The sequence below is a fragment of the Rhinopithecus roxellana genome, chromosome 7 (genome assembly GCF_007565055.1).
Source record: "Rhinopithecus roxellana isolate Shanxi Qingling chromosome 7, ASM756505v1, whole genome shotgun sequence".
Classification (NCBI taxonomy): Eukaryota; Metazoa; Chordata; class Mammalia; order Primates; family Cercopithecidae; genus Rhinopithecus; species Rhinopithecus roxellana.
This window is the reverse complement of record NC_044555.1, coordinates 78232331-78376509: the sequence shown is the minus strand read 5'-3', so window position 1 is coordinate 78376509 and position 144179 is coordinate 78232331. Positions and strand designations below refer to the sequence as shown.

General features: G+C 40.7%; 3 protein-coding genes across 9 annotated transcripts; all 3 read right to left on the bottom strand.

Moving 5' to 3' along the window:
• Window positions 1–45839: 45839 nt before the first annotated feature.
• Window positions 45840–73243, bottom strand: ASB9 (ankyrin repeat and SOCS box containing 9). 4 transcript variants are annotated; one of them, XM_030934831.1, is made up of 8 exons: window positions 72893–73243; window positions 72555–72783; window positions 60519–60598; window positions 56833–56940; window positions 54366–54516; window positions 52235–52369; window positions 50521–50773; window positions 45840–46485 (listed from the first exon to the last, which is right to left on the bottom strand). In XM_030934831.1, the coding sequence occupies exons 2-7, from the start codon at window positions 72646–72648 to the stop codon at window positions 50553–50555; spliced, it is 789 nt and encodes a 262-aa protein (XP_030790691.1). In that variant the 5' UTR covers window positions 72649–72783; window positions 72893–73243; the 3' UTR covers window positions 45840–46485; window positions 50521–50552. The 4 variants fall into 4 exon arrangements, with proteins under 4 accessions (XP_030790691.1, XP_030790689.1, XP_030790690.1 ...); XM_030934829.1 differs by having other exon boundaries at window positions 50582–50773; window positions 72893–72967; XM_030934830.1 differs by having other exon boundaries at window positions 50517–50773; window positions 72555–72945.
• Window positions 73244–81994: 8751 nt separating this feature from the next.
• ASB11 (ankyrin repeat and SOCS box containing 11) lies at window positions 81995–115638 on the bottom strand. 3 transcript variants are annotated; one of them, XR_004058277.1, is made up of 8 exons: window positions 115458–115638; window positions 102632–102711; window positions 97485–97592; window positions 93351–93501; window positions 89709–89843; window positions 88076–88267; window positions 84596–86199; window positions 81995–82074 (listed from the first exon to the last, which is right to left on the bottom strand). XR_004058277.1 is itself a non-coding variant. In XM_010366070.2 (7 exons), exons 1-7 carry the CDS (start codon window positions 115636–115638, stop codon window positions 86075–86077), a joined length of 972 nt encoding a protein of 323 aa, XP_010364372.1. In that variant the 3' UTR covers window positions 84552–86074. The 3 variants fall into 3 exon arrangements, 1 of the variants encoding a protein (XP_010364372.1); XR_748288.2 differs by lacking the exon at window positions 81995–82074 and having other exon boundaries at window positions 84552–84846; window positions 85910–86199; XM_010366070.2 differs by lacking the exon at window positions 81995–82074 and having other exon boundaries at window positions 84552–86199.
• A 3822-nt stretch (window positions 115639–119460) lies between these two features.
• Window positions 119461–136450, bottom strand: PIGA (phosphatidylinositol glycan anchor biosynthesis class A). Of its 2 annotated transcripts, XM_010366069.2 has the most exons (6): window positions 136347–136450; window positions 132054–132830; window positions 126990–127122; window positions 126084–126216; window positions 125729–125935; window positions 119461–121759 (listed from the first exon to the last, which is right to left on the bottom strand). In XM_010366069.2, the coding sequence occupies exons 2-6, from the start codon at window positions 132766–132768 to the stop codon at window positions 121493–121495; spliced, it is 1455 nt and encodes a 484-aa protein (XP_010364371.1). In that variant the 5' UTR covers window positions 132769–132830; window positions 136347–136450; the 3' UTR covers window positions 119461–121492. The 2 variants fall into 2 exon arrangements, with proteins under 2 accessions (XP_010364371.1, XP_030790202.1); XM_030934342.1 differs by lacking the exons at window positions 132054–132830; window positions 136347–136450 and adding an exon at window positions 131308–131469.
• Between the last annotated feature and the right edge of the window lie 7729 nt (window positions 136451–144179).

The following is a 144179-nucleotide window of genomic DNA, read 5'->3' as shown; positions in this document are numbered from 1 at the left end:
GGTAATTTATAAAGAAAAAGAAGTTTAATGGACTCACAGTTTCATGTGGCTGGGGAGGCCTCACAATCATGGTGGAAGATGAAGGAGGAACAAAGGCACGTCTTACATGGTGGCAGGCAAGAGAGCATGTGCAGGTGAACTCCTTTTTATAAAACCATCAGATCTTGTGAGACTTATTCACTATCACAAGAACAGCATGGGAAAAACCTGCTCCCATGATTCAATTACCTCCCACTGGGTACCTCCCACAACATGTGGGAATTATGGGAGCTACAATTCAAGATGAGATTTAGGTGGGGACCCATCATTCCACACCTGGCCCCTCCCAAATCTCATGTCCTCACATTTCAAAACCAATCATGCCTTCCCAACAGTCCCCTAACGTCTTAACTCATTTCAGCATTAACTCAAAAGTCTACAGTCCAAAGTCTTATCTGAGACAAGGCAAGTCCCTTCCCCTATTGAGCCTGTAAAATCAAAAGCAAGTTAGTTACTTCCTAGATACAATGGGGGCACAGGCATTGGGTTAAAAAACAACCATTCCAAATGGGAGAAATTGCTCCAAACGAAGGAGCTAAAGGCCCCATGCAAGTCTGAAATCCAGCAGTGCAGTCAAATCTTAAACCTCCAAAGTGATCTCCTTTGACCCTATGTATCACATCCAGGTCATGCTGATTCAAGAGATGGGTTCCCATGGTCTTGTGCAGCTCCACCTTTGTGGCTTTTCAGGGTACAGCCCCCCTCCTGGCTGCTTTCATGGACTGGTATTGTCTGTGGTTTTTCCAGCTGCACAGTGCAAGGGGTCGATGGATCTACCATTCTGGGTTCTGGAGGATGGTGGCCCTCTTTTCACAGCTCCACTAGGCAGTGCCCCAGTGGGGAGTCTGTGTGGTGGCTCCAACCAAACCCACATTTTGCTTCTGCACTCCCCTAGCAGAGGTTCTCCATGAGGGCTCCACCCCCACAGCAAACTTTAGCCTGGACATCCAGGCATTTCAATACATTATCTAAAATCTAAGCAGAGGTTCCCAAACCTCAATTCTTGACTTCTGTGCACCTGCAGGCCCAACACCATGTGTAAGCTGCCAAGGCTTTGGGCTTGCACCCTCTGAAGCAACTGCTTGAGCTATATCTTGGACCCTTTTAGCCACAGTTGGGAAGCAGGGAGGTAGGGCATCAACTCTCAAGACTGCACAAAGAAGCAAGGCCCTGGGCCCAGCCCGCAAAATCGTTTTTTCCTCCTAGGTTTCCGGGCCTGTGATTCACTTATGGGGGCCTGCCAAAAGCTCCAAACAGCATCCCTATCTGCCACTGACACCTCAAGCCCCATTGGATCTCCTGGGTCATATGGCCCAAGTGGCAGAGCAGCTTGCATAGCAGCCTGGATCTGTTGCAGAGCCTTCTCCTGTTCTGGACCCCACTCAAAACTGGCAGCCTTTCAGGTCACTCAATAAATGGGCCAGAGTAACATACCCAAGTGAGGAATGTGTTGCCTCCAAAGTCCAAATAGGCCCACTAGGTGTTGTGCCTCTTTCCCTCTTTCTTGGTTGTAGGAGGAGCCAAAGCAGCAACTTATCCTTCACCTTAGAAGGAGTATCTTGACAGGCTCCACACCACCGAATCTCTAGAAATTTTACCGGTGTAAAAGGTCCCTGAATTTTAGTCAGATCTATTTCCCATCCCCTGGAACACAAGTGCCTCACCAATAAGTCCAGTGTATTTGCTACTTCTCGTTCACTGGATCCAATCAGCACAATGTCATCAATGCAATGGAGCAGTGTGATATCTTGTGGAAGGGAAAAGTGATCAAGATCTTATGAGACTTATTCACTATCACAAGAATAGCATGGAAAAACCCTGACCCCCATGCTTCAATTACCTCTCACTGGATCCCTGCCATGACACGTGGGGATTATGGGAGCTACAATTCAAGATGAAATTTAGGTGGGGACACAGTCAAATCATATCAGATGTTAAATGTATCCAGATAAGCCATGCACTGCTCACAAACTCTTGCCATTTCTATCAATCTCAAAAATATGAATCACCCCTGGGGAGTAAGGGAGGCAGGGCCCCAGTTAGAGTGACAGGGTAAGACATTGTGAGTTATCTTGAGCATTTCTAGAAGCAATTGAGAACTAGAAGAAGAGAGCTGGGAAGAGTCACCAGCCTTGGCTTATGGACGAAGCCTGAAGTTCCAGCTCCTTTAGTTTTCCACTCCTGAGAATGAGGGAAGAAAGCCCATGGAAAGGCATGGATCTCAGACTGTTCAGTTTAGCTGCATGCACAAGCCCATTGAGGGAAGGGAGCCCAGACTGCAAATAGAGCCAGATGTGCCTTCTCTGAGAATCAGAGAGGCTCTTATGTTGGGGAGGAGGTGACGGAGTGGTGGAAAAGCAGACATCTCTGCAGAGAGTTGTTTGGTTTTCCAATTTACAAAGTTTGGAGGAGACTTTAGAAAACGTTGGCTCCAGAGTTAGAATTTAAATGTATTGAACTGGCAGAAACTATAACTCTCACAAGGCCAATTTATAGCATCTACTCAGAGCAATAATGTTAATATCTGTTAAATATTAATAATGACTGATTTTGCCAAGGTCTTCTGCCCAAGTTTCATTGCCTGATGACACTATCCATTTTTCAAAGCCCACAGAGATAGTTAAGATACAAAGTGTTTAATGCTTCAAGAGAACTACATGTAAAGGGCAGGAAGAAAAGAGACCACCATGCATTAGAGAAGATTGAAATAATAGTTCACCATGGAGGGACCATAGGGGTAGTGGGAATAGGTGAGTCTTGATAAGGGAGTACAGGCCAGATTTGAAGGACTGTAATTGCCCTGGAGGAGGTTGCTTGGTCCAAAGGGGATGGAGAGTCCCTGAAGGGATGAGGGTGGAAATGTGGACAAGAGTGACACGATCAAATTTGGTCCTTAGAATCATCATTATGGCAGCAAGTGGATTGACCAGTCAGAAGGTGGGAAACCAGGTGAGACATAATGGCGGGTGGGGAAGAGGGTTGAGGTTAAATGAATGGATTCAAGAGCCCTCTGCAGAAGAAAGAAGAGAAAGGACTTAGACAGATGCTGTCCCTTCCTGACAGCACTTGCCTGCAGGACTTCAGGCCAATGTGCTTCCAGGAACCCTGGTTACCCTTCTACTGTCATGTCTCCTGCATTCAGCTTTAACCATGAGTAGAAGCACAGAATGGGAATCAGAATCTCCGGTTTTTAATTCAAACTTTTCTACTCATAGGCTCTGATATCTGGGGTAAATTGCTTAACTTTTCTACTGAAGCTCTGTTCCTGTGTCTACAAATGGGAATTTCTTTTTACCTTACACCATAAAATTGGTTTGAGACTCATATATGATAGTGCTATAAAACTGATACAAAAGAATACATAATTGCATTGTACTATTATGCCTCTATGTCTCGCTCTTATCTCCACCAATCTATACACACACACACACACACACAGAGAGAGAGAGAGAGAGAGAGAGACAGAAACAGGCATACACAGATACATTATATGGATGAGAACAGCTTCTTGACATAAGAGAAAATGATGTGAAGTGAAAGCCCGAGTCCTAACTTTGTATCTAACTATATCTATAACTATAAGCAAATCATATTCCCTTGAGCTTTCGATTAATAATAATAGCTAAAATTTCCTCTGTAGAATTAATTAAAACTAGTATTTTCTAAATAGAAAAAAAGTTTTAACTGATTTGCATTTTAACTTATTTAATCCACACAACAACCCTGTAAGGTAGATACTGTTATTATTCTTCCAATTTTATAAATGGGGACACTGAAGCAGAGAAATTAAATAGCGTGCTGAAGCTTACACAGCTAATAAGTGATGGATCTGGGATTCTACCATAAGCAGTCTGTTTCAAGAGCTCATGCCCTTAACCACTATGCATCCCTTCTAGATATAGGAAGATTATTTGCAGATAGATGTTTCATTCTTGTTTAAACAATGGATTATTTATATTCTCCATTTTCATCTTTAGCTCTCTTTGGTAATTTGTTAACATTTAGATTTATCTCATTAATTTCCTTGGAATAATCTTCCCATCAGTATTTCAGGCTAGGCAAACTCTACGAAGACATGCTATGAGTCATCCCTCACTATTTCAAATTACTTGACACTTGGTGACTTCAGCTATTTCTCCAGGAAGCCAAGTTTCTCATTTCATATCCCAGTAATTCTCTGAATGAAAGTAATTTCTAAATCCACCCTCTCAATTTCCTTTACCACTTGTTTGTGGTCATCAGTTTTATTTGGCCCTTTCTGCATGTTCTTAAACATAATCACACATGACCTCATCCAGCAGTCTTTCATCCTGGTAAGCTACAGCATTTCTCATTCCCTGCTCTGATATCTAAAGGTAAATAGAGAAGACAAACTCAACTTTAATGAGGATATTTTTTCAATGGATATTTAGTTTTTTATACTCTGTCACATGCATAAAATGTATATAATGCATCGAATTTAGAGTTTTTCTCACGCTTTTCTAAAAACAGATCTTGAGTCTCTCTCTCTCTCTCTTCTCTCTCTCTCTCACACACACACACACACACACAACACATACTCCTTTTAAATTCTTTCACCCTCATCAAGGACCAGTAAAATATTTTCTAAAATTCAACAAATACTTTTGACATTTCACCCAAATGTTCACTCATAGCTTCAGCAATGATGAAAACCATAGGATAACATATTCAGAAGTCTTCTTCTTGTGTGGAGCTCTGTACCTATGTATAAACAGCCTATCTTCTACTTGGGCATAGTCAAGAAAAGTGATAACTGATTAAAATCTGCCCAACAGTCGTTTCACAAATGGTTTCTATAGTATTTAGTCCAATAGTTCACAATGTGGGGTAATTTGGCACCCCAGGGGGCATTCACATTATCTGGAGACATTTTTGACTGTTACTGTTGTTTATATGTGGAGGGTGTTATAGGCATGTAGTGGGTATAGGCCCAAGTTGCTGCTAAACATCTAACAATGCACAAGACAAGCCCTCACAGAACAAAGAATTATCCAGCCCAAAATGTCAACAGGTCTCTACTTGAGGAGCTCTTAAAACCTCTGTCAACCTTTAACACAGTTTACACTTTTGCGCAGCTCAATGTCCTAAAATGTGCTCTCCTAACAATTATGTAACATTTTAGTCTGCAGACAACTTTAGTGCAACTAAAGTTCCCATCATAAGTTATTCATTCTGGAAATGAAGACATGGATACTATCAGGTTATAAAGGCAAATCAGGCCCCAAACCTAAAGTAACCAACAAAATCAGCAATCCACATCCCTTTTCTGACTGTTTCTAAAATTCTTTATTTTAAAAAACAAACAAGTCAACCTAAATAAACAAGCCAGTTTTCTTCTTGTAATTTAATTTCCTGTTCTCAGAATTTCAAGTTTCCAAGACTTAGTGTCATCTAATCTCACTTTCTGCTTGATTTTGTTTTCCTATGAAAGGACATGTCATATCAGCCCTCTTGAGTTTCTAAATGAGAGAATCTAATATTCTGACATATGACATAGCAAAAACTATGCCTCTAGATGAGATCTAAATCTGAATAATCAGAAAGAGGCTACACTGGAAAGGGTTATGTCTTTTCAGTTCTCATACAGAAAGATACTCTTTATTCTTATCCACCTCATTTCCAGAGTGAGTTGCACTTGGAAGAAAATGGCATCCTCTTAGTTACTGACAGCCATAGCTTTCTAAACCCAGTCTAATGGCCCTTCTTTGCTTGGCCTGGTGTCACCAAGGACTGTTGGCTCACTCCAAAATCAATCCTCTTGGCTACTCTCTTATTTTCATTTAGTAAATTTAGAATATTATGAAGAACCCTTCAATCCCTCTCTGGGATGATATCCAGGAGCCACTTTGCCTAAACAAAGTCATTGATTTTAATGGAACAAATGAGACAGCCAATTTGTATTGTATGGCACCCTGACAAAGATGGAAAAATGCTAGGACTCATTTGTCCCAAATTCTATCCCTAATTATAATAACAACTCTGCAACCAAAGAGATCTTTCAAAAAAGTAAATTAGATCATGCCACTCCCAAGCTAAACTCTCTTCTATAGCTTTCCATTACTATTAGGATACATTTTCAAATCTGCTATACAGTCTATAAGACTGTCTTCTAATCCCTGCCTTTCTCACCAATCTTAATGCACTCCCTCTCCGTTGAATCCTGTTCTATCCTCTCTCAGATCTCATTAAGTCCTCTTGCCTTTTCCTAGAAAGCTCATCCTCCTCACACATGACATCTTCCTTTGCTTAGCTAACTTCTTCTCATCTTTCAGATCTTGACTTTAATTCATTTCCTCTAAAGAGTCTTTTCTGCTTTGCATCACATCTGCTAAAATTTTACTGATACATGGCCAAGCCTAAAATCAAAAGGTGAGAATATGTACTATGATAAGGTCAGTGCAAGAATATGGATATAGGGAGGGAGGAGGAATTGGGACCACATTTCTCCTCCATGTGTGTACAGGTGATAGGCACCTAACAGTGCTCATCTCATCTGGACATTGTCAACTTATGTATAGAGTTGGATGGTTGTCACTTTCAGGTTCCCCCTGTAAGCATGTCTTTTTTTTTTTTTTTTTTTTTTTTTTTTTTTTTTTAAACGGAGTCTTGCTCTGTCGCCAGGCTGAAGTGCACTGGCGCCACCTTGGCTCACTGCAACCTCCACCTCACCTCCTGGGTTCAAGCAATTCTCCTGCCTCAGCCTCCCAAGTAGCTGGGACTATAGGCACACACCACCACACCCAGCAAATTTTTTTTTTTTTTTTTTTTTTTTTTTTTTTTTTTTTTTGCATTTTTAGTAGAGACGGGGTTTCACCACGTTGGCCAGGATGGTCTCAATCTCTTCATCTGGTGATCCACCCACCTCGGCCTCCCAAAGTGCTGGATTTACAGGTGTCAGCCACCGCGCCTGGCCTTGTAAGCATGTATTTTACTGGAAGCCCATCACACTCCCACAACACCTTAGAAATATCTGGTGAGATTTTTCTTTCCTCCGAAAACCTCAACAGCTTAGTCTTTCTCCGAAATTCCAATGAAAGTCAATCTAATAGAGTAATTAAATACAGGAGGCTGGAGACAGGTCCAAAAGCCCTTCTGAACAAGAAAGTAGCTGTGTGCCTGAGAAAGTTAAAAACAGTCCTATTGAAGTCAATCTTGATATTCTAAACTGACCATAAGCAAAGCTTACAAAAAAGAACTATGTTTACATAAGGCCACCTATGACCATGTCTTGGAGAAGACTAATTCCGTAACCACAAAAAGGATTAAAAACCCCTCTCTTCTCATCACCATAAGTGATTGCCACTTCTTTGCCAATGACCATTCAAGCCTTGCTTTAATCTTCCTGCCTTCTAGATTAACATTACCAAGATATTCAGTCACCAAATTGTCTTGTTCTATCTTCTTGTTAACAGAGAATCTAGAAGAAGCCTTGATTCCTTAAGTTGTTCTAAACCCTCTAAGGAGGGCCTTCCAGATCTGGGGTTCTTCTGGGGAATGGTATCCCTTAAGGCACCAAGCTCAATAAACCTAATTTTGCTTGAGTAAAGATGTCTTCTTGGGGGTGTTTGGTCAGCGGGCTTCAACTTATTCCTTTTAGTACTCATTCCTATTCAGAGTTAACTGCTCTGACATAGACCTGGTTTAAGACACACTGAATTTCAAGCACAGCTCAATAGCGTAAAGGAGCCTTAAATGATATCACCAAGTGAATGTAGGATTTAGCCAGACGAGGCAATGTGCTAGCTACTAGACAGGTGCAGGAAGCAGTCACTGATAAAGCACCATGTTTCTCTTCTATAAATTCTGAATTGAATAGTCAGTAATGTATTCAGAGTGACTGAATTTATTCTCCCATTAGTGCCTAGACTTCCAACAAGATAAAGTAAGGTTCTGTAGAATAAAATGTTTTCCCCCTGTATTAGCTTCTTATCAGACTCAAACTTGCACAGAGCAAGCAAAATCAGTTCTCACAGGGACTTAGAGACCCATTCTTCAGAGTTAGTGTGGCCTGAATTCCTGGTTCATTTACCTTCACATTTTTTTTTCAGTGAGCATTTTATTCTCTTTTTATGTAACATTGCTTTCATTTGCATTCATTGAAGAGTGGAAATGAATAGTGAATTCTCTCTTCCACCAATTTTTTCCAGATGCCATCAAAACCATACACTATCATATTACTAGAGGACAAATCAAATGCACACAGTTGCAGAAACATCATTAATCATAGTATTATCAGTAATTTCATATGTTTTCTTGAAATAAATTATTATTTGAAAACAATAGATGTGTATTCAGTATCAACCTGAATACAAGATTAAAAATGTTAAATCCTATTGAAATATTTCCCCAGGTATTCAACCATATTAGCTGTAGAAACAGTAATCTACTTTTTCAGCATGTTCTGAGTTCTCCAGTTCTATAAATGAAGATAATTTTTTATTCAAATGAGGAAGAAAATGGGTGAGTAATTTGTGAATATTGATTACACTTTTATGAATGTTACCATAGAGGTCTGAGCTCCTGTCTGCTCACTTGGTTTTTCTTTCTTCTTTACTTAAAAACAAAATTATGCAAAGGTAAACATTAGGGCTGTTTATAAATTTTCCTCCTTCTGGGCATTGAGTCTGTTTGTGTTTCTCCACCCTCTTGAACTCAAGGTGGCCATGTCTCTCGCAAATGCAAAAAGAGACGTGTATTAATTACTTCCAAAAGAAAGATTTAAATTGCCACTGAGACCTCCCATCATTTCATTCCTCTCACCACGATGACTAGTGAGACTCCTGATAGTATAGGCTTTGTCAACCTGGGTCCTAGGATGATGAGACATAGAGCAGAACCTCCCCCACGCCCTAACCAACTTGTGATGAATATGTGTAATGTGAGAAGGAAATAAACCTTCGTTAAGTCACAGATATTTTTCACGGAAGTTGGTTATCACAACATAACCTAAGCCATAACAAAGGTGGGCATTTTTATTATTAAAAATGTTTTACAAGCAGAAGCATATAGAACTGCACTGGCCAACAGAGTAGCCACTAGTTTTCTGTAGCTATTTAAAATTTTTTTAGAAAGCAAAATTAAAGATTCATCCTCTTAGTCACACTAGCCACGTTTCAGGTGCTCAACATCCACATGTCACTAGTGGCTACTGAACTGAACAGCACGGATATAGAACACTTCCTTCCTGGTTCATCATAGAAAGTTCTATTGGACAGCTCTGACGAGTTAAACATCAAAGTACCCAAATCACTATCCATTCCCCTCCACGAACCCCTCCCTGAAGGTCATCACTCCTTACAAATGGTTATGTACCATTCCAGTCCGTCATTTATCCTATATTACTTTTTCTGTGGTTTTGTGTTACAAATATAATTATAATCATGCATCACTTAGCAACAGGGATAATTCTGAGAAATGTGTCATTAGGTGATTTTGTCCTTTTGTGAACATCACAGAGTTTACTTACACAAATGTAGATGGTACAGCCTACTGTACAACTAGGGTATATGATAAAGCCTATTGCTTTTAGACTACAAGCCTGCACAGTATGTTCCTTTACTGAATCCTGTAGACAATTGTAACATAACATAAGTATTGATCTAATTATTTGACCATGTTTCACTTTTTCTCTACTTTGACATGATCCATAATATGTATTGTGTTGTGATTTCTCTTTTCTATTTAAATAACAATAAAGTTTGGAGATTATTTTATGTCATTTATGATCTCCTAAATTCTCTTTAGTGCTTACATAATTTTGATTTTACATATAGCTCTTAAACCCAATTGAAATGTATTGTTTAGTAAATAAATAAATACATTTTTGCTTATTTGTTTATTTGTTTGAGACAAGGTCTCACTTTGTCACCCAGGCTGGAGTGCAGTGCCATGATCTCAGCTCACTGCAGCCTCCTTCTTCTGGGTTCAAGCAATCTTCCCACCTCAGTCCCCCAAGTAGCTGGCACCACAGGCACACACCACCACGCCTGGCTGATTTTTGTATTTTTAGTAGAGACAGGGTTTCGCCATGTTGGCCAAGCTGGTCTCAAACTCTTGAGCTCAAGCAATCCGCTTGCCTCGGCCTCCCAAAGTGCTTGGATTACAGGCATGAGCCACTGTGCCTGGCCCATAAATAATTTAAATAAATATATAAAAATAACATTATGTGAGCTAGGAATTTAACATATTGATTTCTCCATGTAGATGGCAAATTTTGTTAATTTTGTTTTCTGACTAGTTCATCTTCACCGAGTAAATTTAGTTATCTACCAGTTATAAATAAACACGCCTCAGTTCCTGAATTCCCTTTTCTGTTCTATTAATCCATCTCTGTTTAAGTACTATCGATTTTGTTTGAAGTCTTGTAGCTTTACATAGTATAAAATATTTTGTTTTTAATATGGCAAGTTATCTTCAATATTTCTTTTAAAAACTCTCTTGGCTCTTTTTTTATACATTTTCTATTCTATATGAATTATGGGGTTCAATTGTCAACTTCCTTTTAAAAGTTCATGTTGGAATTTTGAGTTGGAAATTGCTGAACTTATAAATGAATTTGGCAAAGCTTACATCTTTACAACATTGAGTTTTATCGTCCAGAAACATGATATAACTTCATTCAGATATTATTTAATATCCTTCAAGAAAGATTTATCTTTAAATTTTCTTCATCTAAGACTTATAAATTGTATTAGGGTTAGTCCTGGTTTTATTTTTTTAAGTGTTTTTTTTGTTTGTTTGTTTTTTTCTGAGCCAGAGTCTTCCTCTGTACCCCAGGCTGGAGTGCAATGGCGCCTTCTCAACTCACTGCAACCTCTGCCTCCCAGGTTCAAGCGATTCTCCTGCCTCAGCCTCCTGAGTAGCTGGGACTACAGGCAGACGCCACCATGCTTGGCTAATTTTTGTATTTTTAGCAGAGACGGGGTTTCACCATGTTGGTCAGGCTGGTCTCGAACTCCTGATCTCGTGATCCGCCCACCTTGGCCTCCCAAAGTGCTGGGATTACAGGCGTGAGCCATCGCCCCTGGCCTTAAGTGTATTCTTTATTGTTGCTTGTATTATGAGCACAATCTTTTAAAAATTTCCTTTTCAAGTTGTTGATCGTACAAGAAGACTGTTAATGTTTGTGTTTTCATAGCTTCTTAATTATATGAGCATTCTTTATAATCTTAATCATTTCCAGAGAAATCTATTGGATTTTCAAAGCAGCTAATCAGTATTATCTTCAGGCAAAGATATTTTTCTCCCTTCTTTCTGTATTTACCCCTCTTGTGTCTTTTCCCTATCTTCCTGCTTTGGCAATTTTGACATTTTGTATCCTCCCTGGATTTGATAAAAATGTTTCTTACATTTCCCTAAAAAGTACAGGATAAATCAGTTTTACGTTTAATTATCAAGTGATTTTGTTTAGTATGCATGAGATGATTAAGTTTGACTCCTTTAATGTGTTGCTATCATAAGTAACATTTATCAGGCCGGGCGCGGTGGTTCACGCCTGTAATCCCAGCACTTTGGGAGGCCGAGGTGGGCGGATCACAAGGTCAGGAGATCGAGACCATCCTGACTAACACGGTGAAACCCCATCTCTACTAAAACTACAAAAAACTAGCCGGGTGAGGTGGCGGGTGCCTGTAGTCCCAGCTACTCGGGAGGCTGAGGCAGGAGAACGGCGTGAACCCGGGAGGCGGAGCTTGCAGTGAGCAGAGATCTTGCCACAGGACTCCAGCCTGGGCGAAAGAGTGAGACTCCGTCTAAAGCAAAGCAAAACAAGACAAAAGAAAACATTTATCCATGTCCGAATTCTAAACACCCTTGCATTACTTGGATAAGCCCTACTTAATAATTTTGCAGTGCTGATGTAATACACTTCTGGATTTCAAATGTCACATTTACTTAGGACTTCTGCATACAAGCTTATACGTTAGGTTGGCCAAGTGTGTGTGTGTGTGTGTGTGTGTGTGCGCGCGCACGCGAGGGGCGATAGTTTTCTGATTTTTCTATCAGTATAATATTAGCCTCAAAAAGTGAGTCTGGTAGCTTTTCATACTTTTATATGCTCTGCAATAGTTCACAAAGCATGGTAGCTAAGTGAACCTAAAGGTTTTGGAAAAAATGCTCAAACAATGGCACCTGAGTGTAGACTATTTCTGGGTATAGACCTTTGAATATCATTTTAATTTATTCTGTTGATTATTATTGCATTTATTTTATTTTATTTATTTACTTTTTTTTTTTTTTTTTGAGATGGAGTCTTGCTCTCTAACCAGGCTGGAGTGCAGTGGTGCGATCTCGGCTCATTGCAAGCTCCGCCTCCGAGGTTCAAGCGATTCTCCTGCCTCCACCTCCTGAGTCGCTGGGACTACAGGCACGTGCCACCATGCCCAGCTAATTTTAGTATTTTTTTTTTTAGTAGAGATGGGGTTTCACCATGTTGGCCAGAATGGTCTCGATCTCTTGACCTCGTGATCCGCCACCTCAGCCTCCCAAAGTGCTGGAATTACAGACATGAGCCACCGCGCCCAATCTATTTTGTTTCATTTTGACACATCTTCTTGAGTCAATTTTGGGAATTCATATATTCTAAAAACTCTTTAATTTCATCTAAATTTTAAAATGTGTGAATACAAAGTTGTATATTGAATCTTCTCTTGATGGAAATTTCCTTTGTGTCTCATACTATATCCTGTTTTTAAATCTTTAAGATTATCTATTTATGTCTTCTTAATTTTTCTTAACATCAGACTTGTCAAAGGATAGACAATTGGGGGGTATTTTAAAATACTGAGGATTATGCTCTATTGATCAACTCTATATTTTATAGAACAATACCATTAATATCTACTTTATCTTTGTAATTTATTATTTCTACTTCGTTTAGGTTTTTCCCATTGTTCTTTTATTGAGCTTTGGATTTCAATGCTAATTTCATCCTCGCTGCTTCTCTAAGAAGTGTATTTATAACTGTATATTTTTCTTCAAGCCTTTCTATGGCCACACCCTGCATGCTTTGTGTTTTTTGTAGGGCCTTCACTGACCTTGAGTGACCTTATAATTTGCTTTGTTTTCTTCTTCATCACAAGAATAATTTTGGTTACTTTAGCTTTTATTTTATCATTAATTTCTAATTTTGTTGCATTGTGATCAGAAAATATGGCCTGTTATTTCTGTTTTGGAGAATTTGTTGTCATGCATGTTTGGAAAGAATATTATCTTTGGTTTGTTGATTATGAAAATATATACAGTTAAGCTTCATAAATGTGTAATTAGAAACTCTACATACCAGGGCAGAGCAAGATGGCCGAATAGGAACAGCTCCAGTCTCCAACTCCCAGCGCGAGCGACACAGAAGACCGGTGATTTCTGCATCTTCAACTGAGGTACTGGGGTCATCTCACTAGGGAGTGCCGGACAATTGGTGCTGGTCAGTTGCTGCAGCCTGACCAGCAAGAGCTGAAGCAGGGCGAGGCATTGCCTCACCTGGGAAGCGCAAGGGGGAAGGGTATCCCTTTTCCTAGCCAGGGGATCTGAGACACACAACACCTGGAAAATCGGGTAATTCCCACCCCAATACCGCACTCTAAGCAAACGGGCACACCAGAAGAATATATCCCTCACCTGGCCGGGAGGGTCCCACGCCCACGGAGCCTCCCTCATTGTTAACAGAGCAGTCTGCGGCGATCTAACCGCGAAGCAGCAGCGAGGCTGGGGGAGGGGCGCCCGGCATTGCTGAGGCTTAAGTAGTTAAACAAAGCCACTGGGAAGCTCGAACTGGGTGGAGCTCACAGCAGCTCAAGGAAACCTGCCTGTCTCCATAGACTCTACCTCTGGGGGCAGGGCTCAGCCAAAAAAACAACAGGGGAAGCAACAGAGGCCTGAGCAGACTCGAACGAGTCTGTCTGACAGCTTTGAAGAGAGCAGTGGATCTCCCAACACGGAGGTTGAGATCTGAGAACGGACAGACTGCCTGCTCAAGTGGGTCACTGACCCCTGAGTAGCCTCACTGGGAGACATCCCCCACTAGGGGCAGTCTGACACCCCACACCTCACAGGGTGGAGTACACCCCTGAGAGGAAGCTTCCAAAGTAAGAATCAGACAGGTACACTCGCTGTTCAGCAATATTCTATCCTCTGCAACCTCTGCTGCTGATACCCAGGCAAACAGGGTCTGGAGTGGACCTCAAGCAATCTCCAACAGACCTATAGCTGAGGGTCCTGACAGTCAGAAGGAAAACTATCAAACAGGAAGGACACCTATACCAAAACCCCATCACTACGTCACCATCATCAAAGACCAGAGACAGATAAAACCACAAAGATGGGGAAAAAGCAGGGCAGAAAAGCGGGAAATTCAAAAAATAAGAGCGCATCTCCCCCTGCAAAGGAGCGCAGCCCATCGCCAGCAACGGATCGAAGCTGGTCAGAGAATGACTTTGATGAGATGAGAGAAGAAGGCTTCAGTCCATCAAACTTCTCAGAGCTAAAGGAGGAATTACGTACCCAGCGCAAAGAAACTAAAAATCTTGAAAAAAGAGTGGAAGAATTGATAGCTAGACTAATTAATGCAGAGAAGGTCATAAACGAAATGACAGAGATGAAAACCATGACACGAGAAATACGTGACAAATGCACAAGCTTCAGTAACCGACTCGATCAACTGGAAGAAAGAGTATCAGCGATTGAGGATCAAATGAATGAAAGGAAGCAAGAAGAGAAACCAAAAGAAAAAAGAAGAAAAAGAAATGAACAAAGCCTACAAGAAGTATGGGATTATGTAAAAAGACCAAATCTACGTCTGATTGGGGTGCCTGAAAGTGAGGGGGAAAATGGAACCAAGTTGGAAAACACTCTTCAGGATATCATCCAGGAGAACTTCCCCAACCTAGTAGGGCAGGCCAACATTCAAATTCAGGAAATACAGAGAATGCCACAAAGATACTCCTCCAGAAGAGCAACTCCAAGACACATAATTGCTAGATTCACCAAAGTTGAAATGAAGGAAAAAATCTTAAGGGCAGCCAGAGAGAAAGGTCGGGTTACCCACAAAGGGAAGCCCATCAGACTAACAGCAGATCTCTCGGCAGAAACTCTACAAGCCAGAAGAGAGTGGGGGCCAATATTCAACGTTCTTAAAGAAAAGAATTTTAAACCCAGAATTTCATGTCCAGCCAAACTAAGTTTCATAAGTGAAGGAGAAATAAAATCCTTTACAGATAAGCAAAAGCTTAGAGATTTTGTCACCACCACGCCTGCCTTACAGGAGACCCCGAAGGAAGCCCTAAACATGGAAAGGAACAACCGGTACCAGCCATTGCAAAAACATGCCAAAATGTAAAGACCATCGAGGCTAGGAAGAAACTGCATCAACTAATGAGCAAAATAACCAGTTAATATCATAATGGCTGGATCAAGGTCACACGTAACAATATTAACCTTAAATGTAAATGGACTAAATGCTCCAATTAAAAGACACAGACTGGCAAACTGGATAAAGAGTCAAGACCTATCAGTCTGCTGTATTCAGGAGACCCATCTCACATGCAGAGACATACATAGGCTCAAAATAAAGGGATGGAGGAAGATCTACCAAGCAAATGGAGAACAAAAAAAAGCAGGGGTTGCAATCCTAGTCTCTGATAAAACAGACTTTAAACCACCAAAGATCAAAAGAGACAAAGAAGGCCATTACATAATGATAAAGGGATCAATTCAACAGGAAGAGCTAACTATCCTAAATATATATGCACCCAATACAGGAGCACCCAGATTCATAAAGCAAGTCCTTAAAGACTTACAAAGAGACTTAGACTCCCATACAATAATAATGGGAGACTTCAACACTCCACGGTCAACATTAGAGAGATCAACGAGACAGAAAGTTAACAAGGATATCCAGGAATTGAACTCATCTCTGCACCAAGCGGACCTAATAGACATCTATAGAACTCTCCACCCCAAATCAACAGAATATACATTCTTCTCAGCACCACATCGGACTTATTCCAAAATTGACCACATAATTGGAAGTAAAGCACTCCTCAGCAAATGTACAAGAACAGAAATTATAACAAACTGTCTCTCAGACCACAGTGCAATCAAACTAGAACTCAGGACTAAGAAACTCAATCAAAACCGCTCAACTACATGGAAACTGAACAACCTGCTCCTGAATGACTACTGGGTACATAATGAAATGAAGGCAGAAATAAAGATGTTCTTTGAAACCAATGAGAACAAAGATAGAACATACCAGAATCTCTGGGACACATTTAAAGCAGTGTGTAGAGGGAAATTTATAGCACTAAATGCCCACAAGAGAAAGCAGGAAAGATCTAAAATTGACAGTCTAATGTCACAATTAAAAGAACTAGAGAGGCAAGAGCAAACACATTCAAAAGCTAGCAGAAGGCAAGAAATAACTAAGATCAGAGCAGAACTGAAGGAGATAGAGACACAAAAAACCCTCCAAAAAATCAATGAATCCAGGAGTTGGTTTTTTGAAAAGATCAACAAAATTGACAGACTGCTAGCAAGACTAATAAAGAAGAAAAGAGAGAGGAATCAAATAGATGCAATAAAAAATGATAAAGGGGATATCACCACGGACCCCACAGAAATACAAACTACCATCAGAGAATACTATAAACACCTCTACGCAAATCAACTAGAAAATCTAGAAGAAATGGATAATTTCCTGGACACTTACACTCTCCCAAGACTAAACCAAGAAGAAGTTGAATCCCTGAATAGACCAATAGCAGGCTCTGAAATTGAGGCAACAATTAATAGCCTACCCACCAAAAAAAGTCCAGGACCAGATGGATTCACAGCTGAATTCTACCAGAGGTACAAGGAGGAGCTGGTACCATTCCTTCTGAAACTATTCCAATCAATAGAAAAAGAGGGAATCCTCCCTAACTCATTTTATGAGGCCAACATCATCTTGATACCAAAGCCTGGCAGAGACACAACAAAAAAAGAGAAATTTAGACCAATATCCCTGATGAACATTGATGCAAAAATCCTCAATAAAATACTGGCAAACCGAATTCAGCAGCACATCCAAAAGCTTATCCACCATGATCAAGTGGGCTTCATCCCTGGGATGCAAGGCTGGTTCAACATTCGCAAATCAATAAACATAATCCAGCATATAAACAGAACCAAAGACAAGAACCACATGATTATCTCAATAGATGCAGAAAAGGCTTTTGACAAAATTCAACAGCCCTTCATGCTAAAAACGCTCAATAAATTCGGTATTGATGGAACGTACCTCAAAATAATAAGAGCTATTTATGACAAACCCACAGCTAATATCATACTGAATGGGCAAAAACTGGAAAAATTCCCTTTGAAAACTGGCACAAGACAGGGATGCCCTCTCTCACCACTCCTATTCAACATAGTGTTGGAAGTTCTGGCTAGGGCAATCAGGCAAGAGAAAGAAATCAAGGGTATTCAGTTAGGAAAAGAAGAAGTCAAATTGTCCCTGTTTGCAGATGACATGATTGTATATTTAGAAAACCCCATGGTCTCAGCCCAAAATCTCCTTAAGCTGATAAGCAACTTCAGCAAAGTCTCAGGATACAAAATTAATGTGCAAAAATCACAAGCATTCTTATACACCAGTAACAGACAAGCAGAGAGCCAAATCAGGAATGAACTTCCATTCACAATTGCTTCAAAGAGAATAAAATACCTAGGAATCCAACTTACAAGGGATGTAAAGGACTTCTTCAAGGAGAACTACAAACCACTGCTCAGTGAAATAAAAGAGGACACAAACAAATGGAAGAACATACCATGCTCATGGATAGGAAGAATCAATATCGTGAAAATGGCCATACTGCCCAAGGTTATTTATAGATTCAATGCCATCCCCATCAAGCTACCAATGACTTTCTTCACAGAATTGGAAAAAACTGCTTTAAAGTTCATATGGAACCAAAAAAGAGCCCGCATTGCCAAGACAATCCTAAGTCAAAAGGACAAAGCTGGAGGTGTCATGCTACCTGACTTCAAACTATACTACAAGGCTACAGTAACCAAAACAGCATGGTACTGGTACCAAAACAGAGCTATAGACCAATGGAACAGAACAGAGTCCTCAGAAATAATACCGCACATCTACAGCCATCTGATCTTTGACAAATCTGAGAGAAACAAGAAATGGGGAAAGGATTCCCTATTTAATAGATGGTGCTGGGAAAATTGGCTAGCCATAAGTAGAAAGCTGAAACTGGATCCTTTCCTTACTCCTTATACGAAGATTAATTCAAGATGGATTAGAGACTTAAATGTTAGACCTAATACCATAAAAACCCTAGAAGAAAATCTAGGTAGTACCATTCAGGACATAGGCATGGGCAAGGACTTCATGTCTAAAACACCAAAAGCAATGGCAGCAAAAGCCAAAATTGACAAATGGGATCTAATTAAACTAAAGAGCTTCTGCACAGCAAAAGAAACTACCATCAGAGTGAACAGGCAACCTACAGAATGGGAGAACATTTTTGCAATCTACTCATCTGACAAAGGGCTAATATCCAGAATCTACAAAGAACTCAAACAAATATACAAGAAAAAACAAACAACCCCATCAAAAAGTGGGGAAAGGATATGAACAGACATTTCTCAAAAGAAGACATTCACACAGCCAACAGACACATGAAAAAATCTTCATCATCACTCGCCATCAGAGAAATGCAAATCAAAACCACAATGAGATACCATCTCACACCAGCTAGAATGGTAATCATTAAAAAATCAGGAAACAACAGTTGTTGGAGAGGATGTGGAGAAATAGGAACACTTTTACACTGTTGGTGGGATTGTAAACTAGTTCAACCATTATGGAAAACAGTATGGCAATTCCTCAAGGATCTAGAACTAGATGTACCGTATGACCCAGCCATCCCACTACTGGGTATATACCCAAAGGATTATAAATTATTCTACTACAAAGACACATGCACACGTATGTTTATTGTGGCACTATTCACAATAGCAAAGACTTGGAATCAACCCAAATGTCCATGTGTGACAGACTGGATTAAGAAAATGTGACACATATACACCATGGAATATATGCAGCCATAAAAAAGGATGAGTTTGCGTCCTTTGTAGGGACATGGATGCAGCTGGAAACCATCATTCTTAGCAAACTATCACAAGAAGAGAAAACCAAACACCGCATGTTCTCACTCATAGGTGGGAACTGAACAATGAGATCACTTGGACTCGGGAAGGGGAACATCACACACCGGGGCCTATCATGGGGAGGGGGTAGGGGGGAGGGATTGCATTGGGGAGTTATACATGATATAAGTGATGACTTGATGGGTGCTGACGAGTTGATGGGTGCAGCACACCAACATGGCACAAATACACATATGTAACAAACCTGCACGTTATGCACATGTACCCTAGAACCTAAAGTACAATAAAAAAAAAAAAAAAAAAAAAAAGAAACTCTACATACCAATGCTTTTGTATTTTTGATATCAGTTTCTGGGAAATTATGTTAAATTTTCTCAATATGTTTTGGGATTTGTCTATTACTCTGTATTTCCATTAGTTTTGCCTTTGTACATTTCAAAGATCTGTTGTTCACAGCTGTCATATCATCTTAAAGAAGTGTATCTACTGTCGATATGAACTATTTTTCTCTTTCACAACTATTGACCTTCACTTTTATTTTAATAATATTAATATTCCTTCCCTTTCTTTCTTTTGTCCTTTTTCTTTCATTTTAGCATTTTATTATACATCTTTTCAATCCTTTCCTTTTTCACTATTCCATTATTTTATTTTATGGTTATTTCTTGTAAACAGCAAACAGTTGGAGTTTTAATTTTTTTTAACCATCTGAGTTTTTTCTTTTTTAAAGGTGTACTTAAAGCACTGACATTTAATATGATTATTAATATTCTTAAATTTATTCATACCTTCTTAGTTCATTCTTTCTATTTACAAGGACTTCTTTTGGTTTTCTCTTTTTACTTCCTTGACTACTGTTCTGTTGATTGACTATTTTTTGTTCAATTTAACTTTCCTATAGTAATCTAAAGCTAATCATCATTTTCTATTGTACTAGTTGATACTATTATATTTTTAACAAAATTATATTTTAAGTTATAATATTTTACTTGCATTCAAAGTTAATCAGTATCTAAATCCTCTTACTGAACAAGACAGAGCTCTCACTTCTCTCCTTTTCTCTTTTTTATCTTCCATGTAACATCTAGGATTTTAGAACCAAAACTGTACTGTTTTATTATTTCTCTTTTGCTTCTATAATCATGTACAACAATGAATAACTTAATAACTTTTTCTGGAGTTTTGTTTACTACTGCTATTCTTAATCCACCTCCCTCTCTCTCTCTCTCTCTTTACATTTTTATTCTCTTGGCACTCTTCTTTAGATAGTCATTTCAAAGAGACTCTAGGAGTCTCTGCATATCCAAGAATACCTTTATTTTTCTTCGCACTTCAGTGATAGTTTGCTAGATTTGCTAGTTTATAGAAACCAAAATTCAAAGTTACTTCCCTCCCGTTTTTGAAAATATGTGGCAAGAGAGCAAGTAAGAAAAATAATTAATGTTTATCCAGTGCAGGCTATGCTGCCAGCAGCTTTCCATATGCTCATTCCTTTACCATCATAACCCTGAAGTGTAGGTATTAGTTTGCCCATTTTACATAAATGGAAACAAGCTCAGAAAGTGTTTTTCTGCCAGAATTATACAGTAAGTGAATGGCATAGATACTCTCAAGCCAATATTTTTGTACCTCAAAGCTCATGCTCAGATTCTAGAGCAAGAGCACTGTCTTCCAACAGAAATAGAATGTGAGCCACATAAGTAATTTCAAATTTTCTAGTAGTCACATTTCAAAAAGCAAAAGTAAACAGGTAAAATTAATTTTCATGACACATTTTATTTAGCCATATATATTCAAAATATTATCATGTTGATATGTAATCAGTATTGAAAAATTACCAAAAAGATATTTGGCTTTTTCTTCCTAGTAAGTCTTTGAAATCAGTATGTCTTTTTATTATTACAGCACATCTCAATTTGAACTGGCCACATTTCAAGTGCCCCATAGCCATGTGGGGCTAGTAGCCACTGTACTGGGTGGCCCAGCTCTATGCCATACTACTTTTGAAAGCAAACACTTTCCAACAATGTTAGGAAAGGTCTGTGTGGCTGATTTTTTCAATACCTGTTTGACATGAGGAAGTCTGGCTCTTCCTGGAAATAATTTCATGGCTGTTTTGTACTAATTGCAGATACACAATTAATTCCCCCTTGGTCCTAATCCTCATTATGTAGCACAGCCTCTCCTCCTGGTCTATGCAGCCAAAAGTCAGAAGCACCTTCTTGAAGCCAACTGTTAATCTGTTCAAAAGGCAGATTAAACATTTCCCCCATTTGATGCCAATTGCATATGTATTTCTATACATGCCTGAGTTTCTTTTTCAGGAAAATACCTGGCCTCAGTTCAGATAGGGCTTTTTATCGGTCCTGGGACAGCACTGGGGCTGGGGCCAGCATCTGATAGTTTTTCTTTATTCAACCCCCAGGAGTGTTATGAGAAGGAAATACATACAAACAGCAATTTATTTTAGCTCTCTGAAGCATCCACCATTTCACTTTCTCTTTTGCCAGCATTTCCACCAAATGAATCTCCCAGGCCCTTCACAGAAGCTCCCTAGAGCCTTACAACTCCAGAAGTATCAACAACTTTCTGACTAGAATTTTAAATAATAAAGGATGCCCTCCCTCAAATGGCGCATCTAACAGGTTGACAGGTGGGGACAGTGAAGACTGAAGGAAGCTCCAATTTGCAGCTTGACTTACAAGACAAACAGCAGAGAATAGCCGTTAAAAGGCCAGCCAGAAACTCATGAGATCAACATATTACAGCTCTGTCTTACTTAAGAGTCGTATGATCTTGGGCAAGGCATCTAATCTCTCTGCCCCTATTTCCTCCATCAAAAAAAGGTGGGGGATAATAATACCTACTCCCTGGGTCTGTTGGAAAGATTAAAGGATGTTATCTGTATAAAGGTTCATTATAGCCCCTCCAAAAAAAGTTAGCTGAAAAAAAATATTTTTAAAAAATTGTTGCTACTGAAGCTCTTCAGGCTTAGGTTCAGACACCAGCTCTGCTGTTTACTAGGTTTGAGACCTTGGAAATGTTTCTTGCTTCTTTAAGATTCAGTTTCCTTGACTCTAACCTGGTTGAGTCAAGGTCTTGGTCTCACAAAGTTGTTGTTAGAATTGAATAAGGCAACATATGTAAAGTACTTTGTATGGCATGAACTACACATTGAGTGTTCCATAAATCATAGTCCTTGTTATAATGACTTGATATGATATCACAATGACAATATTTCTATTATAATGTTTTAAAAAATGAAGATTTATTGTAGCTGACATTCCTGGAGAACTACTCACCCAAAACACTGGCACAACGCAGACTCTTAAAGATACAATGTCGATGACTAACAGTCCAATAAACTTTATTGGACATTTGGACATATGGGCATTTTATTTTGAAGGGAACTTATTAGAACATTGACAGAGGACATGTAAAACCTTTAAGACAACCTGAGCAAGAAGGTGCAGATAGTGCAACACCTGCAGGCAGTCAAGTAGCAGCAGTCAAGTAGCCTGCTGGAGTTGTTAGTCCACCTGATATGTTATCTTCATGTTCTCCATCCTTATGCCCCGATATTTATCTCTTTATCACTTCTAGTCTCTAAGTGGCATCTACTCTTATTACTCAAGGTGCTTTTCATCCTGACCCCTTAGCTATCAATGTTAACCCCTTCTCTGCTCTTTGCCTGACCTTGGTTGGCCATTGGCACCATCAGGGCCCTGGGTGGATTACAAAATGATACTCATTGTAGCAAAGCAAAGGGGGTGGCCTTATTACCTGGGCATAAGGAAAGCAAGATAAAGAGGTTGTAGGACCAGACAAATCTCATCTCTTTGGCTTAAATTAAATTTTGTGCAGCAAATGAGAAAAAGCTGAAGTGTGGCAACTAATTTAAAATTTGTCTACATGGTGTTCTCTGTTTTCTGTTGCCCCGAGAATCTCAAATAAAGTCAATGCCATTAGCCACGAAAATGCCTCTAGCAGAGGAGCAGCTTGTAAGCGGACGGTGACAGCAGGATGTACATAAAATGCCTGATGAAAGGCAAGCTCCTCAAAACAGAGGACTTCCCATGGGAAATTAGGGCTGGCAAGCTCAGGAGCACACTCCATATGCCTCATCTACCATCATCAGCCCCAGCCACCTGTGACAAAATGTCCCCACCTTCTAATGTGCCTCAGAGCCAGGATTTGCTCTGCTATTTGCTTTTTCTCTGATGTCTCCCCATTTGTAATTTCATTTTTGCTTTCTCTTCCCCTGTTCCTTGCTTATTTATTTATTTATTTATTTATTTATTTATTTATTTATTTATTTTTTGAGAAGGAGTCTCGCTCTGTCACCCAGGCTGGAGTTCAGTGGCCGGATCTCAGCTCACTGCAAGCTCCGCCTCCCGGGTTTACGCCATTCTCCTGCCTCAGCCTCCCGAGTAGCTGGGATTACAGGCGCCCGCCACCTCGCCCGGCTAGTTTTTTGTATTTTTTAGTAGAGGCAGGGTTTCACCGGGTTAGCCAGGATGGTCTCAATCTCTTAACCTCGTGATCTGCCCGTCTCGGCCTCCCAAAGTGCTGGGATTACAGGCTTGAGCCACTGCGCCCGGCCCCTTGCTCATTTAATTATTCATTTGATAAACATATCCTAACCATTGTGCAAGATCATGTTCTCTCCATTTCTCAAAATACACTGCCTGGTCCAGTTGAATCAAATCATGTAGGCTAATGTTTAAAATGCATATTCCTGTGTTTCTTCCCAACTCTACTAATGGTACTATCTCATGGGCAGATCTCAGGGACTTGAATTTGTGACACATCCTCTGGTAGTATTGTGGTACACTGGTGGGTGTGTAAACCATTCACATGGAACTCCCTAGTCATGGAATTCCCTTTTGTTTTGTCTACCTTTCTCCTATAGCAGAATTCCCTCAAAGCATCAATTCCTACAAAACATCCAGTCCCTCATACCATCTGCTACTTTAACAGATACACCTCCAAATTTTGTGGCCTAACATAGTAATGGTTTATTTCTTACACAAAGTTTCAGTGCAGTGTAATCAGCATGCAACTTTTCTCAAAGTGGTAATTCAGGGCCCAGATTTCTTTAATCTTGTGGCTGCACTGTCTTCAGTGTGTAGTTCCCAAAGTGTCCTCCACAGGGTGTGCTCCTTTCTAAACTTCCAGATGAGAAAGAACATGGAGGAACACAGTGGCGGTTTTCATGAGCCAGGGCTAGATGTGGCCTTTCCTACTTCTGTGTGCATTCCACTGGTCACACACAGTCATGTGACCACAACGAACCTCAAGGAATGCTTGGAAGTAGTGTAGCCATGTTCCCAGAGAGCAGAGGTTTTCAAGGGAAGTTGTTCAGTCTATAACACATACAGCTCATTCAAAAAATGTCTTTTCATTACCAGCTGATCATGACCATAAGCCTGCAAACTGGAAGGAACTATCCAAAACTTAAAAACTTCACTAAAATGGGTTGCAACTGCTGATGTTGGCATGATCCTTGCCACAGAACAGAAATGAATCAATCTATTCTCTCTCTACCACAACCCCTTGCAGGCCACTGGTACCATGTTGAGCCTTAATGATGAGCTATAGGCTCAGGACTAGGAATCTCAGGTGTCCTCCAGGTGACTTAAAAGATTGTGCTAGTTGAAAATCCAACCATAGTTAATCCATATGTTAGGACACAATATTCTCAACAGACAGGAGCATTCAGGTGAGGTCTTGTCACCAACAGAGTGTACATAGAAGAGTCTGTTACAATGATATGGATCCTGTAGCAAATCTAAAGCCCAGAACTTTGAAGGCTGTGATAAAATGGCCAGGTAGAGTAACCCAGAAGAGTCAAAACTCATTATCTCAATCCCTTCACTCTGGGGCTGTAAAAAGACTAGCAGAGAAGTAAAATCTTGCAACTCAATGGTATAAAAAGGGAAGGAGACTTGCCCTAGGTGACTCTGTTGTGAGACGGGCAGTTGGTAACAAGGAGAAAGGCACCAGGGGGCTGTTGTTTGATGACGTGACAAACTGGAGCCTTCTGGGAGGAGTCTGTTTATATTTTCACTGGACTCAAAAAGATGCTACAGCTCCATTTTGGCAAGAAACAAGGAATAAATGGGTTTTATTTAAACTGCAGCTGCAGACCACATGTGTACAGATTAACAAACCAGGCTCACAGCTATTACTTTTACCAGAAATGCAGAAACAGCAAAATATAATCAAATACTCAGCCACACTCAAATCAGCCTTGCCAGCTACTTAATTTTTTAGTCAATCTCTGGTTCAAGACCTAATAGTACTTAGTCTTAGAGATGTATAAGACAAAGGAAGTGTCCCTGCACCCCCCTCTATAATAATACCTTACATTTGAAAAGACTCTACTGCTTATATAGCACTTTCATTTTATTTAACAGGGTCGTTGTAAGAACAAAATAAGAAAAAGTATGAAGTTTTATCTTATTAATCATCTTTATCATTACCAGCATCAGAGTAATCCACAACAATGTCTTCATTTCACACATATATTGATCCTTGATCATCTTTGCTGGAAATGTTCCCTTTTATTCTTCACTTGACCCTGGATTTTCAAAATCATACTATATTTCAAGTTTTACAACAGATTTCCTGATCCCTTCAACCAAAATATCTTTCATGGGGCTTTGGATATCATATGGTTACCTACTTATTTCTTCATGAACATCTTTAATTCTTCTTTTGGAATAAAATAGTGATGGTCAAATAGATGGATGGATGTCTGAATGGGTAAGTAGGTGTATGGATGAGTAGATTAATGGATAGTAGATGGATGGATGAATGAATGGATGGGACGTATGGGTAGAAGAGATAGAGCTATAGAAAGGTAGAAAGATCAGTAGTATAAAATTACAGTTAAATATTTGGGCTATGGAGCAACGCTGAGTTCAAATTTCAGTTCTGCCACTTATTTGCTATGTGACCTTGGTCAACTTACTCAACTAGTCCTTAGTTTCTACATCTGTGTAATGGGACAATATCCTCTTTTAGGGTTATGATTTAGATTGGATGAATTAATTCATGTAAAGTACTTAAAACAGTGTTTGGCATGGTAAGCACTCAATAGACATTAGCTTATTTTATTTTATTTTATTTTATTTTATTTTATTTTATTTTATTTTATTTTTGAGAAGGAGTCCCACTCTGTCACCCAGGCTGGAGTGCAGTGTCGTGATCTCAGCTCACTGCAACCTCCACCTCCCAGGTTCAAGCAATTCTCCTGCCTCAGCCACCCAAGTAGCTGGGATTACAGGCCTGTGCCACCATGCCCAGCTAATTTATTATTATTATCATTATTATTATTATTTTGAGATGGAATTTCACTCTTGTTGCCCAGGCTGGAGTGCAATGGCACCTTCTCAACTCACTGCAACCTCTGCCTCCCCAGTTCAAGTGATTCTCCTGCCTCAACTTCCTGAGTAGCTGAGATAACAGGCTCGCGCCACCATGCCCAGCTACTTTTCTATTTTTAGTAGAGACGGGGTTTCACCATGTTGGCCAGGATAGTCTCGAACTCCTGACCTCAGGTGATCCACCCACCCCAGCCTCCCAAAGTGCTGGGATTACAGACGTGAGCCACTGCGCCTGGCTGCTTCTTTTATTTTAATAAATAAATAGTGAGTTTAAAAGAAAACCCACATACTGTTTTTTCCTATCCACCACTTCGTAAGCATTGTGAGGATTCACTCATGCTTTGTGTGAACTTTCAAACACACCCACCAGGCTATGAGTCCCTTGAAACAGGGGCTATGTTCTGTTCATCTTTGTATAGCCAACATGTTGTCTTATAAAAAGAAGGAACTTAATCGATGTTTGTTGAAAATTTGAATGAATGAATGAATAAATGACTACTTGTTAGATTTAACTTATAGCTGACAAAGAGTGCTAAAAATAAATTAAAATTTCCACCATTATCACTTTCCTTCCTTAAGAATAATACTAAAAATTAAATACTCTAGGGAATATGAACTATTAGGATTGGTTAATATTAACCAGGAATTAATAATCTTATTCTACTTTGGGGAAGTAGACTTTCTCTGAAAGATTAGATGAAGCACCCTGGGTGGGGCATTTTAGGAGTAGGGACACTTGGAACTGGTGCTGTTTCCCATGAAGTGTCATTACAGGGTCAGGGTTTGCAGAATGAAGAATTCTGAAGCCAAGACCTAGTACCAACTACTCCTGTCTCTTGCCTTCTGGAAAAGCATGAGCTCCTTTACTGGTCAGTGGGCAGATGCTCAAATGTCCTCTGAAGTTACTCACTACACCCTTCCATTTGGACAATGAACCATGTTGCTAAAAGATGAAACCTGGACGTCTGGCCTAATTAGGATGAAGTTCAGGTGAAGCTATCAGGAGTCAGAATGAGATGTCTCAATTGGATTGCCCCAAAGTAAGAGCCTGAGACAGCTTGAGAGGTGATACCAGAAAACAATGAAAGAGTGAGTATAAAAAGTAGGAAAGTAGGAAAAGGAAGGAGGAAAAGCCCATCTCAGGATGCATTATTGAAGTCACTACTGTACTAAATGGGAGCTTCATTCCACCAGAGAAGCAGGAAAAAAAAAAATGACCACCCTCAAGATGGGAGGTTGAAATATTTCTACATTAGCTCCCTTCCCTCATTGGGGGGTAGTTTACTGGGGGTACCTCCTTCATATTTTTGGTCTGTGTTCATATGAAGGCCTAGCGAGCTTCTAGGGTGTCAGAAGAAACCTTGAAGCAGCATGCAGAAAGGTGTGTGCTTGAGTTGGGGCCTTGTAAGTGCAAGCTGGCTCTAAATTTGCAAGGAACAGTCCACCTCAGCAGCAGCTGAAATCTGAGGTAGGCCAAGCGGGTATTAGGGGTGTGATGCAGGCACTTAGGGGCATCTTCCTTAAGGATCAGGCAAGAACTTCCCTTCCCCTGAACTTCATCACTGGTTTCTTCTTGAGATAATGGCCATCTCCACTTCCTCACCTACCATTTTTTTCTCAATACACCATGATCAAATTTCAAACTCAATGAAGCTGAGTTGCTTTTTGATTATCATATTTATGATAGCCAAATCAGATGATCACTTCTCAGTTCTTACGTTTTAGAGTCGTTGGTATACAGGTGGCATTTACATCACAGGGCTGGATAAGACTACACGGAGGAGAGAGAGACAGAAAGAATGAGAGAGAACTGAGCCCTTCAAAATTATAAAATCAGGGACATGAATAAAATCATTAAAAGATCCTTCAGTTTGTTGTTCCCTTCTCATGCTGCACATACTCTCTGGAATTCTCAAACTTATGACTTTTCCTATCATCTACTGCCAGGCCTTCTTGACGTTCAGTGCCAAATCACCATCTGACTGCTAATATCTCAGAAACTTTCTATTCTACATATCCAAAGGACTACTAATTATCCCTCCCCAACCCACCAATGCAAAAGAAACTCCTTCTCCCATAAGTCCATTCTGATTTATAGAATCAGCATCTAGACAGGAACTTAAGTCAGAAACTTGGGTGTCGTCCTAGTCTACTTCATCTCCTTCTTACTCAATGTCCAGTTTCCACCAGCATGCTTATTCTACCTCTTTAACATTTCCTCCTTCACATCCATCCCCTCTGCTCCACCCCAGTGTTACAGGCTTGTATCAGGACCTCATCATTTTTCAGTAGAATTAATGCCATCATCTCCTAACTAGACTTTCTCCCTCCAGTTTTATTCATTCCTTCTTATCTACCAACTATCCCACTGCTGAAATAATGTTTATGCAACACAATCAGATCATTGTACACTTCTTTCCGTTGTTCTCTAGAAAGTCAGGTGCAAATTTCTAGGCATGCCTTGGCCACTCAAGTGATCACTATCCTACGTGTCATTCAACAGCATCATAAAAAACAGCCTGAGTTGGACTTCATTCAACACACAGTAAGTTTCTGAATAAAGAAGATGAGAAGGAAAAATGAAAGTTAAATTAGGCGTCTGATGGATTATCAAGAAGTTGTTACGAATAGCTTTATCACCTTACTGAGCTACAAAGAATTCATTACTTTCTTATAATGATGCATTTTTAAAAATGCAATGTTTGTGAAGCAGACATAGCACCCACTGTAACAGTCCGGTGTGTGAAAATCAAAGCTAAGGTATTAACCCAGTTTACAGTTTAAGGAGAATATCACTTGTGGGTGCACATACACATTTGTTTATGCATCTTTCTCCCCTACTAGACTGAGAATTGTTTGCTTGGGGAGGGGTCTTATTTATTCCTACATTCCTATTGCCAGCATAGTATCATAGGCATTTTAATAATGCTGCTTGGTGAATAGGAAGTTTTGCCATATTTTTCTTAGGTTGTGGTATCACATAAAAGCCATCCAAGTGAGTCCCAACATGGTAGCTATTCAGTAAAGGTTTTGATGAAGAGATCAGAAAGATCTTGTTTACAATTAGAGTCAACCCAGTTCTGATGACCATTTGACAGCCCAAAATTTCAGAGACAACTGTGCTAAGATGCTTCATAAATGGATCATGTCAGTACTAATATAAACAATTGGTGCTCTTAAATGAGGAGAAATTGTTTGAATTACAGTGATTGCCTCATTCCTGTGAATTCCCTCAGCAGCAACACAATCTGTTCACCCGAAAGAGGCGTTTGAAAAGCATCCCACGTTGCAAGGCAATGCTTGATATGATGAATATAAATTCATTCTGAAACATCTGTTAAGGTACAGCTTCTACAAGGCAGAAATGATTTCTTTAAGAGTAGTGAATTACATGGAAGTACTTCTCTGTTATCCACATATTGTCTGACATTGAAAACCTCCTGGTCTCCTCAAACAATATGCAGCAACAATAAAGGAAAGGGGAGAGATAGACCAGGGTTAGCATTTACTGAATGCCAGATATTGGTGTGCGAAGCTGTTATTTCACTAGTGCTTAAATGCATTATGCCTTTTAATCCTCGTGATAACTAATTGTAATTTCTTGAATGTGCTCTTCTCTTTCTTGCCTCTGTCATTTGACATACCTTTTGTATTCTCTTCTCCTTCTAGTAAAATGTTGCTGGTTCTTTAAGACACAGATCAGGTGTGCTTATATATACACCTACTATGTACCCACAAATATTAAAAAATAAAATAATATAAATTTTAAAAAGACACAGATTGGGTGTCATCGATTCCAACAAGCCATCTCCACTTCCCTCCAACACCTTGTCTGTGCTCCCTCTGCATCCTGTCTATATCTCTTGTATTGCAATGCACACTGTCTTAAATGTCTGTTTCTCTTTGAGGAATAGGAAATTCTTGAAAATAGGGTCAGTATACCTCTGGCAACTAAAACAGGAACTCTTCCTGAGTTTGGGCTTGCTGACTGCAGATCTTGAAACTTTTCAGCCTCTACAATCATATGAGCCAATTTCTTATGAAAAATCTGTCTGTCAATTAATCTATCATCAATTTATCTACCTATCAATCTTTTATCTATCAGTCTATGCAGCCATCCTATTAGTTCTGTTTCTCAGGAGAACCCTGATTAATACACTTGCCTTTTATTGAAGTGCAGTATGTAAGTTTGCCCTCAACATTTTACCAAAATAATAGATTTTAAATAAGGATCATTAGCTTAAGAATTCTGCCTCAAATCTTGGGTGAATAATGCAGTTTAAAAAGCTTTATATAGAGAATGTCAAACAATTGGCTACCATGGAAACATACTCTTTATATGACTCAAACATTTGGACTCCTATAGTATTTTACTCCAACAAACGGGAAAACGGAAGCTTTCACCCCTTTCTCCAGTTAACCTGAAGAGCTTTAAAACTACTAGATTTTAAGCTGCTACCTTCCCAATCTGTCAAGGAAGCATTATATGATAGATTTATGAACTGCTGTATAACCTAGAATTCTTAATTTGCGTAGTAAATTGTACTTTTCACTTCACAGCACCACACAGTACACAAATTCCTAGTTTCACTGCATCAGTGCCCATGAGAAGTCGGATAACACAGTCACTACGTGCATGTTAATGAGGTTTCCACAGTTGATTCTTCTTTCCTCCTTCATTCACCTGCAAGGACTTATGGAGGGCTCCAATTCCTTGACTTTTAAACCTTCACTGTTTTATATCCATCAGCTTGATACAGGCTGGCACCTCTTGGGAGACAACAGAATATTCATCATCAAGATCCCCCTTCTCTTGAAATGATTTTCATCTTGACATTCAATGTAATCTGTTTCCTTCATTTTCCTAACATCTTTCAAAATACCTCTACTTTGTTACCTGAACTGGATCTTGTTATCTTCCCCTCAACTGTTAACCATCAACATTTGCAAGTCAAATTTAATTCTTAGACTTTTTCTCTCAATAAAATCAGATAACATATGTATATTAATCAGGATTTGGCCATAAAAACAGAAACCACTCTAGGTATTTTGAGCAGGAAGAAATTTGTCGTAGGGAGTTAGAAACTTACACAACTCCTAGGAGGGTTGGAGGAGAGAAAATCAGGGAAATTCATCAAAAAGTACAGGAGTCACAGGAATTGCCACCAATGGCCTCAGAAGCATGCAGTGCTGAAATAGGCAAATTTCAGGGGTCCATCTGCAGCCCCTGTCACCTGCTTCCGACTACCACTGGAAAATAATAGCCTTTTAAGTTGTACCCTCATCAACAGAATGAAACTGGAACCCTGATGACAAGGCATTTGGGAGATGTATTATAGTTTCTACTCTTTCAGTACCCGTAGTACAGGGGAGATCTTAAAAGAGCTGGAATATTACTCAGTGTCCACAGAGGGCCTGTGGCACAGCATGTGAACATGCTCAGTAAAACTCTAATGTGCCAAAATTGCAGAGCCAGCACTGGTTATGACAAGATCCAAACCAAAGCATTTGGCAGTAGTAATGAGGCATGAATGAGTGAGTGGAAAGAGTAGGACAGGGAAGGAGGGAAAGCCCATCTCAGGATGCATTGTACTGAATGGGAGATCTATTCCACCAGAGAAGCAGAAAAAATGGCCACCCTCAAGATGGGAAGTTGAAGTATTTCTACATTGGTTCCTTTCCCCTATTGCAGGGGTATTTCTAGTGGTACTTCCCTCATATTTTTGTTCTGTGCTCATACAAGGGCCTAGCAAGCTTCTGAGATGTCAGAAGAGACCTTGAAGCAGCATGCAGAAAGGTGTGTGCTTGAGGTGGGGCCTTGTAAGTGCAAACTGAGTCTAGATTTGCAAGGAACTGTCCATCTCAGCAGCAGCTGAAATCAGAGGTAGGCCAAGCCAGTGTGATGCAGGTATTACGGGCATCTTCCTTAAGAGTCAGCCAAGAGCTTCCCTTCCCCTGAACTTCACCACTGTTTCTTCTTGAGATAATGGCCATCTTCACTTCCTCACCTACCTTTTTTTCTCAACCAAAAATGATCAAATTTCAAACTCAAACCGAGTTGCTGTTTGATTATGATATTGATGATAGCTAAATCAGATTGTCACTTCTCTGTTCTTATGTTTGAGAGTCATTGATATACATGTAGCATTTACATCATGGGGCTGGATAAGACTACCTAGGGATTTCTGGATTATAAAATATGTGGTGCAAGAGTGAACCATATTGCATAAGCGAACAGAGGCAGGGAACAGCCTAGGCAGTGATTAAGAGATCCTTTAAATGTCCATCTGAATCCCAATATCTGTTCTTCCAACCTGCAAAAATATGACATTTGGAAGCCATTCCTCTGTGTCTTGAGAATTTTCTATTTTCTAGAACCTGCAATTTGCTAGGAAATATCCTGGGCTTTCATTAACAAATGTCAAAGCAGAAGTAATTAGCAGCCAATAGACCACAAGATAGTTAGACAAATGGGCCATGGATTCTATGTAGGTAAAAGGCACCACCAGAGGTGATTAAGGATGGCCACTCATTACAAGTTTGTCCTACTTCTCAATCCACTGTAGGTCCTGTCTGAATACTATTCCCATATCCCACAACTCTGTGAGTCATGCTTCTTTATTTCTCTCGCACTCATTTTCATTGTCCCTCCATGGCTTTTCCTTTCCATAGGGAAAGACAGAGCAACTCTAATCTTGACTAGGTCAGGGTTAGAATGTTGTTTGAAAACTTATCACCCAGTCAGTCCACGACATGAGTTAGGACTCATTCAAGTTCCTTATTTGAACAGGAGCTAAAAATAATACTAATTAGGAGGAGGAGGACATATATTAGTGCATACAATATACTACGATTGAAATGTAATACATGAATATTAATTGATAACATATTGACATTTTAGTGTAAGATTATTCGAACACAGACGCTCCAAATGTGGGTGGATGCTTTTCCAGGTGTTGCAGAGCCTTGCTGTAAACCTTCCCTGATCTTGGCTGCTCCTTTTATATCCACAAGGAAGACGAAATCAGGAAAGAAACGAGTCATTTCCATGAAACAATCTGAAATGCAGAGCAGAGTTGTGTTTGAAAAGGTGTCAGAGGAGACAAAACGGCATGCCTTTTCCTCTGTTCTCTACCTGGCCACTTCGGCTCCTCCGTAAAGACCCTCATCTCTGCGAACCTGACATTCCTATGCAGTTATGTGCACCATCCTTTACAGTGGAGCTTCTCATTCTTAGCACTACTCTTAGCTTCTCATTTCTGGACCAGATAGATCATTCTTTGTCATGGGCTATCCTGTACATTGTAAGATGGGTACCTGAGAGGAGAAAATCAGCATTGGTATGGGTTCTGTGCTGTGTTCACACATCTCCTCCAGCTTTCATTTTACTCTCAGCAATGACAAGCCAATTCCAGTCCATTTGTGACCTGCTAATGGGGTGCATTTTCCTATTTATCTGCTTTCACGTTGTTCAGGGCCTCTTTGAGAACACTCCCTGATTGCTCTCCAATCATTTCCTACTCCTTTGGAGAACATTGGGTATTAATTCAAGCTTGTCAAATCTTATATGATATATTCCATTCAGGAGCTAATACTTCATCAACCTTACCTGGCACTGGAAAATTCAATTTCTCAAGATACCAGCTGTTATCCTGGAGACCTTGCATATATGTTTGTAACAGCTAATAGAAACTCAGGTGTTTTTTTTACTGATCTCCCTGCCTGAAAAAAAAAAAAAAGCTTCGTTTAACTTTCTATGTAGCTGTCTTTGTCACCACCTTGAGATTTTGACCTGCTATTTAGAATTGCAATTTAGAATTTAGAATTGCTACTCGGAATTGCAATCTGTGCTGTGAGAGTTAATTGCAACACTTATAGAATTGGCCTAAGTTATTCTGTTGAAGTAAGAAATGCACCTGTATCTATATGGCACTGATCCCTGGCCAAGGCATGAAACCCATTGGTTAATAGTGCTGCTGTGTAATCATGGGTATGAGGAGTTTGGGGAGGTTTGTACCAGCTTGTCAGCATTGTTTATTGATAACAATGAGATTGGTGATCTGCACCTGGTCAGGGTGAGCCCCCCCCCGCCGCCCCCACCCCACAGAGGTCTCTGCTGCTAAGGCTGGTTACATAGCAGAGTATGTATAGGTAGCCAGCAAAATAAATATATTCTTTAAAAAATTTCCAGTCAGTAATCCCAGCACTTTGGGAGGCCGAGGCAGGCAGATCACAAGGTCAGGAGTTCAAGACCAGCCTGGCCAACATAGTGAAACCCCATCTCTACTAAAAATACAAAATTTAGCCAGACATGGTGGCGCATGCCTGTAGTCCCAGCTACTTGGGAGGCTGAGGCAGGAGAATCGCTTGAACCTGAGAGGTGGAGGTTGCAGTGAGCCGAGATTGTGCCACTGCACTCCAGCTTGGGTGACAGAGCGAGACATCGTCTCAAAAAAGAAAAAAATAAATCTTCAGTCAAAACTCCATTTTGGGTTTCCAGGTTCAAGGAGATACTGGCTGCTGATCAGAAAGCAAGAGTGCATCCTACCAGGGCCCTTATGGAGGGAAGACAGTCCTACTCTTGATCTCTCCAATCCCTTGTTACCAGGTAGCCCTTGGCTGTGATGTATAGCCTTGTATTAAGGCTCTTTCTCAATTGTATCCCTTTCCTGTAATAAACTCCAGATATTTAAGCATTGTCATTTAGGGTCCTGTGAGTATTTTTTTAGCAATCAAGTGCTGTTTCACTGCCACCATCATTAGTGCACAATCCCTACCCCCAACTCTTCCTCCTCCTTGTCTCTAGGTTACTTGTCTCCGTGGTACCTATAACCATCTGACATATTATATTTTTTACTTATTTTGTTCATCATATTACATATGTATTTGTTACTTTGCTTATTATTTCTATTATTGCCTCACTGGGAGACTCCATGACAGCAGGGTTTCTGGCTTAATTTTTTTTTTTTTTTTACTGCAGTATCTTCATTGTCTGTACCATAGCAAATATTTGATGGATAAATGAATGAATTCAAAAAAAATGCAGAGTCAAAAAATCACTTTGAGTTCAAGGCTGTTTTGGCCCAGCTCTGAGAAAATCAATACACAGAAGCTTAGAAAGGTGGACAATGATAGAGCGTGTGTTCACCTGCTGATTATACTCAAGTCAGTTATCATAAGGAACAGAGATGTTAACTGATGGTCAGCTGCAGTAGGAACTGATGCACCCAATCTACATTGACTCAAGACCAAAAACTGATGTCCATGAAGGGTGGCAAGTGGCTAAGAGCTTCTCTTTCTGACAGTTATTTCAGCCTCTGAAGGTAATCAGAGTCACCTGGGTATGGTATCTCTTTCAGGTTCTCTAATACTTTCAGAAGCATTTGTTTTTTCAGGGACTTTGCTTGAGGGCTGGGAGAACAGAATGACTGGCAATTGGCAAGCACCACAGGGATTTTCAGTCAGGGACACTAGCAGTGAGTTTGGGGGATCTCAAATTTTGATGGTAAGCTGCTTCGATGGACCACTGATACAGAGATTTGGCTTCTTATCACTGAAAACACAACTCTGTCGAAGCCTCCATTTGGACTGATAGTCTGGCAAATACAGTTTAACTTTGAGTGCTACCCTGTTGAATAATAGCCAAGTCCTTCTTTGCTCTAGAGTAATGATTTCTTAAGATTTATCTGTATCAGGGAAATCTGAGGAATTTTTTTAAAATATAGAGTCTGCCCTTCCTCTCTACTCCTCACCCTGATTGGGATTCTAAATCATCAAGTCTGTGGCCTGGGGAATCAGTATTTTTCCAATTTCTGTGTGTGATTTTACAGTTTGGGAGCAACTGCTTTGAATTGTATTTAAAAGCTTAGCAAATTCAAAAGTGATTAGTGATTCCAATGATCAAATTATATTCATTTTTTGAAATGGGAAAATCCCATTTCCAATGTCAAAGCAGTGAAATCCTTTCAGAGGCGACTGTTTGCTCCAGGTTTCCTGAGTTTGCTAACATCTTGTTTCTGTCTTCCAATCAGTGTCCTATTGTTTAAACTCCCAGAAGGAGAGTAGAGAAGATGAAAAGCAAAATACACAATGCTCTAGGTCTTGAACTCCTGGACTCAAACGAACCTCTTGCCTCAGCCTCCAAAAGTACTGGGATTACAGGTGTGAGTCATGGCACCTGGCCACACAATGCTACAAGTTTGCTGTTGAGTTGGTTGGGAAGAAGCTGCTGGCCGGTTGTTTTCATAAGCTGTTGGGAAGGAAGGGAAGGGGACAGGTGGTAAATAATTTTCTCAAGAGTAAAATAATCAGTAATTTGAAGAGTTGGGTATAGAAGCAAGATCTTTTCACTAACATGCCATACTCCCACCCGAATACCAGCTTCTTTCTACAATTCTGTACTGTCACAATAAAAAACTGAACCAGTAGTCAGTCACACACAATTTACCTAGAGTGGCCAAATGAAGCCTCATCAAATTAAACAGCTTGGAGTTTGTGACCAGCCTGGCCAACATGGTGAAACACCATCTCTACTAAAAATACAAAAATTAACTGGGTCTGGTGGTGCGTGCCTGTAATCCCAGTTACTCGGGTGGCTGAGGCAGGAGAATAGCTTGAACCTGGGAGGCAGAGGTTGCAGTGAGCCAAGATCACGCCATTGCACTCCAGTCTGGGGACAGCATGAGACTCCGTCTGAATAAATAAATAAATAAATAAATAAGAAACTTTATCCTTAGCTTGTGTTTAAGCCATAAAAGTGAGGCATACTTTTGTGTGAGGGACATCATCAAAACATCTCCCTTAACTCTCCCCACAAGCTGCTATTCTTCTGAAGCAATTAACAAAATCCAGCTTCATTGTACATAGTCTAACTGTCCCCAGAAGGCAGTCATGACTGGAGTCCGTGGTATTGGCTCTTAAAAGCTGGTTGTGCAAATTTGTTCCCAAATTTTGCATTCGATTATGTCATGTTGGTAGCTTGAAATTGGCCATTGTAGGCATTTCTACACCACAGGAATTGGCAAACACTACAAACCAAGTGCTTGTAATTTTTTACTGGAGATTTGGATGTTAAACATTTTACCAGCACACCACTACTCAACGACTAGTGTCCATGACAAAATGTCATTATGTTGCCTCTGGTGGTCAGGTAAAGTATGTGATGAAGTGCTTTCTATATTGAAAGCAGCCATATATCATATATTGTTCTGTTATTCTCACTGGGGGAAAGAAGCATCCTCACTGATTTCTGAGTCATTCTTCTTGTGACTAACTAATTCAGAGAAGCTCATTATTGCCTGACTCTCCACTTAAAAAGGGACCTTTGCCCTCTATGACAAGCCTAAGAAGATGAAAGTTTACAGAAAAAGCTGTTTGTTTTAATGACTTCTTTCAGCACAGTACAGTTGGAAGTCTCACCTCAAGCCCAAGTTTTTCTCTCAAAGTAGCTGTCTCCAGTCCTGACCTAGAGTGGAAATCACATGAGACACAGAAATTCACAGCTCAAGGAAAATTATCTGCCAGCATCATTGAACAACCAATTTAGCATCACTGCCACTGGTGGGGAGCCACAGTAGAGCAGCTGCCTTCAATCCACAGATTATTGAGCTAAAGACAGAGAACTGCTTATTCATTAATCAGAGTGAACAATGTCATCATTGACCAGGCAAGGGAAAGAGTATATTTAAAGCCTGGGAAACTGACAAACCAAGATTCCCACTGGTCAAAGTCTTTCCAAATCCCTGGTGTAGTGTCTTCCCTGTAGCTGGTACTGGCACACGTTTGGTTCTTCCTCTTGTCTGCTGCTAAATCCCCGGAGTACAGAGCACATTTTCACTAAACCCAACTGACAAAGGCAGCGATTGGATCAGAAGAGCTTATTAATGAACCAAAAGGCACAACAGGGACTGCTTATATCACTAACTGTTGGTAGCTAGGGGCTGTGCAGGAAACGTTTTTTTAATTTTTTTAAATCACCAGCAGTTAGGTCCAGAATATAACTGATAACAGCCACATTTGAATTACATTTCTACAAACACCACAGTTAATGTCAGTTCTGGAAAATGCAGGGAGGAAAACCGCCAAGGTGATGCTCTAGCTAATAAAAATATTCAAAGGAAACCATTTTCATCTCAAATGATTACTCTTAGCTTTGTCTGAGAGAATATCTAGACTATCCTTGGGTGGCAAATGACTCCAACTACCCTTGCTATTTGGGTGTTAGTCCTTTCCATTAAAACTAGAAAAGTCTATCTGTTGCAGACTGTATAGCGTTGGCCCTCCATATTCATGGGTTCTGCATCCAGAGATTTCAAAAATATTGAAAAAAAACAGTTAATATGTAACAATCAAAAATACAGTATAACTATTTATGTAGTATTTATATTGTATTAAGTATTTTAAGTAATCTAGAGATGATTTAAAGTACATGGGAGGATGTGCCTAGGTTATATGAAAATCCTGTATCATTTTATGTCAGGGACTTGAGCATCTGTGGATTTTAGTATCCAACAGTGATCCTGGAACCAATTCCCCGAGGATACTGGAAGAGGACTGTACCTGTTGGCTCTGTTTCATTTAGGTTCCTACCAGTAATGATCTTCCAATGAGTAAAGGTTGATTTGCATCTATGCTGCTCTCTCCATATTCTTTTCTCCTTATGACAAGTGGCATGAAGGACTGCTGACCTGGGGAACACATCTTATCTGAAATCCTGGAAGATACAAGCCAATAGACCCACTTATGACCAAGAACTGGACACTCACATGCTCTTAGTAATCATTAGATTCTAACGAATAGAATCTACTCAAGTTAGGTTAAGTAAAAGGATAAAGATCTCATGGAAGAGTAAGCTGTACAGGTTCCAGGAAAAGCAGGAATGAAGAAGATAGTTTCAGGAAGCTTAACAATACACATACCTGCATACTTACTCTGGTGTCCTACCACTTATCCGACTCAGCTGTCCATTCTCTGAGTCTTTGTATTGCTTGATTGAAATTTTCCAAAGAAAAAACATCAATGACCACTGATAAGCATACCGATTGACTACCCTGGGAGTGCTGTCTATGCCTGCCTCATTAGACAGTGGGCAAAGCAATGTAGGACGGTTTCATATTCTCAAGACTAACAACGGGGAACAAGGTAAGACTGAATAGGAAATCAGTCATGGAAGACAGATCCACTAGCATCTTTACTCAGTACCATAACAAACCAAAGAATAGTGCCATCGTCTGCAGTTTACTTTTTAAATGAATGGTTCTCTGGATCTGCACATTATGAAATTTACCTCTAAATCAATCATGTAAGTTGGCTTAGGCTCAAAAGAAAATATATATATATATGTGTGTGTGTGTGTGTGTGTGTGTGTGTGTGTGTGTGTGTGTGTGTGTAAAACAAGCAGCCATTCTGTCATTTCAGTCATCCAATGAATAGATTGACTGTGAAAAAAATCAATTGAGCCAAAATGTTTGATCTGATTATCTAGAGCAGACCCAGACTAAAAGGAGCAGAAGCATTTGACATTCATGTGGCAATAAAAATTAATGTTATATTAATTGTGCTTACTTCTCACTGTGAGGGTAATGTTTTGCTCTTCATTGCTAATTATAGATTGGGGTCCAGATAGTAAATAATTTAAGTTATTCAGGCCACCTGCTCTCTGTGACAACCTCTCAATTCTTCTGACATGCTGAAGCAGCCATAGACAATATGTAAATTAGTAGGTGTAGCCAATTGCCAATAAAGTTTTATTTACGAAAACAGGTGTCAAGATGGATTCCGTCTGCTAACCATTGTTTGCCAACCTCTGTTTTAGATCATTTCTTGTTCTTCTCTGTCAAACATCTAGGTTTTTAAAATACATACCATCAGAGGATACAACCCCCCACCCCTCCTTGATGTGGTCATCAAGAAATGTCTGGTTATTACCAGGAGGCGGAGGTTACAGTGAGCCAAGATCGCGCCACTGCACTCCAGCCTGGGCGACGGAGTGAGACTCTGTCTCAGAAAAAAAGAAAAGAAATGTCTGGTTATTAGATCCAACCATATTGTTGCAAATGACAGGATCTCGGTTTTTTATGGCTGAATAGTACTCCACTGTGCGTATGTACCACATTTTCTTTATTCATTCATCTGTTGATGGACACTTAAGTTGCTTCCAAATATTGGCTATTATGAATGGTGCTGCAATATATATGGGAGTGCAGATATTTCTTTTATATCCTGATTTCTTTTCTTTTGGGTTATATACCTAGGAATGGGATTGTTGGATCATATAGTAGCTCTATTTTTAGTTTTCTGGGAAACCTCCAAACTGTTCTCCATAGTGGTTACACTAATTTACATTCCTACCAGCAGCGTATGAGGGTTCCCTTTTCTCCACATCCTTGCCAGAAATTGTTATTGTCCGTCTTTTGGATAAAAGTCATTTCTATCTTCCTTTTAATCGTTGATGCTTGTCATTGCTCTTGACAACTTTTCCACTCATAGCGAAGACAATTCACCCTGTATCCTGGCATCTCTGTCCCTTGAAGTCTTCACTTCCAATGATCTTTTCATCCACTTCACTTAATCCACCCACTTTCTCTTAGAGTCTGCCATCTCCCAATAACCAAACTACCTCTAAAATCTTGATTTCGAGCCTCTCACTAACCATCAAGCCCTCTCTCTAATTCACTCACTCTAGTACCCCAGACATCAATAGTTCTTTGACTCACTGAGACCACTAGAACCTCCAGTCCATTGGCCCTATCACTTTTCCACCATCCACCAGCCCTGCCCTTGCAAGTCCTCCTATCTCTCCTTGCACAGTTTAGACAGCAGTCATACTCTTGGATACTCCCCTTGACTCCACTGTTCCTCTTTCCCAGTTATTTACCCATGCTACAGCTGTACCTGAGCACTAAATATGGCTGGAGGAAAACAAGCATGACCACAGTGCTCAAGTGGGCACTCAACATACCTAACAAGCCTACCACGTTTATCTAGTAAAGTTAACTTTCCCTCTCTTGGAGTCAATTACTTTACATCTTTCTTATCCTCCAACCTCCAAAGTCACCTCCCTATAATCACTTTTTCTGTTTTGTTGGCGAATAGAAATTATTCAAGCTTGTATTTCCCTGAGCTCAGGAACATTTGTGCTGCAGAGTTGGAGGTTATGGTTCCCCAGAGGCAAGTGCCTTCTGTGATGAGTGCCCACTTTCTTGGCTTGCATTTCTGAAACTCACCGAGGGAGTCATGCTAGATTTTCCCAGGACTGGAAGATGGAGAGCACTTGGAGACCTAGGGTGGAATTTGCTAACATGGAGAGACTTTAATTCTCCAAGACTAAAGGGGATCTGGAGTTTGGGAATGGGTCCCAGAAGCTGGTGCTCATGTCCTCTTCCCACATAACAGCTTGCGTTGGAGAGGTGGCACAGCATTAAGAGGGAATGGCTACAGGGTCTCTGTAGGAAGGCTGGGTCTCAGCCACTAGGGCTCCCAGCCCCAGCCTGAGCATTATGTTACATGGTTGCCTCGGAGCCTCCTGCCTCCAAAGAACCACATGGGTCTAGACTACAAACATCATTAGTGGCCACCTGGACCTAAGATGAGAGGGCCCTTTTTATATGTTCTGGGCAACACAAACCCGTGATATCTCTGCTTAACCCTTCAGTGGAGTCCATATTGTGATTAACATTGAATTTCCAGCCCAGGTTGATGGTGGTTAAGGATCAATTAAATTCTCTTTAGAGAACTAAAAAGAACATTCTTTAAACCTTATGTTGCAAAGTAAAATGCAGACCCGCTACATTTGATTCTGTGCAATGCAACTCAGAGGAATAAATTTCTACCACTGACTTTCTGAAGCATATTCTTAAGCAAAATGCACAAAATGTGAATTGAATGAAAATCAGGGTGATACTATACTATCCCCAGTTTTCATGGCCATAGCTCAACATTTACAATATAAATACTTAGGCTGCCAAGTATGATACAACAGAGGTGTCTTCTTGAATAAATGACACATCAACACTTAGAATATCACATTAAAATTCCCACACAGACCTGTAGAACCATCTGATTTTTACGGTATTAAAAAAAACCCAAGCTTTTCAAAAGGGCATTGAAAGTTAGAAAATCTCATTTCTTCAGGAATGAGTAAAGAGGCCTTGGGTGGGAAAGGAAGTGAGCAGAAATCAATTTTACTTGCTTCGGTCTCACAATGGATTTTGCAAAGTAAAGGGTAGAAAATCAATCTTGTCAAATCAGTGAGAATTTATACACTTGAAGGAGTCAAAAGGTCTTGGAGGGTATATCAGGTAGTAGCACATTCTTCTCCTTTATCACACATAGAGGCGATAGCATGAAGATTGAACCCTTTTCTATACTGAGAGGACCCTGCCAAGGATTTTGGCCATGTTTCTCATCCAGAAGAGCCCAAGGCAGAACCAATCCTGAGACTGACTTCCTTAGTCTCCCAGTCCAAACACCCTGAAGGGCAGGATGGAAGCAAGACATAGGAAGCCCTGACTGTTCCTGTTCTTTACTCAAAAAAAAAAAAGAAAAAAAAAAAAAAAACCTCCAGGCTACGTCTAACAGAAAAAAAGGGTCACATGACAAAAAACTGTGGGTGGTCTCTAGATGATGAGAGCAATCTCGGCTGACGACTAGCAGGAAAAGAGAGACCTCAGTCCTACAACTGCAAGGAACTGAATTCTGCCAACAACCAGTGAGCTCAGAAGACCTCTGAGCCCCAACACCTTGATTGCAGCCATGTGAGACCCCCGCCAAGCCGGGAATGCGGCCACCCCATCCCTGAAATTCTGACCTACAGAAATTATGAGATAATCAATTGGCATTATTTCACCACCTACTGACTATGTTAAGTTCCTTAACCCCTCTGTACCCCCATCTATAAAATCAGGATGAGAACTGTAAGGGTTTGAGGGAAGGTTTATAAATCATGAATGCATCATGCCTGGCTTTCAGCAAGCCCTCTAGAATGGGAGCTATTATTTAGTTGGTTTTGATGCTGGCCTGGTCTGAGGCTGAAGCCCTAATGCTGGGCTTTTATCATATTATGAAGGCGGAAACCTCATGCTCCAGAGTAGACAGCTGAGCACATCTTAGACCCTCATTTCTGAGCCCCTAATATCTACTTAATGGCTGGCCACTGCGACCTGGTACATGGAGTATCAGCACATGTCAATTAGCCCCATTACAAACCCTGAAGAAATAAGCCATCCTTTCCTGGTCCCTTCCTCTTGCCTTCCTCTTACATTCTAATAGGAATTGTGCTAGCGATGGGCACCAAGTAGCCAGCATGTGTACTGAATAAAAGCAAGTAATATGTAGTACAATGACAATGAGATTGGTTGACAATAAATGTGTTGTTTGCAATCTAAAAACAGACAAAATGATCATTTAAAAAACGGGTTCATGAGTTTATGTCCATCATTCATAAAGGTAGGGTCTATTCAATGCCACTTAGCCAGCTTTGATGATAGAATGTGTGAGGTTTTGCCAGGTTGGAATGATAAAGCATTCAAAGGTATATGCCACTTATAAATATAACCACATCTAGACTCATAACAGATTCTGTATTTAAATATTCTTTTTGAGCATGGCTAAGTGAAGTCATTTGAAATTTTCCTAAATTGCCATGAGTGAAGTGGTAATGGTATTATTCCCATATATAGGGATGACCGTCTATTATATGGACTTGCAAATTGATTGTCTGGACTATCTAAGAAGAAAAAAATACTGTTCTAATAATTGTTACAGTTCTGGGTTAAACTAAGTGGATCTGACTGAGGGAAGATTAACATAAGCAAGCGTCTGATACATTTTATGAGAAACCATGTTATTTTCTAAACTGGTGCTTTCAAAAAGAAAACCATAGCAAAATGTCTACAGCTCCTCATCCCTTAGCAAATGACTCTGACCAGAGTGTAACGTCCAAGAAATCAAATCTCTTTACCTGTCTTGTTCCTTACCACCCTGGTGCTTAGAATGGTGCCTGGTACAGACATGGGAGTTCATCACATATTTTCTAAGTAAGTGAACTAAAAGATTTTCCTCGTGGCAGGACGTTGATGTTAATTAATGGCATAAATCCTAAGCAATACATGTAAACATGGTCAGATGAATTTTTTTTAAAAGTAGGAGGTGAAGTTCTGTAAAAAAGTAGGAGGTAAAGTTCTGTAGTCACATTTGAATTGTGTACATAGGAAGAGAAGGAAACTCGGTGTCAGTGGAATCTATCACTATAAAGTTTTCCTTCTTGAATGGAAATTTCCAGAGCTTATGTTGTAAACCATTTTATGATGGGTCATTTATGAGGAGCAAACCTTTCACTCAAGTGACTGTGTGACAACAGTGCCATCTGCTGGGAAACTAGCTGTGCATTTTAGACTAATATTCTGGATTCTTTCATACAGTAAATTAAATTTAAAATTACAGAAAAACTATATTGGAAATAGATTTAGAGATCATCTAGACCATATGTAATCTTACAGGTAAGGATTTGACATAAGGAGTTACAATACTTTCTTTCGATTGATGCAATGGAGCCCCAAATTCATCTCTCAGAGAAGTAACTGAAACTACAGCCTTCATTACTAAATTATATCACAGTGTTCCTGTAAATCTGAAACTGAAAGGCAGTAAAAAAATCCATTCATCGTGCCTCCAAAGAACACTGTTCAATAGAAATCTGTTCAATGATGGAGCAATGGAACTTTCTTCCGCAATCTGTACCTGCACTGTTCAATACAGGAGCCACTAGCCATCTGTGCATATTTTGCACCTGAAATGTGGCTAATGACACCGAGAAACTGGATTTTAAATTTTATCTAATTTTAATTAATTTACGTTTTTAAATAGGCACATGGCTACAGCAGTGTTTCTCAACACTACAGTATTAACATTTCGGACTGGAAAGTTCTTTGTGGTGGGGCTGTCCTGTGCATTCTAAGAGGCTTAGCAGCATTCCAGACCTCTACTCACTAGATGCCTGTGACACCCCCTTCCTCAGTTGTGACAAACAAAATGTCTCCAGGTATTGAACATCCCTGGGTAACAAAATTAACCTCAGTGGAGAACCACCAAACTAGTGGCTACTGTATTAAGCAGCAAGATTCGAGAATATGCTTAATATGTATAGTGTTTTGGTTGAATAAAAGAACTGGCCCCAAAACTATGCTAGGAGAGTAGTGGTTTTGTCCTAAAAACAGGGAAGGTTAAAACAAGTTAGACAAACCAAGAAATACATTTCTTTATTTTCATTCCCATATAGCAGAGATGGAACAAGGATAGTGATGCTGGAAAATCCTGCCTCAATCAAATCATCACCTAAGTTAACATCAGAAAACCTGTATTTGAATCTGACTCCTCTATCCTTGCTCTGGAAAATTGAACATCTTGACCCAGTTGCTGTGACGGCTAAATTAGATGATGCAGAAAGTGCTTGGCATGCAGTAGATATGCAAAACAATAACTTATGACACTCTCCAAGCAGGGAAAAAGTCTTCACGCCTTCTAACTAATAGTACAAACGTATGCAGTGTGTTTCAACTCTGGCTTCAGAGTTTAACAAATACAAATTGAATCAAAAAAATCAGTCAAACTCTATAAACAAGTTTATAACCAGTACAAATCTAATCGAAAAAAACTAATCAAACTCTATAAACCCAACTTGATTTTAAAATTCTAGTGGCTACAACACTCAATCATGTTTTCACATCGTTTGTGAATCCATTCCCTTGATGCATTTAAAGATGTAGGAGAAACTGTTTCAGATCCTCTGGGATGACGAGTTTGGTTATCTTATGATGCTGCTGGATTCCAAAGCACTTCCTAATTCTAAGGCGGCATAACTGCATCAAAGAAGGGGGCCCTGGAGAAAGATCATAAGACAAGTCACACAGTGGTGTTATTGATCTAAGACTTCTCCTTTAAAAAAAAAAAAAAGCATACAAGATAGAACATTGTTATAAGGAAATAATATTTAACTACTTAAGATCATTTTCTGGGATTTTTTTTGTAGAAGGCATTTTTAGTCTATGTTCTTTCTTTTCTGGTAGCTAACTGAAATAAGCTTGTTACGTTTTAATTTAGAGCAGAGTGAAAGAAATTTAAAGCTTAGCCTCCCTAATAGAGGCTTAAGTAAGCTAACTTGGGAATTACACAGCTACACAAAAATTCCAATAATAAAAATAAAGTTACGTTTAATGGTATTATCTTTTACCTTTAAAACTAAGCTCATATTTCTAGATGCAAACATTTTTATAACTTGAGCAATTTAAGGTATTCAAATATAATGAGCTCACAGTGAATCCTAAGAGTACGTTAAGTCGTGTTTGTTTTTATATTCTGTATTCAGAGCTATTCCAATGCTTCAATTCACAGGCGAAGTCAACCAGCTAGCACAAACCTTGCTTAGGGAACACTCAACAGTTTACATTTTAGGACAGTGGTTCACAACTGGGAGGAGGCTCAGGGAAGGAAAGGAGGAGATCATTTTGCTCCTCAGGGGACATTTGTCAGTATCTGGAGACATTTTTGGTTGCCAAAACTTGAGGAAGGGTGCTACTGGCATCTAATGGGAGAGGCCAACGATGCTTCTAAACATCCCCAAGTACACAGGACAGCCCCCAACTGATCCAAAATGTCAATAGTGTCAAGGTTGAGAAACTCTGTTACAGGGCAAAAGGATGGGGAATGATTTTCTATGCCCACTTCCCCCCACCCCCACTCCCGTTCCTGCATCAAATTGTAATGGGAATCTTCTTTTGGTTATTTTTTAAAAAGCAAAACTATATACCCTCAACTCCATAAAGCCATAGCCCTCAATCCACGTAGCACTTCAGACTCACCTGGGGTGGGGGCACATTCAACCACATGGACTCAGCTGAGTCCCCCCAACCAGAGATGTTGCTTTGACTATTGTTGGATGAAGCCCAAGCATCCGGATTTTCTAAAGGCAGTTGCCCAAGGTCATCTGAGTGTGCGGTCAGGGTTGAGAATACAGCCAAAAGGATACTGTGGTGTCTATTTTCCTATAGCATCACCACCAACTACAGGATCAACTGAGTTAACTTATCTCTCAAGGTGATGGAGAACAAGGACAGATGGAACTCGACACATATACAATCAAAAAAATACTTGCAGTATTTTAAACCAGGCCCTAACAGAAGGGTCCTGTTGGAGTAAGGCACCTATGAGATGATGCCCAGTATACTCAAAGCATATAATGAATGGCTTCCCAGTGTTCTCAAGGCATATATATTAACGAGCAGCAAAAACCACACTGTGGGGAAACTGAACCTAATCTAACCTCAGTAAGGAATGTTGAAAGATGTGACTCATCATCTGTGCTAGAAACGCTGTCAGAGGCAACCGTAGGAGATACTGATAAAGCATTACAAATAACAAGATCTCAGAGCAGACCTGATAGAGAATTAAGAAAAGCGGGATGTCACAGGAAACTCAGTGTATTAATAACTACTGATGCCAACTGAATGCTGCTGTTTACTACAAGTAAGACAATGTAAAACAACTGTAGCTTCAAGTCCATAGACACAGAGCTGAAAACCCACTACAGATTTGCACTCAACTCGCTGGCACCTGCAAACATTCAAGGGGTTTGCTTTGCTCGATAATAAAACCAGCTAATTGTATATTTATGAATCAGCATATTCCTTTGGGCCTTGATTTCTTTTTCCCCCAGCAACAACCATTGGTGTTTTTTGTTTTTGAGACGGAGTCTCGCTCTGTCGCCCAGGCTGGAGTCCAGTGGTGTGATCTCGGCTCACTGCAAGCTCCACCTCCCAGGTTCACACCTTTCTCCTGCCTCAGTCTCCTGAGTACCTGGGACTACAGGCGCCCACCACCACACCCGGCTAATTTTTTTGTATTTTTAATAGAAACGGAGTTTCACTGTGTTAGCCAGGATGGTCTCGATCTCCTGACCTCGTGATCCACCCACCTCGGCCTCCCAAAGTGCGGAGATGACAGGTGTGAGCCACCACGCCCAGCCAGCAACAACCATTGATGTTTTAAAGCCAAAGTGTACTGGGTGAGGGGGATGGGGGCTGTGGTCGTGCTGGGCTGACAGCCATTTCTAGGTTTTAATTGAGCAAACACTGCCTTAGATGCTTATCAAGGGTGAGGTGGTAATATTCTTGACATCTTTTCCCTTTTCTCAGAAAAAGGGAAAATCTTACCTTTCCTAACACCCACGCAAAGCCCAAATTCAGAACATGGTTGGGTTTTACCAACATTCTCATGTTGCCATACCACTGAAAGAGGACAGTAATCGAATAAATTCCCTTCCCCAGGAAACAGAAACAGGCAGACGGAAGCAAATGAATTTAGGGGCACCCAGAGACAGACACTGCAGTGAGCAATCCACAGGTCTAGTTTTCTGCACTTGCCTGGCCCCATTTCCTGTGGGCTCCAAGCCCTCTGAGAGGTGACTATACCAAAACCTCAAAAGTGACTCATGGAGGCAAAACAAGTGGTGATTCTCTCCAGCAGCAAATGACATCTCATAAACTAGTGGGATCATTGGCCACACTGTCACCATGCAAAACAAATTCAAAATGAAAGTAATTACTATCTCTAGGAATGGCTTTGGGAAACGAAGCAGAAGGGAAAAGCCAGGGGAGGCAATGTGAGAATGCTATGAGGTTGTTTGATGGAGGAGGGGACATATACCTCCTACATTAACATATGCCCTACATTATGACTGAGGGGGACCTGAGGCACTTTTGTCTTTGTGAATTCCTTTCTCAATTAAAACAACTAAAAATTCTATTTCACAACTGTGTTGGTATAAAGATGATTACAATCCACATTGTTCTATTCATTTTTTATTCTGATTTTTTAAAAATTAAGATATTTTTATGGGCCTTGTAGACATACAACTTTTTCAAAACAAGTAATTATTAAAATGCAGATAGAACTGTTTCGTGATCATCCCACTGCTTAACTGAAAGGGGCCTCTACTGGACAATTCCCTGTGCCTGGAGTCAGTCTTTTCTGCCTGACCAGCACTGCTCAGGAGCATAGGCCTTGTTTGGCATGTCCCTAGGCAGGGACTTGACTGCAAGCACCCTGGGGCAGTGAGAGTAGGAGGAAGGATTCCTTAGCCCACTTTACAGTTCTGCCCAAGGCCAACCCTACTGCTCATCATGTGGGGAGAAAATAACTAGATTGTGTAACATCAGAATCCTTCCGGTAGGAAGGCCTGCTTCAAAGTCCCAGAATCCCTAAGAGTTCAGAGTCCACACTCCAGTAAAAGAAGTACTGAGCTGACTGCTCAACTGCCTCTGAGCCCATGAAGATTGCAACAGGGTGGCTCCCCAACTTGAGGTGTCTTTGCTCCCCAGCCCAGCCCAGGCCTCAAAGCCCTACTTCCGTATATACTGCTCAACCACAATATTTCATTGTTTGAGTTGGGAGTCTCAGTTCTTACTTGTAGAGAAGTGTGGACTTATCATTGGTTAATTTATAGTAGTAAATGTCTATGGATTGGTGTGAACCCTAAACTCTTAAAGAGCTGCATTTTAAGCCCAGAAACCAAGTGTCCACTAGTCTGGCCCATCTGTGGTGCAGCAAGATATCCTGGGGCCTCATGCAACCCCAAAGAGTCCTCTGCTGCCTCATTCTAAAGCATGTTTTAAATAAATGTAATATGAAAATTTTAAAACAGTATCTTAATTTTTTAAAAAACTGGCCTACCCCATGATGAATATTAGATCATCCCCAAAACCTGTATCCAATATGCTAAATAGCAGGAGTTATTTACTGTACTGTGACCAGTACTGTATCTCATTGAATATTGAATTATCTCAACTTCCCCAGACTTGGTGATGGCAGAGAATGATCTTTGTATAGGATTGGGAGCCAGAAATTGCCAAATACCTGCCTTTCACTAGAGCCTCAAGGGGTGTCAACAGATTAGGGCTTAGGTTTTGGCAAAGAAGCACCTTCTCTCTCCAAGAAGAGCCGGGCCAAAGGGCTGTCTGGAGGCACCAGCTCCACAGGACGTTTGCCTTCAGCATTCTTGGCCTGGGTGTCTGCTCCAAAATCCATGAGCAGGCAGGCCAGCTCTTCACTGGCGGTCCTGGCCGCTGCATGAAGTGGGGAATCCTGACCTTTCCCTTGGTTCACGTCCGCTCCTAAACAGTCACAAGAACAAAAAAGAGTCAGCAAGGAGCAGAATCCAACCATTCCCCTTTTCAAAGCCCTGAGCCCCAAAATTTCCTAACAAGAGGGGATCCACATTGAGCATAGCAATCCTGGAAAAATGGGAGATGATTTGATTCCATTTTATAATGTAGGGAAAATCCCATCTGATAATGTTACGGAATGTACAGCATGAGCAATATAGCATAGAAAGTTAAAAATCTGCCTTTCAGCACTGTACATAGGCATCATGCATATAAGAAAAATCCTAGTGACATAAAAGCTCCACATTATTATTAATGGAACCTAAGTATTAGCCAGTACAGCCTGAGGGAGAGGCTAGATGGTAAAATCCAGCCTACACCAAGCAGCCAAACTCACCTGGTGTGCAGCTGCCACAGGGTGTAAAACCGGGCACTTGGGACTGGTGATTTGGACTCTGAAAAAGCAACCAACTCATGGGGGTATCCCCTGGATTGGACTGGCCAATCCCAAGATCACAGGGGAGGTGGCAAAGTTCTCCCCTTCAGGAGTAAGGTGGATTTCTAGGACTGTCCCCACCCAGTTCCACTCCTACACTCTTAACAAATCCCCACTCCAGCCCAGATCCTGGCTTTCACTGTGACATGTGGGAACATGTGGCTTTGCCTGAGCTGCCATCCCTCTGGTAAAATGAAAATCTATGTCCACTCAACAAATGTTAACTGATCTGGTCTTGTATTGTTCTTGACTTTGTGAGGGATACCAAACATGGCCCTTTCCAGGCTAGAGGCTTAAAATCTGCCCAGAGTGGCAGAGGTAGGGTGGGCGGTGGGGGAGAGACAGAGATTGCATCTCTTAATTCATAGCAATGCCTGCCAGATGAGTAGGAGGCAATAAGGACTATAACAACATTCATTGGGAAACAGATTACTGAAGCCTTAAATAATAAGCAGGACTCAGATAATTAAAGAGGTGATGAAATGGTGTTCCAGGTGTTGAGAAGGGGGCTGGACAACAGCAGGGAGGTGAAAAGAAATAAGGGTACATAGACCTTTTCAAGGAAAATATAGTATTTGCAATGGGGCAAGTTCAGTATTTAAACCAAAGAGAACTGGTGAAGGTCCCAAATAGGAAGATTCAACACTAATCCAACAGCTTTGCAAGTTATGCAGGGCTTAATAATGTGACTGGCCAAATGGAGGGAGACAGAGGAAAGGGAGGAGAAACCAATAATCACTGAGGACCACCCTGAGAAGAGGCATCTTCATCATCATCCTCATCCTCGTTAGGAGTGAGAGAACTGAAGTTCAAACAGTGTGAAATAATTCCCCAAGGGAACAGTCAATATGAACCCTGACCTTGTCCAACTCCATTGCCCACACTAATTTCTCTCCTACAGCAGTAAGACGTTTAAAATACATTTAATTTACTTTCCATTTCCTTTTCTTGTTTTGGTTTGCTTTTTGCTTTACCTGACTCCAGAAGCTTCTTGACACAGGCTCTCTGTTGGTTTTCACAAGCCAAATAGAGTGGAGTGCCCAGGTGGCTGATCTTATGGTCAATGTTGCCCCCATAAGCTATGAGAGAGTCGACACACTCCACGTGGCCTGCAGCCCAAAGCAGGAGAAAAACAGTTACAAGTTCCCTTAGCTAGAAAGACAATGTCATCCCCATTTTGCATTAAATTTGGCAGCAGTTTATCCAGAGGACCAAAAGCAATTTCCTTTAATTAGAATCAGGAGTGATTTTATTTTATTTTGTTTTAGAGACGGAGTCTCGCTCTGTCGCCCAGGCTGGAGTGCAGTGGCGCAATCTCGGCTCACTGCAAGCTCCACCTCCTGGGTTCACGCCATTCTCCTGCCTCAGCCTCCCAAGTAGCTGGCACTACAGGCGCCCACCACCACGCCCGGCTAATTTTTCTGTGTTTTTAGTAGAGACGGGGTTTCACCATGTCGCCCAGGCTGGTCTCAAACTCCTGAGCTCTGGCAATCCGCCCACCTCGGCCTCCCAAAGTGCTGGGATTACAGGCGTGACCCACCAGGCCCGGCCAAATCAGGAGTGATTTTTAAATTTTATTTATTTTTTTTTTTTGAGACGGAGTCTGGCTCTGTCGCCCATGCTGGAGTGCAGTGGCGCGATCTCCGCTCACTGCAAGCTCCGCCTTCCGGGTTCATGCCGTTCTCCTGTCTCAGACTTCTGAGTAGGTGGGATTACAGGCGCCCGCCACCATGCCAGGCTAATTTTTTTCTATTTTTAGTAGAGACAGGGTTTCACCGTGTTAGCCAGGATGGTCTTGATCCCTGACCTTGTGATCCGCCCGCCTCGGCCTCCCGAAGTGCTGGGATTACAGGCGTGAGCCACCGCGCCCGGCCAGGAGTGATTTTAAACACTGCTATCAGTTAATGGTTTGACCATAGGATGCAATCTGCAACTACGGGTGAAACTCCATTTGAGTTTACTACCCGCGGTAACCAATCAGCAACCATCCACCTTTTTCAATTGTTTCTGGCTTTGTAGTTGGTCTAAGCAGAGAAATTGAAGTGAGAGTTGGGGAGATACGGAGGAACAGGACCTGAAGGTGGACCTGAAGAATAAAGGTCACAGTGTGGGCCACGGGACAGGGAAGGAAACTTACAACCTCTCCAAAGGCAGGCCCGGGAGAAACAGGCCACAGCGGGTATAGGCAAGGCTTAGATTAGAAGAAGCTGCCAAATCCAACATGAGCAGGGCCCAACCTGAAAAACTAGGCGAAAGCTGAATCACACTTCCTTGGTCCAGAATGTCATATTTTGGACACTGCTCCTCTACGTTTCTCTTGCTATATTTTAGTTCTATGTATGCAGCGAATATGATGAGTTAGGATGTTCTCAATAAATAAGTATCAATGCTTTGGGAGATCATTAGAAGTGGGTTGGTCCAGTCAAATGGGAAGCCATTCTGTGAAAGCCACTGCAGAAACAGAAAGCCCTCTGGCAAGGTATGGTCATTATGATGATGACAAATTTGAGAAAATAAAAACTTGTGATTTTACGAGCTAAGACTATCAGAAAAGTATGGCTTTAATGAAAAGAGTTATCCCAAACTGTATACAACATCTTATAGTTTCAAAAATTGAAAGCTTATTTCATTTGGCAAACTTAAGTGTCACTGAGACAATGTTCTTTAAGGCCCTGAAATAGAAGAATATAATTTGTTTCATGAAATAACTTGATTTATGTAAGGTCATGGGTATAACAACGGATTCCACAAATATTAATGGATAGTCTACTGTGTGCCAAGCCCTGTTCTAGTAATATAGCAGTGAAAAACATTCAAGATGCTCTAAAAGGGAGGCACTCAAACTTACTGTGCACCAGAAAGCAGCCCGAGGGCTTATTAAACAAAACACAGGTGCTGAGCCCCATGCCCAGAGTTACTGATTCATGGGGCTGGAGTGGGGCTCAAGAATCTGTATTTGCAGGCCAGGTCATGCTGATGCTTCCAGTCCTGGGACTCCATTTTGAGAACTACTGCTCTAAAATATACCTCCTTTTCTTTCCTTCTTTCAGCAGTAAGATGTCCCTTGAAGGAGTGGGTTTAAAAAAAAATTCTCAAAAGATTTACCTCTCCTGGCAGCTTCATGGATGGGGGATGCCAGATCACTCTCAGGTTGAACGCTGGCTCCGTGCTGCAGAAGCAAATTCACACAATCCTGGCTGCCGCTGACACAAGCATTGAACAGTGGAGTGTGCCAGTCTGTTGTCACACCATTCACCTGGAAAAAGAAGCTCCAGGATGAAGACAGGAAGGGGGATGTTTTGGGTTCAAAAGTAGGGTCCACAACTCTGAAGATGTTATTTAACTTCTCTGACCCTTAAATTCCTCAGCTATAAAATGGAGAAAAAAGTACCAAATTCCACAGGTTTTTGTGAAAAATGGAATTAGGGAGTGGCTATAAAGCATCAAAAATGTTACTCAATGTTTTATCTCTTCCATGCCCTCCCCAGGAACATGAACTTTGAAACTAGTTAGGATAATTTCAGTCGCTTACAAACTAATCCCTATTTTAAACTTCTTTCCTAGACCCATCCCACACCAGTTCAATTTCTTAATGGGTGCAAGAAGATTACTCTTGCTGCTGTGAGGAAATTGTTGAAACTGTTAACTGTAATTCTCAAAGTATAATTTAGAAAACTTTAAAAAAACTTGACTTTCATATAAAGATAGAATTAACACGTACCAAAGATTTTATTCAACTCATTCATTAATGAGGGAACCAGTAAAATGGTAAGACTGGCTCAAAAAAATATTTGGCCAGTCACAGTGGCTCACGCCTGTAATCTCAGCACTTTGGAAGGCCGAGGCAGGCGGATTGCCTGAGCTCAGGAGTTCAAGACCAGCCTGGGCAACACGGTGAAACTCAGTCTCCATTAAAATACAAACAATTAGCCGAGCATGGCAGCGTGCGCCTGTAGTCCCAGCTACTCGGGAGGATTGCTTGAACCCGGGAGGCGGAGGTTGCAGTGAGCTGACATCATACCACTGCACTCCAGCCTGGGCGACAGAGCGAGACTCCGTCTCAAAAAAAAAAAAAAAAAAAGAAAAAGAAAAACTTATAAAACTTATATAGTCAACAGACGCTAAAATATATTTGCTAATAGATACAAAACTCAGCCGGGCGCGGTGGCTCACACCTGTAATCCCAGCACTTTGGGAGGCCAAGGTGGGTGGGTCACCTGAGGTCAGAAGTTCGAGACCAACCTGAGCAACATGATGAAACCCCGTCTCTACTAAAAATACAAAAATGAGCCAAGTGTGGTGGCATGTGCCTGTAATCCCAGCTACTCAGGAGGCTGAGGCAGGAGAATCACTTGAACCCGGGAGGCAGAGGTTGCAGGGAGCTGAGATCATGCCACTGTACTCCAGCCTGGGTGACAGAGCGGGACTCCGTCTCAAAAATAAAAAATATATATATAAAAACTGGTTAATGTCCTATAGGGTCATAAAACTATAATCTTTGAGGCTATCTTTTCTAATGTTGGAAATCAGACAGAAATTTAGAAGTTAATGTCTAACTTCACAGTGTTTGGGCTATAATTAAATAGTGAATAGAAAAGCCAAGCACAGATATATTCTTGTGTATCATTAAATGATTATTTGGTGAATCTTTTAAGCAATGATATTGTGAAGACAATGAATTCATTCTCAAAGTCTGCTTCCAAGCTGGGCCAGGACTAGAGTGAGGCACAAAAGTTGCCCAGGGTAAAAAATTTAAGGACATATTCATTTTTGGAGTCACACAAATAGTGCAGGAGCCTGAGAACGAGCACCTCTTTCAAGTTTGTACCCTAGGTGTCTCTTGCTTCACCTTGCCACTTTCCCTGTTTCCAAGTTTTGAATGTTTTCTTAACCCAAATATAAATCTGGCAATGCACTCACCTCTGGCTCTTTACTAATCTTGGGACAAAGCCCGGTCTTTTTTTGGCATGGACAGGGTTGCTTCTGGTTCTGAATCCTCTCACCTACTCTACTCTCCTGCCGTAAGGAATGACTTCAAGATACAAAAATTGCTCACGATCATTTCTGGGACTTTGCATTTGCTATTGCCAGAAGATAGCAAGCCCATAATATCCCCCACCCCACCATTCAGTTGCCTAACACCAAACAGGTCCATTTTTGCTGCTCTTGCAATCCCTGCTACCATGTGAACAAGTCCAAGTTGCCAGTCAAAGGGTAAATGACCACATAGATTTTCTGTCTCCTCAGACATCCTAGCCATCCCAGGCAAATGTGTGCTTTCCACAATATTTCATTACCTTCCAGCCATAACAATGAAGACAGAAGTCTAACAACTATTTATTAGTAGTATGTGATAAAGAAAATGATATAGACTGTAAGCACGACTAAAAATTTAGTATTTCATCCACCTATCACTAAAGCAAACAAGTCTGATGAACATAATTTTCTTAAAAAACAACTGTCTTCATATTTCAAATCAGCCTAATCAAAAAGTGCTGGAAGTTATTCAGAAGGGATATACATAGTCATTTTTCATTCTTGGTTTCTAAGATATTGTTTCAGCTGCCCTTACCTGAGCTCCATGCTTTAATAAAATCTTTACACAAGAGGGATGACCTCCGAGACAGGCTTCATGGAGTGGGGAGACATGATCTGCCGTGATGATGTTCACAAGCCACCCCTGAAGGAGGGGAAATAGTCAGAGTAAGGGGTGCAAAGCAACAGTGCCCCGGGGCTGTTTTTCAGCCACCATTCCAGTACTATGACAAAGTTGACCTGGCTCAAAGTCAGATGATACACTAAGATGTTTATACTGACTTAAAAAAAAACTGCCACACTACTGGTGGGAGTGTAATATGGTATAACCACTCAGGAAAACAGTTTGGCTGTATCTATTAGAGCTGACAATGCATATGCCTATGACTCAGCAATTTGACTCTTAGGTATATATACATCTAGATACATATACAAGAATATTCACAACAGCATTGGTCATAATAGAAACTGCAAACAAACCAAATGTCCATCAACAACGAACTGAATTAATAAACTTTGGTATAATCTTTCAGCAGAAAGATTACACCCAACAAATTATAATGGCAAGCACTACAAGGGTGATGCTTGCAAAAATAATGTTGAGCAAAAGAAGCAAAATCCAAAAGCATACACACTGAATGATTACATCAATTTAAAGTTCAAAATTAGGCAAAACTACCCCATATTGTTTCAGAAGACATATAAAGTAAAACCATAAAGAAAACAAGGAAATCGGGATAATGGTTAATCCTGTGGAAGAGGGACAGGATTGTGTTCTAGAAAGCACGGTAAGGGGAGGGATGGGTGACTCTTTGGAGGAGCCAGAAATGTGCTATTTTTCCATTTCCTGACCTGGGGAGGCAGTCACATGGCAATATTCTCATCATCATCACTTTTTGTTCAACTGCACACGTGTTTAAGTTCTTTTATGTTTGTTTATGAAATTTCTCAATTTTTTTAAAGTCAGCATGGCCTGAATTGCTAAGTTTTAACAAGCAATTATTAAATTTTAACATATTCTCAAGTGTCTCTATCTTGTGGGACAATTAAAAGGAAATTTTGAAACTGCAAGGGAAAAGAAATAGACGGCATGTACCTTTTAGGAAGCCTAAATGTACTTTATTTAGGAAATTGAAATGCACCTATTAACTAATATAATTGCTCTTTAAATGTAAGCACTTAGTAGCACATAGGATTTAATAATATTTGTAATAAAAATACCAGTTTCACCCAATTTTTTTCCTCAAAAACACCCTCGTTTTCCTGACATTTAATTTTTTTTCTTAGATTTCCTAGCTCTATCATAGTTTCGACAAGAGGGTCAGTAAACAACAGCCTACAGAGTCAAATCTAGACCACAACCTGCTTCTGTACAGCACAGCAGCTAGGAATAGTTTCTACATTTTTAATGGTTTAAAAGAAATCAAAGGAATATTTTGTGACACACGAAAATTTTATGAAATTCAAATTTCAGCATCCATAAGCAAAGTTTTACCAGAACACAGCCATGCCCATTCATTTACATATTGTCTACAACTGCTTTTCTGCTGAACAGCAGAGTTAGGTACTTCCAACAGGGACTGCATGGTTCACAAAGCCTAAAATATTTACTATCTGGTCCTTTACTGAAAAAAATTTGCCAACTCTTGTCTTGATCAAAGAAAAGAATATGTCATTTCTTACTTTACTATTCATACCTAAGACTTAAATGTCTAATTGGCAGGAGAAAACACCTTATTTTCTCACAGTCATCACACTTACAAAAAGTAGTTTTGTCAATGCCGCAAGAGGGGTATGATTGTCACATGAAGCAAAAATCATGCAAGTGTATCAGACACAAGTGGGGGGAAAGACAGGCTGAGGTACAGAACTTGGGCAAAAGGCAACCAATAGGAAACAACCAATAGAAAATGCGCATGCTCCTCCAGCACGACTGCCATTTTTAAACCGGCATTTAGACCAGGCACGGTGGCTCCTGCCTGTAATCCCAGCACTTTGGGAGGCTAAGGCTGATGGATCACCTGAGGTCAGCAGTTTGAGACCAACCTGACCAACATGGTGAAACCTCGTCTCTACTAAAAATACAAAATTAGCCGGGCGTGGTGGCGCGTACCTGTAGGCCCAGCTACTCGGGAGGCTGAGGCAGAATTGCTTGAACCCGGGAGGCAGAGGTTGCAGTGAGCCGAGATCGCGCCACTGCACTCCAGACTGGGTAACAAGAGCGAAACCCTATCTCAAAAATAAAAATAATAATAATAAAAATAAACAATGATAATAGTAATAAAACCAGCATTTAGGTGTTTATACATAAATCCAGGTAAATGAAATACAACAACACAGCTATTCGTAACACAAAACAAAAAGTTTTCACCACATACTCACATTACAGAAAGGTTCCTTCTATAAAGTTAGAAACTCATTTATAGTTCATCATCAAGCTACAGTTTTACCTCAAATTAACTGTGGTTTGTCTAATTAACAAGTCTGAGTCATATAATATCATAAGGTAATTAAACCATTACTTCACAGTGTCCAGTCCACAGTCAGTTCTTAGTTTTGAAAAAAAAAAAAGATCGAATGGCTTAACTTTAATATATTTATTTTCAGTCGTCAACTACTCTTAGTTGACAAAATGTACTTCTCTTGATCCTTGACTTTGGATGTGGTCATGTGACTTGACCAGTGGGATGTTAGCAGATGTGACATGAACAGATCGGAAGTATTCTTGCATGGTTGGGCTTGCCCTGCTGTGCTCCAGCGTTTTGCCAAGAGAAAATAATTCCTCAGGTAGCCAGTGGTCCAAGAAGGATGAAAGAGATGTGCAGCAGGGAGTTGCAGTTGGGATTACCCAACCCACAGCTGGGAGCCCAGACCAGCCAAGCCCAGCCTAGATGAGCTGACACAAACACACATCAGCAAGAAATAATGGTTACTGTTATCATGTCACTGAGTTTTGGGACGGTTTGTTATTGAGTTATGGGGTGGACTGACCTAGGTAGGTATCAGAATACTCACTTTATGAAAGCAGAAACTGGATCTCTAAAAAGACATCTTACACAAATAATGGGATACAACTTGGAGATGGTTCTGGCTGATGTTTCATAAACACATAAATACTGAATGCAAATGAGTATCTGTCCAATTTAACAAGTAATACATAAAAGCTGCAGTGATCATTGTTCATGCTATCAAAATAGGGTAAATTTCTAATTTTATCTGGGAAGTAGCCTAACTTCTTTTAGCTAGAATTAGTGTTATAATCTATTTATAATAGGCTGCCGCTACCAAAAATGGCTTAAGATAGTGGCTTAGAATAGTATGAAATTTTTCTTTAGAAATTATTTTCTTATAGGAGGATTTCTTACTCTAGACAGGTCTATGAAATTGGATTTTTTTAAAGCACATTTATTCTCACTCAGCTCTATCTGAAATTTAGCATATCCTTCAGTTCAGAATGTAGACAACAAACCACAGTAGTAATAGTAGTATGTAGGGTTATCTCCAATAGAAATTACAGATATTTTCTATTATATTACAATTGTCATAGACATCTAAAATATCTCAAAATATTTACTCATCCTATTTAGAAATTATGGTAGTTATTAGAATCGCCATGAGGTCTTCTATTTAATGAATTAATTTAAAAGTCCCCATGTTATTATGTCACACATTTGTTTTAATATTTTGACAGGTTTCTTCTGTATTATATTTTCAAAAAGCTACCTGGCTGATGAGGTTCCTCAGAGACAGCTGACGTCCGTAGATTGCAGCTTCATGCATAGGAGACCAATCAGACACAGCATCTGTATGGAAAGGGAGGAATGGGTTATATCCTGCTAATGCACTTAGACCCAGAGGCTTATCCTTGCCCATCAGTAAGAGCCTAATAGTCCCTGGATGGAGACATTGGATTCACTCAACCAAAATTCCCATTAGAAATTCAGCATTTCTCTTCTTTATTAATATTTTTTGTGCACAGTTTGTTTGAACAATGTCTGGAGAGCTTGGGAAAGAACTACAGCCAGTCCTCAAACTAAGGACAAAAGAGGTGGACTGGGATGACAGATTACTGTATTTCTATTTACACACTGGTTTCAAAGGCAAATGGCCCATTTAGTTAAGGGAGAGCTTTACTAATTACCAGCATTAGTGTGTTAAGCTGTAGCTGCCGGTCTAGTTTCCTGCATGAAATACAGACTTTGGCATCTCAGCAAACAGTGTCCTGTTTTAATAGTAGTAATCATGTAATTACATGCACCATTAGGTTTGGAATGAAATCTAAACAGAACCATATCTATTTATAGATTATCTCCGGTTGTAATATTAAGCACAAATCGGTGCTCAGTCTCACCTTGAAACAGGGACATTATTTACCCCCAAATGCAGCATGCCAAGGTGGTTAAAGAAAGCTCTTAATTCAGACCCGCTTCACCTTTTCTGACCTGTGGGTCCCGGGAAAGGCCCAGTGCCCCAGTTTCCTTCTCTGTAAAGTTACAAGTTGAGCATCCCTAATATATAATATACAGGTTGAGCATCCTTAACCCAAAACTCCCAAATCCAAAATGCTCCAAAATCCAAAGCTTCCTGAGTGCTAACATGATGCCACGAGTGGAAAATTCCACACCTGACATGTGATGGGTTGCAATCAAAACTTTGTTTCATGCACAAACTTATTTAAAATACCATATAAAATTACCTTCAGGTTATGTGTGTAAGGTGTATATGAAACATAAATGAATTTCGTGTTTAGACTTGAGTACAATCCACAAGATAAGTCATTATTGTATATGCAAGTATTCCAACATCTAAAAAAATTGGAAACGCTTCTGGTCCCAAGGATTTCAGAGAAGGGATGCTCAACCTGTACTTACCACGGCTCAATACATACGAGCTACTATTATTATCCTGCCCTAACACTAAACAGACAGTCTTGATTACACCTCATCATCACTGCTATTTAAAACAGCAAATTTATACCGGGCGCGGTGGCTCCACACCTGCAATCCCAGCACTTTTGGAGGCTGAGGTGGGCGGATCACCTGAGGTCAGGAGTTCGAGACCAGCTTGGCCAACGTGGTTAAACACCATCTCTACTAAAAATGTAAAAATTAGCTGGGTGTGGTGGCTCACACCTATAATCCCAGCTACTCGGGAGGCTGAGGCAGGAGAATTGGTTGAACCTGGGAGGTGGAGGTTGCAGTGAGCCGAGGTCATGCCACTGCACTCCAGCCTGGGCAACACAGTGAGACTCTTGTCTCAAAAAAATAAAATAAAACAGCCAAATTTATTCTACGACCATATAGAAGGAAAACAAATTCTTAGGAAAGAGGCCTGAAAATCCAATCCCAACCCATTAAATGCTTTCCTCTCTCTCTTTATAATTGAATATGAATATAACTGAATGAGGCATAGACCTGATTTTTTCTCATCTCAAGCTTCATCTGATTTCCAGTAGAAACGTGAGGGAGGCGTGCCTAAACCTGCTTCAGCTCCAGCTCCACCTGCTTCGGCAAACACACTACATACAAACAAGGTAGAAAGGTCTGATGCCAGTTAGGCCTTGCATGGAAGCTAATAGCTCCTAAAAGCTGAGAAGACCTGGAGAAGGAGGGTACTTATTATCCCTACCTTGCAAAATGAAAGGCTATGAAGTATCCTTTGTACTTAACACATGTTGGCTTAACACTTTGTACTTAATACATGAGGCCCGTCTGCCACCTGAAGCCATCAGTGCCCTGGAAAATCTGTATTAGTAAGCAAATTACCATTCTTCCAGATGGATTCATTAGGCATTTAGTACATAAAAGGAAGACAAATGAGCCCATCTACATACTGCCCATCCAATGCTTTCCTTCTGGGGTCACTAAGGTGCTTGAGACAAGGTACATCTTAAGTGAAATGGCTTTTCCTACTGGCAAAACCTTACGTTTAATAGATACTCAATGTCCTCACAGCATTCTCTGATGTTCCTAATTATTTCTGGAATAATACTGCTGATTCTAGGGCTTGGAAGCTAAAATTCGGACTGCAGATATGGAAAGATTGATCTCTAAATTAGAATTAAAAGGACAAGTAATTCCACCCTGTTGGTGCCGATAATGCCAAATACCATTCACACAAAATCTTGAATGAGAACAAAGAGCCACAAATTGAGAAAGGTTTTGAAAATCAGCTTTCAATAGATTTGCAAATGTATCCTGATGGATCACCACATGTATGATGATTAATCCACTTTTTTTCCAAGTGCTCAGCTGCTAAGAAATACAGCTGCCACATTTCCCAACCTCTCTTAAAGCTCCCTAAGATTATTAGTGTCGACAGCCTAAACAGTCAGGCAGGTAAATTGGGTCCTAATTTGTAAGTGTTCAGATTTCATAAAAATGATGCACTTATCAAGTGTAGCCACAAATGGTCTTGCTTTCTACTCATTCATCATGGGACCATTACTCTTTCTATTTGGGGCAAATAAAGAAGTACGTGCTTCTCCAAGAGAATAACAAAGGCTCTCTGAGTTTGCACCTCTGCAGAATGTAGTGCTTACAGAGCAGAGACAGCTTGTGTCTTTCAGAAGTACAGAGTGTTGTCCTGGTACACGTAGTGAGGGGCTGACAATGTGAATATCTCTAGCTAGCTAGCTAGCTAGCAAGCAGCTGTATTGAGATATAATTCGCATACCATACAATACACCCATTTAATGTGTACAATTCAGCAGTTTTCAGTATATTCAGAGCTATGCAACCAATGCCACAATCAATTTTAGAACATTTTCATCACCCCAAAAAGAAACTCTGTACCCATTAGCAGTCACTCCACAGTTCTACTTCCCCCAGCCCCTGGCAACCATGGATCTAGTTTCTGTCTCTATGCATTTGCCTATTCTGGACATTTCATATAAATGAAACCATACAGTATGTGGTGCTTTGCAACTGGCTTCTTTTATTTAGCATAATGTTTCAAAGTTTCATCCATGCCGTAGCATGCACCAGTACTTCATTCCTTTTTTTTTTTCTTTTTTTTGGTCAAATAATTCCATTGTATGGATAAGCCACATTTTATTTATTCATTCATCAGTTGACAGAAATTTGTGTCATTTCTACTTCTTGGCTATTATTAATAATGCTGCTATAAACATTCATGTACAAGTTTTTGAGCAGATGTATGCTTTCAATTCTCCTGCATATACGCCTAAAAGAACTGCTGTATGATACGGTAACACAATGTTTGTTTTGAGACTATTTTCCAAAGTGGCTGTACTACTTTATATTCCCATCAGCAGTATATGAGCCTTCCCCTTCTAACTTAAAGTCATTTCAGTTCAGGGTTTGTTAGGCCTGTCACGGTATACCCATGCTCCTGCCCAGAAGAAAAACACGAGTCCCTGTAAAACCAAAATCCGTCTCAAATTTATACAAGGCCTTTGACCTCAGGTCTCAGAACAAATGAGTGATTATGTGAAAATTTACAATAGTGACCATGAATAATTTAACATTTTTCTTTGTGTGTAATGTTTTGTTTGTTTTTCGAGACAGAGTCTCACTTTGTCACCCAGGCTGGAGTACAGTGGGGCAATCTTGGCTCACTGCAACCTCCGCTTCCCGGGTTCAAGTGGTTCTCCTGCCTCAGCCTCTCAAGTAACTGGGACTATAGATGCACACCATCACACTCAGCTAATTTTTGTAATTTTAGTAGAGACAGGGTTTCACCATGTTGGTGAGACTGGTCTCCAACTCCTGACCTCAAGTGATCCATGCGCCTCAGCCTCCCAAAGTGCTGGGATTATAGGCATGAGCCACTGCGCCTGGCCTACTTTAACATTTTTCTAACATTCAGAGAGCATAGATTGTGTGTATGTGTGTGTGTATTAGCAAACACCACAATTTGCAACATGGATTAGTCCACACACACTCTTTCACTCTGGAAAACACTGAAAAGATAGCTAAGTGAGACATGTCTCTTTAGGGATCCAAATGAGGGTCTGTCTGGTGCACCTGGGAAATGCTTCTTTCTTCATGGTTTTCCAGAGCGCACATTCCAAGCAGGCAACGAGCTGTAGGCTCAACACATGCCCAGTTAAACCCCAAAGCACTTGCCCTTGCTTTCCTGCTAACTGGCAGCTGGAAAGGGCAGAAAACAAGCAGGAAAGGGGACCTATTTTCCTGCCAGAACATGGACAATTCTCAAAGTAGGAGACTATCCAATTCATGAAGGGGAGACTCAAGGTCACCACATCCTTTTCCACTGACCCCACCCAAGTCTTTGATACTCGAGGGCCATTATTAGGTGTACGTAACACATTATCCAAGTCCTTGGCATATATTAAACGCTCTTTCCCAACACTGGTTCAGCCAAGGTCTATTGGTTTTACTGCCAAAAAAATACATGTGAAACGAGGTCACTGACAATGCCATGGATCTGGTACTGTGGCTTATGGGTAAAATGGGGCAGGGAGCTCTTGTAATGAAACCACTCCACAAGTCCTCCAAGTAATGCCATTAAACTTACCTTTTAAATTGTACCCTCATCAAACGTGGAGCACATTAGGGAGGCTGCCATTTCATTTTTATTGTAATTTGTGGAACTTTTTTTCATTTCTGTTATTTCAAAAGAGATTTAAGATGCACTAATTGGTACATTCTGAAAATAGCTGTTACTGATGTTCTGAGAACCCCAGTGAATGCTGGGCAGTAGCATAAATCTACTCATCCTGAGAAACGTTTTGCCAAGTCAAGGAGAGAAAAAAGTTGTTGGGTTGCTCTGAGAGGACAGGAGTATTTGCCTTCAGTCTTCAGGACACAGTAAGGGTGGATTCAGTGGCATGAACCAACCTGCCAGAACCTGGAAAGGATCTGGGTGCTGTGTTCACAATTATTGTGGACCTTGGTTTGATCCCAGGACAAAGAGAAAAGAGGAGAAAAAGAAACAAGAGGCTTACAGTCAGAAACAAACAGAAAGGCCCACTGAGGCAACTCCTGGGCAAGTCAGGCCTGTCCACTACAGTTCTTTCTCCAGTTCCATCATCCAGCCTCTCCTCTCCTCTCCTCTTTCTTCTCTCTCTCCTCTTTCCTGTCTCCCTCTCTCTTCTCTCTCTCTCAGTATAAAGTTGCCTTCCCATTCTGTCTCAAAGGCAGGTTTTCCCCCAGAAAACTCACTCCTCCTGAGGTGCCCCAATATCTAAAAATTCACCATAAGACAATAAAATTGTTTTCTTTCAATACCTGTTCTAGCTTGTCTTCTGTTTAAATGTGAATACTCTCTACAGGGTGGGCTCAATTTGGCAAGGATAGAAATACCTCTACAGGTGTCAGTCTTCAGGCAAAATCCCAAAAGATAGACACTAACACTGGGAACAGCGGTTACCTGCTTGGTGGAATTATGGGTGGTTAGTTTATCTTTCAATGTATTTTCCCAAGTTTCCATGAGTAGGTGTAAATTAGTTTCTTAGGGATACCATAACAAAACACCACAAACTGCGTGGCTTAAAACAACAGAAATTTGTTGTCACAGAGTCCTAGAGGCTAGCAGTGGGATAGAAGTCTGAAATCAAGGTGTGGACACTGCCATACTCTATCCAAAGGCTCTAGGGAAAAAATCCTTCCTTGCCTCTTCTAGCTTCTGGCAGTGGCCATCAGTCCTTGGTGTTCCTTGGTTTCTAGGTGCTTCACTCCTATCTCTGCCTCTGTTGTCACATAGCATTCTCCATGTGTCTCCTCTCCTTTTCTTACAGGGACTCTGGTCATGTTGGATTAAGGTCCGTCCTACCCTACTTATGACCTCATCTGAACTCATCTTAACTAACGAGGTCGCATTCTGAGGCACAGAGGGTTGAGTATTTAACCATGTATCTTTTCAGGGGACACAGTTCAACTCCTAACAAGCTACTTTCAGGAAAAAAGTAAGACATTCTTTCCCTGCTCCTTGGACAGGAGAGTCTAACATTAAACAAATCTCTATCAAGAGTTGGCTGCCCATCTTCATTCATAACCTTTCCTCCCTCCCTACCCCAGGGAAGTGGGCAGAAAAACACCTGCAGGTGGAGGTGGGAGCAGCAAGACAATCCACACCTGGGCCCTATTTTCCCTCTAACTTGGCCTTGTGCGAAGGGACATGCTTCACCTGAGCTGAGTTTCTTGGCACAGCTATTTGAAAACAGCATTCTGAGTGTTCTGCATTCCACACTTCACCAAGGTTAAGACCTCAGAAGCATAAACAAAAGCAACCAACTACAATTGAGGTTTTACCCAAGGGGCAGGACTGATGTAAAGCAGATGGAGAATGACTCCACTTGAGTAGGGAGAGGCAGAAAGTGGTTTCATGGGGGCAATGGCTCAGCTGGGTGTAGAAGGTGAGTGGCAATTTGCCAGTCAGTTTCGCAACAGAAAGTAAGAGACCAGAAGTATCCGGCACCTACCCTTGTGACTTCTACTTCTTTGAAAACTTCTCTTCCCTTAGTACCTGTGCAATTACAACATCCAGAATCTCTTTCTGCTTCTCTGTCCAACTTACTGGTCCTACTTCATCAACTGGAGGCCTGTCCCAGGGTTCCATCCTTGGTTGACTCTCAGCTCTTGGCCATCAGACAATTTCTCCCTTCCCTAGGTTTCAACCACAGCCCCTCTGTAGAACATTCTGAGGTCTCTGGCTTCTAACCTGTGATCATTCCTAAGTCTCGGTCGCATGTCATCATACTGTGCACTGGGCATCACTGCTGGCACTGTCATGTCCAAAACAGAACTCTGTATCCTCCCCTCCTCATCCTGCATCCAAGGCAACTTCCTTTCCAACTTCCCTCTTATCTAGCTTATCTGACATTACTTTGGGCTTGAGAACCTTATAATTTTGCCTGCCTTCTCTCTGTTAGTTCCAACATTTAATCAAGCAGCATACCCTGATTTCTCTTTCCTTTGAAATCATCGCCCTTTCTCTGTCATTTCCAAAGTTCGATCCAAATGTAAGTTTCATGCTTGGATTAGTGCAGTGGTTCTCAAAGTATGGTCCCTAACCAGTACCATCCGTGTCACCTGGGAGTTTGTTATGAATGCAGATTCCTAGGCCCCCACCCCAGGCCTACCACTTCATCAAAAGCTGCATCATCTGCTTTTTTTTTTTTTTTTTTTTTTTGAGACAGTCTCGCTGTGTTGCCCAGGCTGAAGTACAGTGGCATGACCTCGGCTCACTGCAACCTCTGCCTCCCAGGTTGAAGCAATTCTCCTGCCTCGGCCTCCTAAGTAGCTGGGATTATAGGCATGTGCCAACACACCCAGCTAATTTTTTTTTTTTTTTTTTTTTTTTGAGACAGAGTTTCGCTCTTGTTGCCCAGGTTGGAGTGCAATGGTGTGATTTCGGCTCACCACAACCTCTGCCTCCCAGGTTCAAGCAACTCTCCTGCCTCAGCCTCCTGGGTAGCTAGGATTACAGGCATGCAACACCATGCCCGGCTAATTTTGTATTTTTAGTAAAGACTGGGTTTCTGCATGTTGGATAGGCTGGTCTTGAACTCCTGACCTCAAGTGATCCGCCCACCTCAGCCTCCCAAAGTGCTGGGATTACAGGTGTGAGCCACCACACCCAGCCAGAAGCTACATTATCTGCATTTTAATAAGCTCTTCAGGTGATGTAGAGGCACATGAGAATTTGAGAACCACTGGATGAATGCAACCATCTCCCACGATTCCAACACAATCTATCCCAGCTGTGGCTACCAAGTTAATTCACCTATAGCCTTATTACCAGGTCTTTGTGCTAGAACCACCAATGGCTCTCAATTCCCTGCCTCATGAAGCCTAACCTCCTCCACTTAGCTCTTAAAAAGCTTTATCTGCCACTCCATCTCTTCAAACCTGTTCTCACTAGACTCCCTAAGACCTTCACATTTTGCACTCTAGCTGTAACAACGTGTTCACTTTACAAGCACCATGCCTTTGAGTATAACACCTGCCCACTCCCATTCACCCACCCTGACCCCACCAAGGTTGGATTAGGACCTTTAGAAACACTTAACAGTTGGCTCAGGCCTGTAATCCCAGCACTTTGGGAGGATGAGGCGGGTGGATCACGAGGTCAGGAGATCGAGACCATACTGGCTAACACAGAGAAACCCCCGACTCTACTAAAAATACAAAAAATTAGCCGGGCGTGGTGGCGGGAGCCTGTAGTCCCAGCTACTTGGGAGGCTGAGGCAGGAGAATGGCATGAACCCAGGAGGCAGAGCTTGCAGTGAGCCGAGATCATGCCACTGCACTCCAGCCTGGGTGACAGAGCGAGACTCCGTCTCAAAAAATTAAAAAAAAAAAAAAAAAAAAAAAAAAAGAAGAAGAAGAAAAAGAAACCCTCAACAGTGAAAAGTGGCTGGTGCCTCTCTCCCATGTGGAAACAAAAATAAATACAATACTTAGCTATAAAATAACAGTGCAGAAATCAACCAAATTACTGATTCTTTCCCATAATGATTGGTTTGCTACTTAAAAAATGTATTTATTGGCTGGGCACGGTGGCTCACACCTGTAATCCTAGCACTTTGGGAGGCTGAGGCGGGCAGACTGCCTGAGCTCAGGAATTGGAGACCAGCCTGGACAACATGGTGAAACCCCGTCTCTACTAAAATACAAAAAAAAAAAAAAAAAAAAATTAGCCAGGCGTGTGCCTGTAGTCCCACGTAGTCCCTGCTTCTCCCTCCTGAGGCAGAATTGCTTGAATTGCTTGAACCCAGGAGGCCAAGGCTGCAGTGAGCTGAGATGGTGCCACTGCATTCCAGCCTGGTGACAGAGCGAGACTCTGTCAAAAAAAAAAGTGTGTGTGTGTATGTGTGTGTGTGTGTATATATATATATATAATTCCTTATAAAAAGTGGCTGGGCATGGTGGCTCACACCTGTAATCCCAGCACTTTTGGAGGCCAAAGTAGGCGGATCACTTGAGGTCAGGAGTTCAAGACCAGCCTCGCCAACATGATGAAACCCCATCTCTACTAAAAATACAAAAATCAGCTGGGTGTGGTGGCAGACGCCTGTAATCCCAGCTACTCGGGAAGCTGAGGCAGGAGAGTCGCTTGAACACAGGAAGGTGGAGTTTGCAGTGAGCCGAGATTGCTCCACTGCATTCCAGCCTGGGTGACAGAGTGAAACTCCATTTCAAAAAAAGAAAAAAAAAAAAAAGAAAAGAAATTCTTTGTAAAAAGTGATTTTTGGTGCCACTCTTGCTTTCCTAGTTCTCCAAACTCATGCTGGATACATCTGCTGATTAATCCAGTTCTGCCTTTGTGGATCTAAATCCCACTCACCATTGAGTACTCTGCTCATTTTATAAGTGAAATTGGATAAATGAATGAATGAATGAGCAGGCTAGTCTGCTCAGTCAAAGGGAAGGCGTTTTGTGTTTTATTTCTTCCATTTTTACCCTTTCAGTACCTGTATACTAGATTAATAAACCCTGACTGACGGCTGGGCACGGTGGCTCATGCCTGTAATCCTAGCACTTTGGGAGGCCCAGGAGGAGGTCAGGAGTTCGAGACCAGCCTGGCCAAAGTGGCGAAACCCCATCTCTACTAAAAATACAAAAATTAGCCGGGCGTGGTGGCGGGCACCTATAATCCCAGCTACTCGGGAGGCTGAGGCAGGAGAATCATTTGAACCCGGGAGGCGGCGGAGGTTACAGTGAACCGAGATCTCGCCATTGCACTCCAGCCCGTGCGACAGAGTGAGACTCCGTCTCAAAAAAACCAAAACAGGCTGGGCGCGGTGGCTCACGCCTGTAATCCCAGCACTTTGGGAGGCCGAGGCCAGTGGATCACGACGTCAGGAGATCCAGACCATCCTAGCTAACACGGTGAAAACCCGTCTCTACTAAAAACACACAAAAAATTAGCCTGGCGTGGTGGTGGGCGCCTGTAGTCCCAGCTACTCGGGAGGCTGAGGCAGGAGAATGGCGTGAACCCGGGAGGTGGAGCTGGCAGTGAGCCGAGATTGCGCCACTGCACACCAGCCTGGGAGACAGAGTGAGACTCCGTCTCAAAAAAAACAAAAAAAACACAAAAACCCTGACTGACTTCAGGGTCTCTCCCTGTTTATTGCCCCTTTGATCAACAGGTGCTGTGGGCAGTATACCAGGGGTGTGTGTGTGTGTGTGTGTGTGTGTGTGTGTGTGTACGTATATATTTACAAACTTTTTTTTTTTTTGAGACGGAGTCTCGTTCTGTCGCCCAGGCTGGAGTGCAGTGGCACGATCTCGGCTCACTGCAAGCTCCGCCTCAGCCTCCCGAGTAGCTGAGACTACAGGCGCCCACTACCACGCCCGGCTAATTTTTTTTGTTATTTTTTGGTAGAGACGGGGTTTCACCGTGTTAACCAGGATGGTCTCGATCTCCTGACCTCGTGATCCGCCTGCTTCGGCCTCTCAAAGTGCTGGGATTGCAGGCATGAGCCACAGCGCCCAGCTTTTTGAGACAGTCTCGTTCTCTCACCATGCTGGAGTGCTGTGTCGAGATCTGGGTGCACTGCAACCTCTGCCTCCTGGGTTCAAGCGATTCTCTTGCCTCAGCCTCCCGAGTAGGTGGGATTACAGGTACGTGTAATCCCAGCTAATTTTTGTATTTTAGGTAGAGACGGGGTTTCACCATGTTGGCCGGGATGGTATCATGACCTCGTCATCCGCCCGCCTCGGCCTCCCAAAGTGCTGGGATTTCAGGTGTAAGCCACCATGCTCCGCCTATATAAGCCTGAACCCAGGAGAGGGAGGTTGCAGTGAGTCAAGATTGCGCCACTGCACTCCAGCCCAGGCGACAGAGCAGGACTCCGTCTTAAAAAAAAAAAAAAAAAAAAAAAATTAATAAATAATAAATACATCAATTCAGCAAGGCTGCGGCAACACCAGCTTTCCCAGCCCTGGGTGCTGGGGCTTGTCACCATAACAAGCCCCCAAGGATCTCAACAGGGTGAACAACAGTTGCAGAAAGTGAGCTGGTTCCTTCACACCCTCACCCTGCTCCCTTTGCTCTCCAAAAGTTAGGAACTTTAGAGTTTCCTTCCTGATAAACTCCAAGGCTTCCTCACTGATTGGTCTCAGTTTGGGAAAGGATGTGACATCAACTTTGCAGACTTGGGGCTGGAGAGTTAACCAGTATATTACTAACCAATATACTATTGTTTATAAAAACCTGTGTGCAAATGCCTAACAAATTTTTCAGAATCCTTTTAGCCAACAGGCACCTGCTGAATGCTCACCAAAGTGTGTATTTGTGGGATTCTGTACATTAGCACAGACACCACCTGACAGATGAGAATACCTGTAAGATGATTCTCCAATGTTTAACAAAGTCTCTTTTGTCTCTTTTGAAAGTGACTCGATCAGTGCTCAATGTTTGAACATCATTTATAAACCCTGCCCCACCTAAATACCAAACACCTAAGACTTGCAAATTAAGAAAAAAGTTTTAGCATTAAAAATTTTCCTGTTTATAAGTAACTTTCAAACCTCCAATTTAATAAATAATGCATCTGACCCACAAAGAATGATTCCTAGGAGCTGAAATTTTCACTGGAGAATAATTTGTGACAACTGAATTTGTGTTGTATGTAGGATTCTGCAGAAAGAAGTGTACACATTTTTGAACAGCTGTGTAAAGGATATATACCAGCGAACTGTGGGCATCTGCCCAGTAACAGACCCATGGACACCTCACACAGAGCCACTGAAACTGCCCAACCCTCCTCTCCTAAGCACATTAGCCAACCTCCCCAGGGCTGATTCCACTGCCCCTATGACTCACCACTCATCAATGGGTTTGAAAGAAGCCTGATGTCAGGAGAGTCTCTTGGCCCCGCGGGCTTGCTCCCATCCATGTCCCCTTGTTTGCCATCCATGATGCTCTCTCCTAAGCGAGCAAGCTCTGCGCTCCACTTCAGTTGCTCAGCAAAGTCCAAACTCCATGCTCCCCCTGCTCCTGAAAAATTCCAGTTCTGTGGCTGGCTGAGCTGCACACGTCCTGGTCAAATGGTCTGCAGCAAAGAACAGAGCAGGCAGGGTAATCTGAGTGCTACCTGTGGTCAGAGAGAGGCACACGCTGGTGTACACACACACACACACACGCACACACACACGCTTTACCTAACTGGCTGGAGGCCCGCCAGAGGCCACAAGAACCCTCCAGCCCTAAGTCTGCGAAGTTGCTGATGTCACGTCCTTTTCCAAACTGAGACCAATCAGTGAGGAAGCCTTGGAGTTTATCAGGAAGGAAACTCACAGTTTGTAACTTTTGAGAGTGAAGGGAGCAGGGTGGGGATGAAGGAAACAGCTCACTTTTTGCAACTGTTGTTCACCCTGCTGAGATCTGTTTGTTACATGGTAGCTTGTTATGGAGACAAGCCCGAGCACCCAGAGCTGAGAAAGCTGGTTTTGCAGCAGCCCTGCTGAATTGCTTGCACAGTAACATGCACAGCACGCCCTGGCCATCTGCACATGTGCTTTCAATTGTGCTGGGAGTTTCTTATGGGAAAATGTGTCTATATGTTACCAAAAATGTACCTTTGGAAAGATTTTGTTCCTTTCAGTTGCAAGAATTGCACTAAATGTCCTACCTCACCTTTCCTCCACTCATTTTATTTTAACTTCTAAATAAATAATGAACGGTTGCAATTGGAAAAATGGATTGCTAGGGGGCCTGGGATGTGGAAGAGACCTGCTATCTTTTCATTGTGAATTACTAAAACTTATTTTGTTAACGTTTTGCTGTTTTTGCTTATACAAAACATTTGGGGCCCGGCGCCGTGGCTCATGCCTGTAATCCCAGCACTTTGGGAGGCCAAGGTGGGCGGATCACGAGGTAAGGAGTTTGAGACCATCCTGGCTAACATAGTGAAACCCCGTCTCTACTGAAAATACAAAAAAATTAGCTGGGCGTGGTGGCAGGCGCCTGTAATCCCAGTTACTCGGGAGGCTGAGGCAGGAGAATCGCTTGAACCCAGGAGGCAAAGGTTGCAGTGAGCTGAGATCACGCCATTGGACTCCAGCCCAGGCGACAGTGCAAGACTCCACCTTAAAAAAAAAAAAAAAAATTGGATGTTCTGTGTCCATGTCTTTTCAGATAAGCCCAGTTGCCTCACGCCCCTGGGTGCTACTTCAGGCTGACAAGCACCTCTAGGCTCCCACCGTTCCTCTCTTCCAGGTGGAAGATGATTTTTCATCCCCATGGGGGAAGGCTCTGAGTTAAGTCTCAAGCATAGACTGGCTGTGAAGTGATTGCAGATTTGTCTTAATGCCAAAGATGAGGACTAGATGTTTTAGATTTACGGAGTCTCAGTTAAAACATTTGGTGGCTGTTATTAACAGTTTGAGGGGTGTCATTCACGTTTTTAAAGGCATTTCTATGCATACACATGTATGCACATTTATGAATTTACATTTTCCACATAAATGTACCTATATTATTCTTTTTTTGAGACAGGGTCTCGCTTTGTCACCTGGGTTCGAGTGCCATGGCGTCATCTCAGCTCACTGCAACTTTCACCTCCCGAGCTCAAGCAATTCTCCTGCCTCAGCCTCCCGAGTAGCTGGGATTACAGGAGCGCACCACTGCACCCAGCTAATTTTTGTATTTTAAGTAGAAACAGGGTTTCACCATGTTGGCTAGGCTGGCCTCGAACTCCTGACCTCACGTGATCCCCCTGCCTTGGTCTCCCAAAGTGCTAGGATTACAGGCGTGAGCCGCCGCACCTGGCTCCTATATTATTCTATTATTCTATGCTTTTTACACTTATTTTGTCTGTGAGAGCTTTCCATATCAGCTTTTATAGCTATGCTCCTGTCTTTATTCACTGCTGCATAGCATTCCATATTGTGCCAGAAGTATTTAATTATGCTCCTAATGATGCAACCAGAATGTCATTATTTCTGTTAGTACTATGAAAAGACTAAAGTTCATATTTGTGTACATGTGGCTTTGTGCACATAGGCAAATATTTCTGGAGGAGAGATTCCTAAGAGTGGAAATGCTAAGTCAAAGGCATACTTATGCACACGTAATAAATTGTATAAAACTGAAGACACACACAGGAATGAGTACAAGTAAAACTGGGGAATTGAATAAGACTGCATGAATGTTGATTTCCCAGTTACAATATTGTACTACAGTTTTGCAAAAAGTCACCATTGAGGGAAACTGGGCAAAGTGCACTGGAGATCTCTATGTGATTTCTTACAACTGCGTGTGAATCTGTAATGATCTCAATACAAATTGCACTTTTTAAAAAGAGGCTGCTCATTGAAAATGTATAAACACTACTAAACTTTCCCTCTATCTCTATTTGCAGAATTAACTGAGAAGGCCATAAGCATACAAATTCTTTACCACTCCATCAGGAAAGATTTGAAGAATGATACATTTGTTTGGCAGAGAGTGAGAAATTGATTCCCAACACAGACTGGATGAGGAGTTGAACAGAAGGGCACAATGGGGAAACTGGATACCATTTCCTTTCCTTCCCAGTAAAATCTTTGTAGTACAGCTTCTTTATTTACTTTTAATGAAATTCCAAGTAGATAAGGCTTTTCCATATTCAAAATTAAGTTCCAAAATGACAATAAAGAAGATTTCCAGGTTGTTTCCCTACTACCTGGGAAGGAATTAATTCATCAGCCTTTAATCTTCTCACTTTATTTATGATGTTGATCAACACTAGTGAATAGGAGGATGTGAGGTGTATTTTTAAGCTGTTTGACAACAGTTCTTTACAAGGGAAGTTCATGCATTTGTGGATTTGTATGAGGATAAAGTTGAATCACATGTGTATGAGCTGTGATTATGGAGAAATTGGTTGGCTTACCAACAGCCATAAGAGAAGAGCAATCTTACCAACTTCTAGTCAGCCTTGGTGCGTGTCAGCGTGTGTGTCTGGATGTTCAGTGAAATTGGCACAGGTTAGGTTGGAAAACAGAATGATCGTTGCCTGCAGCAGAAGATAAGGCCACAATCATTCCTCACCAGGAGCAGTGTTCACACTAGCCAGGGCCTCTGCCCTGCCCCTCAGTTAGCTGTCCAAGGCACACCTCAGGCATGGTTTAGGAGACTCTTTCCTCCCCAGTGTAGCTGGCTCAAGTCCAGCTGCTAAGAAGCTGAAAGCTCAAGAAGCGGGAGGTATGGTGAAAGGAAATCAACTTTATCCAAATGCTACTGAGAGGTGAAGCCAGCTGGACTTCCTGGGTCGAGTGGGAACTTGGAGAACTTTTGTGTCTAGCTAAAGAATTGTAAAAGGACCAATCAGCACTCCATATAGATGCACCAATCAGCGCTCTGTGTCTAGCTAAAGGATTGTAAACGCACCAGTCAGCATTCTATAGAAACGCACCAATCAGTGCTCTGTGTCTAGCTAAAGGATTGTAAATGCACCAATCAGCACTCTGCAAAAATGCACCAGTCAGCACTCTGTGTCTAGCTAAAGGATTGTAAATGCGCCAATCAGCACTCTGTAAAAACATGCCAATCAGCACTCTGTGTTCAAAGGATTGTAAATGCACCAATCAGCACTCTGTGTCTAACTAAAGGATTGTAAATGCACCAGTCAGCACTCTGTAAAAGTGCACAAATCAGTATTCTGTATCTAGCTAAAGGATTGTAAAGGCAGCAATCAGCACTCTGTAAAATGGACCAATCAGCGCTCTGTGTCTAGCTAAAGGATTGTAATTGCACCAATCAGCACTCTGTAGAAACGCACCAATCAGTGCTCTGTGTCTAGCTAAAGGATTGTAAATGCACCAATCAGCACTCTGAAAATGGACCAATCGGCACTCTGTAAAATGGACCATCTGCAGGATGTGGGTGGGGAAAAATAAGGGAATAAAAGCTGGCCACCCCCAGCCAGCAGCAGCAACCTGCTTGGGTCCCTTCCATGCTGTGGAAGCTTTGTTCTTTCACTCTTCACAATAAATCTTGCTACTGCTCATTCTTTGGGTCCATGCCACCTTTAAGAGCTGTAACACTCACCACAAAGGTCCATGGCTTCATTCTTGAAGTCAGCAAGACCAAGAACCCACTGGAAGGAACCAACTATGGACACACTACCAGGTGGATAATGGCTCCCCTTTGAAAGACCGTTCCAACTTTTTGGGTTGAGTGAAGGGATTTATGCAGGAAAAAGGTGTGGGAAAATACGGGAATATCAAGGGAGGGAAGAACTCTGTGTGTCTCTTGCCCATGGCTATCTTGAGTACTTGCCGGTCCGGAAGTCCAGTTTTTGTCATCCTCACTTCTGCGCAGTAGTGGTGGGCTAACTGTTCATAACTCCCCCAAGCAGGAGGATTCTGCTGCTGGGTCTCTGTGCCTTTTTTGTTTCAAAATTGCCCCCTGGAATTTCTAAGCAAGCATATGATTAGATAAGTGAGCACTGTTCACAAAAGTGCCTCATGGAAAAGGGAGAAACAAAGAGTTTCAAAGTATGTTTCAAGGATGAAAGCAAGACAGAAAATAAAAAGGTTTAAAATGCATTTTGAGGCTGGGATGCTCAGTTACACTGAGACCTTGGGGGAGCCTTTAAAGTCACTTCCAATCAGTCAAAGTTGGTCCAGGAGCTGAAGCTTCTTCTTATTTCAGCTGGCAATTTTTCTAGCACAAAACCTTTAACACCGAAAAGGAATACATCTGCTCAGCAACATGGAATACTCTGCTTCTACTGCTTTAGAAAGAAGTCAGTCAGTCTTACTTCCCCAAGCAGTACAATAAGACAAATAAGAATGTGTTTTTTTAAAAATCTGACATTATGCAGTATTCTCGAGGAAACAATCAGGTGGATCAAAATTGAGAGATAATCACATAACAATGGGGCTGGACTCTTCAAAAATGCCAATGGCATTGCTTTCTAGATTAAAGGAGAATAAAGAGACTTGGTAACTACATTCAATGCATGATCCTCAAAGAGATCCTGAATGGTGGAACATGCCAGAAAAGATATCATTAATGCCACAAGTGTGTGTGAGAACTTAAATCTGGATATATATTGGATAGTTGTAGTGCATCAGTGTCAAACCTCCTGTGTGTGATCACTACACCACAGTTCCATAGGAGAATCTCTGTGTTCTTAGGAGATGCACACTGAACTGCTCTGTGCTGAACCATATGGGAGCAAGAGGCCAAAAGGGAAATGTATGCCTTTATGCATGTTTTGCACCAAGTATAAAAAGTTAATGTAAGCTGTGCAGTCAAAACACATGAGTATATATAAAGCCTGCGTTGCCCAATCTGTTTGCATAGCATTGTCACTCCTCGTAAACCCAGCAGCCACATATCCCAGAACCAGGGGCTGATTGGAAACACTATTCTCATTGCACAGTAATGCAGGGACATAAACAACAAGAGCCTGTCTTTATTTAAAAATTTATTATTTTGGCTATCATGGGCTTTTTGCCTTAACATTGACTTTTCAAAACAGTGCATTAAAATATGCACATTAATGACTTTTTGTTGCCCTCTTAAATTTTTTGTCTCATTCACCTAATCCTGTTCCTAGCCCTGGTGAAGGATCATGATGTCCACAACTTACAAATCATTCATTTTTTAAATATATGGATATGTATTAATTCTATATGAGTTTACATATATGGGTGTGTGTGCACATGTTCATTTATATATGTATATGTGTGTATACATTTGTATGTGCATATGTATGTGAATACATGCATGTGTATGTATATGTGTATACATGCATGTACATGTATGTATACTGGTATGTATGTGTGTGTGCATATACACATACATAGAGAAGCAAATGCAGCAAAATGCTAACAATTGGTGAATTGAGGTGATGGGCATACAGATATTCATTGTTTTATTGTAGTTTTTTGTAAGCTGGAAACATCAAGATTTAACAATGGCGGGAGTAGAAAAATTAATAAATGGAAATTAAGACCTGGTGCACACTTGTTTACAAGCTAAATTTGTTAAAATAAGAAGCTACTATTTCAAGTATGATCTGTGTATTTGTCCTGGTACAGACTCTGCTAAGGGAAGGAGATGATAGATTCCATATGCAAATGGAACATATCCATGCAAGTGCAGTCCCTGGCAGTGATATGCAATGGGTAAAAACGTGAAGTCCTCCAGTGTGGAGAGCATCCTCCCCGACAAGCTGTGGTTTTTCAGCGATTCATCCCTCACCATGGCAGCTTCAGGAGATGTCTCTGAAGGGTCAGCTATTCTCTTTGTGTTCAATGCATAAATCTTCTCAGCAATGAGCATTGTTACTGAAAAAAAGATTCGTGTAGAAACCTCATGTTTATTTGACAAAGCAATATTAGGAATATAAGGGAGGAGAATTACTTTGGGAGAAACAGTTCCTTAATCAAATGTGAACCAAAATTAGAGATGTTGGATTACATACCTAAACATTTAAATAATTTAAGGGATTTGGAAGGTGTTGAGACTTAAATCTTCAAGTGACATAGCAAGCTTATTTTTTCTTTTTCTTTCTTTTTTCTTTTTTTTTTTTTTTTTTTTGTTTGAGATGGAGTCTCGCTCTGTCGCCCAGGCTAGAGTGCAGTGGCGCAATCTCAGCTCACTGCAAGCTCCGCCTCCCGGGTTCACAGCATTCTCCTGCCTCAGCCTCCTGAGTAGCTGGGACTACAGGCTCCCGCCACCACACCCGGCTTATTTTTTGTATTTTTTAGTAGAGACGGGGTTTCACCGTGTTAGCCAGGATGCTGTCAATCTCCTGACCTCATGACCCGCCCCCCTTGGCCTCCCAAAGTGCTGGGATTGCAGGCGTGAGCCACCGTGCCTGGCCTATTTTTTTAAAATAATAGGTAAGGGTAGATGATGGACTGATACAGTCATATAAATAATAGCTAGCTAAATAGATGGTAAATACATATATGTCTACACAGACATAGTCAGATGGTTTATAGATAGGCAATATTGGGTATTTAGTTATGAAAATATACATTCCTTAAAATGATTCATTGTGTATATATTTTAAATTATTTTAAACTATTATTTTAAATACTTTTTATATGTAAATCACACTTCTGGAAATCTAAGAAATACTTCAAACATTTTTGAAGATTTGTTTAAAAATGAGGTTCACGTCAATGTTATCTATAATAGCAAGAAACTAGAAATAATTTAAGTATCTAACAATATGGAAATACTTAAGGAATATGATATATTTTAAAAGGTTGTCCCAAAGGGTTTGAAACAGAAAATCATTAAAATATGGTTTATGGGAAAAGCTGGAATCATAAATACTTTTATAATAGGATATCTGTGTTAAATCAGGCAAAGGAATAAAAAAAAATGATGTGCTGAAATACTGAAAAATCTTAAGAGTAGAAGTTAACTAATAAATATTATATACATATGTGAGTAGTTATTCTAAAATTCAGTCACCCTGCCAGGGACCTTGCCTAGCCAGCTTATCTAAAATAGTAAGCCTCTGTCATCACTCTTTAATCTGCTTTATTTTTCTTTCTGTCACTTCCTGATATGATATTATATTTGTATTATTTATCCCTGCTGTCCTCACTAACACATGAGTTTTTTGGGAGCAAACACCATGTCTGTCTTTCACACTGTTCTACAGTGTCTGGCACATAATAGATGCTTAGTAAAAAATGTGTTAAAGGAATTAATTGAGAAGCTATCTTAGGGCACTTCAAATATGACTAAAATTATAAAAATTATACTGTTTTGGGAAGAAAGCATCCCATATAGTGTAAAAAGTGAAATAATTTGTATTAGTATCTCAGAACCCCAAACCGCAGGCAAAATGGAAACCGAAGGGTTAATTTGATCAAGTCTGTCTGCCCTGCTTGCTTTTGGTGGCTTGCTTTTTGTTATTTCTTTTCTTTTTTCATGAAGCTGAAGGCCACAGTAGTTGAATGCCTCTCTGCTGAACACTGAAACTTAATCTTCACTGGCTACTTTATAAATAACATTCATAGTTCACCACAGTAATGATTGCTTCAGTTGTTTTTCAGGAACTTGGGCCAGCTCCTGTCCAGTTCAAACCAGTTAAGGTCACTGGCTCTTCAACTAGGCCTCCACAAGTGCTTGAGAAATGGCCTTCTGAGGTCAGAAGACCAAAAATGACACCTCAGATCATGCTAATGCCACTATCTTTGGTTTATATGTCCTATGTAATGTCATGAACCCTGGCTATGCTTGCCCAGAATAAACCTGTTACTTTTTTCCCCACTGTCAATCACTTTTTCCCATGCCTTAGACCACCCCACTTCCCTAACCCATAAATATAGCTAAGCCTTATCTTTGGGAAGGTGGATTTGAGAGCTATTCTCCTGCTTCCTTGCTTGGCAGTCTTGTGGGCAAATCTTTTCTCTTTTGCAAAACCTGTGTCACAGTGATTGGTTTACTGCATGCAAGCAGAACAAACCTAGATCTAAAGTTGGTAACAAAATAATGTTATAAAAACCAGATGATTAGTCTGATGGTCTAAATATAGCTTAATGGATTAGGCCTTAAAAGGAACTTAAAGATTACCTCATGTCTAATACCTTCATTCATAAATTGTAAGACATCAGCACCACTCTAGGATTCAGGGACCTGGACAATCAGATGAATTCTGGTGAATAGTTGTTCAGGATTTGAGTGCCACCTCCTCCCCCAACACAAATACAGGCCTACCATTGTTGGGAGGTCCATACAGATGATTTGTGGCATCCATGGTCTGCAGTTGCAGTGGGCAATGGAACACTTGCCTGGGGTCACAGACTGGTTGAATGTCCTAGAGCCTCCCGGGGCTTAATACAGTACTCAGACATTCAGCAAGATCCCAGTTGACCAAAAAAGCAAAAAACAAAACAAAACAAAACAAAACAAAAATACATTCGTGAGAACACTTTGAAGGAAAGTCTCCAATTTCTAAACGTTCTAAGATAGGAAGAGACTCTCCATTCTTTCCTCTTTCTAATGATGGCTCAAATGGCTCCTCATCCTGTTTCAAATCCATCCTTTCTTTCGATCAATTTTCCATCTTTAACATCCTTATGACTATTTATTTGTATGTTATTTGATAAGTTTCCTAGTCATTCCCTTTGCTAATATTTCTATTCATGAACCTATATTATTCTTATTGATTAGTAAATGAACTATTTATATGTTGAAATGTAGATATCAGCTGAGATCACTCTGCCCTTTAATATTTGGGGCACAATGAATTGTACCTCCTTTCATGGCCATTGGACTTACGCTGTACCTTCCTCAAGATTTGTGAAAATTGACTTTCCCAAGGTTTGCAAACACTCTTCAGTTTTTCTTGTCACATCTCTCATAGAAGAATTTGATCCACCTGAAACAGGTAAGTTTACATATTGTTTTGCCACCACGTCATGCAATACATATATTATAGCATGTAGAGCGAGATAAATAATCTAGGTTCTTTCCTTAATATCTTCTTAAAAATGCACAAAGTATCATATACGTTTTAGACTTTACTCAAGGTTTGGGTAATATTTACATCCTTGTTCACCAGAATTCTTCACTGGGAAAAGGAGAAAGCTAAGGGTGGGATGTGACAATCTCCTTTGTCCCAGAATATTGACTTTTGATCTCCTATAAATGTCACGTACAGTTTTCCTCTATTTTGGTTTGCACTTTGATTTTATATATGGCATTTTTTGCAACATAATTTTTGCTGTATTCCAATTTATCGGTATTTTCCTTTAACCTTTCCGCCTTTGATATGTTTCAAAAATGCTTTCCCTTTCATGTATATTCATGTATATTTTCTTATAGTATTTTTATAGCATTATTTAATTTTTAAAATTTTTTTTAAAAAGCAAGATTTGTTTTGGAAATATGATGTAAGATTAAAATGTAACCTTTTCTCTCCAGATAATAAACTAAGATTATTAGATATTCCAAAATTGTAAAAATCAGAAAATGATCGAGTACTGTTAATAGAAATGTAATGTGTGCCACACATGTACTGTAAACTGTTATTATAGTCACACTAAAAAAGTAAAAAGAAAGCCAGTGAAATTAATTTTAATAATATATTTTATTTAACCTAATATATTCAAAAGATTATCATTTCATTGTGTGATCAACATCAAAAGCTTTTTCAGTTAATTTTATTTGGTATGTGATAACTGTATATGTTTATGGGGTACAGAGTGACATTTTAATACCTAGAAGTGATCAAATCAGGGTGATTAGCATATCCGTCACCTCAAACATTTATCATTTCTGCTATGAACATTCAAAATCTTCTCTTCTAGCTTTTCAAAAATATATAAGAAATTATTGTTAACCACATTTACCCTACAGTGCTATGAAACACTAGAAATTATTTCTTCTATCCAATTATAATTTTGTATCCATTAACCAACATTTCCCTACTGCCCGCTCCCCACTACCCTTCCCAGCCTCTAATAAGCATAATTCTACTCTCTATTTCTGTGAGCTCAATTTTTTTAGCTTCCACATGTAAGCAAGAACATATGGTGTTTATCTTTCTGTGCTTACTTAACATCATGTCCTCTAGGCTCATCCATGTTGCTGCAAATGACAGAATTTCCTTCTTTTTTAAGGCTGAATAGTATTTCATTTTGTATATATACCACATTTTCTTTATCCATTGATCTATTGATAGACATTTAAGTTGATTTCATATCTTGCTCTTCTGAATAGAGCTACAATAAACACGGAGGTGCAACTACCTCTTCCATACATTGATTTCCTTTTTTTTTTTTTTGATAAATATCCAGTAATGGGATTGCTGGACCATACTTGACAACAACAAAACAAATAATCTGATTTTAAAATGAGCAAAGGATCTGAATAGACATTTCTCCAAAAAAAGACATACAAATGGCCAACAGGTATATGAAAGAATGCTCAGCATCACTAATCATCAGGAAAATGCAAATCAAAACCACAATGAGATATCATCTTATCCCAGTTAGAATGGCTATCCAAAAAATAGAAAATAACAAATGCTGGTGCAGATGTGGAGAAAAGGGAATTCTTATACACTATTGGTGGGAATGTAAATTACTACAACCACTATGGAAAACAGTATGGAAGTTTTCAAAAAATTAAAAATACAACATCAAACGGTATTAATATTTCAAAACAAAAAAAACAAAAAATAAAACAGAAAAAGAAGAGGCGGGGGGTTCAGTTGAGGTCAGGAGTTTGAGACGAGCCCGGCCAACATGGTAAAACCCCGTCTCTACTAAAAATACCAAAAATTAGCCGGACATAGTGGCAGATGCCTGCAATCCCAGCTACTCCAGAGACTGAGGCAGGAGAATCGCTTGAACGTGGGAGGCAGAGGTTGCAGCGAGCCAAGATCGTGCCATTGCACTCAAGACTGGGTGACAAAAGCAAAACTCCGTCTCAAAAAAAAGAAAACAAAACAAAAGAAAACAAAGTTCACAATACTTCATATTCTTTTTTTTTACTCAATCACTAAAATGTAATATGTATTTTACACTTACAACACATGTTAATTCAGCCTATCCACAATTCCTGTGCTCATTAGCTATATGTAGCTAGTAGCTACTGTATTGAATAGCACAGACTGAGAGAAAGGTTTCTCACTCTCGGCACTATTGACATTTTGGACCTGATAATTTTTTTTTTCTTTTTTTGAGACGGAGTCTCGCTCTGTCACGCAGGCTGGAGTGCAGTGGCGCAATCTCGGCTCACTGCAACCTCTGCCTCCTAGGTTCAAGCAATTCTCCTGCCTCAGCCTCTTGAGTAGCTGGGACTATAGGCGCCTGCCACCACGCCTGGCTAACTTTTGTATTTTTAGTAGAGATGAGGTTTCACCATATTGGCCAGGCTGGTCTCAAACTCCTGACCTTGTGATCTGCCTGCTTCGGCCTCCCAAATTGCTAGGATTACAGGCGTGAGCCACTGTGCCCGGCCAGACTTGATAATTCTTTGTTGCGGGCTCCTGTGCACTGTGCGTGATTAGCTGCATCTCTGGTCTCCACCCTCTAGATGACAGTAGCAATTCTCCCCCAGTTGTTGCAACTGAACATGTCTGCAGACATTGACAAATGTCTTCGTGGTAGTGGGGCAAAATTGTCTCCAGTTGAGAGCCAAAGGTCTAGAAAAATTAGGGAAAAAATACATGTGTGAAATGAGTCTTAGGATGATCTGAGAGGAAATTTTCATTTTAGAACCAAACACTGAACCATGACAGTAATACTTATAACAATTAAAAGTCTATCCAGTTCCCATGCTCTAAATTCACAAAAAGGAGAAAGAAGAGAGGAAGAGGAGGGGTGGCAGAAGGAGAGAGAAATGAGAAGAAGGAGAAGACAGAAAAGGAGAAGCCTCTTTTTATATACCTTTGTGCTTATTTTGGGCCCCTATCCACAGAAAAAAATATTGACACAGCATTGAGCCCACTTTGGTGGCTGGCATCAATATGTAATTATTTCAAAAACCCTGAGGATCTTGACTTTGAAAATAAGGCAGTGCTTGGGTTACAACATGCCTCAGACAATGACTGTCGGTTCAGGTTGTTGGGGACACCCAGTGTTCTCAATCCTAGAACTGCTTACTTCAAATAACAGCATTTCATATCAGAAGCAATGAGATGCCAAACTCTGGGTGCACTGATCTCTTCCAGAGTCTCTCTTATCAACCAGGACCTCGATCATTGGAAGCCTCAGCTAACTACACAATGTTTTTGAAGTCCTTAACTTTGTATATGTATATATATAAAGTCTACATAAATATATATAACTTCATATATAAAGAATTTTGAAAACATATATATAAGCTTTATACATATATTAAGGACTTTGAAAACATTAAATATATGTGTGCATGTGTGTATATATATATATACACAAAAAAAATCAAAATTATAGCAGATTAATTCAAGGAAAGAGAAAAAAGTGGGGAAGGGCTGAAGGGAAGAACTGAATCAAGAACATATCTTGGAATACCTAACACTTGTTATAATCTTATCCACCTGAATTTATATGTGTCTATACAATATTCAGAATGTTGACTTTTAGGTACAAGAAGATCCTGAATCATCAAAAAATAGCCTATTGTTTTCACTCTACTTCACAGTTTTTTTAAGTTTCTTTAACAACAAGAGCTAAAAGCTAAACGGTTTCTAGTTGCCTCTTGGTTAATAAGAACATTACACTAACCAGGAGTTTCCACTCCTCAAGTGTTCTAGCTCATGGGGGATTTACTTCAACTGAGCTCATCTGAAGATACTAAGAGTCTAGCTGTTGAGCTTCCACACTAGGTACTCTAGGTACAGCAGACAACAATCTGTGTCATTCCAAGTATCTTCCCAGGGACACTTAGGACTATTGGTATAGGAGGAATCGTTCAAGTGGCTCCGGCAGACGTAGCTTGTGGATGGCTTGATGACATGCTCGACCGAGACACTTCCGGACACACAGGCGGCAGAGCTGGGAAAGAGCAGGTGGGCCTGAGAGAGAAATGAAAATGGTGTTAACTTCACAGTGGTGGGAGATGGTGTGGAAGGGGGAAATCAGAGAACTGGAAGAGGGGAAGCTTTCTAAAAGCAGAAGAGAAGCTGGATCGGTATAGGAACTATAGAATGATGTAGCAGACACTAAATACAGACAGCGGATCCCGATTTGCCCCTCCGGAAGGGATGCATTTCTTTAAGATGATCTTCCAAGGGTACTTGGATTACCAATGCTGAAGAATGAGGCTAACCAGAGGCAAGTTAGGAATGCAGTGTGGGGTCTAAAGGGAATGCATCTCATTAATGTATTGAATGTGCCAGTGAAAGTAATACACTGGGCCGGGCGCGGTGGCTCACGCCTGTAATCCCAGCACTTTGGGAGGCCGAGGTGGGCGAATCACGTGGTCAGGAGATTGAGACCATCCTGGCTAACACGGTGAAACCCCGTCTCTACTAAAAAAAATACAAAAAATTAGCCGTGCATGGTGGCGGGCGCCTGTAGTCCCAGCTACTTGGGAGGCTGAGGCAGGAGAATGGCCTGAACCCGGGAGGCAGAGCTTGCAGTGAGCCGAGATGGCGCCACTGCATTCCAACCTAGAGACAGAGTGAGACTCCATGTCAAAAAAAAAAAAAAAAAAGAGTGCACATTCTGGGGTCAGATGGCTCAGAATCTTACCTAATTCTATTATGTCGCTAGCTGTGTGACCTTGTCTATGCTTTTCTTTTCCCATTTGTACCTGGCATAGCAACCAGCTGCTACCGTATAAAGTTCCCACTGCTCTAAAGTTTTAAAAATTCAGTGAGATTGATCTATGTTTCAAATTTAGCCCAGTGCCTGGCACACATAAAGCTGAATAATTATAATTGTCTTTAATATTCTCCAAGCACACAAATAATCAATATAGGCTCAAAATATTTTCTTACTGTATAGATGTAAGAAGTTCTCTTCTGAATTTCAGATGCTCGCCTTACCTCTTCTGGCATTATAGTTGCTCTTAATGCCCGTGGTGGAAATGGGAATGAAGCAATGAAGTATGCAGACCCACCTACTCCCTGATCTGGGGAACAGGCACGCAACCTCACCATTTAGTCGGGTTTCTGAAATACTCTGTGTCCTCCCCTACTGACTCTGACTCAAGTCTTTTGAATTTGCCATTAGATTGTCTCCCAACATTACAAAGAGTTTTGGTTTGCTCAATCATATGCTTATGCCAGGACAGAAATGGAAATTCAAGATTTTTGGGGTAAAAACAAGGTTTTCTGGTTTTCTTTTTTTGAGACGGAGTCTCGCTCTGTCGCCCAGGCTGGAATGCAGTGGTGAGATCTCGGCTCATTTCAACCTCCGCCTCCCAGGTTCAAGCAATTCTCCTGCCTCAGCCTCCTGAATAGCTGGAACTATAGACACCAGCGACCACACCCGGCTAATTTTTGTATTTTTAGTAGAGACAGGATTTCACCGTGTTGGCCAGGCTGGTCTCCAACTCCTGACCTTGTGATCCACCCGCCTTGGCCTCCCAAAGTTCTGGGATTACAGGCATGAGCCACCACACCCGGCCGGTTTTCTGGTTATTTTCTTGTTATGGAAAATACAAAGCAACACTCTGGTTATATGTAAATGCCCCTTGGTTTTTAGTGAATATGCACAGCATATAAAATCCCAGAAGACAGGTCAGTGACAGCAGGGCTTGTTGCCTCCCACAATGCCACCTTCAATTAAAAAGAAAAAGGGAAGAGAAAGGAAAAAGAAAAAAAGAAAGAAAAAAAAAGGAAAAAGAATAAAAGAAAAGAAAAAGGAAAAAAAATGCTACAGATGAGACAGGAAGGGGAGAGAATGTGCTTATGGAAGAGGAATGGATACCCAGCCCTTGGTTACCTTCACGGAGCAAGAGCGCCTGCTCCACGCTGCTTTTTGGAGCCGCCAGATCAAGCGCACTTTTGCCCTGAGCATTTCTACGCTTCAGGTTAGCTCCGTAGTCGGTTAGCAGGTGGATGACCTCCACGTTGGACTGCCTTGCTGCAGCATGGAGTGGGGTGTCCAGCCACTGGCCATGGTCGACACTGGCTCCTTAACAAAACAGATGGCCACAATTCAACACTAAATGGTAATGTAAAGCACAATGAGCTTCAAATTATAGTAATTGCATATAAAGACATTTTAAGTACCATGACATATTTGACAAATCTTTGAAAACATATGATTTAAGCCTAGAACCTCAGCAATGCCTAAGACTATTTGAAATTATTTGGTGAGAAAAGTGAATTTAGATGTTTTTAGTCATTTTAAATATTTGCTTTCCCATACAAACTGTGTGGCATACAAAATAAAGTATTTGAGGCTCTTGTTACATAGTTATTATGTTTGGGGACAAAAGATAAAACTAAGTTTATTTAGTATTTATATTATTTGGGGCTCAAAAAATGATTTCTGAACTTACTATAGAGAATAGTAAATGATGGGAAGTAAAAAAGACAAAAACTTCCTCAAGGTAAAAATTCACAATAAAGGTTTTTACTACAATCTCCACCTTTATGTCAGGGGCTAAGTTTGTTGAATCTTTAGTCAAATAATAGTTTGAAGATATTTCATTTTTCTGGCCGAGCACAGTGGCTCACACCTGTAATCCCAGCACTTTGGGAAGCTGAGGTGGGTGGATCACCTGTGGTCAGGAGTTCAAGACCAGCCTAGCCAACATGGTAAAACCCTGTCTCTACTAAAAATACAATAAATTAGCCAGGCGTGGTGGTGTGTGCCTGTAATCCCAGCTACTCAGGAGGCTGGGGCAGGAGAATCACTTGACCCCTGGAGGTGGAGGTTGCAGTGAGCTGAGGTCGCGCCATTGCACTCCAACCTGGGCAATAAGAGCGAAATTTTATCTCAAAAACAGAAAAAACAAAGAAAAAGATAGTTCATTTTTCCACAGACTCTTGGTTTCTGTATATGCCTTTTAGAATTGCTTTTAAAATGACTAGATACTGTAGCAGGATAGATATAAACTAGCCTGTAGCAAATGTCTGTTGTTTTTACCGTCCAGCATCTTCCTGGCAAGCATACCTAGATTTCCCGAAGGGAAACCACCCTCTTGTGAGTTTCAGTTCTTGTATTTCCAGTGAAGCCTAATAAATGCAGAGTAGGTTGAAATCTAGGCCTAAACCAATCAATGTATTGTATTTCCTTGGCCCCCATGAGGGGTTCAAAGATGGGCATGTGACTCAAAAAGGGCCAATGCTCTTTCTTGCTGTGTATGGATAAGGAGGGCTGTAAGCCCAGGTATTGCTGGCAGCCATCTTGTGACAACCAGGGAGAACAATACCAGGTAAATGGAGTTAACATCAAAGAAAGCAGGACTGAGAAATACAGTCATTTCTCTAGAGAAATTTTGTTTTTAGCATTCAAACATAAAATGCTAACCGAATATTTTTGAACCATGACAAGAACTTCATCTTTGAAGCTACAGAAAACCAACAAAGTTAACAGGTTTCTTCATGAAAATAATTTTGGAAATTACCTAATTCTAGAAGTTTCTTCACACAGTCTACCCTCTGGTAGGTGCACGCCACATACAGGGGAGTTCCAAGCTGAGGCACCTCATGGTCAATGTTAACATTATTTGCCAGCAGGATCTCCATGCACTCTCTGTGACCTGGTGGAACACAAGATACCCTCACTCAAGTAAGGGACATATTAAATATTCACAGAATTATAGGATTGCTTAACTGAAATGGGCTTTAGAAATAACCTAGGTTGGCCAGGTGCAGTGGCTCACGCCTATAATCCCAGCACTTTGGTAGGCTGAGGTGGGTAGATCACCTGAGGTCAGGAGTTCGAGACCAGCCTGGCCAACATGGTGAAACCCTATCTCTACTAAAAACACAAAAATTAGCCAGGCATGGTGGCACACGCCCGTAATCCCAGCTACTCGGGAAGCTGAGGCAGGAGAATCGCTTGAACCCAGGAGGTGGAGGTTACAGAGAGCTGAGATCGCACCGCTGCACTCCAGCTTGCCTGACAGAGCGAGACTCTGTCTCAAAATACATAAATAAAAAAATAAGTAACCTAGATCTCTTTTCGCAGTAGAAAAAAAAAATTTTTGTTTGTTTTTGGAAATCTTAGGTAGAAACCCCCAAAATAATACCAATAAAAAGAGGAGCATGGCCATGCTTCCCCACTCCAGCTTCTCTTTGCAACCCGATTTAACTTTAACTAAACTAAGGGCTCCAAGTAGCACAGTTGAAATCACTCTCCAGAATGATGCCACCATTTTACAAATGGAAGTGACAAGACCCAGAGGGACAAACGACTAGGCCTATTATTACTCTGAAAAGCTAGTGCTCAAACCCAAGAGAACCCTGTCCCCTCTCCATTACAAATCTCTCATTCTCTTCTTTATCCATAATGTGAGGTTGGATATATGGCCTGCAACCTTATTTTGGTTAGTCTGGAAAATACCTATGAGAAAGAATAAAGAAGTCTTACGTGTAGAATGTATTTAAATACACTTTCAAATTCAGTGGCTAACAACAACTATGTAAGCAAGCATTCTCTTTTGAGAGTTTGCCCAATAAATAGATAGACATGATTAATTTGCAACCTGTGAATGCTTTGTTCAGGAGAGAGTGCTTCTGAGGTATTGATGGGAGCTTGCAAAGAGTTAGTTCTCTTTGAAGATTTAAATGTCTCCCTAAAAAATCATGTCATTACTAATTAATTTAGCCAACCTATTCTTTGTAGATAACATAAAAGTAAGCTTCATTTTAGACCTACCTGATTTATCACAAATTCTAAATTAAGTATAAATATGCATTAAAATGTACAAATCAGGACTGTCAAATCAAACTATTTGTTCACATAATTAAATATTATACCTGGATTACAGCATCAATATGTCAAGGTATTGATTCAAACTATGACTCAGCTTGTTCATAGAGGTTTAGAGCCATAAGAATCCAGAAATAATATCTAGTAAGTCCCTAAAACTACTTGGAAAATACAGGGTATTTAACACATATTTTTGAATAATTCTTGTCTTTTTTTTTGAAGAACAAGAAACAGCCTAGTTTGAGTTAAATTTAAATATTCTCAGAAAGTTTTGAAAAGGAATACAGAAAAGTTAAATGGCTAGCACTAATACAAAGTGTTTAAATTATGAATTTGCTAATCATGCTTCCATTCTGTGGATATTTATCCTTAACATGCTTTTACAATACAGAAAAATATACAGAAACACACAAAGTACGTGTTTATTATGAGCATATATATGTTTTACAGGCACACAGATACCAAAAGCTCCAAATACGATCAGCCAAGCACTGCAGACATACCTAATTAATTCAAACCATTCCCAATACTTATCAATTTTTAAACATTTGTATGGAAATACAAATAATATTAATTTTTACTTCAAACATTTATATCAAATCAATATTAAATTTTTGATAAAGACTTTTTGTAATCCCAGCACTTTGGAAGGCTGAGACAGGTGGATCACCTGAGGTCAGGAATTTGAGACCAGCCTGGCCAACATGACGAAACCCTGTCTCTACTCAAAAATACAAAAATTAGCTGGGCACTCTGGCAGGCACCTGTAATCCCAGCTACTTGGGAGGTTGAGGCAGGAGAATCACTTGAACCCCGGAGGTGGAGGTTGCAGTAAGCCAAGATTGTGCCATTGCACTCCAGCCTGTGAGACAGAGCAAGACTCTGTCTCACAAAAAAAAAAAAAAAAAAAAAAGACTTATATGGCCGAGCACGGTGGCTCACGCCTGTAATCTCAGCACTTTGGGAGGCCTAGGCAGGTGGATGACCTGAGGTCAGGAGTTCGAGACCAGACTGACCAACATGGTGAAACCCCGTCTCTACTGAAAATAGAAAAATTAGCCGATTGTGGTGGCGGGCACCTGCAATCCCAGTACTTGGGAGGTTGAGGCAGGAGAATCACTTGAACCCGAGAGGCGGAGGTTGCAGTGAGCAGAAATCATACCACTGCACTCCAGCCTGGGCAATAGCGTGAGACTCTGTCAAAAAAAAACAAAAAAAAGAAAGACATTTATATCATTTCCAAAGTAGTTCATTACTCTACAACTTAAAGGACTTATATGATGTTTGGGAAATGACTCACATCAGCTATTATTTAATAAATGTGTATTAAATACATTTAGAATATAAAATACATAGATAAATTTAGATTTGGGTCTTGTGCATCATTTAAGGTAATCCACTGGAAAAAAAAATGGCAAGTGACATGTTTAATAACCTGGAACAGATCTTTCACTTTTGCCTTTTGAAATAAAGTATTTCATCCCCAATTACACCAGCAAAGATCACTATTCCAGAGTGTTGTAACTTCACCATTGTATTTCTGATCTCAGTATAAGAGAACAACTCCCTCACTGGCTATCATCAAAATGTCACTCTTTGGGTGTGTGACCTTTGACAAATGGCCTTCTCCTTTCAGTGATATCTTCTCCTTCATGTCTAGTCTGTGCATATAGTTTTTAAATTCCTTGAATTTACTATTTTCCTTCACTTTGAAATTAACTGACAACACAGGAGTCTGGAGTCAGCTTCAAGATTTCCAGTGCTATACTTTGGAAAGTTGCAGCCTTTTCTTTCCGATAACTATGACTTTGAAGTCATCAGTCCATCTAGATTGTGTAACTTATTATGAACAGTTACATTTACTATTCCATTAGAGATAGTATCAGCCTTGGGTTTCAGACACTTTCATAGTTTAGGTTAGTGGTTGGTATTTTATGGGCTTCAGAGGATAAGCTATTCTTGCCTACCAAGGACAGAGACATAAGCATAGTACAATTCAAGTAAGTCACAACTACTGCCTTGGCTGTACCAGCTGCCACCAAAGCACCAGCAAAGAGGCTCTGGAAAGGCCTGCCAATAGACCATCCCCAGGAAATGGAAAATCTGAGTCAGGAAAGCATTCTGAAGTTATAAGTAGAGCTCTTTGTGCCACACTGGTATTTCCTGAAGATTTAGACAAATTGAAGTTACTGCTGTGGGATTTCTAGGCCACACATATTCTAATGGTGAGGAAGATCAGGGTCACCCTTGAATGACTAACACTAGACCATTGATTCATACAGATTGGAGTGAGCCCATCAATGTTTCACATGCATTGTGGTGGCTCATTTACCTCTCTTCACTGCCTCATGGATGGGCGAGGCCAGGTGCACCTCAAACTGGGCCTTGGCTCCGAACTCCAGCAGCACATTGACACATGCAGCACTGCCGCTGCAGCAAGCATTGAAGAGGGGCGTGGCTCCGTGAACTGTCACTCCATTGACCTAATGACGGGCAAAGAGAGAGCCAGATGATTGGTTATTTCATTCTCACCATCTCCAAGTATGTCTTCCTATGTATTTGCCTAGAGGAATTCCCCGCGCTAGTGAATAAGTGAGGGAACTCCACATCTTTACAGTATTATGAAACCTCATGAAGTTATTGGGTGGATTGAGTGAGTTACTATATGTTAAACACTTAAAACATTATGTGTCGCCCAGTAAGCACTCAATAAGCATTTGCAACAACAATTATTTCCATTTTCCATTTTCCATTAATATGACTCCCCTCTGAATCATGAACAAACATGGCAGGAACCAAAAGCACTGGAGAAATCAGCTAGCTGTGGTCCCAAAATCCATGCTTACAAAATCCTTGGCAATTCTCCACAGATCTACTGTCTTTCTTGCCACAACTTCCTCTCTGGTCTACTATAATCCAAGCAAATTACGCATGCCAGCTGTTACTTCTAGAGATAGCATGACCAAGCCAAAGGGACATAGAAAACAGCCATCAACATGGTGTCTGCAACCATCTTTGGTACCTTGTAGGGATGTGGGAAGCACATGAGAACCAGCAGGGCTGGGAAACATCTTTGTGTATCAACAATAGATTGGAAAGAACATCGGGAACTGCAGGAGTGGTAGGGAGCTCTGATGCCATTGAAATGTAGGACAGTGAAGTTTTTGATGTGAAACAATTTTGCTTCAACAACTAAGGATACATGCTTGTGATAATCAGGATTCTAAATGTCCTTGCTTTGGACACAAAAAAAGACTTGTTTCCAGAGTTGCAATATAACCCGCGAAACAGGGTCTTGCTCTGTTATCCAGGCTGGAGTGCAGTGTCGTGATCATAGCTCACTGCAGCCTTGAATTCCTAGGCTCAAGCGATACTCCTGCCTCAGCCTCCTGAGCAGCTGGGACTACAGGCATGCACCACCATGACCCACAAATTTAGAAGAATTATTTGTAGACAGGGTCTAGCTATGTTGCCCAGGCTGGTCTCAAACTCCTGGGTTCAAATGATCCTCTTGCCTCAGCCTGCCAAAGGGCAGGGATTACAGGTGTGAGCCACCACACCCAGCCTAACCCCCATTAAATTGGAAAGTTAAAGATAAGATGCTAAGATGGCAGAGACAGGCCAGGTCAGGGGAAAATGTGTGTCAATTCATATTGCTAGGGGTTTCTATATTTTTACTAAAAAGTATTTGGTAGGACTAGTTTGATTTGTGTTTTTCTAAGTATCATCCTCATCCCCAGTCTAGGAAGTTGTCTTCTTATGTGATTTCCTATACATTTCTCTCTTAGTTCACGTCAGCAAACATTTATTGAGCATCTACTAGGTGCTAATGTTTTGGAAACAATGGTAAGACAATTGCCTCTCCTTGAGTAGGCTGAACAATTGCCTCTCCTTGAGTAGGCTGAATTCTATTAGGCAAGACAAATACAAAAAGAAGTTTTTATTGTTTTTTGTTTTTTTCAGACGGAGTCTTGCTCTGTCGCTAGGCTGGAGTACAGTGGTATGATCTCAGCTCACTGCAACCTCCGCCTCCTGGGTTCAAGAGATTCTGCTGCTTAGCCTCCTGAGTAACTGGGATTACAGGTGCCCGCCACCACACCCAGCTAATTTTTGTATTTTTAGTAGAGACGGGGTTTCACCATGTTGGCCAGGATGGTCTTGATCTCTTGATATCGTGATCCACCTGCCTCGGCCTCCCAAAGTGCTGGGATTACAGGTGTGAGCCACCGCGCCTGGCAAAAAATAAATCATTTTGAAAATATAATAAAGAATTTAGATGACTATGGGAGTAGGACAAAGGAGAGGATAGACTTGGGAAAAACTTAGAGAGGAAAATTAGCAGGAGTTTTTCATTAATTAGATAGGGAGATGAAAGAAATAAGATGACTCTCAGGTTTGCAGCTTGGGAAACCAAGAGGATGTTTCACCAGGCCTCTGAAAGTAGGAACCCAAGATGAGGAGCAGGTCCCAGAGGGAAGAACATGATAAGCACAGTTACACTGAGTCTGAGGTATTCATGGGACTGCCAATTGTGGGGGACTTTCTACTGAAGGCCAACTTTCTCTTATTTCATTTCTCATTCTGATTTAAATGTTAAATGGTGTGATACAGTATTTATTGGCTGTTTCTTTATAAACTTGACAAAGACAAAGAAACATGTCTTATTCTTCTCTTTGTGCCCAACAAAACCTCCTCTCTGACCTGATATTGTCAGCAGTCTGCCTGTGACTCCAGTCATCTAGCTTGAAAGGAAATGGCTCTCACACAGCCTTCCTTCATCATTACCCATGAGCTGACTAAGCGGTGACTTAGAGAAGCACTATCTAATGAAAATGCATGACCACTTGGCAGGGCACAGTGGCTCACGCCTGTAATCCCAGCACTTTGGGAGCCCAAAGTGGGCGGATCACCTGAGGTCAGGAGTCTGAAACCAGCATGGCCAACATGGCAAAACCCCATCTGTACTAAAAATACAAAAATTAGCTGGGCGTGGTGGCGGGCACCTGTAATCCCAGTTACTCAGGAGGTTGAGGCAGGAGAATCGTTTGAATCTGGGAAGCAGAGGTTGCAGTGAGCTGAGACTGTGCCACTGCACTCCAGCCTGGGCAACAGTGTTAGTGAGACTCTGTCTAAAAAACATAAAGAAGAGGGAAAAAAAATGAAAAAAGAAAATGCACGACCACAATGGCATCAGGAAAAGTAGTTTCACAAGGAAGACTTTTATATTCAGTTCTCCATGTAGAAACCCAATTTCCATATAAAATTTTTTAAATTGTCATTAAGCACTTTAAAACATTGCAGTTCATAAAATAAATATTGCAAGGACTGAGTTAAACAACAAAATTAGAAACAAGGAGCATCCGGCAACTAAATACAGAAGATTTTTAGAAGTTGTGATTTTATGATTCTATTCTGGTATCTATATTATATAATGCACCTCAGTCACCCTTTGAAAAAAGCTCGGAGATAAATTTAAAATAAGATAAAGTCCAGTTCTGTAGATTTCCCCCAATGTATTGTTTATTAAAAGGTCATTTATTTTGATAATTTTGCTCAATAAAAATAGTTGTTCATGGAAGATGTTGAATTAAGAGTGTTTTCTATTGTTCTTTAAAATCTTGTTATTAAGCCTCATACAGTGTTAGCGGGATTATAAATTAGTACAACCATTATGGGGAACAGTTTGGAGGTTCCTCAGAAAACTAAAAATAGAGCTGCCATATGATCCAGCAATCTTACTGCTGGGTATATACCCAAAAGAAAGGAAAACAGTACATCAAAGAGATATCTGCACTCCCGTGTCTGCTGCAGCACTGTTCACAATTACAAAGACCGGGAAGCAACTGAAGTGTCCATCAACAGATGAATGCATAAAGAAAACATGGTGGCCGGGCGCGGTGGCTCACGCCTGTATTCCCAGCACTCTGGGAGGCCGAGGCGGGCGGATCATGAGGTCAGGAGATCGAGACCATCCTGGCTAACACAGTGAAATCCCGTCTCTACTAAAAAATACAAAAAAAAAAAAAAAAAATAGCTGGCCGTGGTGGTGGGCGCCTGTAGTCCCAGATAATCGGGAGGCTGAGGCAGGAGAATGGCGTGAACCCGGAAGTCGGCGCTTGCAGTGAGCCAAGATCAGGCCACTACACTCCAGCCTGGGCGACAGAGCGAGACTCCGTCTCAAAAAAAAAAAAAGAAAAGAAAAGAAAAGAAAACGTGGTACAGTAAAGATTTCTTAAGGTCAGCAACACAGTTTTAAAAGGTTCCTGTGAGTTGCCATGTCTGAATATTTACACACAGGGGTGTAAGCTGAAGAGAGACGAGTAGCCTAAATGATGGAATAAGGACATGGATAGAACCAGCCCAGCCCATACCCACAGTGGGTATGCCATCTGGAAGGTAAACTATCTTTAAACATTAATAGATGCATCTGGCCAGACAGACCCAAGTGGGCAGGGGCAGTACTCACGTGTGCACCATTTTCCAATAAGGCTTTGGCACAGGCCACGTGACCTCCAAGGCATGCCTCGTGGAGAGAAGACACCCGGTTAATTGTCACGAGGTTCACATTGACACCCTATAATTTAGAAAGAAGAGAGTTTATTTGTTTTTTAGAGACTGGGGTCTCACTATGTTGCCCAGGCTGGTCTCAAACTCCTGGCCTCAACTGATCTTCCTGCCTCAGCATCCTGAGTAGCTGGGATTTCAAGTGCAAGCCACCAAGCCCAGCGAAAGAGAGTGAAATGCTGCATTAGTCATAGCAATGAAAGCAATGTTGTTTCACGTGTTTCTGACATTTTCAGAGTCTGTGGGTGTAATGTTAGCACCATAGAGAGAGAAGTAGAAGTTATAATCAAGGGAGCCTAAACACAGCATGAGAGTCTCACATTTATTTATCCAAAAAAAATGTTAATTCCACATTCTGGAGCAGGTAATGTACTAGGACCTGGGTCTTCAAAACTTATGACATGTGTCTCTCTTCTCCCAGAGCCTACTGGGGAGGCAGAAATGAAAGACAAAAGAGCAAGAATATTGCTATACTGGAAGCATGTTCAAAATTCATTTGGGAGCATAGGATATCCTTGAATCTGGCTTGGGGAGTAAGAAAAACTTCGCAAATGAGGTAGTATTTAGCTAAGACTTGAAGCATAAAATGTTTCAAGCTGTGAAGACCAAGAAAGAGTATGCCATTAGGAAAGAATAGAAACTGCAAATTCAGGAAGCAACAGGAAGTTATTTCCTGTTGCTTCCTGTGGCAGGGCCACAGTTGGATTTCTGGAACAGAAATAACCCACAGAAATAAGAAGCAGGAGATGGGAGGAGATGAAGGAGGACAGTAAGCTGGAGCTAGGTCATGAAAGGCCTTGATTTCCAAGCAAGGAGTGCATGTCTTAGAGGAAATGGAGCACCTATGAAGTCTGCTAGGCTGCAGAGGGTCTGGAGCTAGTGGATTAGCCCTTTTAGAAGCCTACTGGTAGCAGCATGGAGGGTTGATTGCAGGAGTAGGGATGTAAGATCAAAGCAAGGAGAGCCACAGAGATGTCACTATGAGTCTAGGAACAGGCTGGCATGGGCCTTCTGTGGGTGTGAATAACAGTAGGTATGAGGTATAGATGATGGAGTGCAGACAAGCTCAGGAGGTCGAACTGGATCTGGAACAAAACAATAACTCCCAGGCTTAAGAGTAAGTAGACTGTGCTCCTAGGATTCATGTGCTGTGTAGTAGCAGCACTGCTTGGCCATGACTCCACTGTGTGCAGAGGTCCCTGAAGTCCTAGAGTTCGGGGCCGGCGCGCTTCTCCTAACCTTCATTTCCTCACCCAGGTATGAGTGTTTCCACCCCGTCCTAACACATTCTCCCACCCCATACTACCACGTGTCCCCTTCCTTGTCCTGGACTCCATGTGCCAGATGACAAGGTCACCCTAGCTGCTGGACAACTCTGACTTCATAACCTGATTTTAATAACTTGACTCTTACCATTTCCCTCCCGCTGATGATCACTTTCTATCTGCAAAAGTGTTGACAAAAACAGTCAAACTCTGTAAAATATTCGAAGAGATTTATTCTGAGCCAAATATAAGTGACCAATGGCCTGTGACAAGCTCTTAGGAGATCCGGAGAACATGTGCCCAGGGTAGTCAGGGCACAGCCTAGCTTTATACATTTTAGGGAGACATGAGATGTCAATCAAATACATGTAAGATGTACATTTGTTTGGCCTGGGAATGTTGGACAACTCAAAGTGGGGGCCTGGGGCTCCAGATTATAGACAGATTGAAAATGTTTCTGATTAGCAGTTGGTTGAAAGAGTTATTATCAATAGAAATGTATGTCTGGGTTATGATGAGGGGTTGTGGAGACCAAAGTTTTATCATGTGAATGAAGGCCTCCAGGTAGAGAGAATAGATTGCAAATGTTTCTTATCAGACTTAAGGTCTGTGTTGATGTTAAATTCTGGTCATCTTTTCCTGAGTTCCAAAAGGGAGGCGGGTATAATGAGGCATGTTCAACCCTCCTTTCCTGTCATGGCCTGAACCAATTTTTCAGGTTAGTTTTGGAATGCCCTGGCTGACAGGAGGGGTACATTCAGACGGTTGCGGGGGTGGGGACAGTGCTTAGAATTTTATTTTTGATTTATAAAAGGAATTAGGTCCCTGGTCTGTCCTTCCCAGCTGAGTCCTGCTTTTGATCCTCTGCCTTGTAACTGACCAACTGAAAGCTTCCAAACCCAATGCCATGACCCTGAACCCCAAAATCCAACTTACACGCCCACCATCTCCTGCCAGATCTCTGGTTGCATCCTTACTGTGGCCAGCAGCTGTGATTTCCCATAATTGTCTGTCCCTTCATCATAAGGCATCTTTTTGACTCCTGAATTCTGTCTATTTTCATGTCCTGAATATGATGTCATTGCGCTAGATCTGTGCTACATATTTCAAACTGGGCATCTAGTAAGAGTTAGAAAAGGTCTTTTCATTTTTGTTTTCCTTTTGAGAAAATAAGAAAAAACATACTAGTCCACAAGGTGGCAGAAGTGTGCTAGAAAAAACTTTGTTATGGTGCAAAATCTCAGAATCCCTAAAATTGTAGAAACGTAATGTTGGACAGGCCTGAAAGATCATCTAGAGTAGATCACCTCAACTGTGCATGAGAAAATGGAGAAGTAGAATGTTCAAATACTTTTTAAGACTGGTTGTCAGTGACAGCCAGCAGTGTAACCAAGAGCTCCTGAATCTTGGTTTAATGTTTTACTCACATCTACTCACAGTGACTTAATGTTTTACTCACATAGGCTTAATGTTTCACTCACATCGGCTTAATGTTTTACTCACATCGACCATACTATCTAAATGTAAAATAAAGTTTATAAAAGTAGACAAATACATTTTTTAACAGTGTATAAGGGTAAAGAAGTAGGGGTGTAAAAGGAAAAAGTTGAACTTTTCTGTAAAGAATGCCCCTTACACATTTAATCATATTATTGAAGCTAACATGCTTATTAAGTATAGTTAGTGCAATGTGGGACCCTGGAATAGAAATAGGACATGAGAGGAAAAACTGGTGAAATCCCAATAGTGAGCAGTTTAGTCAGTGGTGTTGTATCAATGTTAACTTCTTATTTTTGACTAATGTACCATAGCTATATAAGATGTCAATATTAAAGGAAGTTGGGTGAAGGGTACAGTGTATATGGGAACTCTCTGTATCCTTTTAAACTCTTCTTTAAAATTATCCAAAAATTTAAAAAGCCCATTAAAAATATACCAATGAAAGTATTGAGGTGGGAGACTGAGGGAGAAGAGGTGGGTGCAAGACGTTTCATTGTGCATCTTTTTAATTTTATTTATTTATTTTTGAGACAGCGTTTCATTCCTTCACCCAGGCTGGAGTGAAGTGGCACGATCTTGGCTCACTGCAACCTCCACCCCCAATAGGTTCAAACGATTTTCCTGCCTCAGCCTCCCAAGTAGCTGGGATTATAGGCACCCACCACCACACCCGGCTAATTTTTGTACTTTTAGTAGAGACGGGGTTTCACCATGTTGCCCAGGCTGGTCTCGAACTCCTGACCTCAGGTGATCCACCCACTTCAGCCTCCTAAAGTGCTAGGATTACAGGCGCGAGCCACCACATCCGGTCAGTCCACCTTTTTAGATAATTTTAAGTTTTGAACTATGTGAATATATTACATATTAAAAATAATCAAATCACGTCAAATTTAAAGTACTTAAAAATAAATAAGCAAGTGATAACATCAGGTACAAAGTTCATTTGATCATTGCTGGCAGTGCTGATTTCCATTTGCCTCTACTTTTTAAGAAGTAACACAACTCATAAAGGAGAGAAATCAAAAAACAAATAAATGAAAAATACATACAAATGCACACAGAGAGAGAGAGAGAAAGAGAAAGAGAGAGAGACAGAGGGAGAGAAAGAGAAAGAGAGAGAGAGCAGTGCACCCAGCTGTTTAAATTCAAAGCAGCAAGAAAGCCAGATGATTGCCAAGTTGTGGAAGAAAGACGTGATGGCTTACCTCCTCTGTGTAAATGTAGACCCTAAAACATACAAAGCAAATGGAGCCTGCACACTTTCATTCATTCATTTCACAAATACTTACTAGGCCCCTATTCATTGTTCAAGGTGCTGGGGATGTAGTCATAAATATAAATAAAGTAGCCTTCATAGCTAAGACGTCAATAAATGTTCCCTAGGGAGTCAGATTTAGCCATTGTCAACCTATTTTAATGTGTGTTCTTAAAATAGTGTATCACTGGGATAGGCAGTCTCTAAGATAGCACCCAGTAATCCTGGAATCCAGGCATTGGCTCCCTTGCATAATCCCTTCCCCTTGAGTGTAGGCTGGACTTGTTGACTCACACCTAATGAGTAGAATATGGCAGAAGTGACAGAATGTCATTTTGGAGATGAGGTTATAAAACAACTGTGACTTCCTTCTTAGGTACCTCTTGCACTCTCTCTGGGGGAAGCCAGCTGCCATCTCATGACACAGCCCTGTGAAGAGGCTCATGTGGCAAGGAATTGAGGTTTCCCAACAACTACATGAGTGAGTTTGAAAGCAGATCCTGCCCCACTTGAGCCATGAGATGACTGCAGCCCTGGCTGACACGTGGCAGCCTGTGAGAGACCCAGAGCCAGAATCACCTAGCTAAATGCTCCCTGGCCCACAGAAACCATGAAAATCCAAGTATCTGTTGTTTTCAGCCATTATGCTTTGAGGTCATTTGTTAGGCAGCAATAGCTGACTAACTTAACTTCAGGACTGCTGGTGCTAATGCATGCTGGAAGAGCATGAGGTGAGTTAGTGCAACAAACATTTGAGAGCATCCTCTATCATCCCTCATAGGGAAACTTCTTATGAGGTTAAAGGAAGACCCAGAGGAAAAAGAGGGAACTGGGCAGAAAATGAAGTAGCTCTCCAGGGAAGGAGAGGCAGGAGGAATAAATGGTGAGGTATGAGAGGGCATACATGCCTAGAATGGCAATGGTGGGACCTGGATAGGGTGAGCCACACCTCTGCTACAGCCAAAGCTAATAAAGAATGATGTGTAACTATAGCATAAGCATGAAGGATCAAGTCTTCGGTTCACTTACTTGTGCAATTAAAGTTTTAAGGGCCAGTAAGCGCCCCTGAGCTGCAGCTTCATGAAGTGGGGATCGATCAGCCCAGCAATCTGAAACACAAATCAAGCTCAAAGTCAAGGCCTGAAGACTTCTTCCTGCAACTTGTCCATGCTGCCCACCCACTGTGAGAGGAGGTTTGGGGGAAGAGGAGGGAAGAGGAGGAAAGTAGGTGCCCCGCATCAGGCTCTCTCGTCAGCCACTTTCAGGGAGGCAAGCTACTGAATGTAAAGTCCTTTACGGTTTGGTGGTGTGTGCCAAGAGAAGGAACAGTCAATCTCTCTGGCTTTTGGGGGGCAATTTTAATAAGCAATAGATTTAGTTCAAAAATATAGTGCCCATTGCTTGAATCCGATAGCTCTACATAAGGCAAAATGAAGGGCCAAGAAGGTCAACGAGCTTCCACATTTTATCCTTCTCCTGCCTTCCACCTTTACCCCACCCCAAAGACCCAACAGCCTGTGTATTATGAAGGAGACTCTAAGACAGGGGTGTCCAATCTTTTGGTTTCCCTGGGCCACATTGGAAGAAGAATTGTCTTGAGCCACACATGAAACATACTAACACTAACAGTATCTGATAAGCTAACAAAAAAATCACAAAAAAAATCTCATAATGTTTTACAAAAATTTATGAATTTGTGTTAGACCACATTCACAGCCATCCTGGGCTGCCAGTTGGACAAGCTTGCTCTAAGGGATCAGGGAAAATGTTTTTTCCCCAAATTCCCTAGGTAATTTTATCTGCTTCATTTGATAATGAAGACATATCTATTACAATGCAGAATGTCATTTTTCAGGCAATTTAATCTTCCAAAAGGTTTTCCCTAAAACCTTTGTTGTGGGCAGCTTAGTGTGATGACTGAGCATGGGCCAGTGGAGCCAGACTGCTACGGTTCAAGTCCTATCTTGATCACTTTCTCTGCCAAATTCAGCAAGTTACCACAATTATTTGAACCCCAGTTTCCTTACTGGTAAAATGGAAAAATAATAATCTGATATTTGTCAAGTGCATTGGTCTCTAAGTAGGCCAATCAAATACAATCACGATGTTAGGTGCTCCAGACATTGTATGATTGATAAGTAGGCACAGTAGAGCAGTGCCCTAAGGAACAGCCTTAGAGCTGCCTTCCAGACATATTTTTCTTATAATTGTTTGTCTGCAAACAAGACTAACTAGTTTAAATGAGCATTTGAGAAGTAACCCCCCATTAAACCTGCCAAAGGGCAATCGATTGTTTTGGAAGAAAACCTACTCCAGTTTGCAAAATGTGGGACTTTTTCACATTATGGTTGTGCTCTTCATGCACTGAATAGAATGTAATGTAATTTGGATTTAACACAAAGGCTCCTCAGCCTCTTGTGGGTGATCCTGACGGTGTTAAGAACTTACGTTTCCATACCTATAAACTTGGTGACATGAAAATCCCAGCAAAAATTGAATTTTGTGAATTTGAAATAACTGAAGGCCTTAAGAAAGAATTTTTCCAGTGGATGAGAATCAGGGTTAGAAACATTTCAATAAGACCTTTTCCTACACTGAAACTCAGTGTATGAACTTCTCTGACCCTTTGGGTTCTGAAAATGGGGAAAACTTGAATGCACTTTACGGGGTTGGATTGATATTGGAGCAATTGGCATGAAAATGTGATTTTCAATATATCTAGATATAAAAGTAAATTTAAATGTAAAACATAGATGTGTGTATATACATATTTTTTTAGCATGGCGCACTGAGAAAACCTGAACCAGGACTCCTTAGAGAAATGTTGATCCCAGGTCTGGGCCAGGTAAAATATAAGATGGGCCTTAAATATCTTGCAAGAAAGTAAGAAAGTGCTGACCAGGCTCACTGTAATACCAGCACTTTGGGAGGCCAAGGCGGGTGGATCATGAGGTTAGGAGTTTGAGACCAGCCTGGCCAACATGGTGAAACCCTGTCTCTGATAAAAACACAAAAATTAGCCAGGCATGGTGGCGCGTGCCTGTAGTGCCAGCTATTCAGGAGGCTGAGGCAGAAGAATTGCTTGAACCTGGGAGGCAGAGGTTGCAGTGAGCTGAGATTATGCCACTGTACTCTAACCTGGGTGACAAAAAGACATAGATGCTGGCTTAATGGGGCTTCCACTGGCCAAATATGGGACAACCTGAGTATCAAAATAAACAATGAGATAAGAGATTATATCCTATCAAATAAAATGGTAATCTAGAAGTCCTCACTGATATAAATGAACATACAAAGACAGAGAAGAGAAAGTGATTCCTTATAATAAAATTCCAACTTAGAAATTGAAGAAATAATAGAATCAGCTTCAACTCATCTCCCTGCAAAATAATTACTAACTAGAAAAGGAACAGGGGTAATTTTATGGAACAGAATTATAGACATCACTTTGCCCAAGTGATCAAAGTTAACATCAGCAGTGATCAAAGTTAACATGGGTGATGGAACAGATTGTCATCTGATGAAATGCAATGAGCAACATCATGTGCCATAAGAAGAAACATAATGAGAAGAACACACCACCGCTTCTGTGACATTTCTGCCCAAAATGCATAACCAAAATCTGATAAGGAGGAAACTGTGCACCAACCCAAACTGAGGGGACATTTTACAAAATAATTGACGAGACTGAGGAACAGTTTCACATGAAAGGGATGACGAAATGCACTATCTAAAGGCAACACACCTGATCCTTTTGCTATAAAGGACCTTATTAGGACAGTTGGAGTCTCTGGGTGAAGAGAAGCAGGAAATTTTTTGTACTGTTCTTGTAACTTTTCTGTCGGTTGAAATTAGTTCCAAACATTTTAACAAGAAAAAAAAAAGATAGATAGATAGATGATAGATAGATAGATAGATAGATAGATAGATAGATAGATAAAATCACTGGTGATCCCATACTCCTGATATGAATGTGTATTGCTTTTTATAATAACAAAGAAAAATAGATTTTTTAAAATCCCAAGAAAATAATTATATATAATAGACATCATCAATTTTATTTTTTTTCTTTAACTTTTAAGTTCAGGGGTACATGTGCAGGATGTGCAGGTTTGTTCCATAGGTAAACTTGTGCCATGGGGGTTTGTTTTACAGAGTATTTCATCACCCAGGTATTAAGCCTAGTATCCTTTAGTTATTTTTCCTGATCCTCTCCCTCCTTCTACTCTCCACCCTCTGATAGGCCCCAGTGTGTGTTGTTCCCCTCTATGTGTCCGTGAGTTCTCATCATTTAGCTACCACTTATAAGTGAGAACACGTGGCATTTGGTTTTCTGTTCCTGTTAGTTTTCTAAGGATAATCGCCTCCACCTCCATCCATGTCTCTGCAAAGGACATGATCTCATTCTTTTTTATGACTGCATAGTATTGCATAATGTATATGGACCACATTTTCTGTATCCAGTCTGTCATTGATGGGCATTTGGGTTGAGTTCATGTCTTTGCTACTGTGAATAGTGCTGTAATGAACATATGCATGCATGTGTCTTTATAACAGAACAATTCATATCCCTTTAGGTATATACCCAGTAATGGGATTGCTGGGTTGAATGGTATTTCAAAAACAGATAAAAATGTTTAACATGAGCATATATTGCATTTGTATTTACCCTTGTCTTTAGTTGGTTGAAAGTTGACAAGTAGAATATTTTAAAATCTCTTTGAGGCCGGGCACGGTGGCTCACGCTGTAATCCCAGCACTTTGGGAGGCTGAGGCAGGTGGATCACCTGAGGTCAGGAGTTCGAAACCAGCCTGGCCAACATGAAACCCCATCTCTACTAAAAATACAAAAATTAGGCAGGCGTGGTGGTAGGTGCCTGTAATCCCAGCTACTCGGGAGGCTGAGGCAGGAGAATCACTTGAACCTGGGAGATGGAGGTTGCAGTGAGCCAAGATTGCACCATTTGCACTCCAGCCTGGGTAACACAGTGACACTCCATCTCAAAAAAAAAAAAAAAAAAAAAAAAAAAAAAAAAAAAAAAAAAAAAAACTTTGGATATTTATAATTTGCATAAACTGGAAATAATGAGACAATGTATGCATATAATTATCAATTATTGAGGTTTCTCCTCTAATACATCTCCATCTCATTCAATATGAAATGTATTTCAGACACTTTACGCTCTTGCCTAATTGCTCTTGGAAGTGAACGCAGACACTGGGGTGGATTGGACAGTCTTCACCCATGGCTGCCAACTCGGCACCCTGACCAATGGAAGAGGCAAACCCGTAAGTGTGGCTTTGTCATTTCATTGTTCTGACAATAGCCAGTCAACCTGAGTCACTTGAAGGGACTGTAAGTATTCCATTTAAAAATAAAAACAAGATTTAAATGGCAACTTGCAGTTAAAAGAGTTAACTTAGGTTATCAACACGAATGTTTTCATTATTTCTAAAACTTGTCTCCAAGTGGGCTGTGGTGATCCTCAATTTCTAGTAACTTTCCATTACTTATCAGTCCCATTAGACTCAACTCATATACACAACATGGGTAAATCTCACAAACCTAATATTGAGTGAAAGAAGCCAGACACAAAAGAACATGTACTGTGTGATTTGGTTTCTATAAAGCAGCAGTCCCCAACCTTTGTGCCACCAAGGACTGGTTTCGTGGAAGACAATTTTTCCACAGATGGGGGTGGGTGGGGGATGGTTTCAGGATGAAACTGTTCCACCTCAGATCATCATGCATTAGATTCTCATAAAGAGAGTGCAATCTAGGTCCCTCGCTTGGGCAGTTCACAATAGGGCTCACACTCCTATGAGAATCTAATGCCACCACTGATCTGACAGAAGGTGGAGCTCAAGCGGTAATGTTCCCTCACCTGCCGCTCACCTCCTGCTGTATGGCCCAGTTCCTAACAGGCCATGGACTGATACCGGTCTGCGGTCTGGGGGCTGGAGACCCTTGGTATAAAGTACACAGGAAAGGAAACTTGCCTTGGTGTTAGGAGTCAAAAGCACCCCAAGGAGGGGTGAGGACTGTTTGCAAGAGGGCATGGTGGAGGCTGTGCTGATGATATGCAATTTCTTGCTCTTAGATGCTGGTTCCTGATTGTGTTCACTTTGTGAAAATTCATGCAGTTGTTCACTTAGGATTTGTGCATGTCTCTGTATTTACATCATACTTTCATAAAGAGTTTCTAAAGTAACACAGACTAGCCCTCTTTCTAACTGTAATCTCTGATCCTCTTCACAGCTCCTGGCCTTTTCCCACTCCCAGGGCAGGGTATGGCCTTCTCCAGCCCACCCAGCAGCTGGAGACAGAAGGGCAGCACGTTCTTCACATGCTTCCCACCTCCTTCTGCTAGGGTAAAAACCTCTAGTGCCTTGGGAGTGGGGAGAAACAAGAGGGACAGGAAAGGGAAATGGGATGGGAAACGTTAACTGGAAGAGGAGGCTGGTCCTGCTTGATCAGTCTCAACTTCAGGCCTCACTCCAGGCCTGTGGCATGCCCTTCACACTGGGGCTTATGCCCATGCACCTTTCCTACCCATTGGCATTTGGCCACCTCTCCTAGTGTCTCTTATCACTGCAGCATCCTCTGATGTCCCCAACTCCAATCCTGTGCCTCTGAGATCAAGGTAACAAGTCTGTGGTGCCATCTTTCATTCCACCAAGAAAGAGGGAATGGTGGTTGTCCTGGGCTTCTCCCTCCCCACACCGCTGCTTTCAAATTCTCTTCCTCATATTCTTGTGGCATGGGGGGTTCAGCAACTTGTCTCTCTAAGCAGATTTCCAACTTGAGAGTGAAATGGCAGGCTCCCCTCCTTTTGAATGCCCCTTATCTAAACTTGTATTGCTCCTAGAGTACCCATCCCGTAGCTTCCAGTGAAGGGGGGAAGAGCCTTGCTTTTATGAATGGTAACACCCCAAAATGCATGACAACCACTGCTCCACATGAAGCTGTCTCATGGCTAGGAAGTATCATAAATAGGGACTAAAACTCAAGTTATGGGGACTTTAGAACACACCTTGTTCTGGTTTTAAGAACTATTGGTTTTTAATTTCTCCTTATTCTCATGGTAGATTGACTTGTCTTGGGTTGCTCTGACATCCATCTCCTCTCTAAATCAAGGGCCCCTAACCCCTGGGCTGTTCCGTGACCTGTTAGGAACCGGGCTGCACAGCAGGAGGTGAGCAGCAGGTGAGCAAGTGAAGCTTCTTCTGTTTTTTTTTTTTTGTTTGTTTGTTTGTTTTTTGAGATGGAGCCTTGCTCTGTGCCCCAGGCTGGAGTACAGTGGCGCGATCTCAGCTTACCGCAGCCTCTGCCTCCCAGGTTCAAGCGATTCTCCAGCCTCAGCCTCCCAAGTAGCTGGGACTACAAGCACACACCACCACTCCCAGCTAATTTTTGTATTTTTAGTAGAGACGGGATTTCGCCATGTTGCCCAGGCTGGTCTTGAACTCCTGACCTCAAGTGATCCACTTGCCTCGGCCTCCCAAAATGCTGGGATTACAGGCGTGAGCCACTGCACCCGGATGCTTCTTCTGTATTTACAGCCACTCCCCATTGCTTGCATTACCTCCTGAGCTCTGCCTCCTGTCAGATCATCAGTGGCACTAGATTCTTATGAGTGTGAACCCTATTGTGAATTGCGCACACAAGGGATCTAGGTTGGGCGCTCCTTCTGAGTCTAATGCCTGATGATCTGTCACCATCTCTCATCACCCGTAGATGGGACCATCTAGTTGCAGGAAAACAAGCTCAGGGCTCCCACAGATTCTACATTATGGTGAGTTGTATAATTATTTAATTATATATTACAATGTAATAATAATACAAAATAAAGTGCACAATAAATGTAATGCACAAGAATCATCCCAAAACCATCCCCCCACACCCCGGTCCATGGAAAAATTGTCTTCCATGAAACCGGTCCCTGGTGCCAAAAAGGTTGGGGACCACTGTTATACATGGTGTGAAATAAATCAATTGTACCGCCTTAAAAGTAGAAATCCTTTTTGTTTCCCAACTGGAAACAAAGTAACTCTCAAGAAAGGAGCCTTTCTAGTTCCATCATTTCCCAGAACTTGCTTCAAAGGACCTTCAAGGGTTTTCACACAGAACCCTTTTCCAGAAACTGCCACGGTGGAGTCTCCTGCTTTTCTATCCTTGTTCCCAACAGAGCCTCTCACTCTTACATTCTCATTTTGCAAATTGGAGCTAATTGTGAGAAATTAAGGATAAAAGTTACTTGGCAGCTTGGGAGTTTTTCCATTCCCTTCAGGAAGTATGCAACTGAGCAAATAAATACTTCCAAATAAATGAATGCTTAAGTAGGACTCAATCATTCTCTTCTAAGGCAATCTATATTTAGTTTTTTGGTAGACTGCCCATGTCACAGGGCTGCAAACATATTATGAAGATAGTTTACTCCACAAATATGTTTGCTTATTCCTGATGAGGTGTGTGGAAAATGTTCAAGTACTTTTTCATTTCCCCCTTTGAATTTTTCTCAGAATGTGATTTATATCTCAGACTGTTTGAATGACAACTTCACAACAACTTCTAAAACCATATATATTTCAATAACATTGGTTCAGATGGAGTACAGTTGTCTAAGTTCCAACCATTTGAGATAAAAACCGATTAAACTGTTTTTGTCATTTTTACTCTAATTTCAATAAATATTTCAGATTACTGTTTTTTTTATTTAAAAAAGATGACCTAACGGGCGGGCACCATGGCTCATGCCTGTAATCACAGCACTTTGGGAGGCTGAGGCGGGCAGATCACAAGGTCAGGAGATCGAGACCATCCTGGCTAATGCAGTGAACTCCGTCTCCACTAAAAATACAAAAAAGTTAGCCCGGCGTGGTGGCAGGAGCCTGTAGTCCCAGCTACTTGGGAGGCTGAGGCAGGAGAATGGCATGAACCTGGGAGGCGGACCTTGCAGTAAGCCAAGATTTTGCCGCTGCACTCCAACCTGGGCGACAGAGCGAGACTCCATCTCAAAATAAATAAATAAATAAATAAATAAATAAGATGACCTAACTGGTTATAATCCCCAGTGCACATGGAACAATATTTATTCTCTTTATTCAAGTTCTAAAAGCATATGAGGCCAGTGGCTCACGCCTGTAATCCTAGCACTTTGGGAGGCCAAGGCAGGTGGATCACCTAAGGTCAGGAGTTCGAGACCAGCCTGGCCAACATGGTGAAACCCTGTGTCTACTAAAAATACAAAAATTAGCCGGTGTGGTGGTGGGCACCTGTACTCCCAGCTACTAGGGAGGTTGAGGCAGGAGAATCGCTTGAACCCAGGAGGCAGAGATTGCAGTGAGCCAAGATCATATCACTGCACTCCAGCTTGGGCAATAAGAGTGAAACTCCATCTCAAAATAAATAAATAAACAAACAAATAAAATCACATGAAACATTTTCTGTAGCATGTATTAAGGAAAAGAAAATTCATAAGGAATTTTAATTTTGAACCAAAATACAGGCAAGAGCCTAGCAGAATTAATGGTATTTTATGTGAAACAAGGTAACTGGGAAAATAGAACATACTTCCTGAGATATCTAAAATATTGTAATAAAACTGAGTTAAAATAAATATTCTCCAGAATGTCCAGTTCTAGAGAGGAGATGAGACACAGGGAGCTCTGTTAGACACAATTAACTATGTTGCAGTGTATTAGAAAGAAGGCTCCTTTGAACTCTTAAAGGCCAGAGAGCTGAGCTAAAGGGGACTGGTGCGGGGCAGAGCTTCTGCCAAGGACTAGTTGTCCCAACCTAGGAAAAGCCAGCAGGCACCTGATATGCAACTTAGAGGATGGTTAGGCCAATGTTTGTGGAGACAACCAGCAAAACTAAATAAGAGCAGAAGGCTAGGTCGAGGTTTGGGCAAGAATGAAACAAAGGCTATCCTGTTGGAATGGAAAAGACAGGAAAAAGGATTCAGAATGCTGAGTTAGGCAGAGGCATAGCTGTCAAATTATGGTCAGTCCATCAACAAGTGATTTTTAGCATAACCCTTAGAAGAGTACTGATCTTTCAGACACAGCTTAAAATAGCCTTTTTGTTTTGTTTTGTTTTTTTGAAAGAGGGTACTATAGTTCTACAACCTGTTACCTGCACTTGTAAAGGTCCTCCATTCTGAAAACCAAGCTTTACCCCAAATTTGATGCAAACTTGTCTAGCAGCAAAGCATGGCCAGGACCCAGGTTAAGCAATTTATTATTTTTCTTTATATTTCCACATAGTGTTAATACTTATATGTTCACTAGGGAAAGATCAAAATGTTTGCTCATGGGAGGCAGCTCCAGGCCCCATCAGAAGTGCTGTATAATAGACAGCATGCACATTGTGTGATCTTTCTAACATTCAAAAGCTATTGAATTCTGAAACATGGCTGGATGAAGGGTTGTGAATAACAGATGATCAATCTGTATCTACACTATATTTTCTTTCTTGATGACCAAGTCACAGTACTAAACATAGCTTAGTACAAATTAGCAAAGCTTGAAAAATCATGCAACACATCTCTCCTGAGAAAGTGTCCGCAGAAATATCTATGGACTGAAGGTGGGATCCAGTGATCCATCTGGTGCTCTAGGCATAACACCAAAGGCCAAGGGCAATGTTTTAAACTTTAAAAAAGAAAAAAATATACATATAATTGACAAAATAAACAAAGAAGCTTAAAAGCCAAAACTAACAACAGTCAACCATGGCTTAATTCAACTATGATGAGTGATCAGCAAATGTAATAGTTTAAGCCACAAAGACATATAAAATAATGTATTCCAGACTACGAAATCCACCCCCACCGCCCCATTGAAAAAAACAAAAAAACAAAAAAAAAAACTTTCCAAAAGGTTTTACAGCACAAAGAATGATATTTAATGAGGCACGTGGTGTTAAATGCAGCTTCCAAAAAAAAAAAAGAGTGCTCTGGACCTATGAAAGTCTAACCTCTGTCCTGGATAGGCTTTTCCTGCCCTTCCTTGCTTTTGACATTGCTGACAATAGTTTACAGGAACAGCATATGCTAGCAGAATCAAGAAACTTAACGTTGGGCTGGGACTTTTGTAAGTCAATTAGCTAATTTACTGATTAAATGTCATACATTTTGCCAACAAACATTCCTCTGACCAATGCAAAAGTGACCAAATGCAAAGGTGATTTCTGGTTTAACACTTTCCCAAAATTTTGTTCTTGATTTTTAATGCGCCTAACTTTAAATATATTGTTGTGGGATAATTTAGGAATTAGAGAGACTGAGGGGTTAAGGAGGATTTATTATTTAGGTGTATTGGCCTACTTGCCTTAATATTTAAAGGACTGGGTTTGGAATAAAGAGTTGTTATTTTTTAAATATTTTGTGAGGCAGGGGGAGATTTGTAATAATACAGTATCTGACTGTTAACAGTGGTATCTAAAGAAAAAACACAGAACCATGTGAAAAATACCGGTCCTGGCATATTACTGCCTACATTCTTATAGAAAGACTTATTTAGCATCCAGGCACAGGGGCTCACACCTATAATCCCAGCACTTTGGGAGGGCAAGGCGGGCAGATCACTTGAGGTCAGGAGTTCGAGACCAGCCTGGCCAACATAACGAAACCCCATCGCTACTAAAAATACAAAAATTAGCCGGGCGTGCACCTATAATCCCAGCTCCTCAGGAGGCTGAGGCATGAGAACTGCTTGAACCCCAGAGGAGAAGGTTGCACTGAGCCAAGATCTGTACTCCAGCCTGGGTGACAGAGCAAGAATCCATCTCAAAACAAACAAACAAAAAACAGAAAGTCTTATTTACCAAATCTTGGTAAATTTGTGAAGGGGGGGATTCATGTATATGTATACACACACACACACACACACACACACGAAAGTAATAAAACTGGGAAATTAACATGCACCATTCCCTGCCTCTTTACCAATAATTGAAAAATGCTTTTGACCTTAGAATACCATGCTACTTGCAAATTAAACTATTTTAAGAGATTGAACAAGTAAAGATATTTGCACTACAGAATGAATGAACTATAAGAGATTTGTATTCCAGCTCCAGATTAAATTCAAACCATGCTTACATGGGTTTTGACTGTAAGAAGGTTTTATACCTTTTTTAAGAGTGCATTTAAGGCTGGGGCGCAGTGGCTCATGCCTGTAATCCCAGCACTTTGGGAGGCCGAGGTGGGCAGATCACGAGGTCAGGAGTTCAAGACCAGCCTGGCCAAAATGGTGAAACCCTGTCTCTACTAAAAATACAAAAAAATTAGCTGGGCATGGTGGTGCATGCCTGTAATCCCAGCTACTCAGGAGGCTAAGGCAGGAGAATTGCTTGAACCGGGACCTGGGAGGCGGAGGTTGCAGTGAGCCGAGATCGTGCCACTGCACGCCAGCCTGGGCTACAGAGCGAGACTCCATCTCAAAAAAAAAAAAAAAAAAGAGTGCACTTAATTAAAGACCACAAAGACAGAAATAATGCACAGGAGCAACAGGAGAAAACATTTTTAACATGTTCTTGCCAATATTGACTTTGTTGGACTTCATCTAATTTAAACCAGAAGAATGATGTATCTATGAGAACACCAAAATTATTACTGAAAATTTTAGAAAGCCCTTGCCCAAACTGACAAATTAAATTAGAAGATAACTTTTCAGATCATGCTTAGCTTGAAACTTAACAGAAGCATTCCTTTTTTTTTTTTTTGTAACTAGTCAAAGTAACATACCTCCCTGAAATGTGTGACAAATATAATCCCCAAAAGAAATCTCTTTCCATGGTCCGGACCTTCTGATACTTTCTGAAACTTCACCGTTCTTCTCATTTTCCCCAGTTAATTGAAGCATTCTGATGCTTCGTCCTTGGAGGTCTTATTTCTTTAGATAAGACTGCTGTTGTCTAGTGTCTTCCGAGTTGTCTAGTGTATTGGAATCACATAAGACTATTCTGAAAGAGAATCCTGGATGCAAATTGAAATGGATACTAGATAAAGAATGATGTAATCCTGGAACCCCTGCGAACACTAAAAATACATGGGGAAATTCTGAACTCTGTTTATGAATAAATACTCCTCTATTAAGTGACAATCCCAGCAGTGACAGGGATATGTGACTCATTTACTTTTGTAGCATCTCACTACAATTAAAGTAAATCATTTCTTTCCAGAAATGGACACTATTCTCTACAAAGTGTGAGAATTTAAAATTTGCCCAAATCTTGGCATTTCATATTAGAATAAACTTTGTTTGGAGTGCTTTGCATGCTACCATATAAAACGGGTTTAGTGAAGAGCTTTTCCTGACAGTGACAAGTGGTTAATCAATTCCAATTGCTAATGACAGCAAAAAAATACACATAGCTTGCCACTTCCAATTGCTAATGACAGAAAAAAAAAAAAAATGCACATAGCTTGCCACGTTTGCTGCTTTAATCTCAATTTATTAGTCTTTCTATTTCCTGAGAAAATTTAGTCTGGTTAGAATGCCCTTCATTTTTAAAGTTTGCTTTAAAATATTAAAGAAAATAATTATATACAAGTAATTATTTTGGCCAGTAGAAATGAAGTTTCTCAAAATACTCTTAGTAAGTCACTACCTATTTACTTCTTAAATAACAACTGCTACAAGATCTACTAACTTGCAAAAAATAAAGCTGAAAATCCTCCACAAACTGATGCAGCCAACAGCATTTGCTACTTTAAGTGACAGTTTTTCAAACTACCCACTTAAAATCAAAGTATAAATATAATCTGCCTTCTAGAAATACTATTCATATGAATTATCTACGAGGGATTTTTTTTAAAATATTAGGAACAAATTCATGTACTCTTACCTGAAATTCCACCATAGATCTCTTCTGCTATCCTAGCCGCTTCTTTTCTATTTCCTTTGACGATATAGAAATGGGTTAGGAGAGCCAAAAAAACTTTAATTAAAAGCTTAAAGAAAAAAAAGGTAGCAAACATTGTAATAAAAATGTTTTTAAAGCCATAGAAAACAGGACCATCTTCCATTTTGGCTTATGCTCCGTATAGGGTCCTAGGACTGTAAAATTTCACTGAGTTATAATTGGTATCATATGACATCTATTTTAAACCTTCTAGCACTCAGTGCTCCTGTTACCGAGAACTCAGTTTGTAGGTTCTAATCTAACTGATTTGGCGACTGCATGTGCTGACTCCACAGCAGTGTTAAATAAACTAAAGAAACTTCCTTCTAACCAGAAACATCCAATACTTCTAGAACTACACAACTCAGTACTATCTAACAAATAAGATTCATATCCAAACATTTTATACTCCTAAACCCCTATGTTTCCTATTTTATGTTAGAAAGCAGGGTTGGAAAGAGAGAAACTTCTCAGCTTCCATAGAAACAAAGCAAGTTATTTGACATATAAAAACAGTGCAGATATGCTCTGTGTTCTAAGTGGGAAGTACTACTCCCTGGGGCATTTCATTTTCTCTTAATTCTGAAGTTTATAGAGGATTAAGTCCAAATCTAAAATATGACCAGTTAAAAAAGACCATTTACCTGGTCAGGCGTGGTGGTTCACTCCTGTAATCCCAGCACTTTGGGAGGCTGAAGCAGGCGGATCACCTGAGGTCAGGAGTTCGAGACCAGCCTGGCCAACATGACGAAACCCCCGTCTCTACTGAAAGTACAAAAATTAGCCGGGCATGGTGGCAGGCGCCTGTAATCCCAGCTACTCAGGAGGCTGAGGCAGGAGAATTGCTTGAACCTGGGAGGCAGAGGTTGCAGTGAGCCAAGATCGCACCACTGCACTCCAGACTGGGTGACAAAAGCAAGATTCCATCTCAAAAAAAAAAAAAAAAAAGACAATTTACCCTAAAGCTGTATGTATTTTATTTAGTTTTAAGATGGAGTCTTATTCTGTTGCCCAGGCTGGAGTGCAGTGGTGCGATCTCGGCTCACTGCAACCTCTACCTCCTGGGTTCAAGCAATTCTCCTGCCTCAGCCTCCCGAGAAGCTGGGATTATAGGCTTGCGTCACCACGCCTGGATAATGTTCGTATTTTTAGTAGAGACGAGGTTTCGCCATGTTGGCCAGGCTGGTCTCAAACCCCTGACCTCAGGTGATCCGCCCACCTTGGCCTCCCAAAGTGCTAGAATTACAGGCGTGAGCCACTGCACCTGGTCAAGCCTTTATCTAATAAAAGGCCTACCTTGGATGCCTCTCCAAGTAAAAGTGTCACACTAGAAGCATCAGACTACTCGCCATGGTAGTTCCATCTGGGACAAGGTCCCACGGCAAGGTTCCCTCCTGATCATTCACTTGCATTTCAAGCATTGGTAAAGGTGGTGCCCATTTCTGAAAAATGTGGGCTATCCTTGATCATGGAAAAGTCATAGTGAAATGGACGAAAGAGATGCCCTAGGTTCTGGATGAAGTACCCAAATATTTCATGAATCAACCTTCTCTAGCTGGGCAATTTTCTCTTATCAGCTGGCCAACAGAAGTGAAATGGGTTTATTTTTAGTTTTCCTCATCACTCTAGGCCTCTGCCTTCATTCTTGGCTATGTTAGATTTTGTAAATTTCTAAAATCAATTGAAAAGACAAGCCAAAATATAGTTATACCAGCGGCCTAATAAATCTTAACGAATGCTTTATGCAAAAATATGGGAATCTCTCCTAGCATGCACGCAAATTAGAATGACTGCCTGGTTAAGAACTGTTTCACTACACTAAAAAGCTGACATGTAAGAATACAACCTTGAACCACTACAGCTCATCGATTTCAGTGTATCAGAGCACTATAAAGACCTTGAGTTGTCTTAACTCTCAAGGAACGGATACTAACATAAGATTTACTTTACTGAGCTTATATTACCTGGTAGAATGCCAGTGTATGAAAATACATGAATACAACTCTTTTAGTCCTTTTCATGTATCTCTTTCTTCAATTATACTCTAGTACACAATCATTTAGTCATGTCAGACCAGTAATGTATATTGTTCTTTAACATTATTCAATCTTGTTTTGGTTTTTTCATTTAAAACATGGCTGTCCAATGTTTTACACGCCAAAAAAGTTGGCCATGAGAAGCTCAACTTTTTTAAGGTTCAAATGGATGTCTATACTATTTCCGAGAGACCATCTTTTTTTTTTTGAGACCGAGTCTCGCTCTGTCGCCCAGGCTGGAGTGCAGTGGATCTTAGCTCACTGCAAGCTCCGCCTCCCAGGTTCATGCCATTCTCCTGCCTCAGCCTCCCAAGTAGCTGGGACTACAGGTGCCCGCCACCACGCCCGGCTAATTTTTTGTATTTTTAGTAGAGACAGGGTTTCGTTGTGTTAGCCAGGATGGTCTCGATCTCCTGACCTTGTGATCCACCCGCCTCGGCCTACCAAAGTGCTGGGATTACAGGCGTGAGCCACCACTCCCGGAAAGGCCATCTTTACTATATTTGAACATTACATTTGAGATGGGCATAAAAGGCTACTGATACACAGGACAGTTGATTCATGCTATCTTTCACGGATGAAATAATCAACAGCACCAAGGTTTCTCAGCCTCAGTGCTATTGACATTTTGGGACAGATATATCTGTTGTGGGGGATGGCCCAGAGCATTGTGGAATGCTTAGCAGCAACCCTGACCTCTACTCACTTGATGCCAATGCCCCACCCCCATCTAGTAGTAACAACCAGACATTGCCGGATGTCCTCTGGGAAACAAAATTGTCCCCCCCAAACCCCAGTTGAGAACCACTGAGCCATACCCAAATAGAAATGATAAAGGATAAAGTAAAATCAATTCCCCCAAGTACTATAGGCTACAAATCAAATTCTACATAGAACTTTTTCATAATTTTATATTAAAAAATCCAGCCACAGGATACAATTTAACATCTAGCCACATTCATTTGGGAATGCAGAGATGGATAAAGAGGCTTTAAAAATACTTCACAAAAGTAAACACAGACCTATACTACCCTGACTTTGCCAAAAATAAGTTTTGGCGTAAGATAAATCAAAACATAAACATAGGTGACTGCTTTCCACTGCTTCCCACAAAAGGGGTGGGAGAAACTAAATCAGGGATATCCAATCTTTTGGCTTCCCCAGGTCACACTGGAAGAATTGCCTTGGGCCACACATAAAATACACTAACAGCAGATCACGAGGTCAGGAGTTCGAGATCAACCTGGCCAAAATGGTGAAACCCCGTCTCTCCTAAAAATACTAAAGTTAGCCTGTGTGGTGGTGGGCGCCTGTAATCCCAGCTACTCAGGAGGTTGAGGCGGGAGAATCATTGAACCCGGGAGGCAGAGGTTGCAGTTAGCCGGGATCACGCCACTGCACTCCAGCCTGGGCAACAAGAGTGAAACTCTGTCTCAAAAATAAATAAATAAATAAATAAATAAATAAATAAATAAATGAAAATACACTAACAATAGCTGATGAGCTGGAAAAAAAAAAACAGAAAAAAGAAAATCACAAGTCTCATAATGTTTTAAGAAAGTTTACGAATTTGTGTTGGGCAAAGTAGAAAGCATAAATATGTAGCTCACATACGCAATACAGTTTGTAGATATTTTCGTCTCACATGATAACGCTAGGGCAGTGAAAAACAAGGGCTTATTTGGGTAAGGAAACAAAGGCACAATTGAACTTGCTATTCCATGAGTAAGAGAGAGAAGATATTCTAGAAACAAAAAATGACAGAGTAATTCATCGCCCAAAGGGTATTTCTTGTTTTACTCATAGACCAAGCAACACATCCAAATTGCATTGGAAAAGACTGTGTCGGGGGCAGGGATAGCCTGTTCCACTAGTAAATAATAGTCTGGTCATAAAATAAGACAAACTCAGAAAATTAGCAAAATGTCATTCTGGTCTTTATTTTTGGACATGTAGCATGTTTTAACAAATCAGTTTTTCATAGGCAACCTTTTGAAACATCAAAAGAAATACAATATAGTTCTCACAAATTCCTCATCACTGTAAATTCACTTTAAAATCAACGTAAGTAGCAGGGTAGAGCAATGTGTTTCTACATACCGACCAGTGCAACACTGACAGTTACAATTAAGGTATCCAGGAAGGTTGAAAATTAAGATTTACGTAAAATAAATTTACTTCCGTTTGCTAAGAGTAGTAATTTGCAAATTACATGTCTTACAGGCAAAGGCAACTAACTTTAGATCTTATTTCCATCTCAAATAAATGACAATTTAAGAATTAAATGACAATTTTAAAAACTCAAGCAAAAATATAAGGAAAAAATGGTGGCGTGCATCTAAAACCTGTTGAATAGAGTAATAGCCAAATATTATAGTTTCTCACTTTACTATGAATATTGGCACTGTTTACTTCATGTTTATAAATGTGAGTTTTTATGCATAAAAATCCCAGTAAGACTGAATGGTTTAGATCAGTCCATTTTTCTCCAACAAAAGTACCCCTAACTTCTAGATTTCAAAAACTGCACTCTTGCTTTTGCATTTTAGTACAAACAAAACACAAATATATTTCTTTTATATCAGTGCAACCAGGTAATAGGCATGTTATTTTTTAAAAAGTAACAAATTTTGTGAATGTTGTCATTTTTAAAAATCCTATACAGTATCACAACACTGTCAGAATCTATGTAGTGCACCCACAAGTGCCTCACTGTTTTGAATTCACAGTCCTTTTCTCACAAACACCTTAAGAGTTCAAAGAATTGATAATACACACCATGTGGATAATTTGGGGTTAAAAAACCCATGGCTCTGGGCAACAATTACAGTTAATAACATCCAACCACAAAGACTGTTGCTAAAATTTTCAGCTCGGTTTGCTATAAATAAAACATTCTGAAGTAAAGCTTTTTGCACACTGACAATACTTATCAGACATCAGCGAGGCCACAGTGAAAGGGAGTGACTTACATTAAAAGGACAGGGTAGCAGCTGGTTTTGGGATGGCACACCTCATACATTCTGCTCAGAAAACACGAAGGCATTTATAGAAAACTCAAATATGCACTGAAAAATGTGGAGGGTTTCTCTGCACTATCAACAGTGATATCGGTCCCCAGTATTTAAAAAGCAAAAAGTATCTTCATAAACACAACTGAAGACGAAGGCTCTACCTAGGCGAATGCATACAACAGGTACTAGTAGTGTGTTGGTGATTTTTTCCCCGGCATTAACTGGCATGAGCATTTTTGGCATGTTGGATATTTATCTCATATCAACAATGATTATGATGAAGTAAGCCATTTGAATGGTAAACAGAGTCAATGCACCCCTGGTCCTTAATGGCGGGAAACATCTAGTTCAACATTCTGCACAGAGCAGGGGTTCAAAATGTGCTGGTAACTAATGGACTATCTTACTCAAGGAACCTGTTAACTATATGTAACACCTACTGAGTGAACCTACTGTTTAAAGATGTGATTTAGATTTCTAATAAACGTATATGAACATGATATAAAACAGTTCATATAATTGTTGTAGTTCCCTAAAGAAAACTTGTAAACATCTGGTGAGTGTCTAATGGTGTAACATTAAAAACTGGCCAAAAAATGCCCAGAAAACGTTTGGCCCTTCAGCACCCAAAGCTCTCAAAATATAATGTTAAAACATCTCTGCTACAGGGATTTCAGTAGTCTGAAAAATTTCATACCTGAGTGGCTTAAATGTTCTCTCCTAAATTTTAAATAAGTGCAAGAAGTTTCTACACTCAGGAATTGCATAACTTTTTAATCTTTCCTCAACAGAAAATATTGAATGATATAGAGGTAGCATAACTTACTAAATTAACTCTAAAAAACAAAACCCCCAAAAGCAAGGTTATTTTCCATAGTCTTAATAGAACTATTAGAAATGTTTAAAATCTTACAATCTAGGCTTTCTTCTACCTGGTTTTAGATATCTCATTATTCTCACCCTCTCTTTTACTGTGAGAATAGTTATTAGTCCAGGCACCCTGTGGCCCAGTGGCATCTACTGCAACATCAATGATAGAATCTGGAATCATCCATCTCAAGAAAACGAGGAAGAGGAAGTTGAAAACTGCCAACAAAGCAAAGATGTGGCCTGTTACTGGGCCACAGTGAGAAATAAGTCTGTCCAGTCGTTTGTCCATTGGCAACACAGCTTCCATTGATACCCGGTCATATACCTAGAGGGAGAGAAGCCAAGTGTGAGCACTTTCACCCATCACCCCATCACCTGTCCCATGGTAACCAATGACCAGATCCTACAGGAACATTTTAGAAACAAATGCAAACAAAAGTTGCTTGTGTTTTGTTGTTGTCATAGTAATGATATCCTTAATGAACTTAATCACGATAATTATTGCCATTTGATTCAAAACTTACTGGGTACTTATTCTGGGCAAGACACCAGGCTAGAGGCTGTGTGATACAAAGAATAAGCCACAGTTCCTCTCCCCTAGGGAGTCACCATCAATTTTAGCCAACTACTAGAATTCCAAAGTCCCGCAAAGTCTGAACAGCTTTTGGGGTCACCACTGTAGGGTCAATATTTAATTCAGCAGTACTGAAGCAGGATTTGCCTTTGAAGATTCCTTGACTAAGCTGAGATGCTCTCACCGGCATCTGGCAGACATCAACCACGAGCAGAGAGCTACAATCTAGCATACTTCTGGGAACACAGAGGCTCCTCTTTCAACAGCCACATGAGGCTGTACATGTTGCTGAGCATGGATGGTGAGGACATACAGAGGCATTTCATGGATTTCAAATAAAAGAAGATAAACAGATGGGGGAAATTTCAGCAGATACTATAGGTCAATCGTTGACAAATGAAATAACGTTTTTTGCTGAGCAAGTAGGTGGCATGCTTTTTTTTTTTATTTTAATTATTATACTTTAAGTTCTAGGGTACATGTGCATAACGTGCAGGTTTGTTACATATGTATACTTGTGCCATGTTGGTGTGCTGCACCCATCAACTCGTCAGCACCCATCAATTCGTCATTTATATCAGGTATAACTCCCAATGCAATCCCTCCCCCTTCCCCCCTCCCCATGATAGGCCCCGGTGTGTGATGTTCCCCTTCCCGAGTCCAAGTGATCTCATCGTTCAGTTCCCACCTATGAGTGAGAACATGCGGTGTTTGGTTTTCTGTTCTTGTGATAGTTTGCTAAGAATGATGGTTTCCAGCTGCATCCATGTCCCTACAAAGGACGCAAACTCATCCTTTTTTATGGCTGCATAGTATTCCATGGTGTATATGTGCCACATTTTCTTAATCCAGTCTGTCACTGATGGACATTTGGGTTGATTCCAAGTCTTTGCTATTGTGAATAGTGCCGCAATGAACATACGTGTGCATGTGTCTTTATAGCAGCATGATTTATAATCCTTTGGGTATATACCCAGTAGTGGGATGGCTGGGTCATATGGTACATCTAGTTCTAGATCCTTGAGGAATTGCCATACTGTTTTCCATAATGGTTGAACTAGTTTACAATCCCACCAACAGTGTAAAAGTGTTCCTATTTCTCCACATCCTCTCCAGCACCTGTTGTTTCCTGACTTTTTAATGATTGCCATTCTAACTGGTGTGAGATGGTATCTCATTGTGGTTTTGATTTGCATTTCTCTGATGGCCAGTGATGATGAGCTAGTACCATTCAGGACATAGGCACGGGCAAGGACTTCATGTCTAAAACACCAAAAGCAACAGCAGCAAAAGCCAAAATTGACAAATGGGATCTAATTAAACTAAAGAGCTTCTGCACAGCAAAAGAAACTACCATCAGAGTGAACAGGCAACCTACAGAATGGGAGAACATTTTTGCATTCTACTCATCTGACAAAGGGCTAATATCCAGAACCTACAAAGAACTCAAACAAATTTACAAGAAAAAAACAAACAACCCCATCAAAAAGTGGGCAAAGGATATGAACAGACATTTCTCAAAAGGTGGCATGCTTTTTAAAACACTGGTCAGTACTAAGCTCTAAAATATCAAAAAACAAAGATCTTTAAACATACGTGTTCAGAACACATCAAATGAGCCAACATTCATATTTTGTAATTTGAGTATTACTTCTGTTTAGTCTCATATATCAGACCTGTAAACCGTCTCCTTTTGAACTCAAGAAAGTTATAACATGCAGTGCATATTGTACAGGTCAACAGCCCTTGAAAGGTACAGCATGTTTTCATCCAGCTCTTTTACCCTGAGGACGTCCTGAATAGAAACATTTTAATAAGAATTATGTTGAGAATTATGCTGAGACTGGTGAATTGCAATTGAAAAAGTATGTTTACAACATGAACTCCAAATTTATTTCATGATCGATTTTCTAAATAGCACAGTTAAACTAAGAAGGAGGAATTGAAATGAATTAAAATGTCATAGGGTTAAAAGAGTAACTACAAACTGACTTTTTTGTCCAGCTTTATTTCAGGTCAATTAATCTACTTACAGTTTTAAGTGATAAAATAACAATTTACTACTATGAAGAGAATGTTAGCAATGACAATCAATTATAGGCAAGGATTTACTTTTTTCTAAAAGTGTACTATAAATTACCATAGAAGTAAAAAAATACAGATGCTGTACTATTACTTTAAGTATAACTAAAAGAAAAATGTGGTTACCAAAAAAATCCCAATTAACCCCTTTAATATATACTGACAAACCGTCACCATAGTTCTTTCCCTGTTAACTTATTACCTACAGTGGCTCAGGCTTCTGAGGTTTATATGATGTCAATCAAGAAGGCCAAGTCGCAACTTACAGTGTCGTGGTTCTCAAAGGGAGTGGAGATCAGGATGGTATCATCAAAATAACCTGTCTAATCAAATATCCCTGCCAATTATATCCCCAATTCTATCTCTGCTCCTAAAGGATAACACTGGAATATAGGGAGTGGTTGGGGAGGCAGGGGGACATCAAGATGGAGTAGAGAGAGTCTGAAAAGGCTGCCCAGGGACTTTGACATGCACTCCTCAACAGGTAAGCACTACACTCCAACATTCCATGTTTCATATGGGGGAGATAGTACAAGACTTGTAGAAGGTCAGAATGTCTCAAAATGCTTCAGTCAAAAATGTTTGACTGTTGCAAATATCTCATGTTTCAATGGAAAACGTATAAGACAATTTTTAGAGATAAGTTTTTAGAACTTCCATTCAAATGAGTTCATCTTATACACTGGAATTCATCATTCAAACCAAGTAAGAAAGCCTTACAGTAAAGAGCTATTCTCCTCAGCTCCAACTTGCTATCTACTCTAGGTTAAAAACTCATTGCTCCACTGAATATCACGTTGGTAGCATTAGTCTAAACTACTACCTTCTCCATGTTCCACCTGGTTATCTTTCCGGTTCACAATTTCTACATACTAAGAAGCTGAGTTGTTTCTGTTCAGCTTGTTACGTGTTAATAAGAGGCATGAGGCAGAGAACATCATGAAAAGGATGTAAAGGATGAAACTGAGAATAAAAGTAGTCCCTAATTCAAATTCAGGAAGCATTTCCCACAACTGTAATCTCCTACCTAAGGGTGTTAATCTATTTCCTATACTCGTCAATTCTCTGTTGCTGCTTTTCATTTGTGATTTTTCCCACTTTTGTCACGTACATTTTGAATTCTAACTTACTATGTTCTCAATCAGCCCAAAGATGCAAAAATCCTTTTCCTGGAGAAAATCACAGTAGTTAGCAAAAGGGCTACAAGAGGTTTAGGAAGTAGCCTGAATAAAATATTCACAAGTTATAAAGTTGCTGCAATCAGCAAAACCATGCATTTCCTAAAAGAGCTGTTTGCTTTAGAATTATCAACAGCTTCAAGAAAATATCTAAGAGTAGATTTAACACTCATCTTGTCTCTATTAATTGTGACTTTTAGAACATTTTGTAACTTCTTTATGCCCATTTTAATGAGGGGGCCAGACTGTATTACCGCTATTTTCAAACATGAAACGCAATAACTTGACTAGACACGTAGCCCGGTAAGTGTACCAAATCTGTTTCTTTTCATCTGGAAGAGGTTTCATCAACTTAAGCAATAGAACAGAAATGGTAAACTTCTATGTAAGAAAAAGCAAATGTGTATGTGAAATATCAAGTAAGAGTTCAGACACAATCTTTTCTCAGCATGTGACATACCTTTTCAGTTCTTTCCGCAACATTCCTCCAGGTGTAGAAAGTCTTTACTATGTTATGGATGTTTTCTGGAGTCAGCAATGTCCCTGACTTCAGTTGCAAAACAGCCTTTTCCAATCCTTCACACAAAGATTTTACTGAAGGCTCACATAAAATAATAAGGTCTTCTGGAAGCACCTCAGGAATTCCACCAACTCTGGTACTTACAATCTTAAAAAGAAAGAAAGAATGCATGCTCCACCATAATCATGCCTCAGGAAGATCAACAAAACCAGTTAAAACATTATTATGAAATGTGTCTCATTATTTTTCAAAATATAGAGAAATCCCAACCATGAATGCCCTCAAAGCTTTTTACCTGTAAACCACAACTGGCTGCTTCCACGATCGCCATGCAGAATGCTTCAGTAAGGGAGGTATTAAGAAAAATATGTCCTTGAACTAAGACATCTCTAACATCCTTGTGTTCTAAAGCTCCCAAAAGACGCACCCTGATTTTTCAAATGAGAGGGGAAGAAAGAAGGGAGTGAAAACTCATGCTACAAAAGAAACTTAGTTTATAAACCAAGTCTGCTATTTATATTACACTTAAATTCTTATTGCTGCTAATGTTTTCCACCTCAAAAGATTAGTATCACCAAACATTGATCTAATAGAAACAGCCTTATAAAGCAGTTGGGTTAAAACTCATACAGCGAACATTATTTCTAACTTCTGTTACACATATCAAACTTTATCTTCTCCAAAACTAGTTTGTATGTAATCATATGAATAAACTTTGATAATTAAAATGTTAAAGTGCCATTTCTAAACAGGAAAATGGCCCTTTTATGAAAATTGACGCTTTACATGTACATGCCTTGTTGTGTGGTTATTGAGGAAGAGACCTGTCCAAATCTGTATGTGCAGAGCAATTTACATGATTTGAGCCCTATTACTTAAAACACTATACAGTATGGCCTGGAAATCTGCAAACGCTTCCAGTTAAAGCAGTTGTTTTTTGTGCCTTTCATGGTGCCTCCAACAATGGCCCCTCAAAGTCAAATAATATTGGGCTAATGGAAAAAATAAAATTGTGAATTCTTCAACTAGGTTTCCTATTTTATATAAAAATTTTGAAAAGTCCTTGCATTAGATTTATATCAATTATATGTATACCAATTACATGTAGGAGAAGCAACACACCTAAGGTAGGCATGCAGTTAAAACCAAATAGAGATAATTGACATCTTCTCCCTCAAGACAACATGAAATTCATCAATACCTGTCATGCAGCTGGTATCTTTCCCGAACTTCTTCCAAAATGATTCTCTTTGGTCCCTCTCCTCCAATTATGAAATTTAAATCTGGATATTTCTGACAGAGTTCAGGTATTATGCCACTAAGCAAATCGATCCCTGAAAATATAAATTTGAATGTTGGAGATATTAATATTTAAACTTAAAAAAAATTCACCAGAACTACTGAGAAATCCACTCATTTTGAAAAGTATTAGCTACGCACTCCATAAAGGAGAGAAACTCTCTTAAACCTTTCCCAGGAGAGTGGAATTGTTCGCAAACTGGCAGTGGTCCCCCAAGAGTTACAATTCTTAAAGATGTAGACCTTGACATGCATTACCTTCCACACACCCAAAATATGGCCTATTCTGTTTCATCTCAACAGACTATTCTTTAAGTTATTCACTTATGTTTACACATTGCATACTTCTAAAAAAGGTAAATTTAAGGTGGTTAAGGTTTGAGTTCATTTTCTCCAGAGCAGGCAGCTGATTGGAGATCTGGGTCTTGTCCCAGCTTTTTTACCAGCAAGCCCATTGATCGTGGGAAAGTTTTATGATCTATAAAGATTCCTATGTACCTAAAGTCTCTTTCAGCTATAAGATTCTATCAGTCTGTGATTCCACCTACTGCCATAGGAAAAGGCTAAGCAACGAAATCTAACTGCTGCCTCCACTTTGTTTAAAACGTGGCTGGTACAGAGAATTTTGCAGTGAACACTACATTATTAGCAAAATTTAAGTTCAAACCAGCTATAGCCCACTTTCCTGGAATGGGGGTAAATGAAGGCGGCAGGGCATGAACTGTTAGATCACTACAGTCCGTAGAACAAAAGAATGCATCTTGGTTCCTTTCTTCTCCAAAATGATTTTCTTATAATATATAAACACAATCTCAGGTAATAGAAAACAATAAAGTAAATTGTGCCCTATTAGTCTGAAAAAGTGAGTGGCTATCCAAAGTCACAACAATGTCAACACTATTTGAGAATCTAGTTCACTGTTCACTAACAATTACAAATCGTACATATTCAAAAGTAAATATAAAATAATCCACCTAGAGCTAAGTTTACTAATTTTAAAAATGCACACACACATAAGAATTGTATTTCTTAATCTTCCATCCCAAATAGGCAGATCAGTTATAAAATAGATGACAGGAGAAATGACATATATATATATACACACACACACACACATATATATATGACATATATACACACACACACATATATATGACATATATACACACACACATATATAGGGTCATTTTTATTAAATAATACAAAGTAGAATTCATTAAGTAAACTCTGCTAGTACTTTCAAACTATTATTGTATGTATCAAAAATTCCCACACAGCTTTTCTGAATATGAGGGCTTCTCATTAAAATCATAGCTATCTTTGTTTCATGTCTACTACCAAATCACTCAATTGGATTTCTAGATAAACCAGAAGGTAGTTTAATGACTTTTAACATTTAGTCATCTACAATTCCTTCAATCCATTTTCTTCCTCACCCTTTTCTTTCTCATACAAGGTTAAGAGCCCATTCTTCAAACAAATAAAAAACAACATAGAGCAATAGTCATAAATGATAATAGCTAACAGGAACTGAGTGCCTGCTGTGATAGGCAATATACTTTAAATTCATTATGTCATTTACTCCTGACAACTATCTCATAAGAAATGGAACTGATTACTATTACCAGTGATCTATATTCTTATTCTAAAAATAAAGGCTTTTCCCCACCACTATAAAAAAATTTATTCTGGAGCCTCTAAGAAGGGTATAACGCAATGGAACCTAGAGACTTTCGACTGCCATGTGAAAACAGACAATGAAAATCTCTGATTCAAACTGCTTTTAAAGCTCAGTCTAACAATATTTTTAAGAACCTTCTGATCTATACCTAGGATATGAGTGGCTGGGCACGGTAGAGGAAGAGGAGACCTTAGCTCAAGAAAAGCTGGACTCACATGTGTCATCTCTGTTACTTACTGTGTAACCTGGGTGAATTACTTACCCTCTCTGAGACTCAATTTCATGTAGATAACATCTACCCTACAGTTGTTGGGAGGGTCAAATGAGGTATTATACCACGAACAGGCTTTATCAACTGCAGAATACAAATGTAGGTTGTCATTACCACGACAGAAGGAAGCGGGCGAGCGTGCCTACACATGCACAGAGTGCTGGTAAATCCTGACTGAGAGCAAAACAGACTTGGAAGAGGAGGCTCAGGAAAAAGGCAGCCAAAAAGCCTGGATAGGGAAAACTTTGATTTATCCTCTCTCTCACTTAAGACATTCTAGTGGGACTTTGTTATCTGGTCCAATAAACTCCTGAGGAAATTAATTTGTTAATAAGGAATGGACCGTTAATAGAACTACTCATTCTTGGGCTACAGGTATGGCTGTTCCTTCTAAGAATGTTACTTTCTGCAGGGTGCCTGGCATCTGGAGAGGGTTCGATAAATATCTGTTCAGTTACTGAATTGAGTACAGGAAAGACCATACCATCACTCCATTGGTGGTTACCTCAGCTGGTTAAAATATCACATTAGAGAAGTAAAGGTAACAGGTTTAATCTTTGTATGGGTAGTTAATTTTGCTGATTCTTGATCACACATGCGTCATACTCTTTCTTAGCTAGCTATCTCAAGAAGATATGCTATTTGGTTAAAAAATAAATCAGGTACATTTCCTAAGTTACAAAAAACACATCACTAATGTCCCAAGAGGAATTCAGAATACAGAATGCCAGTCGGTTCACACGTCCCTGATTAAAGAATGAAAGCATGTCATTGCCTTCAAACCAGAAAATGAAGTTCAGGCCAAGTTTCCTTGCCAACCTCCACTTAAATGGACTGCTGGGTCAATCAAGGTTCTCCATTCCAAACGTAAACTGACCAAGGCCCACATCTAGATTTTAGGCCACTCCCTAGCACACTGGCACACCACTGAGTTCAGTGCTTATCAAGAATCAGTTGTGTTTGTTCACACATCTGTTTGATGTCAGTTGTACCTGTCATCGTGTTGAGTAATTTAATTCAATATCACATAAACTGACAAAAAGAGTTTCTACAAAAACTAAGCTGAACAGTTTGAAAAATCCAATAAAGGAAAGTCACAGAAAAAAGTTCTTGGCAGATGAGGGGTGTCCTAAACTACCATATAAAACTGAAAACAAATTAAAATTCCTGAAGCATATCAGTTCATATGCCTTTAAGTTCTGACCCCACTCAAAAGAAACTCAAAGTAGCAATGGTAGATTATGTTTTGTGAAAGGGAGTGTACAAGATGCAGCTGAAACCAATGGCCCAGCACTCAAAGCCGGCAGTCCTACATCAAACTACTGGCAACTCAGTGTGTATTAATATTTTCAGTTAAATTCAAATATTAAATATTTAAGGGGGTATGTATTTATGTATTTTTTTTTTAATGATTCCCTACTATAACTGACACTTTTGATTAGTGGACAGGTTTTCAAATAGCACTCAGAAGACACTGTTTTTTAAAACCAGACTGTGTCAGACTTTTAGTAAACAAGCCTCCACACATTCAACTGCAGTGTCCATTAAGTGCTGTAGAGGTACAAAAAACAGCCTCCTTGGCCAGGCGCAGTGGCCCATGCCTGTGATCCCAGCATTTTGGGAGGCCGAGGCAGGCGGATCACGAGGTCAGGAGTTTGAGACCAGCCTGGCCAACACAGTGAAACCCTGTCTCTACTAAAAATACAAAAAATTAGCTGGGCGTGCTGGTGTGCGCCTGTAATCCCAGCTACTTGGGAGGATAAAGGAGGAGAATCGCTTGAACCTGGGAGGCAGAGGTTGCAGTGAGCCGAGAGTGCGCCCCTGCGCTCCAGCCCAGGGGGTGACAGTGCGAGACTCCATCTCAAAAACAAAACCCAAAAAACCTCCTTGATAATAGTGGATAGCTACAAACTAGGCTAATAGTTTATAGGAACTATCACTGAACCCTTCCGAGGTTCCCAATGTTGCTTAAATTACACAAATGAAAAAAACTGAGACTTAGAGATGTTAAGCAACTTGTCCTCAATCACACAGCAGGACAGACCCATCATCTGATCCCGGGACATCTAATCCCCTTTTCTTCATCACTTACCTGCCAATATGTTATTAATGTCTTATACATGATGAAATGAAACAAGCAAGCTACAATACAGTAATGTGCAGAGGAAGCCCACTCACTGATTTTCAGTATATGTACGTACACATAAAAAAGACAGGAAAGCTATAAATCAAAATATTCATTAGGGTATCTCTGAATAATACAGTTACCGCTGATTTTAGTTTTCATCTTTGTGCTTTTCTTAGTTTCCAAAATATCTGCAATGAAAAGACATTACTTTGGCAATCAGAAGAAAAAAGCCATCTGTGACCTCTGCCCTTTACTTCTTCTTCTTCTTTTTTTTTTTTTTTTTTTTTTGAGATGGAGTCTCACTCTGTCACCCAGGCTGGAGTGCAGTAGCGCGATCTCGGCTCACTGCAAACTCCACCTCCCGGGTTCACACCATTCTCCTGCCTCAGCCTCCCAAGTAGCTGGGACTACAGGCGCCCACCACCACACCCTGCTAATTTTTTGTGTTTTTAGTAGAGACGGGGTTTCACCATGTTAGCCAGGATGGTCTCAGTCTCCTGACCTCGTGATCAGCCCACCTCAGCCTCCCAAAGTGCTGGGATTACAGGCGTGAGCCACCATGCCCGGCCTGCCCTTTACTTCTTTACCACATGTGCAGGGCTGTTTTTATTTTTAAAAAGACCTGAAATGTAACAGCATCAGGTTATTGTTCTTATTTTTAGTAACCATTAAAACATCAAAGGTCGGGGGACAGCATTCACCACCATCCTGAAAAATCTCTCTTCTTGGATATATAAACCAATATTAGAACTTTCTTTGCTATAATTTATAGCATTATAAAACCATAAAACCAAATGAAAAGCCAAACAATCATTACATACAAGTATTCAACAGCTTTCTACAGGGAAAAAAGTCTACAATGCAATTATAGCTATCATTTCATTACCTTTTCTGTAAACAAGTCTGCTGACAACAACAACAGTTATACTATCATGCCTTCTAAATGGGTCTGGAGTGAAGTCAGTAGGATCTACAGCATTAGGAATGACGGATACTATTTCAGGATTCAGTGCTGCTCTTAGTACAGTATTTTCCTTACTAGTATAAGACACACAAATGATGTGGTTTGTATCACAAAGAGACACGGTTAGAAGCTTGTTTGTAAGCACCGAGCTGACATCAGCAAATCCAAAAAGGGAATGATCCGTGAAGACTGTCTGAAGCCCCATTGTCTTGGCGTGGAAGAGAGCATCATGGGCCATGGCAGAAAAAGAACTATGTGAATGGATTATCGTGACTCTCTCCCGAACGAATATGTACCTGAGCAATGGCAGACTGTGAAAGAGGGTCGTGGCTGTAGACTGGTTGTACATGACTTTCAGAGGCAAGTAATAGACTTTGAGGCCATTAGTGAGGTAACGGATGCCTTTTCGATTTCCATAAGCATGGGTGACAATGATAACCTTATGCCCTCTTTCAATCAGGCACTGTGAGAGCTGGTAAATGTGGCTTTCCACGCCTCCCATATTTGGGTAGAAAAAGTCAGATACCATGCATACATTATGGGCATGGGTTCTACATGTGGAAAGACTTCCAGGGCTAACCCGAGAGGGTGTAGCTGAGGCACGGTGGCCATCCCCAGTTGCTCCTCTACAGGCCATACTGAGATGGTTTAGGCATCAGTTCTTAGAGCAACCCAGTTAAGAGATGTGTCCTCTATTACCTGAAAAAGAGTAAAACAGGATCTCAGCTCAGAAACAAAACACATTCCTATTACAAATCCAGATATAGATACTGTTTTAATGTTAATGTAAATTTGTTAGCTTTTCCCCAAAATTAAAAACAAAGCATATCATCAATGTACTCATTTGACGTTTACTTGCTTGGCATTTACATACAACAAAACTAGGTTCTACAATGTCTTAATTTTGTCCTAAAAACACTGCTATATGTACAACTTTAAATAGTAAGTTTGTTACACCACAGCATATCATGGTCCCCAACAAACCAGTCTCTTCCAATAATTAAGTATATATATACATATACAAACACACAGGTTTACATATTTCCCCGTTACTCTTACACTTTACCAGCTTCTATTAATACTTATTAAATGGCCACTATACATCAGCCACTACATGCTGAAAGTCTTCTATATCTTATTGCAGCCTCACCAAAACTCCATGAGTTATCAACTCCATCTTAAAAATGGAAAGTCTAAAGCTTAAAGGGGTTAAGAAATTTGTTCAGTTACTCAGTGCTTAGAGGTAACACAACGTAGCAGTCTGTTTCATTAGTGGTCATGTCTCCTCGTATTTATGCCCTTCTATATTAAAGTCCCTTTCCCTTGCATTTGGACCTGGTTTAGCCCATAGGAGGTAGTGAAAGTGATGTGCAAATTTTTGGCCTCAGCCTAAAAAAGGTGTGGTGGTTTCCAAGCTGTGGTGGTTTTCACTTGTGCACTTAGATATCCTAAGCCAACATGCGAGAAATCCATCTACTGTGCTAGAGGGGCAAGGGAAGAGACGACAATATGGAGAAAGAAGAGCTCTGAGACTACATGGAAAGAGCCAGAGGCCCAGTCATCCAGCCAACTTACCAGCTAAATGCAGCCTCCTAGTGACCACCGGCAAGACCAACAGAACCACTCAGCTGAGCCTAGCTCACTGCAGTATCATGAAAAATAACAAAATGGCTGTTGTTTTACATCATTAAGTCTTGGGGTGGTTCGGTAAAAAATAACAGACAACTAAAACAGGCCAGGATTCAAACTCAGTTATACCGGTCCACTGCCTGTTTTTGTAAAGTTTTATAGGATCATAGGTGTGCCCATTCATTATTGTGAATGGCTACCTTTGTGCTACAAGAGCAGAGTAGTTGCAACAGGGACCATATGACCCACAGAGTTGAAAATATTTACCATCTGGTCCTCTACAAAAGTTTGCCAACCCCTGCTGTAGAGCTTAGCCACTAATTCAATTAATCTCATAAAGTTTTGCTAGTATTACCTGTGTGGTTTACACTAAAACACACCTGGAGCTCTAACTATCTTTGAGAGCACCTTTTTCAAATGTCACCAGAGCACATGCTGCAAACAATACACATGTTCTCCTTCCTTATTCAAAAAGGGTGATTATCTAGGCCGGGTGTGGTGGCTCCCGCCTGTAATCCTAGCACTTTGGGAGGCCGAGGTGGGTGGATCACCTGAGGTCAGGAGTTCAAGACCAGCCCGGCCAACATGACAAAACCCCATCTCTATTAAAAATACAAAAATTAGGTGGGCACGGTGGTGCCTGCCTGTGGTCCTAGCTACTCGGGAGGCTGAGGCAGGAGAATCGCTTGAACCCGGGAGGTGGAGGTTGCAGTGAGCCAAGATCACACCACTGCACTCCAGCCGGGTGACAGAGCGAGACTCCGTCTCAAACAAAACAAAACAAAAACAAAAAACAAAAAACAAAAACACAAAAACCAAAGAGGGTGATTATCTAACTGCTGCCTTCAGTTTTTAAACTTTTCTTTCAGTTATGCAGGCCTTTCAAACTCAATGAGTGTCCCTCCCTTCAGTGTGGTGTCTACAGATAAAAGCTAAACTAGAGATGGGCTGTATCTGGGACCATTTTCTCCATTTAAAGTGCGAAATGTTTATCTCAGGGGTCCCCTAAAGCCTTATTAATGTGAAAAGCCCACTCAATATTTAGTACTATTATACATTCTTAGACATCTAAAGCTAAAAAGAATCTTGGATATGTAGTCAAAATCTTCCTCAGCTTTACAAATAAGATTTCCAAGGCTCCAGAAAACACAACTATACAACGAGAAACCATCCTAAAGCTCCGAGTTTCTGGTTTCACCTGCAAACTCAGAAAATGCCAATTAACTCTATGTGCAAAGGCTTAACTGTCTATTCTCTCCAACAAATTCATCTACTTTTTTTTTTTTTTTTTTGAGAGGGAGTCTCACTCTGTTGCCCAGGCTGGTGTGTGTGTGTAGTGGAGCGATCTTGGCTCACTGCAGCCTCTGCCTCCCGAGTTCAAGCGATTCTCCAACTTCAGCCTCCCGAGTAGCTGGAATTACAGGCGCACACCACAACACCCAGCTAATTTTTGTATTTTTAATAAAGACGGGGTTTCATCATGTTGGCCAGGCTGGTCTCGAACCCCTGACCTCAGGTGATCCACCAGCCTCGGTCTCCCAAAGTGCTGGGATTACAGGTGTGAGCCACCGTGCCCGGCCTCATCTACATTTTAAATACACTCTCAGAAAGACTCCAGAAGTGTTTGTTGACCTGAATTTACTAATTAAGATTCAATATTACCAAATATCGAAATTCCCCAAGTTTGTACTTTTAGGTGGTTTAACTAACATTTTCTTACTGTGGTCACCTAAACCCGAACTTACAGTTCTACCAGTTTTAAAAGATGGACGATAGCAAAAACAGTGAGTAATGAACCAAGTAATAGCATTTAAAATTTTGTCGTCAGCCTGCAACGTTCTGTGAGGAGTCTGCCCACTTTCACCAGGTTTTCACTCCAAACATCTCTGACATAAAAGTTCAATATGCTGCACAATCGCAAAATCTTAGCTTTTAAAGCCGAAATGAGGCTTGGAGCTCTAGTGAATACCTCTCTCGCTTTATAAATGAGAAGCCAGACAAGTTGAGTCATTTGTCCAACGTTCCCACCCAGCCACTTAAAGTGGCAAAGAAGACGTTACCGTAAAATTCTCGACCACGGTCAACGAGTCCCGGGCAATCATTAGCAGTAGCGGTTCCTTAAGAACCTTAGGGAGACTTGGCAAGAGTTGTGGGTCAAGAGAATGGTACTTCCACCGACAATTCCTGGGCACTGTCTGAGCTTCACTCCCTGATTCCCTGAGAGGTCGCTGGGGAAACGCTCGGGCCAAGGAGGGGATGACCCTGCTCAGACAGCGACCCTGCTGGGTTCATGGCGGAGACTGGCCAGGCCCAAAGAGAGAAGGAAAACAGCCAGAGAGTGGACGTGGGTCTCAGGCCCGGGGTTCCGGAGACCCCAGTCCCTCAACCCACCCGCCTGAGCCAAGGAACCGTCCTAAACGCACCCTCAGACCCAACCTACTCTGGAGACCCTCCGACCCAACTTCCGGGCTTCGAGCCGGGTCGGCTTCAACCCCTCCACCACCCGCCACGAGCCCACGGGCGCAGAACAGCCCCATCCAAAAGCGGCCCAGGGCGCTAGAGACGGGCGGCGAGACGCGTACTCACCGGTTAGTTCCATGGCCGCCAGTGTCCGGACCTCCCGCGGCTACAGCCTGAGTCCCTCCCTGCTGTCCCTCAGCACCAATCTAGGCGTCCGCGCCCAAGCGCCGCGCCCCCTAGGTAACCAATCACAAAGAGGCGCTGAGGTCACGTCCGAGAGCGACGCTCTGTCGTCCCCACCCTTAAGCGCGGGCTGCAACGTCAGCGCGCGCCTGCGCCCTTCTCCTAGAAGCTGCCGTCGGTAGGGTGGGTGCCCCACCCTGGTTTCCTGGTTACAGCGTCTCTATTCTGGACGCCAGTTCTCTCCCCGCTTGCTGCTGATTGGAGAGACCTTTTGTTTGTAATCAGCTGTGCCACGGCAGAACCGTGCCCATTCTTACCGCTCTGGGACGTTTGCCAGGTGTAGCAAATAAAAATACACAAAAAGTCAAAACAGATGAAATATGAAGTTTCAATTTCAAATAAAGCACAAATGATGTTTAATACAAGCATGTACCAAATATTGGGGATTTCACTACACAATTATTCGTTTTTTATCTGACATGTAAATTTAACTAGACATCTTGTTATTTATATGGCAACTCTACACTCTGGGGGAAACATATGAGGTCTGATCTGAAGTATCAACTTCCACTCGAACTGGTTCAACTAGTTATGATGGTGCTTGACCAGGAAGCTAAAGAATCAGTGAGAGTGGTGTGATGGTCATCCATGCGTCACAGCTGGTACTTGGAGTCCCCCATCCCTGCCATACGTGCGTTTTCGAGAACAAATTCCTTTCTGAGCACCATCAACGCCACCATTACTGGCACCCATTTTATTAAGCTTAGTGTAAGCCTATTCATCCCTGAAAATCTCAGCTCCTTTCTGATGCTTTCCTCAAGCCTCTAGAGAATGAAATACTCTCACTTTTTAATGTTAATAGTACTTTGGCCATGTGCTGGTATAACATTTATCAGATGATATTCAAGTTGTTTGCTGATTGCATTCTCCCTCCTCACCCTGATCCTTGATTACTTGTCTCTTGAGATCTCACATGGACTTCTTTCTGAAAACTGGAAATTGTATTTGCTTGTTAAATGTCTGCCTTCCCTGCCAGATAGTAAGCTGAGGCAGGATCTGTTCTTGATAATAGATGTTCAGTAAGTTTTAGTTTAATACATGAATTTCTTTACCCAATATCAGCACACTCCCTGACACATATTAGATGCCCAATAAAATGTATTGAAAGTATTTCATGGAGTGTACCTTATACAAATTACAGTGCAATAACATCATTGAAAGAGCATTTTAGTTGTGGGATTTGAATCGAATTAATGAGTTGGTGAGTAAGGCAAGAGTAGCAATAGATACTTTGCCCTGTGTTGATATTGATGAAGCATGGGAGAATTACAATGATGAAGACTCAAGGACACTTAATTAAGCTTTATAATTTGTAGTTGGTTTCACAGATAACAGCGACACTACCAGATAGGTACAGCATTGCTTTGGTCTCCTTTTCATTTTTGTAATAGGTTTTAAGACAAAGAGGGGGGTAGAAATCCTGGAAGGTATAAATGAGGGTTAAGCCTCATTTATTGAGCCCCTGGTTTGCCCCTGCCGTAGTTCTGATCACAATCCACACTTGAAATTCCACCATGAATCTTTTTTCAAAATATAACAAATATTTATTATTTTTATCATCAAACGTTTACTGAGTGTCTGCTCTGTAAAAGGCCTTGTGGGGAATACAAGGAATATTAAGCATAGTCCCTGTGTTTCAACAGCTTTTTATTTTTTCTAGCTTTTCCTATACATGTTATCAATAGTCAGAAGAAATCCACTTTTCTTAAAAGGTTCTTTGTGTTTCAAATATAGAATAGGCTGACCTTTATAAATAGATATTAATAGAGGCACAGTGTTGCTGAGTATCTGTGGGGAAGGGTGTTGAGCAGCCTGCAGGCTGTTCCAACAAAGTCTGAAAACATTGAACATTTATTTAAAGCTCCAGCTTCTGTGCTAGGCACTGAGCATTAAAAGGTAAATAAACCAAGATTCCGACTCCCAGGGGTTCACAGTCTCACCTGGGTACATGACTTCATTTATAGTCAGTTAAATCTTAAGTAAAGGTCTCCATTTAAGGCTATATTCTCAAAAGTCAAAAGAAATTTTTAGAAGCAAGATTAAGATATAAATCTGGAGATTATTGTAATTATAGTGTCCTGCCTAAATATATGGTCTCAAGGTATGTCTTGAGAGAATTTTCTCAGGAACCACTAAAATTAGACTAAGATACTTATATGCATTATCTTATGATTGCACTTAATAAAATATGAGGGCAATTGGTACCAGTTTTAGTATTAAATGACCTGAGATGATGAAGATGTAAAATAAATGTAGATACCATCTTCCCTTGAAATTCAGTTTTTCGTAACTTCATATGTAAATTAGCTCTTTGGGATAATTTTGGAGTGGGAAGGCAACAAATACGTCTTGAGAGCCTACTATCTGTGTACAAAGCACGAAGCAGAGAAAACCTGGCACGAGCTTTACTTGCAAGGAACCAAGATGGAGTTAAGGCATATGTAAATGTCTATGATAAAAAGCAGGAAGTGATAAATGCCATAAGACAAATATAAGAAAGATACTGGGAGTTCAAAGGGAAAGAGTATTTCTAGCTGCCAGCATTTAGCTAGAAGAATAAGTAGATGGAGTCGTGCAACTCTTGGGAACACGATAATTCCAAGAACAACATGAATGAGGTACAGACAGGTGCTGTCCAGCAAACACTGCTTTATGATGACAAAGGAAAAGAGAAGGGAAAGTGGGCAGATAGAAGAAGAGTGGCATTTTCAATGCAGGTTAGAGCAAACTGGTGGAAGATCTTACTAAGGAAAACGGGCTTGATGTTGAGGTGGACTTCCAGCCAAGATCACATTTTCAATTAGTGTTTTAAGACTCCTAACTCCTGATTCTGCTTCAAATAGAACAATAAGTGATACAATATAAATGAGAAAATTTAATGTTTTAGCTGTCATTTAAACAAGAAGATAAACATTTCCATGTATCAGAAACAGAACAAATATGCAAAATGATGATCAGGAACAAAGTCACATAGGTCCTGGATTCTGTATGTGGCAGCAGGAAGATGTGAACCAGGGTTCAGCCCCTGTAGAATAATAAACTAGCAGGGTTCCATGTGTGGCTTGATACAGGAACCAGTTTTCTGAGAGACTGTTACAATGGTGACCTTCAATAAACCAGTATTCCATATTGGCAACCTTGTCTAATCCTCTCCCACATTGTCTCTGGGTTTGGGCATGTGACTGGAATGGCCAAAGAGACATTAGTAAATGAGATGCCACAGATGCTTAATAAGTGTTTATTTACTGGGATACGTCTTGTTGGAACCTTTCCTCTTGAAAGCCAATGGCCATGCTGTGAAGCTCAGACAAGACATTGAATTATGGCAAGTCACATGGAGAGAAGCCCTGAAGAATGAGAGGTCATCTTGGGCATTCCAGCAGTAAGTGAGTTCCCAACTTAATATAACCACTGGAATGACTTCCGCCTATACTATGTGGAACGAAAGAACCACTTAGCTCATCCTAACTAACCCACATAATTATGAGAAATAATAAATCATTATTGTCTCAAAACACGAAGTTTTTGGGTGATTTGTTATATAGCAATAGATAACCAAGCCTCGTTGCTTAACTATCTCCCCTACTTGTGAAGAGACATTGAAAGAATTTTTTGCCAACAGTCTGGGGACATAACTTTGCTAACAGAACTGAGCCAAGCAACATAATTTGCAATTTTCCACTATCACTGTTAGTCTGGGGGATATAAGCACACACACACACACATACACACGGGGAGAGGAGAGAGAGAGTGAGAGTAAGAGAGAGTGAGAGTGAGAGAGAGAGAGTGAGAGCGAGAGAGAGAGAGAGAGAGAGAGAGCTCTTAAGATTGGTTTATAAACCAAAATTCAAAAACAATGAAAGATATATAATACTAAGAAAGACAACACACAAATGTAACAATGGAAGAAGAATTCACTCTAGACGCAACTCAAATAATTTTTGAAATGACATTTTTTAAAAGAATAAGAATTTGGAAATAAAAACATGCAGAAATTAAACAACAGTGGATATAAAAGAATCAATTAGATACCTTGAACATGAAGATGTTACTAGCATTTTAAAAACTCATTATATTGATAAACTGTAGGCGACACACTGTTGAAACAAAGGTTAGTGTGGTGCGAAAGAGTAACTAAGGCAGTTACTTCTTTTTTTTTTTTTTTTTTTTTTTTGAGACGGAGTCTTGCTCTGCCGCCCAGGCTGGAGTGCAGTGGCCGGCTCTCAGCTCACTGCAAGCTCCACCTCCCGGGTTCACGCCATTCTCCTGTCTCAGCCTCCCGAGTAGCTGGGACTACAGGCGCCCGCCTCGTCGCCCGGCTAGTTTTTTGTATTTTTTAGTAGAGACGGGGTTTCACCGTATTAGCCAGGATGGTCTCGATCTCCTGACCTCGTGATCCGCCCGTCTCGGCCTCCCAAAGTGCTGGGATTACAGGCTTGAGCCACCGCGCCCGGCCCGGCAGTTACTTCTTTTTGATGCGGAATATAGAGATGAAATGTCAAACCACAATCAAAGCTTTGTCCTAGGAAGATTGTTCCAAGAACTGGAGAAAAGGAAGGTGAAAGAGTGGCACAGCTGGAGAAGAGACCAGTTAGGCTGTTTCGGTAGTCCAGAAGCCTCCTTGCAATTTAAAGTAGGGTCTGTAGATCAACAACAGCAACTGGGAGCTAGTCAGAAATGCAGACTCTCAGGTTCTCCAGACCTGCTGAATCAGAATCTGCAATTTAACAAGATCTGGAATGATTAGCACGTACATTATAGCTTAAGAAACCAGCTCTAGACTAGAGGCAATGAGGACCCGATGTTTTCTCGTGGCAATAAAATAAAAGAGAGACAAGGAAAATCACAGGACATTGGGATTTGTTTGAGCAGTGTCCTCCTTTTTATTTTAGCACCCTTTTTTGAAGACCATCCTCCAGTAATCTCCTAAGGAAGAGTGCATGGGAGATGGGGGGATTTTCTAAGAACTTGGATGTCTGAAAATTTATTTTTCAGCCCTCCAATTTTATTGATAGTTTGGGTGCCAAATAGTAGGCCGGAAATTATTTTCCTTCAGAAGTTTAGCAGCATTGCTCTAGCCTGAGCTTTTGGTGTTGCTGTTGAGAAGTCTAATGTCATTCTGATTCCTGGCCCTTTGTTTGAAATTATCATAATTTTTCTTTACTTTGGAAACTTATATATTATCTCTTATTCTCCTGTGTCCTGAAATGTCATCATTTTGTGCCTTGGTATAGGCATAGTTTCACCTTTTGGACTAGGGACTCAGGGAGCCTTTTCAATTGCCGACTCATGTACTTCGAAATTCTCTTGAATTTTTAAATTGTCGATTACATCTCCTATTGTGTCTCTTCTCATTTCCTGTAACTTCAGTTATTCTGATGTTAGTCCTTCTTATCTTTTCACTTTTAATTTCTTATTTATTCTACTTCCTAGGAAATTTCTTCAACTCTGTCTTCCTTTTTTTCTATTGAATTTTTAATTTATTATAATAGTTTTAGTTTCCTAGGGCTCTATTATGTCCTCTGACATTTTCTTTTTTAATAACACCTTCATTTTATTTATTAGCTGTATTGTCTCACCTTCTTCCCTCACCCCCTGGCTATTAATGATTTGAAGTGTTCTTCTGTTTCATCCAAATTGCTTTTTTCTGTGTGTTTTACTCTCTTTCATGTTAGAAATTTTCCCTGGATGTCTGGGAATTCATGGCTGCTTGCTCATATTTAAAAGAAAGGGACAAAGGAGCTGATCTGAGGTCTGAGCCCAGGAATGGGGCTTGTTGACCTGATTGGGCTGTTCCATTGATAGTCCCTCCCCCAGCTAATTTTAGTTGTTTTTAGGTCTTTTCTCTTAGGCTGGTAAGATTCCCCCCAGAGAAACACTTTTCAAGTACAGATCCAACTGCCTGAATTGTGGCTGCACCTAGTATGTACGCGTTCACTTAATCCTCTTGTTAGTTCAGCACCCTGCCCTCATGGATGTCAGGCATCCCCCATTCTGGATGCTCTCTCTTTTACCATAGCCAAATGACTAATAGGATTATTAGTCTTTTTGCCTGGGCTTGGAAGGAGCAGTCACTCCACCACAGGGAATGTGGGAGAAGATTTGGGATCAAACTGTTTCTTATACAGATTTTTGGACTGAACCTCATTTTAGCACTCCTCTCATCCCTCCCACTTCTAGAGGTGCTTGGGACACCCACTTCTGAGCCTTTTGGGAACTCATCTTTCCCGACTGTTGGCTTAAATTATGTTTTTTTCAGGTTGGCCAAATCATTTACAACTTATCTGTGTGCTTTTCAGCTTTCAGAACATTGTTGTTTCTGTTGACTTTATCATTCACCCTGTCCTTGTGGGCTGACGCTTAAAAAAAAAAAAAAAAAAAAAATCCCGGGCCGGGCGCGTTGGCTCACGCCTGTAATCCCAGCACTTTGGGAGGCCGAGGCGGGCGGATCACAAGGTCGGGAGATCGAGACCATCCTGGCTAACATAGTGAAACCCTGTCTCTACTAAAAATGCAAAAATTAGCTGGGCATGGTGGCCTGTGGCCTGTAATCCCAGCTACTCGAGAGGCTGAGGCAGGAGAGTCACTTGAACCTGGGAGGTGGAGGTTGCAGTGAGCCGAGATTGTGCCACTGCACTCCAGCCTGGGTGACAGAGCGAGATTCTGTCTCCAAAAAAAAACTAAAAAAAAAAAAAATCCCCTAACTCTTTAGGAGTATTTACTTTACCCAGGAAATTGGAAAAAAGAGAGAAAACAAACAAACAAACAAACAAAACTAACGTGTTTATGCGCTATCTCTATTTAGAGTCCATGCCATCAACACTAACATTTTAGAGATATACCACGAACATAACTAGAACCCATCAATAAATGTATCCATGACTTTATTTAAATTGTGGAAAGCTGAAATTTAAATCATTGTAAATTTGTAGCTTCATTGGATTACACACTACACAACGACTGAAATAAGGTGAGGCCAGATGATTCTGACAATCGATCAAGGCCAGGTAACAGTGTCATTTTTTTATAGGGGTTCAAGAAGCAGTCTAATTCATTATATTTAATGTTCATTGATGACACGTGATAAAATAAGAAATATTTTTACACAAGGGGTTGGCTAACTTTTTCTGTAATGGACCAAAGAATAAATATTTTCAGTATTGCAAGCCATACAGTCTCTGTCCCCAACTACTCAATTCTGCTGTTGTAGAGTAAAAGTAGCCATAGACAACACATCAACAAATGAGGATAACTGTGTTCCATTAAAGCAGTATTTACCAAAACAACAGGCAATGAGCTGAAATTGGCCTATGGGCCATTGCTTACTGACCACTGTTTCAGAACAAACAATATCAGTGATAAAATTACCAAAGACAGACTTTGTTTCATTAAGCCATTAATAAGGGTCAAATAACAGAATTTTTTGCTCATTTTCACTTCATAAATATTTTGAGAATAGATTAAATTGCTTTCTAGAGTTGCAACATCTGAATAATTCAGACATGCATATAATCTAGCTGAGTTTGAAAAACATGAGTTATGTAAAATTACTCTTCACTTTTTAAAGAGATCATTCACTGGTCACAAAATCAATGTAATAATTTATTATTTATTAAACAGTTATTTATTGAGTACCTAATATATGCAAGACATTGTTCTCATACCGAGGATTAAGACTAAATTAGACAAAGTCCAGCTCTTGCTGACCAAATCTAT

Bases quoted from the DNA above. Each gene is read 5' to 3' on its own strand.
- PIGA (XM_010366069.2), bottom strand. From the start codon at position 132,768: ATGGCCTGTAGAGGAGCAACTGGGGATGGCCACCGTGCCTCAGCTACA. The intron at 127,123-132,053 runs GTAATGAAATGA...TTATATTTTCAG, and splicing joins CAGACTTGTTTACAGAAAAG to GGATCGATTTGCTTAGTGGC. The intron at 126,217-126,989 runs GTATTGATGAAT...TTGAAAAATCAG, and splicing joins AGATACCAGCTGCATGACAG to GGTGCGTCTTTTGGGAGCTT.
- ASB9 (XM_030934829.1), bottom strand. From the start codon at position 72,648: ATGGATGGCAAACAAGGGGACATGGATGGGAGCAAGCCCGCGGGGCCA. The intron at 60,599-72,554 runs GTGAGTCATAGG...CTTTCCATACAG, and splicing joins TTCAAACCCATTGATGAGTG to ATGCTGTGTCTGATTGGTCT. The intron at 54,517-56,832 runs GTAAGGGCAGCT...TTCTTTTTCCAG, and splicing joins TATTAAAGCATGGAGCTCAG to GTGAATGGTGTGACAACAGA.
- ASB11 (XM_010366070.2), bottom strand. From the start codon at position 115,638: ATGGAAGATGGTCCTGTTTTCTATGGCTTTAAAAACATTTTTATTACA. The intron at 102,712-115,457 runs GTAAGAGTACAT...TTTGTGTTTCAG, and splicing joins GATCTATGGTGGAATTTCAG to ATTGCTGGGCTGATCGATCC. The intron at 88,268-89,708 runs GTAATTTCCAAA...TGTTTTGTTAAG, and splicing joins GAAGAAACTTCTAGAATTAG to GAGCCAGTGTCGACCATGGC.